At 39.1% G+C, this 121,896-nt stretch overlaps 2 protein-coding genes across 2 annotated transcripts; both read left to right on the forward strand.

Moving 5' to 3' along the window:
- Positions 1-23,732: 23,732 nt before the first annotated feature.
- On the forward strand, positions 23,733-54,591 carry DSG3 (desmoglein 3). Its single transcript, XM_056138340.1, has 16 exons — positions 23,733-23,780; positions 31,976-32,011; positions 32,515-32,646; positions 34,798-34,953; positions 35,349-35,493; positions 37,667-37,833; positions 38,748-38,876; positions 40,064-40,249; positions 43,163-43,434; positions 44,047-44,186; positions 45,482-45,709; positions 47,477-47,737; positions 49,444-49,583; positions 50,291-50,354; positions 52,082-52,317; positions 53,968-54,591. Exons 1-16 carry the CDS (start codon positions 23,733-23,735, stop codon positions 54,589-54,591), a joined length of 2,964 nt encoding a protein of 987 aa, XP_055994315.1.
- Positions 54,592-73,817: 19,226 nt separating this feature from the next.
- DSG2 (desmoglein 2) lies at positions 73,818-114,473 on the forward strand. The gene is made up of 15 exons (XM_056138360.1): positions 73,818-73,957; positions 89,898-89,933; positions 91,946-92,080; positions 93,843-94,001; positions 94,142-94,289; positions 95,990-96,150; positions 98,430-98,567; positions 98,685-98,870; positions 100,616-100,881; positions 102,405-102,547; positions 103,266-103,493; positions 105,142-105,369; positions 107,809-107,930; positions 109,095-109,445; positions 111,592-114,473. The coding sequence occupies exons 1-15, from the start codon at positions 73,922-73,924 to the stop codon at positions 112,510-112,512; spliced, it is 3,258 nt and encodes a 1,085-aa protein (XP_055994335.1). The 5' UTR covers positions 73,818-73,921; the 3' UTR covers positions 112,513-114,473.
- The last annotated feature ends 7,423 nt before the right edge of the window (positions 114,474-121,896 follow it).

Raw genomic sequence — 121,896 nt, forward strand, 5'->3', positions numbered from 1 at the left:
ATGCAAGGTAAGTACCCTATCTGCTATGCTATCTCTCTGACCCTAACTGTTAAGACTACTGTAACTATGTTCGCCAAATTATAGCAATAATTTTAAATGATTATAAAAATAATTATAAAAATTTCTTTTAAAATATATAAAGGTAAAGGTAAAGGCCCTCCCGTTGATCGTCGATTTGCTCGAGCGGGCCCAGTAACGTCTCCATTGGAGACTTTGTTGTTACTGTGTCTGGCATATCGAATACTCTCGGTAGCTTGCCGGGCTCTCCGAGAGGAGCGGAGGAATCGAACTCGGGTCGGCCATGTTGGCCGCTTGTAAGGCGAACGCCCTACCCGCTGTGCTATCGCTCATATATATAAAATAGCAAGTAAAAGACAAAACATTCTGATAATTATACAAATAATTACATTTACTTCATAAATGGGCTGGAGCGATAGCACAGCGGTAGCGTGTTTGCCAAGCTTGCATGTGGCCGACCCATCCAGTCCGAGTTTAATTCCTCTGCCCCTCTCGGAGAGCCAAGCTACTCTTGGTAGCTTGCCCGCACGGCAAAGCCTGGAAAGCTACCCTTGATGTATTTGATATGCCAAACACAGTAACAAGTGTCATAATGGAGATGTTACTGGGCCCGCTAGAGCAAAATCAATGAACAACAAGAGGACAGTGTTACAGTGCTACTTTATAAATAAATATGGCAGCTGTCTTGTACTAAACTGTTGGCAGGCAGGAATCGTGTGCTAATACAAAGTTCTGTTCACTTATTCATACACAGGTTGAATTGTCCATCAGAAAAGTGCAATATATGGTTTCAGTGCATGAGGATAAAATGCATTGAATATAAGTGTAGCAAATAAATATTGAAGACAACCCAAATTTGCTATTGATATCAATCTTAAGCACCACACAAAAAAGAATTTTTTTATATGAAGGACTATATTTTGCTTAAAAATTCAAAGGACTGAGTTTCACTGTGATTAGTAAGATGACTGAATAAGTGTTTAGCAGGGAGGTGAGTGATGGTGAGGTGCTGGGATAAAAGTCACTTTGTACACCTGTGATTAGCATTACAAAATAGGATATTTTCATGACCAGGTAACAGGGAGGCACAGACTTGTGGAGACTTAGGTATCAGTGTGGCATGAGCCATCAGGCATGGGGAACATGAAATTAAATAGTTTAAAAAGAATAAAAATATCATGTGCAGAGCATTATGCTAATTACATTTCAAACATTTTCTCATTAATCCACCTTGTGATCTTCATTTTATAAGATGAAAAAAGTGACAAAAATCATAATATGGAAGTATCAAATTTCAATGTTCAACCATTCATTAAATCTTTGTGAGCATTGTTCTGTTCACTAGGAATTAAAGTACTAGTACAGAGGTGAACTAGAATCCTTGCCGTCAAATTTTGCACAGGCAAATGCAGAAGAGAAGAATTAAGTATAATATGGTAAGTACAATTCAAGGGAAATGAATGTGTGAGTTATGGGAAAAGAGAAAGGAACTGTAATCAAATAGTTAAAGAATTTTCAGAATAAATTACCTTTTATTCTGAGAGCTCAATATGAAAGAACGCTTAGGTTTTTTTTTAAAGGTAAGGTCATCCAGGTCAAAATAACAAACAGGAATCTGGAGAGATAGCATAGCGTGTAAAGTACTTGCCTCGTACACAGACTACTTCAGTTTGGTAACTGGCATTGTATATAGTCCCCTGAGCACAAAATCTGAAGTAAGCCCAGGGAATCACCAGATATGACCCGATAAGACAAACAAAACAAAAACACAGAACGAGAGAGAGTGAGAGACTTGCTGCTACTGAGAACTTAAAATGCTTGGTAAGGCTGAGAACTAAGAAAGATAGCTTTATAAGTGGATTGCACATGGAGAGTATCATGCTAAGTGAAATGGGTCAGAAAGAGAGAGCATACATAGAAGGACTGCACTTATTTGTGGAATATAAAATATCATAATATGAGAATAACACCCAAGGACAGCAGAGACAAGGGCCAGAAAGATTGCTCCATGGTTGAAAGTCTGCCTTATGTGCTGGGGGAGTAGGCTGCTGGAATAGAGAAGGGATCACTAAGTCAATGATTGTTGGAGGGATCGTTCGGGATGGGAGGTGTGTGCTGAAAGTAGATAAAGGACCAAACATGATGACCTTTCATTATCTGTGTTGCAAACCATAATGCCCATAAGTAGAGAAAAATAAGAGGGAAATTTTCTGCCACAGAGGCAGGAGGAAGAGTGGGAAGTAGAGGGGAAGAGATACTGGACATTGGTGGTGGAAAATGTATACTGGTGGAGGGATGGGTGTTCGATCATTGTGTGACAGAAACTCAAACAAGAAAATTTTGTAAATGTAGTTCATGGTGATTCAATAAAAAAAAATTAAAAAGAAAGATAACTAAATAAGACAAAAATCAAAGGCCTAAACATGTATGACAAACCAAGAATTCTTTTTAATTTTAATCATAAAGTTAAAGAGAATCACTAAGATATTTATTTTTTTTTACTAAGATATTTAAAGGTGAGCGATTTATGTGAAATCATTTGCAAAATTTGTTCTGCTCTATATGGGGGTAAACGGGGACCGAAACAAGTTACTAAGAATAACAGCAAGGAAATTGTTTCAGTGAGCCAATGAAACAAGGAAGTGATGTAGTGGTTTGAATTTCATCTTCACTAATTCACAGTCCATACCACAAAGCTATCTTAGACTTGTACAATTCACATCATGAGCAAATGGCAGCAACCAGTTATGCCAGTTACATCCCAAAGATGGCACTGTGTCCTAAAAACACCGGGCCCAGGAACTGCCCCTGAATCTGCAGGACTCTCCCCATGACATGGCTGAAGGGCTGGAACATGGGATGAAGCCCTGTTGAATATTAACCCTAAGCGTTTTAGGCTTCATCAGTGAATTGCCCCCTTTTCCTCCTCCCAGCGAGGATTACAGTGGTCTTGTGAGCATCCGTAATCCCCTGAGTTTATCTTTAACTTTTCCTTTGTGTTTTACACCTCATTGTCACAGTTCCCTTAAGTCAATCTTGGTTAGCTATGGGCCAAAACTTTCTGGTAATTCTGGATTTTATATTTGTAGTGAATTACTTGCTTTTCTATTTCCCCTATAGCCTTTTCATATTTTACTATAGAGCAATGCTCTCTGCTTAAACACAGAAAGACCTTAACGCTGTGCTCCTAATATTTGGGACGTGATTGACCCTGAAATATATCTACTCCTGGGCATAATTTCTTGATCATACTTACTTGACTCAGGCTTCAGTTGCTATAGTTCCTAACACCCCATAAGGGAGGTGAGACCTCATAAGGTGGGATGGACCTGGGGTGAGTGGCAAAGCGACCCTGGCGTCAAAATGGGACATTCTAGAAAGCATAAATGCATGATCATGACACAAACTATTATGACTTAAGAGACAGGACTTCCCCATGGGGAAGTACAAGCTAAACTGGTCTGAGGACTTAGTCTGGAATTTATGGTAAAGGCCTTGCTTGCTCTCAGAGCCCAAAGAACTAAGTTTTGGGATCTTTATCTTTCATTGTGTTTATCCAAACAACTGCAAGTATTGGAAAGAAGTAGAATTGTTTGACCAACTGTTTGACTTAATTGTTTGACATACAGGACTAGAAGGAAAGAGAAAAGCAATGTAGACATACCTGGGAGACAGAGCATCTCCTTGAGTTTATTCCCCCAGAGAACTGCCTCTGCTGGTATGTTTTACCTCTTTAAATCACACGGACATACAGTCTTACACCTCTGTAAGTTGTTCTGTAAGTATGCTAACAGCTCTGCATTAAAGGGGACATTTTCACCATCTATCTCTCTGTCTCTCTGCTGGGGAGGCCTGGGGAGGATAGGAGGCAGCTCGTGGTCACTGAACGCACACGCACACACGCTAAGTTTGAAATGGGGTTTTGTTGATTTACTATTAGTAATCATTATTTTCATAGTTTAAAATTAAGGTAGGGCGTTTGCCTTGCACGCAGCCAACATGGCCGACCCGAGTTCGATTCCTCCACCCCTCTCGGTAGCCAGCAAGCTACCGAGAGTATCTCGCCCGCACGGCAGAGCCTGGCAAGCTCCCCATGACGTATTCGATATGCCAGACACAGTAACAACAAAGTCTCCTATGGAGACGTTACTGGGCCCGCTCGAGCAAATCAATGAACAACGGGAGGGCCTTACTTACTTACATTAAAGAACTTAAAGAAAATATTGAAAGAAATGGAAATAATTTTCAATTAACTAGAGACAATTTCTGCCAACTGCATGATATGTTTCCATTGAGTGAACACTAACAAAATTTTACCCTTCTCTACAAAATGCCCAAGAAACCTAAGCTTGTAAATGTTACTAAATCTCTATGCTCTTTTTATTACCTTTATTTATTGCACATGTCTCTATTCTCTTTTTCCTCTATCTTTATTAATTTCACATGTACACACACACACACAAAGAGCAGTGTTAGGGAAAGAAATTAGAACCTCAGACGTGCAATGTTTGTGCTTCAATGCTGAGATCCAGCATGGTACGCATGGAATTTTGAAATTCAGATTACTCTATCTAAAAGGTTATGCCTACTTTTTACACTTAAAAGACTTCATAAATACACTTCAAGGGCTATTTTGTTCCACAAATGGGCACTGATATTTCTTTCTCACTTTTTATAGTCTAAATAATGATGTGATTAAATCATCATGCTGAGACCCGTGGGTGGATTGCCAATTGTGGGACTGTCTCTAAATCCAATAAATTTATCATATCACTCTGAAGCTTGATTTTAAAGGATTTTCCATCATAGAGAAATATTCATTTGTTGTTTCCTGCTATCAAGGCTTAATTTATCCCAGGTTATCTTTGATAGCCATAAAATATAACAGAAAAAAAATGAAAAATCCTGGTAAATATCTAACAGACATGTGAAGAATTGGTCATCCGCACTGATTGTTGAGGAAATGCAAATAAAAAGAGCTATATCACTTTGCAATACTAAGAATGACCCTTATCAAAAAGTTTAGAAACAACCAGAGCTAGCAAGGATGTGGTGAAAAATGAACCTTCACCCACTGTTGGTGGGAATGTCATCCTATTCAGCATCTATATAAAACAGTATGGAGAACTCTCAAAATATTAAAACTGAAACTTTTATTACTGACTGAGAAATTCTGCTCCCAGGTATCTATCTCAATAACATGCACCCTCCAAAAAAATAATGACTTATAAAAATCGACATACCCCATGTTCACTACAGCACTATTTACTCTAGTTGGTATGGAAACAACCTAAATATACAAAAGATGAGTAATGAAATTTTTGTACATGTATACACAATGTTTCATATTCATCTCTAAGAAAAAACAAAATCCTGTCAGTTTTGGATAAGAACTACAGGGTATCAAGTTAAGTGAAGTGAGTCAGACGAAGAAAGACAAATACCAAATGATCTCACTCTTATACAGAGTATAAAGAAACAAGACTAGGATATAGACCATGAAAACAAATCCTCAGATGCTGCCAACAAAGATGACGCCAACTGGGTGGGAGTGAGGGACTGGTGAAGGGGCGGGATTTCGGAACTGTGGTGGAGGGAGACTGATGGGTGGGTGTGGTGCAGTAACACTGTAACCCTAGAACCACATACTAATGCTATTATTAATCATTGTACCTCAATAAAAGTTCTGATTGAAATTAAAAAAGCTCTCTATCCAAAGGTAGGATATGAGAAAATCTGAACCACAATGCCCTGTTGGCATTGCCCACGTCCCACCTGTAGGAACAATGCTAGAACTAAATTAATCATCAATCAAGACAAATTCCTAGATTTAAATTTGTGCTTTAGGTAATAAAACCTTCTGGAGCAAAGATGAGACATGATTTGACATGATAGAAAATCTCAAATTGTACTTACTACCTCTGTCTTCATTTCAAAAGACTTGGTGCTTCTATACTCTCAGAATACATTAAGCTCTGACTAATCTATTATACTTTATGATTTCAAGTATCATTTTAAACCACTTTTTCACCTCTCACTGTGCTCCTACAAACTTAGGGAACTTACATTCTCTATTTCATCTGCACTAGGATAATAAGGTAAATGAAAGTACTGTTTTTTATTTTAATCACATTGTAAATCAAGAGAAGAATGTTCTGTTTTAACCTTGGATCAGAGAGAATGGAAGTTCTGGACACCTGAGGGAACATTTGACTTATACAGCAATCTCTTTCACAACAATTACAAGCTTGAGAACAAAAGTCTCCAAATAATTTTCACAAGCTAATAAGACTCATTAACTGTATTCTATGCTCATTATCTCTATGTAGATAACAGACACATTATCTATGGCTATAGTAATATAGATCATAATCAGAAGCCTGATTTTCATAGCATGGTTAGAGTCAAGATATTTCCACCAAGCTAGGAGAACAACATACAGGAAGCACTACAAAAAATTATCTGGAACCTTAATGAGTTTCCACCCACCTTAATTTCATAAAAATCATCAGTAAAAGTAACTATCTAAAGAAATGAGAAAAAATTACTTATTTTAGCAATCAAGGAGTCTGTCAGTGACTGCCTCAATCTTCAGTTTTTCTGCTCAGAAGAAGCAAGTGTGAGAGTCTGAAAGAGAAAGCAGCTCTCTGAGGAGCAAGAAGGATGGGGACACCTACCCTTCATGAACTCCGCCTCTCTTAGGCTCTCTCCATCTCAACAGGTCTCCTCTGCCCTGTACCGCAGGTTACTTTAGAAAGGAACACCCAGAAGGTCAAAAGGGGAACAGACTCCTCCTGGATTCCTCCCTCCAATCTCTTCCCGCTCAGTGCCAGCAAAGGAGGGAAAAGGAGAAGAGACCATAAAAGACCTCCCTGGCACAAGCATTGTAGATTCTGAAGGAGTGTCACCTCTCTTAAAAGAAGGGTGTGTTCAATTCATTGCATGTTTTAGCAAATAACTTGTCAGACCTCTCAGCAAAGACAGAAAAGTATGTCGTTTAACAAGAAAAGGGCTGAGAACTTATATCTGAAGTTGAAACCACTAAGCTCCATGAGAGAATGATTAACAGTGAATATTTAAGGAACACAATGTCTTTCCACTCAACTGAAAAATCTAGTAAAAATTTAAAATTGCTTAATCAAGAGTTTGTGAATTTGGAGCACTTGGTGAATTTTAGTATTGGTACGTAATAGTAACTATATTTCCTGGATTTTCAGAACAGGCTCATAAATATTATTATCATCTCTTTAGTCTTAAAATACTCTATCCATTCATTTCCCCCTACTGATTTTTGTTAGATTACTTTGATAGCCACTAAATACAGTACCAGAGTAGGTATCCATTAAATATTTATTAATTGCAAGTATAAAATCCTTCACAGCATGAACTGAATTAGTTCTTTTCTTTCTATGTCTATGAACATCCCATCACCAAAGATTGTGCCATTTCACTCATTGTACATCTAGGTTGGACACTTAATATTCATTAATACCCGTGTAATTAATGCTTATTAATTGAAATATCCTTCATAGAACACAATATAGCATTGTTATTTTATAAAACTGTTTTGTATTATGTGTAGATTATGGAAAACTCATCCTTTTTAAGATTAGTAGTCTTTCAGAACAAAGTGATTTAATGCTTCAGATTCTAACTACTTGCAGATCTCTATGACTAGAGAATTCTATTCATATTTGAATAGAATAACTCTCGGGGAAGTAATTTAACTTTGTTTTCTTTACTTTGCTTACATATGAAATTATAGAATTGTAATAAGTCTGTAAGCTGGAACAATAGCATAGCAGGTAGGGCCTGCCTTTGCCTTGCACGTGGCCTACCCGACAGACCCAGGTTCGATTCCTCTGCCCCTCTCAGAGAGTCCGGCAAGCTACCGAGAGTATCCTGCCCGCACGGCAAAGCCTGGCAAGCTACCCATGACATATTAGATATGCCAAACACAGTAACAAGTGTCACAATGGAGACATGCTGGGCCCGCTTGAGCAAATCGATGAACAACGAGAGGACAGTGACAGTGAATAAGTCTGTATTTTCCTGTTGTGAGTTCACATTCCCCAATATGAGTCATGAAAATACATGTATTGATTGGTTAAAGCTATGTTTTTGTTCACTAGAATTGTAGAATTTTGAGTCCCCACTAGCTTAGATCATCTTGTTTCCTTGGATTCTCAGATGTTTGAATTCTATAAATAAATTGAAAGATAGGAAGGGTTATGTGCTAGGAGTATGGAGCTGGAGTGATGGCAGAATAGTCTCTCAGAACACAATAAAGGCTATGAGTTTGAAAAGTACTTTGGTGCACTAAAGAGTATCCATATCATGGGAATAAACACAGGGTAAATCTTCTATACAGAATGTCTTTTACTGGAAACTGCTGAGAAAATAAGCAATCAAATCGCTGACATAAGAATTTATGTGATCCCCATCTACCATAAGACAATTACCATCATTACAAGGACAAATGTGGTTTTGCATTTTTTCATTCATTTAAATTGAACCTTGCAAACCCCACTTTTGATTCTTTGTGCTTTGATATTCAACTTTTGAGTTGTGAAATAGATGGCACTTTTCGGGTGTTGAGTCATTTGCCCATGACTCCTGCATAGAGGAAACTGTCATCCTAACATGAATAGTGAGGCTGGGACTTGCCTACAGGTTCTACCACTGGCAAGTCATGAAATGTAAAAATGTTACTCAACTGTAGGATATGAATAAATTAATTTCCATAAGGCCGGAGTGATAGCACAACTGATAGGGCATTTGTCGTGCACGCAGCCGACCCGGGTTCAATTCCCAGCATCCCATATGGTCCCCTGAGCACCACCAGGAGTAATTCCTGAGTGCAGAGCCAGGAGTAACCGCTGAGCATTGTCGGGTGTAAACCAAAAAGAAAAAATTCATTTCCATAAACTGGAACATCTCAATAAAGAAATAGGCAAGAAACCAGTGCATAAATTAATTAAGGATAATTGAATATTCAAGGGCACCAGATGACATAGACAGATCCACACCAGCCCACTTGTAGTAGACTTCTTATATTCCCCCAAATTATGCCTTATTTTAATTATCTAATATTAGGTTTGTGTAAGAAGAGTAACACACTAATGCCCCAGAAACATGTGATATGCCGCTTTGTTATGTAGAAATTGTATTTGGAATTTCATAGAAACAAGTGTGTTCTCATGAGAATTACCATTACAGATCATTACAAATTACCATTACAGAACATTACAGATCTATACCCACTTAATGTAATTGGGTGGGTATGGATCTGTCTAGGTTCTTTCTCAGAAGAAGAATACCAGTGGTCACAGGTGTATAAAGGTGTTTCTTTTTTGTTTGTTTTTCATTTTTTTTATTTTATTGAATCATCATGAGATAAAGCATTACAAAGCTGTTCATGATTGGGTTTCAGTCATACAATGTTCCCACACCCATCCCTCCACCACTGTAATTTGCCAGTACCAATGTCCCCAGTTTCCCTCCCATCCCCCACACTATCCTACAACCCCTCCTTCGTCTATGGCAGGCACCTCTCTTCTCTCTCTACCTTTCTTTCTCTTTCTCTCTCTCATTTTAGGCATATAATACTTCTTAAAAGAAAAATGAAGTGGCCAGCTGGAAAATCTATTTCTTCTCAGAATTTCACTATTATCACCTTTAAAACATTTTTCTTAGGTAACATGTATCTCTAGATATGAAACTGTCCCATTGTTTTTACTTAACGAGAGAATCCATATTGGAGGTGAAATCTTTCCTAAAATTAGAGTGGCCTGAGGCATCCCAGGCATCTTACCTAGGAAGAAACCAGTTCTGGAGGATAATCCTTGCGAGTAAAACTTCAGATATGGAAATCCCAGGATGCTGTATGGTCCACCAGAAAGATGACATTTGTGGCAAGCCATGAGCTAGTGTTCCCTGAGAGAATGTTTTTGAAAAAAAAATAGAGCTCTAACAATCCTTAAGATTTTGTTAACCCACCCCTTTCACTGTGCTATCCTTCTTGATTGGTCAGTAACCTGTTTGGGGGTGGAAGGAATTGGAGAATGGGGAATCAAACTCAGTGCATCTATCCCCCAACACACACACACACACCCACACACACGCACACACACACACACACACACACACACACACACACATTGTAGGCTGCTTCCCTTCAAGTTTAAGTAGTGTGGATTTTGATTGTCTCTACTAATTTAATTAGTGGGATCCAATTTAAAGTGTGATCAAAAAAAGTGTTTGCAGGATCATTTACTATTTCAAGTAAAGGAACAGAATCTAAAATTTCCTCTGATAACACATAATACAAATTTCATGCCTATATCTTCACAGAGATATTGTGAAAGAGGGAAAAGAAAAAGGGCGGGAAAAGAGAAAGAAAGAATGCAAAGGCAAAGAGGAGGAAAACCTGAAATAGCAGGAAGGGTGAGGGAAAAGTGTGAGGGAAAAGAGTGAGGTCCATGCAAAGACACCGGAAGAGGGAGACGCTCTGAGAGAACAGTGGAGCCTGTGGTGGACAGCGGAGTCAGACCGAAGCCTGTCACGCTCTGGGGAGAGCCACACCTGCCCAGCCTGCTCTGATCTCACCAGGAAGCCACAAGACAGAGCAGAGTGAACCCCCAGCTCTTGATACTCCATCGCTTCCTGGTTTGAAGCTGGGAAAACTGATTCGTTTTCTGTTCTGATTCCTGTCAGATTATTCCTTATTTGTACTCTGGGTGTTCTTGCTGTTGTTGAGAAGGAACTAGAGATTCTATCTTGTTTTCCATAGAATTTTTAGGTTTTTCCCTAACCCTTTGCTTCTATATTTCCTCTGATTTTAAGAAATATTCCTCTGAAGTGGAATGGATACTGAACTAGGAGTCAACCACAAGTGAGAAGAATAAATAACATGTCCCATTCCTGATGGCCTTGCTCAGACTACCAACGGGAGATGCTGTACTGTCGTGTTATCATAAAATTTTATGAAGAATAAGCTGCCATACCCTATGGTTTCCTCAGCCATGGATGCCAAAAAGATTACAACATGACTGGACTCCTCTCCCCACTAACCCATTACCCTTTTCTGCTTCTACTCAATTCCTCCACCAACCCCTTATAAAACCCAAGTCCAAGCTTGAGCAGACAGTGATTTGGAGGAAGACAAACTCATCATCTTCTCAGGTTTCTGGAACCTGAGTAAACCTGTTTTTCTCACACCAATCTTTGTCTGTTGAGTATCAACCTTAGTGAGCATCAAAACTTTGTATTCATTAACATCTGCTATTTTCTCTTGCTAATCCTAACATCAAATTCAATTTTTATTTTGACTACTTCTACCCTTCTACCTAGATTGAATTTATAAGTGCTAACTGTAAAGTTTGAAACAACACTGCAACTTCTCTGCACTCTCTAGTCTGACCAGATATCTCTATCTTGATCTCAGACTTTCACCCATGACGCTTACACACCTCCTTTCAATGTAATCCTCAGAGGCATGGTTCCCAGCCCACATTTTGTTTAACCTCATAATCCACTGAGTTCACTTCCATTCAACAATTATTTATCTATCATTAGCAATCTGGGTATTATGATAACAAAGAAGAAGAGAAACAGGTCCATCCATGAGGATATTATAGACCAGTAAGAGAGATCAACTCTTATGAAAACATTTCCTTGTGATCTTTAAGAGTGCTCTGCCCAGCTGCTATGCACGGTCATGTAGACTAAAAGCAAAAGCTAGTCTGTATCTCAGAGCTGGGAACTGGAGAAAATAAATAAATCTTCATCTTAATGTTAGGGATACAGCTATCAAATACATGAAGTGGCTTCAAATCTGATGAGAGACATAATTATGAAGACCATATGCCAGGTAACAGTAGGTCATGAAACTTAAATGTCCATTAACCCAAATCATAGAAAACTGTGCCCAATCAAAGATGGAAGTTTATCTTACACAGGAGTAGAGGCAATTTTGAAGAATGCTAAAAAAGGAAAATACATGCTGAGATATATATTTTACACGACTTCTTCTGTGAAAGAAGTTAAGACAACCAAAGGAAGAAATTGTCCCCACCTGCTTTCAGTCTGCATCTTCCAGATAAAACTGTAGGCATCAATGAAAGCATCTTCACAACAAATTTTTCTGTCTTTTGTCATTGAAAGCTAGTGGCAATAAGGTCATTTATTATTTAAGTGTATTTTTTGTAACATTCAGCATCAGCAGTTAAAATATTTTTTAATTTGACTTGAAAATCTAAAAATAAACATTACATTTTGTCATTTCAACCTTATTGAAATATACATAGCCTGAATATTAATTAACAGCATTAAAATAAGCTTCTAGAAGTCCAATGCGCTATCCAATAGCACAGTGGTAGGGCGTTTGCCTTGCATGTGTCCGGTGCAACCAACCCAGGTTCAACTCCTCCACCCCTCTGGGAGAGCCCGGCAAGCTACCAAGAGTATCTTGCCTGCACAGCAAAGTCTGACAAGCTACCCGTGACGTATTCGATATGGCGAACACAGTAACAACAAGTCTCACAATGGAGACATTACTGAGCCCGCTTAGCAAATTGTGAACAACGGGAGGACAGTGCAGTGCTAGAGTGCATTAAAACAAGCAAAAGGAGGCAAGTGGGCTAGCCATACATCATTCTATCCTTAGGTGCAAAAGAAGTTGCTAGAAAACAATCTGGACAAAAATCTTTCATTTAACTCTGACAAGCTTTTAGATATAAGGGACCAACTAAATCTCTTAAAAGCAATACAAAAACTGAGACATTCTGTGACTTGCTCAGTTACTTCAACAAGTTTGGTGTCATTTAAAAAACATAAAACAAAAGAATAAATACTAGAATAAAATTAACTTAAAATGACATTGTGTTCCTGAGTTAGATTCTAATTTGAGATTAGAAGAATAGAAGTGTCTTGACAATTTACTGGCAAAAGGAATGGTCTCAACTTAAATTATTCATAATCATATTCTTTGTCCTCAACTCATTAATAGGAACAAAGGAGAAGTGAAAAGGAAAGTCACTTAAATTATAAAGTATAACTATTCCCTTCATATAAAATCATAAATCTAGAATTGTATTTAACTTACCATTTTGACAATAGCGGCACTATAGTAAATTTTGAAATCTGGTAAAGTAGCAAGCAGACTTCAATATTCTTACTAATCATTATTTTATGTAGGGTACTTTTTTGTTCCATATGGGTTTTAAAATATTCTTCATTCTCCCTCACCTAAAATCTTCATATAAACTATAATTCAAGCACAAGAATTACTTTAATATTTTTATTTTAAGAAACTGGCATTTTATAATACTGATTATTTTATTAAAGAACATGTAAAATCTTTCTTAGTCCTTGTTTTATGTTCTTTATTAATATATTCCCATGCATTAACAAGAAAGTTACTCCCAAATATCTTATAGTTTATAACTGAGATAGTGAATGAATTATTTCTTTTATTTTACATTATAGATCCCTATTGCAATGGTAAAAATGTAACTGGTTTTATAAAAAGCACCTGAAATTATTTAAGGAATGTACTAGGTGCAAATGTGAGGCAAACTTGAAAACATTCTAAAGCTTAAAATAACTCAAAAATATAAATTATAAAATATAACCAAAAATTGAAAACATTCACAGATCAATTGAATATAGAGGATCTTTGAAACAGTAAAACTGAGTAACAAGAGATAAAATTTCATAAACTCAAAGACCTTTCTTCAAATGAAGACTGATCAAACCAAGTTAGCTAAGCTTTGTATGCTTACAAGTATACAGGAATAAAAAGCCACTCTGAAAATCTGTCATGCAGGGTTAAAGGGATAGTACAACAGGTAGGGCATTTGCCTTGAATGTTGCTAACCCAGGTTCAATTCCCAGCATCCCATATGGTCTTCCAAGCACCACCAGGACTAATTCCTGAGTGCAGAACCATGAGTAACCCCTGAGCAACGCTGGGTGTGGCCCAAAAAGGATATAAAAAGAGAGAAAATCTGTCAGGCAGGCTTCATGGGGAAGATGGGCTCAACACTATTCACCATGTTACCTAAGTTGATCACTGTGTGCAACCATACACAAAATTGACCTCATGTGCATCAAAACTGAGGTACAAAATGACTCATTTATGTTCACACAGAACACTGTCCTGTCCTATCCTCCCATTGCTCATCGATTTGCTCGAGCGGGCCCAGTAACATCTCCATTGTGAGATTTCTTGTTACTGTGTTTGGCATATTGAATACTCTCAGTAAATTGCCAGGCACAGAACAGAGGAGGAATTTTCTCTACCTTTAATCTCTCTAGTTTTATCCTTCCAAAGAAAAAGAGCATACTGCAGCTGTGCCAGCATTATATCAAAGAAGATAAGTTCACAATGCAAACGTTGTGCTTGGAAAAACACTCAGTCTAAAGAAACTAGTGTGAATCTTTAGAAGTTTCAGTAAAGAAAAACAGATGGAAAAAATTAAACGTGATATAAAACAATATTTTGAAATTCTATAGACCAAAGATTTTTATAAAACAGATTATTTAACCACCCAGGTAGGTACTGGATTCTGATTTTCTTTTTGATGTTGCTGAAGAGGAGAGCATTACTTACACAGAGGAAGGTCAATTAAGCATGCCCACGGCTGCAGTAGAAACATGTTAGTGTGTTTGAAGTTCAGCACAGTCCCAGGTACAGTGCAAATACAAAACTGAGCCATATGATAAAAAAAGTTATTCTGCCCCTAATATGGCAGCAACAAAATATACTTAGAACTTAATTTCATTTTTGCTGGATGTTTTGTAGCTCCTAGTCAGGACCCCAAGAGTAAAATGCACAGAAAAATAAGTTGTGAAAGGCTTTATAGGTTTGGTACTCATTTGGGACTTACTAATCAATGTGGATCAATGCATGATGCTCCATTAGTCAAAAAAAAGTCAGAAACATATGACTCTCTTTGATCAAGAAGTACACTGGCCTTGAAGAATAAAGAGTGACAGTCTACCTATTTCTAGAAATATCCCCTTCCTCACTACATTAACACTATCATTCTCAAGTAAAGTCATTCCTGAGAACCTTGGAGTTGGTTCATTTTCTTTTGGTGTGTGTGTGTGTGTGTGTGCGCGCGCGCACATGCGCGTACTCACAAGAGTATGTGTATGTGCACTCGTGCACTCGGGGCAGAGAACTGGGATGGGAAAGGCAGGGGGTTATGTTCCATGCAGCTTACTGATTGGCATTCAAGGTAATTTAATGTGTTTCCATTGGCAGCCATACTCCACAGTGTATGCTTTGTGAAGTTGTGGATTGTTCCACATGGTGTCTCTTCTCATAGATGGAGTAGTAGAATAAAATGTAAATTTAAAAAAATATTCTGAGACCGGAAAGATAGCAGGGGAGGTAATGCCCTTGCCTTACACGTACTCCACCTCAGTTTGAAAACAGAACATTATGTATATCCCTGCCAGGGGTCACTCCTGAGCAGAAAGCCTCTCATCACTACAAAAACCAAATATATGTATATTCTGTCCTTGGGAATAAATATAAAAGTGACATACTTTGATTTAGAAAAAAAAGAGAGAATCTGTTGTTACCATGACACTTAAAAATACTGGAGGACTAAGTGAAATCTGTTCCTTTATCAAAAATGTTAGAGGTCAGAGAGAGTTCACTAGGTTAATGCATACTGGATATGCTTTATATGTAGGACTATGATCAATCCCCAGCATCGTATATTCACATATGCACCACGAGGAGTGTCTCCCAAGTACAGAGAGAGTAGTAGTCCCCAAACCCCACCACGTATGACTCAAAAACAAACTTCCACACAACCCAGCAATACCACTGGTAGGAATATGCCCCAGGGGCCCAAAATCACACTGCATAAAAAACATCTGCACTTCTATGTTCATTGCAGCTCTATTCACAATAGTCCGAATCTGGAAACAACACAAGAGCCTGAGAACATATGACTGGATAAAGAAACTATGATATATCTACACAATGGAATACTACACTGCCACCAGGATAAATGAAGTCATGAAATTTTCTTATAAATGGTTGGACATGGAGAGCATCATGTTGAGTACAATGAGTCAGAAGGAGAGGGCAGACAAAATGACTGCATTCACTTGTGAAGATGGTAAAAACAAGGGCCAGGAGGACTGGTCCACAGTTGGAAACTTGCCTCAGGCGGTTGATGGAGAGGGCAGTTAGGATAGAGAAGGGACCACTATGACAAAGACAGTTGGAAATGATCACTCTTGATAAGAACTGTGTGCTGAAAGTAGGTAAAAGAACAAACATGCTAACCTTTCAGTACCTGTATTGCAAACCATAATACCCAAAAGGAAAGAGGAAAAGAGTAAGAGAGTAAACGAGAGAGAGAGAGAGAAAATAAAAGAGGGATGTGGGTGGGTGGGAGGGAAACTGACAACATTGGTGGTGGGTAGGTCCACCAGTGTGTTGGAACATTGTATGTTTGAAACTCAATCAAGAACAATTTTGTAACTGTGTATCTCACAGTTATTCAATTCTTTTAAAAATGCAATTTAAAACTTTTAAGAAAAGATCATTTTATTAATTATAAAATGTAGTAAATTTCTATTTGACTTTATTGTATTTTCTATGTTCCCTGAAATAGTGAAAATCTCAGGATGGTGTCAGGTCCAGGAGGGATGTTAGGTCATTTGGAGCTAAACAAGATCCAGAACTTACCGAGTTGTCTGTCCAACTTTTGAAATTGCTATACCCTTGGGGCTGGAGAGGTAGCACAGCGGGTAGGGTGTTTGCCTTGCATGCGGCTGACCCGGGTTAGATTCCCAGCATCCCATATGGTCCCCTGAGCACCGCCAGGAGTAATTCCTGGGTGCAGAGCTAGGAGTAACCCCTGTGCATCACCAGGTGTGACCCAAAAAAGCAAGATAAATAAATAAATAAATTGCTATACCCTATCTTTATTAAAATCTAATAAGTTAGTAGCAACTAAACAAAGTTAATCAAGATGAAAATACATATTTTCGTGAATGTACTATTTTACTGTAAAGGTAAAAAGGTAAAGGCCCTCCCGTTTATCGTCGATTTTGCTTGAGCGGGCCCAGTAATGTCTCCATTGGAGACTTTGTTGTTACTCTGTTTGGCATACCGAATACTCTCGGTAGCTTGCCGGGCTCTCCGAGAGGGGCGGAGGAATCGAACTCGGGTCGGCCATGTTGGCCGCTTCTAAGGCGAACGAATTACTTACAACAAATTTTATACCTGGAATGAAAAAGGGCTGGAGCAATAGCACAGCAGGTAGGGCATTTGCCTTGTACGTGGTCAACCCGGGTTCGATTCCTCCATTCCTCTTGGAGAACCTGGCAAGCTACCGAGAGTATCCTGCCCACACAGCAGAGCCTGGCAAGCTACCTGTGGCATATTTGATATGCCAAAAAAAGTAACAACAAGTCTCACAATGGAGACGTTACTGGTACCTGCTTGAGCAAATCGATGAACAAAGGGACGACAGTGCTACAGAAGTGAAAAAAATCTAAGGCATTTTCTTACATTATCAGTGGGAATACAAATTAGTAAAGCTTTTTGTACGACGATCTATTTAAAAGTTTTAACTGTTTGTTTTTTTTGGTTGAACATATATAGTTAGATAAGATGTTTGAAGATATATTCACTTATTCACCCGATGAAGTTCTAGGAACATGCTATTTAATGGAACAGCTATATCCCCCCGTCCCCAATCAAGTTGACAGGCAAGTTGTGGGAAAGGGCAATATAAGCAGTACAACTGTGAAATAACTAACACATGATACCAGGCATAGCACAGGAAGTAAACTGGGGTGACTAAAGCAAAAATAAATAGATAGATAGATAACAATGGAGATGGAAGTATGCAAGATACAGAGTGGAAGGTAAGCCATCTCTTAGAAGGCTATATGAGCTACCCTCCGATGAAAAGCCAGTCAGAGGGAAGAGGAACTGAGCAAAGGTCTGAAGCAGAAAGGGAGTGAGGGAGAGAGCAAATGCAGAGACAGAGGAAAGGGAGGGGGTGTCTGATGCCAGGCGGGTCCCTGTAAGCCACGCCAGGCAGCTTTGATTCTGCCCCAGGGATACTAGAAGCCTGAATCGGTTTAAAAATAGCATTCAGGTTGTTGAAAGAGTGATACATTGGGCAGGAAGCAATTAAGGTACAAGAGGAGTCTCAGGCCATTGCGTAGTCCGCACAAAGGGTGTTAGGAATTTGACTTTGTAGAAGTGCAGAGTATGAGAACTAGATGAATTCAAAACATATTTCATGACTAGATCCCACCTTTTCGATTTTAACTCCCACAAATCATATGAATCAAAGAAAAGCTTTTCCTAAAAAAATAAAAATTAATCGAAAATTTATTTGATACTGCCTCCTTCACACTATTTATCACTATAAAAATATTCTCACAACTAAGTAATTGAATCAAAGCAGAAACATTAACTCTGTTTCACAACTCAAGTTTAAAAATAATAATAATAGTAAGTTTTGAGTGAACATTCAGACATATTTAGCCTTCTAAAAATTAGAACTGAATCAATATGTGAATAAAAAGTACAAATATCTTCTAAACCAAATAATTCTAGGAATTTCAGGGATATGGAAGACTTCCTTCTAATAGGACACTAGATTAATAGCTTTCTATGAATTATTAGAGTACAAATTGTTTCACCAAATGTACATTTATTACCTTCTCTGACATTTCTGAATGTGATCAGGAGATGATTCTAATAGGAGATGTGTATTTCCATTACCCTGAACAACAATAAGTGATGGATCACAAATTCCGCAGGTCTTAACCAGCATCTCATGTAGTATGTAAAATAATACCTACCATGTATTTTGTTAGTGTATGATTTGTGAACTAGTATCTTAAATCATAATGGAGACGTTACTGGCGCCCGCTCGAGCAAATCGACGACTCACGGGAAGTTAAGTGATTAAGTGATCTTAAATCATGGATTTGCAAACATTTGTCAACTGTAAAACATTGAAAAGTAGTGTACTGCGGGGCCAGAGTGGTAGTACAGCAGGTAGGGCTTTTGCCTTGCACAGGCTGACCTGGGTTCAATTCTTGGCATCCCATATGGTCCCCCACACACCACCAGGAGTAATTCCTGAGTGCAGAGCCAGGAGTAAGACCTGAGAGCATTGCTGGGTGTGACCCAAAAAGAAAAAAAAAGTAGTACTGTCTGCACACAAGATATACTATACATGTTGCCAATCTAAACAAACATAAACCAATGATGGAAAAACCTCAGTAACATTTTCTATTTGATGAATAATAGCACTGCCATAGCTAACAAGCATGAGAAACATCAGGGGAAGCCTAAAGCCACTGCCCATGTGAATTCTAATTTATTCTTGTTGCTTCCTTGCTTATGCCAACTTCTGGGAACTTTATTTTATTTTATTTTATTTTTGCTTTTTTGGATCACACCAGGGCATTGCACAGGGGTTACTCCTGGCTCTACACTCAGGAATCACTCCTGGGGGTGCTCAGGGGACCATATGGGATGCCAGGAATCGAATCCGGGTCGGCTGCGTGCAAGGTAAACGCCCTACCTGCTGTGCTATTACTCCTGCCCCACTTCTGGAAACTTTAGATTTTCAAACCTGTGATATATTGTATCTACTTTCCAATTCAGAAATATTTTCAAGATGATACCTCAATTGAAGCACAATATACAATGAAGCTCCTCATTAATAATCATTATTATCAGTATTATTATTCTGATTTAATTTCTCAAGTAAAATCCAGTTTCACGTTGGGCTTAAGTTTCCAAAGTCATAGTCCAAAAGGTAACAGACACTTAGTAAAAAACACTGGAAAATCTGCATTTATTTAACTTTGTTCACAAACATAAATGAAATAGATTGTGAATGCACTGTTTTTTTAATGCCAAAATCACTACAAAAATGTACTTGAGTGAACTATATTCCCATCACAAGAATATTCTATTACTTCCAGTCCTCCTTCTTTAAAAGAAAAGAAAGTATTCGTTTAGAGTGTTGATAAGAACACCTGGAAAGAATAGAGAGCTCTGCCTGGAGAATGCAGAACAGGATTTGTCACCACTTTCCACAATCCTCCTTGACTAGGACAAGTCTATTCAGCCAGTCTACATCAGAACAAATGCTATTTTTATCTTATCAAGGGTGTGCATACCCTTTAATATCAATTATCCAGTAAAGAATCCTTAGTATTTCAAATAGAAAATATAAATAGCAACTAAATCCTTACCTGTGTTCAGGAAGGGGAAAAGATGGTATAATAATTAACATTTTAATTATAATTAATTAAAATTTTCAAGGTAAATTAGATAAAACCAGACCATATTTAGAATATTTTTTTCTTTTTGGGTCACACCCGGCGAAGCACAGGGGTCTCTCCTCATTCTGCACTCAGGAATTACCCCTGGTGGTGCTCAGGGGACCATATAAGATGCTGGGAATCTAACCCAGGTTGGCCGCGTGCAAGGCAAATGCCCTACCCGCTGTGCTATTGCTCCAGTTCCATATCTAGAAAATTTTGGTTGCTTTTTGGGTCACTCTCAGTAGTGCTCAGGACTTACTTCTAGCTCTGTGCTTATGAATTACTTCTGGCGGTGCTTGGGGACCATATGGGATGTCAGGGATCAAACCTGGGTTGGCCATATGCAAGGCAAGTGCTCTGCCTGCTATACTATTGCTCCTACCTTATATCTAGAATTTAATCCACAACTCAATTTGTGGGTACACCCAGAACTATCAGAGATTATGGCTTGCATTTTCAAGATTTTCTTTGTCTTTAGCGCAATAACATTTTAAAAAATTGCAAGATATTAAATGATGGAAAAGAATATATCTGAAAATTCATTACATTCTTATGTTTCTTTTTTCCCTGTCCAAAAGTTTAAAATATTATTCATAAAATCTTGCTCTCCTTATGCTATTTTCACAATTTTCTTAATTCTAAAATAAACATATTAGGGGCTGGAGCAATAGCACAGCAGAGAGGGCATTTTCCTTGCACGTGGCCGACCCGGGTTCAATTCCCAGCATCCCATATCGTCCCCCGAGCACTGCCAGGAGTGATTCCTGAGTGCAAAGCCAGGAGTAAACCCTGAGCATCGCTGGGTGTGACCCAAAAAGCATAAAATAAACATATTAGCTCTACCAAAATTTTATAACGAAGAAAATTAAGTAAAATAGAGCCATACTCGACATTTAGAACATAAGTTCTAGCATGTTAGAGTAAACCTTTCTACTTTTTTTGTCCACATATGTATTTCCTCTCATTATATTACACAGAAAAAGCACCAAAATATGCATGTGCACATCAACCCAAAACTTTCATCAGTTAAACAAATTCAAATAGTAAATTCAGAAAAATAGCCAATATTCTGATATTGTGAAATATTTGATATTTCATAATTCTGCATGATACAAATCAGTAATAAATCCAATAATGCTTGTCCCAGCCTCTATATCCTCATACTGAATAACTAGTCCAGTCACTATTTCAAGAAACACTTTGCATTTCAGTCATTCCATGTTGAAAAAACTTGTTCACTTTATGATTCTAATCACAAAATGCATAAAACCTGCATTAAGGGATTTACATGGAGTTCTATAAAGAACGTCAAATCTCATTTTTAGAAATTTTTTTAACGGTGACAGATTTAAGTTATTAGCACTCATCGTCAGATTTATCTCAAGTTCAGAAAATGTTTTCTGAGAGTAAGTAAAGTAAACATTTTATGTTAGCAAATATTTTTGCCTTTGAGGCTACCTGGTTTCTTTCCAACTACTCAATTCTGCTCAATACTGACCCTGTACCAATAAAATTTTGTTTATAAAACCAAGATTTTCCATATCTGGAAGATACTGATGACATAACAATGTTAGTATATTTAACTCCACTCATCTGTATGCTAAAAAAATAGTTCAAGTGGGACCAGATCAATAGTACACTGGTAGGGCACTTGCCTTGCACGAAGCTGAAACAGGTTTGATCCCCAGCATCCACCTGAGCCAGCCAGAAGTGATCCCTGAGTACAGAGAAAAGCCCTGAGTATTGCCAGGTTGGCCTAAAAGCAAACCAAAAAAAAAAAAAAGTTAAAGTGGTAAATTTGTCATATATTGTTGCCATCTTTAAAAAGAAAAACAAGTATTTTGCTTACAAGTGTTTTTCCCCAGCCACTAAGCTACAAAATTCTTTCTGCCTAAAGTACCCTGTGACTGATGATTTCCCTAAAAATAAAAAGCTTCAAAGACATAAATACTTAAAAAGGCATAAGCACTTAAAAAGATTAAATTGTTCTACAAAACCTTGCTTTAATATTCTGGAACACTTAAGACTGCTTTTTATTCTAGCGAGCAAACTAAAATGGTGTTGGCATTTTGCCCCCATGCACTAACCTGGAATCTAAGTTTTTAGAGGTACGCGAGTACATGCCAGGAAACACTGACTGCTGGAGTTGGAGGTAGGGTGGGGTGTTTGGCCACAAAGTTGACTTTCACAAGGCAACAAGGTATCTTCTTTTCAGCATATAAATTAGAGCCAGGTAGAGAGCTCAGATCCACAGTTTAATCCCTGGGACTGCAAAGCCAGCAGCACTAACCAGCACCACTGGGTGTGGCTCTGGGGGACCTCGACACCTCTGGGTCTCAGCTGCTTTGCATCAACAGGCTGAGCATAGAACCATCTACCTATTTGGCCACGGAATACTAGAAGTGGCACCAGGCCTCTTGAAAATTGCTTTGGAGCAGTCCCACCCCAAGAAAAACTTATAAATGAAAATAAAATAAAGTAGATGTTATCTAATTATTATCAAAGATCTGACTTTGCAATGCATTATTTGCATGTTTTAAATATCCATGGTGCCATATAATGCTTAATCCAATTTAATTCTGATTGTTTTTATTCAAAATCTGCACTAATAGTCCTTGGTGTTAAAATTTCCTTCTTTGGATAAAATATATGATTATTGGGGCTGGAACAATAGCACAGTGGGTAGGGCTTTTGCCTTGCACGCAGCCGTCCTGGGTTTGACTCCCAGCATCCCATATGGTCCCTCAAGCATCGCCAGGAGTAATTCCTAAGTGCAAAGCCAGGAGTAATACTTGTGCACCACTAGGTATGACCCAAAAAGCAAAAAAAAAAAAAAAGTTAAAAAAGTATATATGATCATTTTTAATAAAATATATTATACTTATATTTCCCTGACTTTAGACTTTAGATCTGCCTATACATTCAGTGCTAAAATAAATCCTCTTCCACAAGTTAAACCTTGCAGGTTTTCTCTGTTTTGTTTTGTTTTTCAGTTTTAATTGGAACCATGAGAAGAAGCCAACTAGATTCTTTCTCAGTATAGTCAGGGCCAGCTTCTGCACTGCCATACCATGATTAATTTATTATTCATCTGGTACCTTCCTATTAAACTTTGTCTTGAGCCTGTGAACTTCTCTTTCAGCTTCCAACAAAGGATTTCATTGCTTTAGGAATTGAGGTGTGTCTAAGTTTTTACCTGGGAGCAAAAGTGATGCAAGCATTTCTGGTGAAACCAATGCTTGGTTTAGGGAGGGGAGGAACCACATAACAGGCCATCTGCAGCTCCTGAAGCTGCTTTCTGAGACACCGCATGCACAGAGGAGGAAGCACCGGAGTAGCAGCACCCTTGGATTTTGTCACCGGAAAATTCAGAAGCAATGGCTTGGCCCCTTTTTAGAACCACGGGAGCTTTGACTATATTATTGGTAAGTCCTTTTTTTCCCCTAACAATTGTAATATTTCTGTTTCCTTTCTTGTTTGAGAATATACTTGAATCCGGAATCCTATCTTCTACACCAAAAAGAATTCAGTGTAAATAATTTTAAATGAGACTGTAAAGAGAACCTATTTTTTTCTTTGCTGTTTTATGAATGTTGTATTTTGCATTAAAAAAATTAATTTGAAAGTAAGAATTTAGCATTTAATTAATAGATTAATTAACCCTGATCTCAGTCTCTTTTTCCACAACTTCACTTCAAAGTAGTGCCTTTATTTTTCTTTCTAATACTAAAACTAAAGCACATAAAAGAAAACTAGGCCTATTTTCAGGGTTTACATATCTCTTAAGCATATGGCTACAAACTATACATGCCCAGTCTTGATACCCGACATGTTTTGTTAAATAGGCAGTTGAATTAAAATCAAAGCAATGTTTGACTCTGTGGGCATTGTGGGGTTGTTAAGAAAATAATTTATGTTCAATCTTTATATGAAAAACATAGCCAACTGCTTGGGGATAAAAAAAAGTTAAGATATTTTCTAAGTCCTTTTCTCAGGAGAGTAATACTTTTGATAATTAGGAATGTTTTATAAGTTATCTGAAAGAGAAACAGCATCCGGAAAACAAAGTGCTAATCTGAATGTTACAAACTGGTTTCTCCCTTAACTATGCTCTTTCGGTGAAGAATAACAACAAACATATATTAAAAGATATCAAAACAAATATTTTAAAGACTCCTAATTCCACACTCTATCAATATTAAGCGACAGTGGTCTTAGCATACATTTAACTAACTTTCTCATGAAAAAAAAATAGACTTCAGGAAGTTTCAAGAAGAACTTCCAGAAACTTAAAGGTGCCCAAATTTAGAATACAGCTGCCTGGTAAACCAGAGTTTCCCAGACTTCCCTCTGATGACACTGCTCCAGTAGAATACCAGGCCATTCTTTTTTTTTTTTTGACCCTGTTCCTATCCTGAAAAGAAAACTCATCATTTTGGATATCTAATGAACATATCTGTGGTAATAATCAACATCAGAGGAAATTGTGACAATTGTTTCACACTCCCAACTTTCCAAATGGTAGTTTCGGTACAAAAATGTTGTTTCAGCACTCAATCTGTTCAGTCATGTCAGTGACTAACTCAGGAAGTAGGGGATGTGTAGCAGGAAGTATCAGAAGAGAGCATAGCTATGAGTCCAAGCACTAGACTCCCACAAGTCTAACAGAAGTCTTTTTCACAGCTCTGACATAGAGAACACGCTCCATTACCTTTCTGGTTATACAGTGTCTACAGGAACATTATACTGAGAGCTATCTATTCATCTTTGCTTCTCCAATTCCTATCATAATCTTTTTCTTACAGAGGATTCACAATCATTTAAAGACTGGATAAAAACAATGTTTGAATGAGATCTCTCTATACAATAATCATCTATGTTCACAGTGATGCCTTAATGCTAGTCATGAGGAAACTATAAAATAGAAAAGTTTCCTCCCCTCAGGAAAATTTCACACAAACGTATTTATACACATATAAACTACTTAAAAACAATGTAATTTCATTCATAATAGTTAAACCGAGTGCTCTCAAGTTTCTCAGTCCAATGGAGTAGCCACATATGGTTATTAACCACCAGAAATGTAGTTGGTCTGAATGAAATATTGTTAAGTATAAGACATACATAGCATTTTGAAAACTGTATTAAAAATGCATATAAGACTATTAAATGTTATTAATAAGTTCATGGTAATTTTATATTGAAATAATATTTTGGACATATTCTACTAAAACATGGCTAAAATTAATTTTGCCTCATTTAATATTACTACCATTCAAAAGTTTAAAATTATGTGGCTCACATTTGTGCTCCTCAGATATCTGTTGGACAGTGCTGGTTACAATGAATGCATGAAGGTCCATATCAGTGAGTAGTGAGGCTCCTGCACTGGGTGAGATTTGAGCTGCTTTCCTGAAAAATATAGGTGGACCACAGGGCAATAGCTTCAGTTGTCAGACTAGCACAAGCAAAGGCAAGTGCAATTATGGCATTTGTCCAGGGTCAATAGACACCCTAGTTCGGCTGGAATTGTGGAAGAGAGCCAGGACAAGTGCTGGAAAGGCAGAAGAGGGCAGAGTAAAAGGTGGATTCTATGAAGGCAAATGGAATCCTTCTAAAAGTAGGTAGTCACTCTGTTTCGAAATAGTGTGGTGAAGAGGGGGAGGGAGTGGAAGCAACTGTTGAGCAGGAATGAACTTTTGTTGTTGAAGGGTGAGTTTGAAAGTTGAAGATGTGTTTGGAGATTCGTAATTAATTCCACCATCCTACGACCATACTAAGATCGTCAAGAGTGTTGAGATAAAGTCATAGCTTCAGTCTATGACTGTACTATGATCTTATTTGGGCCTTGTTTTCTCGACTGTCAAATAAGAATCATCATCGACCCCTTACCTAGTTAATGAGACTAAAGCAGCAATGACCCAACCTAGTGTGCAAAAAAAAAGTTTCCAAAAAAATGTAAACTTCTTTGTGAGACTAATTGTTTTCATTTGTAATGTGGAGCGATAGCACAGCGGGTAGGGCGTTCGCCTTACACGCGGCCAACATGGCCGACCCGAGTTCGATTCCTCCGCCCCTCTCGGAGAGCCCGGCAAGCTACCGAGAGTATCCGATATGCCAGACACAGTAACAACAAAGTCTCCAATGGAGACGTTACTGGGCCCGCTCGAGCAAATCGACGATCAATGGGAGGGCCTTTACCTTTACCTTTTATTAATAGAGATAAGTCGTAGTAATTTTCTGCCTACTATTTATATAACAGCCAACATTTTGATAAGCCTGGGAAGGACCTACATTTATCTTGAGCAAAAGAATACATCACAAAAACAAAAGATGGGTTTCTTTTTTTCTGAATACTGACAATAAAAAATATATATTTTGAATGAACATTGAGCTTTCCTCCCCGCCCTGGCCACACCTGAAGGTGATTGGAGTCGAGCATCCTCCACCCAGATCCTCCAAATTCCAGTAGGCGGGGGTCACACCCACCAACTGGCCCCCTGGCACCGTGTAATCCCATCAGCGGCCAAGACTCTGAGACTATAAAAACCAGCTCCCGGAGGAGAAGAGTGCAGTCTCCTGCCCCCGTGCCTGGCTATTCCTCACCGGGGCCCTTGGAGGGGAGCGGGTTGAGCTTTCCTCCCCACCCTGGCCAGGGCCCCAGCAGCCAAAGACCTCCAGGACCAGCCACCACCATGCTGATTATATCTTATTATATATATATGACATCTTATTATAACATCTCATTCCTACTTTGACAAACTGGCAGGATACCGAATGTAGCCTGCCCACACGGCAGAGTCTGGCAAACTCCCCGTGGCATACCCAATATGCCAAATACCAGTAACAATGATGGGTCTCATTCTCCTAAAGAGCCTTGAATATAATCTCAGGGCTAGGATGAAGGAGACGTTACTGGGGCCTGCTCGAGGCAATCGACGAATAACAGGATGATCTGTGATCTGTGATCTGATCTGAATGAACATATTAATGAGTACGGAAAATGTTATCTTTTCAAACTTGGAGTTTTACTCAAAGATTTTAATCTTCAGTCATTTATATTGCATACATGGGAGGAAGGAATACCTCCTTATTATTAAAGCAAATGTAATACCAGTTTCATGAACTCATTGATTCACCTCACACCACACAAAGTAAATACTTTGGGAATTTGTGGTTCAAAAGTGCTTTTCTTCAGATATTTGATCATTTGAAAGCAATGCTTATCTTTTAGTGAGACTAATGTTCAGTATTTGGTAGTTCACAAAATCTTACATACTATTTTTCTTATAAAAAACACCTTGTTAGTGTCTGGGAAATAGCTCTTTATTTTCATGTTACTACATTAGTGAGTAAAAATTACTCACTAAAAAATATTAATAAAGATGTATCGAATCAAAATATTTTAAACACAATGCCCTCTAGTGAGTAGTGGTAGTGCTGGAGGGAAAAAAAATAGAGTAATTTTAAATATCAAGTTCTAATTAGAATATGTTCTAAGTATAGCATATTTTCAACTACAGAACAACCAAAATATAAGCTTGGGAAATTAATTAGAGGTTAAATGACCCAAATTTTCACCATTTTACTGTATCACTGTCATCCTGCTGTTCATCGATTTACTCGAGCAAGCGCCAGTAACATCTCCATTCATCCCAGCCCTGAGATTTAAACAGCCTCTCCTTATTCGTCTTTCCCAACACTGCCATATGAGAGGTACTTTCAGGGTCAGGGAAATGAGACCCGTTATTGTTACTGTTTTTGGCATATTGAATATGCCATGGGTAGCTTGCCAGGCTCTGCCATATGGGCTGGATACTCTTGGTAGTTTGCTGGGCTCTCTGAAAGGCATATATATCGATATAGATATAGATATAGATATATTTCCCTCTATGAGTTGCTGCCTACTGTCTGAACCCCATCAAATATGGTATGATAATTATGAAAAATGGGTAGGGAGTGTCTTATGATATGTCCAGGAATATGTTCACTCATATGTGAGGCTCGGCCCCAGCATGTGGAAAGCGGCCTGGAGCGTGGGGGTGGTTGGATAGTGGAGGTTGACTGCTGGGGCTGGGTCCCTTGATGCGGGGAGGGTCCAAATTTTAAACAGAAAAAATATTTAATGTATCATGTCTCTTGATTGTTGAAACAACCTAGTTTCCAGTTCTAATAAATATATGAAAATAAATTGCATCTTGAATCTTTCCAAAAGATTCTAAAGTCAGGAGATTCTTGCCAGTGATTCTCACCAGTCCTGCCTGACGGGCAGAAGTCGGGAAAGATGTAATTACTTCTACCAATTACCACTCCCACTTACTTAATACCTGAAACCAGTTTTCATTTGGAGCTAGAACACTCCATGCCCATGTTATTTCTCATAAATCTCGTGGCCTTTGGCACTTCCTTTCCAGTAAAGAGTCAATCTGATAGCCTAAGGTGAGTGATGGCTTGTTTTGGGAAATTCATCACAAGAATATTGCATGGACAACTGGTTACTATCCATAATTAGACTATGAATAACTGTATCTGTCTAATATGCACATCTTTCTGATAGGGCCACCGAGCAGACAGCCAAGCTATGTACTGTATAACTCCAGGAGATTCCATCACATAAACTATATTGTGAGTGGTGCCTTCCAGAGTTGTACAAGATAGAGTCTACATACTTGTACATGGGAGCACAGGATCCTGCTTTTTCTTGTGTTCAAGTGTGAAAGTCATATATGTTTTAACATGATTAGTAAGAGGTCACTTTGTATAAAACTAGTTATTTCATAGTTTTTTACTTAAGTTTGCAATAAAAGTGATTACCACTTATTAAAGGCTTACTTTTGGCTAAAGGTCATATATGTGCTTTGCATCTATTAATTTCTTTAATCCTATTAAATCCCTAAAACCTAAGTAGATATGTTATCTCTACTTTATGGATTTTAAACACTGGAAAAAAATGTTTTGATCTTTTTAGCCAAACCCAGCTGTGCTCAGGGCTTAGTCCTGGCTCCATATTCAGGGATCACTCCTGTCAGTGCTCAGAACACCTTGTGAGATGAATGCCAGGGATTGAACTCAGGTCAGCTGGGTGAAAGGCAAACACACTGAAAGCTGGGTGAAGGGCAAACACTCTTTTATCAAACTAGGTAAAATCGTAGTTGTTACTACATGTGGTTTTTCCACACCCATATTCTCAAACTGTACTGTGTATCTACCATATTAAATGTAAATCTTAAGGGTATAATTACATACATCTTAATTAGCAAGTGGAATGTGCATATTTAAACATTTGACTCATTTATTTAATTTATTGGTACACTTGAGTTTCATTAAAAAATCCAAATAATGTCACATCGGTTCTTTAAAAAAAAATCACATAGTCAAGGCTGGAAAGTAGCACAGCAGGTAGGTTATTTGACTTGAATGCAGTCATACAGGGTTCAATCTCAGCACTGCATATGGTTCCCTAAACATCATCAGAAGTCCTAAGCACTGACATAGGAGTATCACTGAGCACTTCTGAGTATCACCCCCCAAACAAATTGTAATAATAATATAATGAGGGAACAGAGAAATAGTATAATGGGTAAGCTGCTTGCCTTGCATGCAATCAAACCCAGTTGTATGCTGGCACCACCTTCATACCCCAAGAACCACTAGGAGTATAAAACCTGAGTATAAAACCAGGAATAAGACCTGATCACCATCAGTATGAAAAAAACTCTCTCTCTCACACACACAATATATATACATATATATGTATGTATATATATGAAGTCAAAATTATCAAAATAACCAGGTAATAAAAGTATAGAAATTCTCAAAATAAATAATGCTTTCTACACATTGTTGATTCCAATTGAGTCACACTCAAAGAGAGTACTTAACTTATTTATATTTTCTGGAAATTATTTAAATATTTATTAGATATTCAAATTAATTATATCAGCAATTAAAAACAATTAAGTAGTCAGATACAAGTATTAATTGACTAAAAAAAATTAGTCTAAATAACATAAGACTGTGGTTATATTTGGTGGGGCTGGGAGTTAAGGCCATATGCAGCCATGCTCACTCCTGGCAGTGGCACCATACACGGTGCCAGGGATCGAAAATTGTCGACTACATGCAAAGTAATCATCTTGAGCACCTGAACTTAAACTCCTGCACCTATGGTTCTGGCTCAAAAAATCTTAAAAATACTGTAATATTCAGAAATATTTGTAATTACCCCATATTTCAAGAAGCACAGAAATCATCACATTTCAAAATTCATAAAAGAACTTAAGGAACAGTCTTACTGGTCTGACTTTAAAAGAGAGAATGGAAAAGGGTAAAGGTCTCGACAGGATAACTTCCCAATAGTGCTATTTCTATGAAAAGATTGAAAAAGCAACAAACAATTGTCTGAAGTGTTCCTTCTCCATAATGTAGTGATGTCTAGCAGAAGAATCATCCTCTCTGGGGCTAGTACAAGCATGATTCATTTTTCCTGGATGACTCCAGTTTTCCTGTAAAGGGGCATGCCTGGCTCATCCCTCCCTTACCTGTGACTGAATTGTTCTCATGAACTAAGAAAGGAGTAGTACAATTACTCTGGGCTTTTCTCCTTCTCTTACTGCTTAATAAAGAGTAGCAAATGAATAAAAATATTTTAAGGCCTGTTATAATGATAAATGGATTATTTTTCATGGACAAATTTAAACATTTGAAATAAAGTTTTTATTAAAATTTAGAATGGGTGGGTTCTCGCATCCTAGGCCTATTATCTTTACTCCTTTGGTTCAAATATAGACCAATCTCTATATTACTACACTTCAAATAAACAGTGCAATTCTTTTCCTTATTTTAGGAGCGTCCTCAGTCTTTGGCTGGATAAACCTCTAAACTGATGTCTATATAATTTTATTTCCCACCACTAGTTTTTGTTTCCTACTTATTCATGCCAAATTTTGTTAGACTAGAATAGATGTGATGTACACACTTTGGAATCATGTTGCTAAGGCTCAAACCTTGGATATACTAGATCTGTATAATGGACAAAGCACTTGGACTCCCATTGCTCCAATTATTTTACTCCATTCTCTCTACTCTTGTACAATAACTTTTTAAAAATGACTTACCTTAAATTTTTTTAAAAAAATGCAAAGCACAAACAAGAATTTTAAATGTCTTTTCCTATAATTGAAGTTAACTAACGTAAAACTGTGTTTGAACAAATTATGTAAGGGATGCCAATTTATAATCATCTATATTTACATTTTCTGAGGTTGATCACAGTTCTACCCACCTTTGTTTCTCAAAGCAACAGAATTTGTAGCTAATAGGATGTGTTTATAGAAGAGCAAGGTAATGAAGGTCTATATGGCACAATGGCTATCACTCAGAGTTTTGCAAAGTCCGATAAATTCTTCATTAATGTTCTGTAGTAATATTAAAAAATCAAAAGAACTTATTTATACTGAGAACATTGGACTTCTCTTAACTTGACTTGAGAACAATGACTTCTCTAAATTTTTTTTAAAATTAGAAAAGCTGTAATAATAACAACAGAAAAAATAAGGATCTGTTTATGAAATTATTTGAAGAATTCATGTTTAATTTGGCTTTGTTTAAATGTCTACAGGTTGTCATAGTGGTTCATGGAGAACTGAAAATAGAGGTAAAGTATGAAAAAGTTTTTGTTATTGAAATAGTCTAACTTAAAATTAATATTATTAAAATAAATGTCTAATTTTAAAATATGGAAACTATAATCACGAATAGTTAAATTCTAACAATTAACCCAGTAATCTTTACATGTCAGCAATGTATGTGTCATTAATGTAATTTAGCTCATACATTCTTTTTTCCCATATTAAGAATATGTTTTTATTAAAATGGTTCTATGTGCTGAGAAAATTATATATGATTGAATATGTAAAAGAAATATAAAATAACTGAGCACTGATAATATTTTAAAAATTAACTTTAGAATAATTTGTGATTCATTGTTTCATTTTTACTTAGCAAAATATAAGAACATATTGTAGAACCAAGTACATAGATAACAGTATTAAATACCTTGAAACAGAAAGTTCTTCAACCTAAGCATCCATAATCAACACTCAAAACAAACATTTCCACTAATTGTGGTTACTAAAATGAAATTCCCTTTTATGTAAGATAAATGGACAACATGAGGAAGATGAGACTGTTGTACACCAAGCCAAAAGAAGATACAAACGTGAATGGGTGAAATTTGCAAAACCCTGCAGAGAAAGAGAAGACAACTCCAAAAGAAACCCAATCGCAAAAGTAAGTCAGTATTGTGAGTTTTTAAAATAAGTGGAATAGGGGCTGGAGCAATAGCACAGTGGGTAGGGCGTTTGTTGCACAGCGGGTAGGGCGTTTGCCTTGCACGCAGCAGATCCGGGTTCAATTCCCAGCATCCCATATGGTCCCCCGAGCACCGCCAGGAGTGATTCCTGAGTGCAAAGCCAGGAATAACCCCTGAACATCGCCGGGTGGGACCACAAAAGAAAAAATAAATAAATAAATAAATAAATGGATTAAATAAGTATAAAATTACAAGTTAATTCCAAATAACAAAATACAAACTGGGAGGTCAACAGAACAAATAACTTAGTAACTTCAACAAAAATATACATATGATAATAACAATAAAAAAAGAGCAAGATGGGAGACTAACACCCAGGAGTGACTGAGATTAGTACCAGGAATCTTGCTCCATGACTTGGAGGCCAGCCACACATGCTAGGGGAAAAGGAAGCTCAGATAGAGAAGAGAGCACCAAATAAAGGGTGTTGTGAGGATCCTCCCAGGGTGGGAGAAGCATGCTGAAAGTAGACTATAGACCAAACATGACTGCCACTCAATACCTCTCTTGCAAAACACAGGACCCAAAAGAAGAGAGAGAGAACAAGGGGGAATGCCCTGCCACAGAGGCAGGGTGGGATGGGGAAGATGGGGGGTGGGAGGGATGCTGGGACCCGTGGTGGTGGAGGATGGGTGCTGGTAGAGGGATGGGTACTTGATCATTGTATAACTGAAACCCAAGCACAAAAATTTGTAAGTCTATAATTGTACCTCATGGTGTTTCACTAATAAAAAAAAAAAGAGCAAGATTGAGAAAGTATGGCTTCTAGAAAAATAAAAAAGAGTATGGAACAATTTTAGTGTTGTAAATCTTATTTATGTGCATAGCTTTGCAAACTAAGCAAACTTAGCAAACTAATATTAGAAAGATTATTTGTAGTAAACATTAAATTGGCCAGGTTTTACATTAAAACTGAGTGATGAATTATATCAAGTGATGAACTGAATCAGGTTCATTTTGTTGTTTTTACATATTTTAATGCTTTATGTTATACAGAATAAATTATAATAGAAAATAAATCATGTCAATATACAGCTTAACTCAGCTTGACTACAAAATCCCTATCCTTTATCTGTAGTGCTACCTATTAAACTGTAATTAATGTTTTTTCGTAAACCATCTGTTAAAAATGACCATTCAAAAGTAACTTTTTCGATATTAAGTGTACTGGACTCTTACCTGTTTTATATCATCATAATGGTCACAGACAAGTATTGTACAGACAAATGATTAAAGTATATGGTTCGACAAATGAATGGTTAAAGACACTTTGATACATATACACAATGGAGTACTATGTAGCTGTTAGAAAAGATGAAGTCATGAAATTTACATAAAGTGGTACTACATGGAAAGTATCATGCTAAGCGAAATGAGCCAGAATGAGAGGGATAGACATAGAAAGATTGCATTTATCTGGGGAATATAAAATAACAAAATAGGAGACTAACACCCAAGAATAGCTGAGAAAAGTACCAGGAGGTTGACTCCATGGCTTGGAGGCCAGCTGCACACGCTAGAGGAAAAGGCAGCTCAGATAGAGAAGAGAGCACCAAATAAAGGTGTTGGGAGGATCCTCCCAGGATGGGAGATGCATGCTGAAAGTGGACTATAGACCAAACATAATTGCCACTCAATGCAAACCACAGCACCTAAAAGAAGAGAGAGAACAAAGGGGAATGCCCTGCCACAGAGGCAGGGTGGAATGGGGGGGATGAGGAGTGGGAGGGATACTGGGATCAATGGTGGTGGAAAATGGGCACTGTTGGAGGGATGGGTACTCGATCATTGTATAATCGAAACCCAAGCACAAAAATTTGTAAGTCTACAACTGCACCTCATGGTGTTTCACTAATAAAAATTAAATATATATATACATATATATAGTAAAAACCAATTTCAATCAAAAAAAGTATATGGTTTGTGTCAACAGAAGCAACAGTATCTAGCATGAGCAAAGTACAGTATCAGAAAAGTGAATAAAGTGAGCAGATGATAAGATTATGAAGTAAGTGCAGAAAGGCCTGAATGATGACTACCTTAACATTCTGAATATTTGCCGGTCACAGATTTCTTCAGATATCCAAGCAACCCAGAAAGTTTTCTACCGAATTTCTGGAATGGGAATTGATCAACCCCCTCTGGGGATATTCATTGTTGACAAGAACACTGGAGAAATTAATATAACATCCATTGTTGACCGAGAAGAGACCCCAAGCTTCCAGGTAAGATTCCAACACTGGGCACACAAGTTTAGAAGGGATACTCTCCTGATTAAAAGAAGGATCATCTCATGCACCAATCCACTAACAATTAATACCTCAACCAAAAACCTCCACTTATGGTTGTGTCCCTAAAGGAACACACCAAGAGGATGCATGAGTGAACACTGCAGTTCACCATTCAGTTTGTTCAAGCTTTGCCTGGCTCTGAAATACCAGCAGCCAGGAAGGGGCAACCTGCTCAACTGGTCTGCACAGGGTGGGATTTTCTTCTTTCTCTATTTACATTATTTTTCTTCCTTGCACAAAAGTTCTATACTTGCCAACAAATGCTCTGTTTCTACAAGTTTCAAAGTATGCAAACGTAAAATGCAAATGGATTTTCCTTCATTTTCCAGATCACATGTCATGCTGAAAATCTCCAAGGGCAAGCTGTAGAAAGACCACTTATACTAACAGTCAAAATTTTAGATGTCAATGACAATCCTCCAGTATTTTCCCAAAGAGTATTCATGGGTGAAGTTGAAGAAAACAGTGCCACAAGTAAGTCTTTTTCTACCACTTTTAATTTTTTTTTAAATACAAATATCACAATAGTACATCTTTTATTGTTGTTTTTGTTTGTTTGTTTTGTTTGGGGGCCACACCTGGCAGGGCTCAGGGCTTACTCCTGGCTCTGCACTCAGGAATTACTCCTGGTAATGCTCAGTGCCCTAACCACCGTACTATCTCTCCTGCCCTAGCACATCATTTTTAAAGACTAATTTATTTAGTCTTATCAGTGGATTTGCATTTAAAAAATCATTAACCTGGATCTTCCTTTCTAATAATAGTTAAGCTAGTTATCACAGCCATTTTGTATTTAGTTTGTGGTCCTTACTAGCAAATCAGTTTGTCTTTTTCTACACATACAACTCACCAGAATATTCAGCAGTAACAAAATTAAAGAGGTGATTTCAGATTTCAGATAGCCTGAATGCATTTGCTAGGCATTTTATATTATATGGAACAGAAACACATTCCCATTACTTAGATAATCTAGTTGTAAAGGGAAAAGTATGAAACTATTCATCTTTATGGAAAGAAAAACAAAAAATAATCTCAATCTCAATATGATCAAGATTTAAGGAGAACCAGGGGCCAGAGCAATAGCACAATGGTTGACGTTTGCCTTAGACACAACTGACCAGGGTTCAGTCCCCACATCTGTGCACTGTCATGAGTAATTCCTGAGTGCAGAGCTATGAGTATGCCCTGAGCATCACCAGGTTGCAAAAAAAAAAAAAAACTGAACACCAAAAACCAAGATTTTGAAAGAACCAAAGAACTTTATAGAAGGCAACATGATTCTACCTGATTGAGAGAGACAATAGGAGAAATTTCTAGTGACTTGATTTTTTTTTTATAATTTATTTATTTATTGAATCACTGTGGGAAAAGTTACAGAGCTTTTGGGTTTAGGTCTCAGTCATGTAGATACCAAATACATTTCCCTTTACCAATACTCATTTTTAACCCCGAACCCCAATAGACCCCCACCTCCCACCCCTCCCAATTCTTGTGAGGCAGATGAGTTCTAGTTAATACTCTATCTACTTTGACTAGATAGATTATTTCGATAGAAGATGCACAATTATTGTTTAGAGTTTACGATCCACCCCCCACAATCAGACATGCTGAAACAGCGTTGTGAAATGATTTGCTTTCTACAACTTGGTTTAAGAATAAAATGATGTCGCGCGGCCGCTATCGCGGCCGCGCGGTTATTTTACTTATTGACCCTGGAAGAATTTCTATTAAAAGTTAGCTAGTTAAGAGATTGGTTTCTGTGCCCTGGAGTCGTGGCCGTGCCGGAGAGCCGCTCGTGGGGGGCAGCTGGCGACCTCGGTGGGGCGTGGGGGACGGCCCACAAAGCCCCCCTTCCCATGAGGTCCTGCTTTCCACAAGGCTCCCTGCGGCCGCCATCTTTCTTTCCAGAGAGGAGCGGGCGAGCCGGTCAACGCCCTTTCCCCTCCGGGCTGGCTTGGTGGCGCGGTTTAACACAAGTCCATTTGCTTTTCTTTCTTTTCTTTCTTTTCTTTTCTTTCTTTCCAGAGAGGAGCCGTGACTTGATTTTTTTAAACATGTTTTTTTTGGGGTTTTTTGTTTTGTTTTTTTTTTTTTGTGGGTTTTTTTTTTTTTTTTTTTTTTTTTTTTAGTTTTTGGGCCAAACTTGGTGCTTGGTGGTGCTCAGGGCTTATTCCTGGCTCTGTGCTCAGGAACCACCCCTGCCAGATCAGGGAATCGTATTGCATGCTGGGAATCAACCCACACTGGCCATGGGCAAGGCAAAGACAAATGCCCTACTCACTGTAATATCACTACAGCCCCAAAACAAAGATAGTTTTAAAAGCACTAGTTAGCACTGTCTTCCCATTGTTCATTGATTTGCTCCAGCGAGCCCAGTAACATCTCCATTTGTGAGACTTGTTGTTACTGTGTTTGGCATATCAAATACATCATGGGGAGCTTGCCAGGCTTTGCCTTGCCTGCGAGATACTCTCAGTAGCTTGCCCGGCTCTCTGAGAGGGGCGGAGGAATCAAACCCGGCTCGGCCGGGTCAGCCGTGCCAAGGCAAACACCTTACCGCTGTGCTATCGCTCCTATCAGAAATTGTGCTACTTGTGAACATATTAATCTTTACCTAGTCTTTAATTAACTTCTCCCATATTCCTAGACACACTGGTGATGATCCTAAATGCCACAGATGCTGATGAACCAAACCATTTGAATTCTAAAATTGCCTTCAAAATCGTCTCTCAGGAGCCTTCAGCCACACCCATGTTCCTCATAAGCAGACACACTGGAGAAGTCCATACTTTGACCAGTTCTCTTGATAGAGAGGTAAAGCAAGCCATTTGGGAACATTAAATAATAAAGGATTTAATTGTAAGAAGCTATGAGCTAGCTCTGCTTTTGCATAAGAGTGAAAGAGAAAGAAAATGAAGTTCCCAATACTCAATGTGGACAAAGAAAACTTTGCATTCTAGTGTGATAGATGAGGTCTTGAATTCTAAATCGGTTAGCATTAAGTCTTGAGTTCTGGTCTTAATTCTGAGGCTGGTAGGAATATGTACCAGACACATGCACTATCACTTATATCTTGAAAAAGCAAGCATCAGCAACAGAAATGGAAATTAAAATGAGAGAATAATAGAAAGCATTTGCATAAAAGAAAGCAGTGCCATGGACAGAGTAAATGATGACTGATTCTTCAAACAATGGAGAAAAGGAAATTTTTTATCTGGAATATAGCCTATTCTGATGTTACAAATTTTCCTCACCTCACAGCGTATTTAACTTTATACTGCTTCTGTGATACACAAGAATCCCCTTCCTATCTCTTTTGCATCGTCAACACAAATAGCATCGTCAAACCCCAAAATCATGACATATGCTATGTGTGACTCCCTAATATTTATATACAAATGATTTCCCAAATGGACAGACAAGTGACGTTCATAAGTGAGTCTTCATGAGATAACCACTGCATCAGACTCTTCAAGTGATTTTGCTTTAAATACACTTTCTGGACATTAAAATCTTATTTAAAAAGCAAAACTTTTCTAGTCTGTTAAATACTTCTAGCTGTCCACACCCTACACAACCTCTTCTTGCAAGACAAAGGTGTATATTATCCTTCCAAAGCATGAACCAGAACTTGAATGTTTTCACCCTTTTCCTGTATGAAGGAAGCAGCTGTTATTCATATTCTTGTCACTAAAGATTAACTATCTTCTTGGTTTCTCCAAATTTAGCAAATTAGCAGCTTTCATCTGGTTGTGAGTGGTGCTGATAGAGATGGTGAGGGGCTATCAAGTCAATGTGAATGCAACATTAAAGTGAAAGACGTCAATGATAATTTCCCAGTGTTCAAAGAATCACAGGTAATTTCTTTTACTCTTTGAGAAAAACTACATTTTTAAGTTATATATTGCCATTTTATCAGATAAGTTTTTGTTTTTGTTTTTAATTTTCTTATTTACAGCGGGTAGGGCGTTCGCCTTACAAGCGGCCAACATGGCCGACCCGAGTTCGATTCCTCCGCCCCTCTCGGAGAGCCTGGCAAGCTACCGAGAGTATTCGATATGCCAGACACAGTAACAACAAAGTCTCCAATGGAGACGTTACTGGGCCCGCTCGAGCAAATCGACGATCAACGGGAGGGCCTTTACCTTTACCTTATCATGAGATACATTTACAGACTTACAGACTTTCATGATTGCATTTAAGTCAAATAATGTTCAAGTACCCATCCATCCTTCAGTGCCCATTCTCCACCCTCAATGTTCCCAGTATCCCTCCCCCCCACCCCCACCCCTTCCCACCTCCTGCCTCTGTGGCAGGCACAATCTCTCTTACTCTCTCTGTCTTTTTGGATGCTATGGTTTGCAATACAGGTAGAAAGCAGCCATCATGCTTGGTCCATAGTCTACATTCAACATGCATCTACTATCCTGAGCTATCCCTCCAACCATCATTTATTTAGTTACCTTGCCATTTTAAGTTAGCATTTGTTTTCAAGTTTCTATTTACCTTCCCTGAACATTTTTTTAAAAAATTTTCTAGAAAATATGATAATTTAATGGTCATCAAAGAGTCAATACATAATTTGAGAATAAATGTGAATATTATTCTGTGTCAATGTCATCTCTTTATATAAAATATGATGTTGTGCCTTAAGGTTTTTTTTTCTCAATACTGAATCATCTCACACATCTGTGGTATATTAAGAATCAAAACAAGGGAATAGTCTGTATAGAAAATTCACTAACTTGACCTTAGATTACAAAACTCAAATCATTAAGCTATGGGGAAAGAGAGAGGAGGACAGAAAAGAAAAACTAAAACTGATATAAGGATATTGATGGAAGATCCTGGGAATTTGGTCATTCAGTAACTTTGTATATCAAAACCATTAACATTAACACTATTACAAAAACTACCCCAAAGTCATGGTAACTTGATTTATTATTAATTTTTATTTATTATAATTTATTACAGTAATTTTATTTACTGATTACAGTAAATTTACTGATTACAGTAAATTAAATTCTATTTTTGTCCTTTTTAGTATTTTGCACGTATTGAGGAAAATACTTTAAGTTCTGAGTTACTTCGATTTCAAGTAACGGATTGGGATGAAGAATTCACAGATAATTGGCTTGCAGAATACTTTTTTACCTCTGGAAATGAAGGAAATTGGTTTGAGATTCAAACCGACCCTAGAACTAATGAGGGCATCCTGAGAGTGGTGAAGGTAAGGTTTGATTTTTCTATATTAACGGATCATTTCTACAAGTAAAATTTACTAAAAATACCACTTTATTCTAGAAAACACATAAAATGGGTGCTGCATATTTTTCAAAAGCATTAGTTTTATTTCCTAAAGACAACCTTTCTTGTTATTAGGACACAGGAGGGAGGGTAAGGATAGAACCCAGAGCTTCAAACCTGTACAGCATCACTCTACCACTAATCAAACTTCTTATCAGAACAACTTTTCTTAACATTTTGATATTTTCCTTCCAAGCTACCTTTAGTAAGAACCTGCACATTAATCGCATACACATGCTTAGAGGTGCTATTACTTTAAACACAAGAAAGAAAAACACATTTCTTAACTTATTTACTTTCTACAACTGAATGGAAGATAAAAGCATACAGAAATGTGGTGTTTGAATTTGCCATCTTGTTTTAAATGGATTAGCGACAATCCTTGAAGAAAAAACATTTAAACTTTTTTGACAACATGAGATGTATAAATTACATCTACAAAATGAAATATTGTGTATCTGAGCAAAGATTTACTGAGTAAATTATTTATTTAGGAGTAAAACCACTGAGTAAATTATTTATTCCTATTTTGCATGGTTACCTACAGCAGACACCCTACCATGACCACCATCTGAAATGACATAAGGAGATTCTGAATATTGCAAAGACCACACAAAATAACCATGATCGGGGGACATTCCTTCGCACAAAACATCAAACTATATATGAATGAGTTCTTTAATTTTCTGAGTATAGTGAGTGATAGATCCATACTATTCCCTGAATCAGGGAGATTATTGGTATGCTTAATAAACTCTGTAAGCAGCTCCTTATTGATTTTCAGAAAAAAATTTTAAAAGTCTTTGTTAAAATAAGAACTTTCTCATAAACTCCAACAATATTGGTATAAAAAATTCCCTTTCTCCTATATTGGTGCCATACAACTGCCCAAACTAGGAATCTGGATCTTATCCTTAAACCATGGTATTTACTCACAACATAGAGCCAGTAATCAAGGTCTGCCATAGAAATAGTCCTTATAATTTAGCTCTGCTCTTCCTTTTAACAAGCTATACTAAAGCTAAAACCTTGCCTGGTCTCCCTGAACCTAAAAGACGAGCCTGCATAACTCACCCAATACCACAGGGTGTGGCCCTGGAATAACAGAAGTCCCAACCTCTTATTTCTACTTTCCTTTGAGTCTCTACTCCAGCCCTCTGTCATGTTTTTCTTAAAACAATTTGAAACAGTTAATATCCTTTTCAACACGTTTACTTGCTCTTATTAAATCTTGTTTAAGTCAAGTCGCTGTGAATGTGGAAATTATTGGTACTGTGGGTAAGCCTAGGAAGCAATTCTTAAAGGTCCCTTAAGTGACTCTCAATATGCTTTGGGGGTTTATGACCACCTGCTGGCCTTAAAGAGGTCATTCATCCTCCTCAAAATATAGGGTCCAGTATGAAATAGTATGATATCTCATATATGTGCCTTGCATGCTGCCAAACCATGCACACACATACATGGTCCCTTGAGTGTGACCATGGATGATTTCTAAGCACAAGTGATTTCTGAGACAAATGATTTCTGAGCACAAAGAGTAAGCCCTGAGTACCGCTGTGCTTAAACCCCAAAACAAAACAAAACAAAATTTTATACAGTAAGTCCTCATTTAATATTATCAATAAGTATAAGAAATTGACTTGGAAATGACTAAGCAAAATGGCTAAGGAAATTAGGTCTTCAAATAGCCTCATTTTGTTCAAAGAGAGTCAGGAATTTTTATCATTTGAAAATGGCCTTAAGCAAAAGGAAGTTCTTTAAGGACCTACTGTACCAGACCATTTCCATCTGTAGTTAATCCACTCCTCATCACTTGCTATAACTCTGGGCATTGTCAAGTACTTTTCCCTCTGCCTCAGTAATTTCTTCTCATCTTTAAATATATCCTTCACATAAAACTTCTTGGAAGTCTTCCCTAACTCTCCCAAGTAGAAATAGCTATTGATTTCTGCATGTAGACCCTGTAAACTTTGTCATTAAACTCCTGCATTACAATTACCTACTCATGTCTTTCTCTTTCTCTCCTCTGAAAAATGCCCACAAAAAAGTCACTGCAAAGTTAAAAGTCAAATTCAGATTTCTTAATCTAATTGTTTTAATAGACATTTGTAATCAAAATGAGTATTTCCTTAGGTCACGATCCTCAAAAACTTTCCCAGAGAAGGGATAAAATATCCTGTGATTCCCCGGTGCTTTGGTCATCTCAATTAGAAGAAAAAAAATAATTACACATGGTCATCAGACAAGGCCATCTGAAATGGTTCCACGGGAGTTGGTGGATCAAATAAAAGTCTATTTTCCAAGAAAATTGACAAAATTTGCCTTTGCTTGTAGAAATTTTTAAAGCAGGAAAGATATTATCGTGCATGAATCCAATGACTGTTGTATAAATAACAGTAAGCTCCTTGATTATTCAGCCTTCACAGCAATTTAATGAGGAAAGATTTGGGTTTTTTTCCTGAAGTAGAAAATTGAGAATCAAGGAAAATGAATATTGTGTCTAAACAGCTATTAAAATATAGAACCAGGATTCAAACCCATGATCACAGCAAATGAAGGATTCTTTTCACAGTCCCCCTATGCCCAAACTATAATGCTTTTTTTTGCTAGACTGAAAATTTACTCTATTTATAAGCATACTTTGCCAAACAAACTGAAGTTTTACCAGCTAGTAATTCTAAGGTTTCTTTTAATGTTATAGTGTTTTTGAATCACTTTTACTATATGAGTAGAAAATGATCATACAGAACAAGAATATAGAATTTTCTAGTCCTCTTCTGGGTTTTTCTAGAACACATTTATGTGATACTTCTTTCTAATTTTAATTTTAATCTAGGCTCTAGATTATGAACAGCTACAAAAACTACAGCTCGGTATTGCAGTCAAAAACAAAGCTGAATTTCACCAATCAGTAATCTCTCAATATCGAGTCCACTCAACACCTGTCACAATTCAAATAATCAATGTAAAGGAAGGTATTAAATTTAATCCACCTTACAAGACATTTACAGTCCAGAAAGGTATAAGTAGTAAAAAACTGATGAATTATATCCTGGGAATGTATCAAGCCATTGATGAAGACACTGGCAAAGCTTCTTCATCTGTCAGGTGAGATCTTTTAAAATATTTTGCTATTCCTTGATATATGTTTTAACTATAGGACATTATATCACACCTAAACTATCATATGCTGATAAGACAAAGACAAAGTGGCCAAATCAAGGATAACTCAACATAGCTAAGTTGTAAAGAGCTAGGATAACATACCATAACATTATAAGGAACAAAGGTGATATTGCATAAGTAAAATTAGAAATTAAGAAAAAATGCCTTTTTAGCCTACTTAGAGATATAAGAAAAAAGTACATGGAAATTTTTACATGAACTCTTAAGAAAGTTTTCCACCAGAAAGCCATGGTACAATTGGATACAATGACTTATAAAAAGACATATATGCTTAAAATCTAAGAGCATATTGCAAGGTAGTTTCTTTGGCATAAAGAGTTAATTACTGCATAAATCAGGAAATGGAAAATCAGTGACATACATATTTGAAGATTATGAAATACTGCTTGTGTGTGAAATTTTTTAATCTTCTGCTACTTATAAAAGTATATGTCAATACATTAAATATATGTACGTTGAACATGAAGATTCGTTCTCATTAAATAACAGACCATATTTGAAAAATAGAATTATGTTTTTTCTATTGTAAAACAGATATGTCATGGGACGTAATGATGGTGGTTTGCTAACGATTGATTCAAAAACTGGTCAAATCAAATTTATCAAAAACATCGATCGAGATTCTACTTTCATAGTTAACAAGACAATCACAGCTGAGGTTCTAGCCATAGATGGTAAGAAATATATTTCAATCATTTTTAGAGAAGTGTAACAGCAGTTGACATTTCTTTATGAGCATGTAATTATAATTTTTCAACATATTATACATTATCTTAGGGACCCTGGGGAAAAGTCTGAAGCAACTTAAACCAGATGACTAAGGATTCCAACTTCTCGGCAGAGTTTAGAGTATGAATACATTCTATGTTCAGTCACTGGGATTTGTTATGATTAGCAAAGGGATATTTTAGACCTATAGAAATTTATGAATTTAAAAAGGCAGCTGAAATAGAAGGAGTTTTGTCAGTTAATTAAATAGACCACATGTACCACATAAAAATCTCTTCTGGAATTTCTTAACTAATATTTATTGAGCATATGAGTTTCCCAAGTATAAAATTAATTTATGTTGAAGCCTATTAAAAAAGCAAAAACAAAGAAATAAACGCCAAATAAATCTTATAACCTTTTTTGAAAGGAAACACCACTAAAGGAAACAACAGAAATGACTCATTATCTCATAACAGAGGAATTTGTATTTTGTTTTTGAGTGCCAAGATTAGTTTTCTTCTTTAATAAACTTTTATATTCAGGTAATAAAAATTTTCACAGCTCATTCCCAACACTTTGGCTCAAGGTTTATATGCATAAAAAAAAAGTTCTTACAAAAAATTTCTGCACTATAGGTTCAAAATTATTTAAGACAAGTGTACAATTTAAGACAACTATTTTTATGTCAATTTCATTTGTAACCAGTAAATGTGTCATTTTAGAAGGTCTTGGTTCCAAGAAGATCAAATTAATAGCCAGTGAGTGCCTCTTCAGAAACACCAGATTAGCTAATAATATTTAAATTTCTTTCTAACAAGTTGTGAAATCAAATGAATCATTTTGCTTGTAAGAAAAAAAATACGGGGCCAGAGAGATGGCTCAAAGCTCAAAGCTGGAACTCCTACCTTGCTTTCAGGAGACCTAGGGTCAAACAGCAGCCCCACCAGATCCCCTGAGCACCCTTAGGGTGACCTCCATGCCTCAAGCCAATTGTAGCCCCTGAACAAGTGTGGTCCCAAAGTAATCACGATCACTATCACAATCATCCTGTTGTTTGTGGATTGCCTGAGCAGGAACCTTCGTCTCCTTCGTCCTAGCCCTGAGATTTTAAAAAGTGCCATGTTCAAGGCTCTTCCAGGGTTAGAAAGTAAAAAGTCCCAAAGTAAACAGAATTATATATGCTCTAATGAAATTAACAAGGTTTTTAAGTATGACTCGTTCTATATATTTCTTTAACTCTAAAATGTTGTCTTTACAGATAACACTGGTAGAACTTCCACAGGCACAATTTATGTTAAAGTACCTGGTTTCAGTGAAAATTGCCCAAAAATTTTCTTTGAAAAGGAAGTCATCTGCACTTCATCTCCTTCGGTGATTGTCTCAGCAAAAGTACAGGACAGAGACAAATACACTGGACCCTACACATTTTCACTGGAGGAGCAGCCTGTAAAGCTGCCAGTGGTATGGAGTATGACAACACTCAATGGTGAGGAATAGTAACATTGCTTCTGTAAATAAAAGTTGATGTTTCTCTGTATTTCTACCAGGGTAAAAAGAAGCTAATCTATAAGCAGATCCTTTCTACGAAGAATTAGAAAAACTTACTTGTAGTAAAAGTGAACTCCTGGTATTAAGTATTTGCTCTCTCTTCTGATAAAGAATGGTGTAATATTACCACTAATTTAATATTTTGTCATGTGACTGCTATTTTAAAATACTTTGTTTTCACTTCCATGGAACTAAGCATATTAATCAGGCATTTATTTTCTTAAATAAAAATTTTTAATTTCTAAATACACTAACTTTTCTTAATAAGGCAATTTATAAGCAAACATTTAAAAAAAAAATCTGGAGCGGCCAACCTGTTTAAGGTTCATAGGAAGGACTGCTAGTCTGATAACTTGAGAACATGTTGGACTGAAAATTACAAACCCAAATGGGAAAAAACAATTCCATACTTCTTTTCCCCTTAACACTTATCAGACTAACTGTCACATTTCCTGTATCTTCTAGTATTCATATAGCTATATATAAATCTTGTCCCTTTCTGGGTTTTCTGGGGAGAGTAATATACATTTGTACTGGGGATTATGGGGTTTTGAGGTACCAGAAATCAAACCCAGGGCCTAACATGTGTTTTCTACCAGTTCTATCACAACCTCAGTCCCCCTTTCTAGATTTTATAGTAACCATCAGGCCACTTGAAATTCTTTCTAAACAGATTCACTTTTCTCAAGTGCTTTTCTAAACCAATCTTGTTTCTTTTCATGAATGTACTTAAAGGTGCCCTTAGCCACAAGTATTAGTCATTGCTTGAGTCATCACAAGGATCTCCCCAGCCTTCTTTCCTAGGGCCTTGCTGATACTAATGTAAGACTCTAACTCTAAACTGTGCAGGTAGCAGTTAGCATCAAGTGGGTTTTTCAGACACAACACTGATGAAAAGATTGCAAAGGAAATATCAGAAAGAGAGAGAAAGAGAAAGAGAGAGCGAGCCTGGTATTAGATGCACATACACTTGTTTGGGAGATTCTGGGCTAGCCAATCATTGAACTACAAGGTCCTAAGGCAATCGTAATTGGACTGGGTCTAACCCAGTGAACAGTGTCAAAGAAAAAGTTGGTGTCAGAAACTATTCATGTAGCACAACCTTGTAACTTATGAGAGATGCTGGCTATCCACTTAGAAAGAGGTAATGGAAAATGGAAAATCATCAATGTTCATGAATCAAGTAGGATTCACCATAGACAAGACCTACAACTGGCATTTTGTTCTCAGATTAAAGAATGACAGGAGTAGAGGGAGGTATCAACAGCCAAAGCAGACATTTAGCCTCTGCAAGAGAGCACAAAATCATGGGTGTGGGGAAAGGTATACATAGGAGAACCAGGAATTAGTACAGAAACAGCAGAGAGTAGTTGAATCCCAGGAGAGGGAGTGGGAGACTGGTCATTTAAATAATGCCAACTTTCCACCATCTTTTAGGTAGATGTGGGGTGGAGAGATTAAAACAGAATTTTTTCCTGGAGAAGAATAATGGACACATCCACTGCAGAGACAAGCTATAGGAAGTAAAACAGGTTTACCCAAACGAATCCTTCTAGCTCTCATAACTGTCAAAATTTTACCCAGGCTAAGCTCCAATATTTGCGGTAGTATGTTTATGATCATTCAAGTTGTATTAAGCAAAAACAGTTTGAAGAGCCAAAAACATCTTGTCCTACCATTAATTCATATGAATGTTTCTCTACAGCTACTTCCGCATTTATAACAGCCCAGCAACAGATAGCTCCTGGAACATACAAAATCCCGCTTGTAGTTATGGACAGTCAGGGCCAGTTGTGTGAGATGCCTGAGAACTTGAACCTGGAAGTCTGCCAATGTGATGACAGGGACATCTGTGGCACTACTTATCCAAACAAAGACCATGATCCCTCATATGAAAAGAAGTCCTGGGTAGGACTGGGGCCTGCTGCCATTGGCCTGATTTTCCTTGGTCTTTTGATGTTGCTGTGTGAGTATATCAGAGCTTTGTTCTGTTTTTTATGGGCTGTCAGCTTTCACAGAGGTTTTTGTACTGTACAGGCAGTTCATCTCTGCAAGGCACAACAATTCTCTAATTGGTTTTCAGGCTAATATATCAATAGATAATGATCAATCCTTCCCAGACATTTAAGATAATCATAGAATTAAGGACAGCATTAAATTTAAAACATCTTTAGAAGTTTTAAGTATATGTGATATGCTTATTAACAAAAGTAATATTATTACTTTTTAATAAGCATTTCTTTTAAAGTATTATTAGTAAAATCTGGATTTTATAGTCTCTGAGTCTTGGCCGCTGATGGGATCCAGATCCCGGATCCCGGAAAATCCAGATCCCGGAACCGCGCGGCCGCATTTGCGGCCGCGCGACATTTTATTACCTCATTCCTACTTTGGACAAACTTGCAGGCTATCCGAATGTAGCCTGCCCACAGGGCAGAGTCTGGCAAACTCCCCGTGGCCTACCAAATATGCCAAATACCAGTAACAATGATGGGTCTCATTCTCCTAAAGAGCCGTGAATATAATCTCAGGGCTAGGATGAAAGAGACGTTACTGGGGCCTGCTCGAGGCAATCGACGATTAACAGGATGATGAAATGAAAATGATGAAAAAAATTAGTAAAATAAAAATATTAATTATGAGAACATACATTATGTCCAATCATATTGTATATTTTGTCATATACACTTGGCTAATTTTTTCTTAGTTCATGTAGGACTTACCAAATTTGCAAAACTGATGTCGCCCATCTTAGCAATATTAGCAAATCATTATTGCATTCACTACTGTCCTTAATATTAACTGATTGAATCCCAAAATAATATAACTCATTTTATAGATGAGTTAGCGATTATAAGTAAGATAAAATTATCTCACTGATCCAGATGTCAAGGATGGAGCCATTATTCAGACCAAAAATTCAAAAAAAGAAGTATATTTCCAGCAACTGTGCTTTAAGTTCCTTACCACGCTGCCTCTAAATGAACAAAGTTCAAATGTTAGGATTTTGGTGACCTTGCCAGGCCAAGATGGATGTGAGGCCACTTATTATCAAGAAAATGTAGAAAACACTTGAAAAAAAGAGAATTTCTCTCTGTCTGTTAGTAGAAAAATTATATTTATTATAAATATGTAACTGACAAGCACAGAAAGTATGAAAATTACCCTAGTGGCAAGAACTCTCCATATCAGGGATTCTTAAGTCAAATGTAAGAGTAAATAGTCATATCATAGATCATCACTCCAGCTGAGAGGGGTTGTTTGCTAATAACTGTTTACTAAGAATAATTAGAGACTGGATTACTGGAACATTATCTTACCCACCAGGAATCTTGAGCATCCAGTTGTGTTTACCCAATAGAATATCATAGCCTCGACATGTGCAAATAAAGCAATAATACTGTTGTGGAAAATTATTGAGAAACTGCCTTTCACCAAACAGCGCTTATTTTGAGACAGCAGTATACATATGAGAATGATGATTCTATCTCCATTAGTTTTATAATTATATGTTTAGAATGCTCAATTGATTAAATTTTAAAGACACTAATTTTTGTTTCTATTAAGAATGTCCCATAGTCTTGACAATACTGTATTTTCTTTGCATTGTTTCTGGTAACTGTCTTGCCAATCATTTCCTAGTGTTGCAAATATTCTTTTTTTTTTAAACAGTGGTGCCTCTTTTGCTGCTGACCTGTGACTGTGGGACACAATCTATTGGGGGAGGAATAGGTGGATTTGTCCCAGTTCCTGATGGTTCTGAAGGAACAATTCATCAGTGGGGAATTGAAGGAGCCCAACCTGAAGACAAGGTGAGAATCAAGTTTTTGAACACTTATTTCAATCATGTTGAGGAAAATCCTATTTATACTGATACAGGAAAATGAATAATAGAATTTTTAAAAACCTGGCCTTGAAGGCCAGAAAGATAATACAGAGAGACCGGGTGAAGGCTTTGCCTTGCAGTTGGCGAAACCCAATTTGATCCCTGGCACCCTACAAGATATTCCGGCAGCACCTGTGTGATTCCTGTGCACAGAGCCAGGATTAAGTCCTAAGCATGGTCTTAATATACACCCAAACCCTTTCTCTCAAAAATTGAACTTATTGATATTTAGTTTGTGAGACAGCACTAGAAGGAGACTTTTAGAACATTAGCTTTTCAAATGTCAAATCATGAAAGTGGTAACTCCTGTAAGAATTTAGTAATAGTTACCATTGGCAAAGTATTACACTTCACCTATATTGACACGAAATCTGATTCATTTATAAATGGTGTGGTTGCTTTTTGGTTTTTTTTTTAGGAGGATCCTCGAAAGCAGTGTTCAGGGGACCCTTGGCCAGCTACACAGACAGTGAGTGAATTTGTGAAGGATATAGTGCAGTTTAGAATACTTGAAGGCCACTAGAACCACATCCTAGAACTGAATAGGGGTACTGAATATGCAAAATATGAATTCGGGACCCTTATGCTTATCTCCCAAATGTCTGTGTTTATTCTCTTTAACTTGTTTTATAGGAAATCACAAATATCTGTGTGCCACCTGTAACGGCTAATGGAGCTGATTTCATGGACAGCTCTGGTAAGTGAAAATCCAAAATGTATTAATTTGTTTTTGAAAGCAACAATATATTAAATTTTTTAAATATAAAAATTAAGAAGGTAAAGTTAAAGGTAAAGGCCCTCCCGTTGATCGTCGATTTGCTCGAGCGGGCCCAGTAACATCTCCATTGGAGACTTTGTTGTTACTGTGTCTGGCATATCGAATACTCTCGGTAGCTTGCCGGGCTCTCTGAGAGGGGCAGAGGAATCGAACTCGGGTCGGCCATGTTGGCCGCTTGTAAGGCGAATGCCCTGCCTGCTGTGCTATTAAGAAGTAACTATAAAATAATTTCTTAATAAGTTGCATATATATGCTCACACTGAACTAAGGTTTCAATGAAATGGTTTACCATTAATGTATTAGACAATCCATGACCAAACTTTGACTTCAATAAGTTTTTGTTGTTTACATTCCAATATTTTTCATATTTGAAAAATTGTTACATTTTTCCCCAACTTTAACAAGCTAAAATGTAGCTCTCACTTACCTATTTTTATAAGGAGATATTTTACACATATAGAAACATAAAGAAAAATATGCGAACACTACGTACCAAACAACTGATTGTATTTAACATTGGGCATATTTATCGATAAAACTTTGTGTATCCTTCATCTTGTTACTCTTCTTACTTCCCCACACTTACAGAATCCTAATTTGAGTAAATTTAAGATTTTTATATTTAATCACAATGCAACAGGATGACTTATGTTGTCACAAAAGTAAAGGTAAGGTAAAGGCCCTCCCGTTGATCATCGATTTTGCTCGAGCGGGCCCAGTAACATCTCCATTGGAGACTTTGTTGTTACTGTGTTTGGCATATCGAATACTCTCGGTAGCTTGCAGGGCTCTCCGAGAGGGGTGGAGGAATCGAACTTGGGTCGGCCATGTTGGCCGCTTATAAGGCGAATGCCCTACCGCTGTGCTATCGCTCCAGCCCCAAAAGTAAAATTATTTATTTCATTCATCAGACAACTCCTAATGCCAAAACTAAGACAAAATCTAGAAAAACAATAAAACCTGACACCTAGATTTAAATTTCTCTCAATTGAATATTTAACATTAGATTGTTCTTAAATGTTCAGCCTGCAAAAGCTGTAAGAGATCACCCCCAAAATATAGCAATCTGCCTTTATCTGTCAATCCTCACCTGTTTTACCTTTATAATTACATAGAGAAAAAAACTACACTCAGGATTCTCTGTAAAAAATACTTGAATGAAAATATAATATGAAGTATAAAGACAGAAAGGTTAAAGACAGAAAGGTTATAACTCATTAATTGAAATTAAAAACTGACACTAAATTAGCAAGAGTGAATTTACATGATTGTATTATTGTATGTTTTCAATTTGGTTTCCATATTGAGCCAATATGACAACTTAATCACACTTCCTTCTTTCCTGAACATAAACATTGTTTTAGATCTGTGTACTGAATTTTCTGTCCTTTTTGGTTGTTGATATAAAAATTGATTTCCTTCAGACACTTTATAATTGGCATGTTCTGAGAGCTATTTCATCAACTGACAGACCCTCTTCTGTTAATCTCATATGACAGAACAAACTGGAATGTCCCTAAGATCCCTAGTCACATAACTTAGTTTTTCCCCACTTACTTGGCAACAGTTCACTGATATCAAATACTAGTTAAAAATTAAGTTAAAAATCACAGTGAGAGATGCTACCAATTTTCTTCCATTTTCAGAAGTTTGTACAAATACTTATGCTGGAGGGACAGTAGTTGAAGGGGCTTCAGGGATGGAACTGACTACCAAGCTTGGAGCAGCAAATGGTTCTGCGGCCACTGGAGCATTTGGCACAGCCATTTGTTCTGCTGGACTGTCTGGAACAATGAGAACGAGGCACTCCACTGGCGGAAGCAATAGGGACTATGCTGAAGGAGCAATAAGCATGAATTTCCTGGACTCCTACTTTTCTCAGGTAACTTTTCGACAAGCTTAGTGGCTTTCTTACCTTACTTACCCAAGTTCCTTTTACTATACTTCAGACCAGCAGTTAAAATACAAGAGGAAAATGGGGATTCTTTGCCAAAATAATGCAGATGACCTAGTGTGGTAGCTAAAATTGAGTTCCTGGTCAAAAGCTAGAATGTGTAGAGAGTCAAAAAAGACATTGAATAGCAGCATATCTCTCCAACTAGAATAACAATGGAAATAAATTCTTTTGGGTTTGGGGACCAAAGCATCCACTTTAGACATGCAGAACATCCTATTTTGCATATCTCATACCAAAAAAGAGGTAAAAGTACAAAAAAAAAATTTCTGTTTGTGCATGTGTTTTTCAGAGTCATCACTGTATTTTCAAAGGAGCCTGTGTCCCACAAAATTAAAAAAGAAATCAATGTCCCAAAATTAAAAAGTGGGATAAGGGAAATATTAAGATTAGATGAAAATAAAGATCATGAAAGGGAAAAATACAAGAACAAAGAGGACTTTGGGAGGCAGGCTGTTTGCCTCTTGGTTGATATCCAAAGAAGGAGATAGACACATTAGAATAGATCTTTCACTTAGTTCCCTCTCAGAATAGGTGGTGCCAGGGTTTGTTATGCAAGCAAATGACAGTGACTGTCAGAGGAGAGACAAGATGAAGACTCATGGACTTCCAAGGAGTGGGGTGGCGTTGGTTAAAGGGCTAACTGGCATGGGGTCAGCTGCCATGGACAGTGCTCTGTAGCATGCATGCCTCCTAGCCCCAAACACAAAACCAGGCTTTCTCATAAGACCACACCAAGAGGTTCATGCTTGGCCTCTGGCTAACCCCAGGTGTCATACACAGTTGCACCAACCTATATTTAAGCTATTTCAAATTAAAATTAAAGCATGAACCTAGGGGCTAGAGTAATAGTACAGTGAGGAGGACGCTTTCCCTGCACACAGTCCACTCATCTTCAATCCCTAACATCTCAAACGGTCTCTCAAGCACTATTAGGAATAAGTCCTGAGTACAGAGCCAGGACTCACCTCTGAGCATCACCAGTTGTACCCCCACCAAAAAGAAAAGATCTTAGGATACTCCATGATGGGGGCAGACGGGGCCATATCTGGCAGTGCCCAGGACACAGGATATTGGCACACCTGGCTGTGCTCAGAAGACTATATGAGGTACCAGGAACTGAACTTGGATCACCCTTAACTGTTCTATCTCTTCAACCCTACATCATTTTTAAGACATATTAACTACATTATTCTCCAAATACCAAGTAACTTCTGTAACAACAAAACTGTTGGTGTAAACAAAAATATATGCCTTTATAGTCATATATTATCTAAATTGCATATTCATGATCCAAACTTGACCTCTATGAATAGTGTTATTTTGCCAACTGAGTCTCTTTTAAAATTCCACAGTGGGGGGGGGGTGGCAGGGAAGAGGGGTTGAGTAATAATACAGCAGGTAAGACTGGCCATGCATGTATGCATGTTGCTGAGTCGGGTTCCATCCCCAGCACCCCATCTGGTCCCCCAAGCACCACCAGGAGTAATTCTGAGTGTAACCCCTGAGCATTGATAAGCATGGCCCCAAAACCTAAATAAATAAAATTCCTTTTTCTCCACTTCTCTCCATTTTTAGAAAGCACTTGCCTGTGCAGAGGAAGATGATGGCCAGGAAGCAAATGACTGTTTGCTGATCTATGATGACGAAGGAATGGGTGTCCCAAGTTCTCCCGTGGGCTCCCTAGGTTGCTGCAGCTTTATTGCTGATGACATGGATGACAGCTTTTTGGACTCACTTGGCCCCAAATTTAAAAAGCTCGCAGAGATTATTAGCCTCGGAGTCAGCGCCAATGAAGTCAAACTATCTCAGCCACCCACCACAGGAAGTGGTTCTGGGATTGAGGTCTGCAGTCATTCTGTGGGGGTCCAGCAGCTAGGATCTGCAAGGTACCAAACTCAGTCAGGCAGTCAAGGAGCTACCGCTTTGTCCACTTGTGGCCCTAGCCTCCAACCAGCCATTTCCATCCCTGACCCTTTGCAGAGTGGTAGCTTTTTGGTAACAGACACTTGCATGACTTCTGGTTCCCTCATGCAACCTGCCACTGCAGTCTTTGATCCACTAATCACGCAAAATGTGATAGTGAGGGAAAGAGTGATCTGTCCCGTTTCCAATGTTCCTGGCAATGTAGTTGGTCCAACAGATATACAAGGGTCGTGTAATATAATTTACCCACAAGATTCTTGTTCCCGTCTGATATGACCAGAGTGAATTGGTATAACATACTAACCCTATATGAAATTCTGATCCAGTTATTTAAAATGGGATAGCAAAGTTCACAGTATTGGTCTAACTTGGTATGTGTTACTCTCATAAAAGTGATTATGATTATACTTATTCTGGGTTATACACTCAAGCTAGATATACTGTCACTCTTAATTCTCAAATACTATTCAAGTGGTAGTAAAACATAATGTTTTCAAAACATGAAAAGCTCATATTCAGAAGAGAAAATTCCAAACCATTCTTAAATTTCTGGGGTTTTTTGTTTGTTTGTTTGATTTTAGTGCCAAAGAAAGGTATCTATCACTACAAGGTGCCATGTGTTTTAGTGGAGTCAAGAGCCTCCACTCTTGTCCCAGACATCTTTTATTATTTCATTCTTAATAATGTAGGAGTGTTATGGTATTTGAAAAAAGCATTTTGAGATGTTTAGTAAAAAGAAATTAGTCATGGTTGAGTTTTGTATTTTCTATCTTCCTGGTGCTGGAAGACTGCATCTCTTGCTCAAGCCAAAGGCTTATGTATGAAACTTGCTACAACTATTGCCCACATAACCTCACAATATGGCAGTTTTGAAATATAAATATTATAGAAAATTTAAGAAGCCTAAGAATGATGTAAATATTTTGTGTGTTTTTTAAAATACTTCAAATTGATCTACCTAAAGAAAATATTTTACGCTTGTATTCCTTTCTACTCACTTCTCAGTGACAAATCCTATATTATTTGTCTGAAAACCGCTGCCTGTTTTTAAAGTACCAGTGGATAGATATAACTTACAAATTCTATAGTTGCATTTATTCTATTAATAATGTCTACATATTTGGGGGGAATATTTATAGTATGGCATTTCTTTTTCACAAGAGTTTCTAAGTAGAATAGCACACAATGAAATTTGTGAATATGTATTATATAAAAATAATGTCAGGTTAAAGCAGTATATGAAAACATATTTTTAGAAACCTCTGGTTTTTAAGCCTTACTCTAAAATAGTGACAGCTATTTAATTCTTGAGCATAACAATTTAGGTAGTTAAGTATTTTATTCATTTTTCTGAGATAACAATACAACTCTTAAAAGCATTTCCATTGCTTCAAGAACTTTATCTTTTCACATAATCCTACCTGCTTGTCAATATTATTGTCTTAGTTTGGTCTTTATGAGGCCATTTATTTGTTCCCTTGTTACTAATTGTACATAAAATTTACTTCTCTCATTTTGCCACATTATATTCAGACCTATATTTTTTTATAGGTGAAATGCAAAATAATCTACAGTGTTTACCTAAAAGGATATAGTTCTGAGCATATCTGGGGTGGAATGGAGGAGACTTTTTTTTTTGGTGGGACGGGGAGGGTCATCACATTCAGTGATACTCAGGAGTTACCCCTGGCACTGCACTCAACTGACGTTGCTCTTGGGACTCTGGGGATCAAACCCAGGTTGGCAGTTTGCAAGGCAAATGTCCTATCCACAAAGTTGACTTGAATCTCTGGTTATCTTGATATTTAAATTAATAATTATAATTAACATTATTCCAAGTTCAAAGGTGCAACCAGTATCCTCAAAATATCTTAATTCTGTCTTTTAAAAGAAATTTATCATGAAACAGGAATCTTGTTACCTTATCAAACTATAGAGTATGCCATAGTAGGAAAATTTTTACAAGGGGAAATTGAAACTAAATATCCCTTACAATGAAAATATACTTATCTTCTCAAGGAGGACCTAAGATTAATTTATAGTATAAAATGTTTAAGTAAAACTGTATAGTGTTTTTCACTAAACATAAAAAATGTTTCAAACAGAAATTTTAAGCTGTTTACTTGCCAATGTATCAATTTTAAACTCTTAAACTTCAATAGTGTAACATTGTTATAATAAAACTGTTTGGCAATAAATCCCTGAGTAGTCTCTTCACTACTTAGTAAAATTTAATTAATAGTTATTAAATATTTAAACGTTATTTGCATATGTATTTTATTCATATTTTACTTTTTTTTTCTAGCTGCTATCTTTCCTGAAATCTCTTAGGTAGAGGCTCAGAAACTCAGGCTCTCTTCTTCAAGTGGAGATAATAGTGAATGAGATACCAAACCAAGCCTGTGCAGACTTTAAGTAACTACTGTATCTTTCAGTTCATTTACTGTTTGGTAATTTGGAATAGTCTCTCAGACAAAAATTTTGGTTATTTGACTTGAGGACTGGAGGTAGCGACCAGAAGCTGAGCCACACCTACCTGTGCTCAGGGCTTACTCCTGACTCTGTGCTCAGGAGTATCTTTTGGCAGTGTTCAGAGGACCATGAAAAGTGCTGGGGATCAAACCAGAGTCAGCTGTGTGGCAAGTCAATGGCCTCAACATCTGAACATCTCTTTCCACTAGAAGTTTTGACTCAGAGAGAAAAGATGGAGTGAGAAAAAGGTAAAATTTCTGGCTTAACATGTGTTTTAAAAAGAAAAGTCATGACCCTGGGGACTGCCATTGGATTCTGCAGTGGGTCTGTTTCCCAATAAATATCTATTATTTATGTCTCCCTGTAGATTCCACTAAATAATTCCCCTCAAAACTTGGAGTCTTGCTTCTGGCTGACATTCCTCATTCTTAAATGCAGAAATTCAACTTGCAATTGGAGCCTGGGGAGCAGAAACTGGACTTGGATGTGAAGTGAAGACATATGGATGGCTTAACTTGAGTATTACAAATCAGTGCAAAGAAAATGAAGTTGATGAAGGTAAATTGGAATAGTATTGCTTTTCTCCTATTAATAAAAAAAAGTGTAGCAAAAACTGTATGTTTTAACTTATAAAAAAGCAAAAAAAGAATATAAAGTGAATACATTCAGCTAACTAATTTCAATTAAACTAGTAGTATAAAATCAAGTAAAATTAGGTGGGAAATATAGCTCCCTGATAGAGCACTTGCATAAGATCCTGGTTTCAATTTATATGCACCATTAATTTAAAGAGAATGAGAGAAAATCAGTAAAATTAAAAATCTTTTTTCTGTGTTGGTGATTCAGCATTTTCTTCAGTTCCTTTACTGTGTCTACAAAAATTAATTCAAAGTCAGAGATTACATAATTTAATACTGTACAACAACTTAGCCTGCGATGATTTTATATAGGGAAGATAGCTGATAAGAGGGGAAAAGATAATCATTTAAATCCCAGGTGTCTGAGGCTACATTTTTCTTGATGAATATTGAGATGCTTCACCTGAACCAGAATGCAGAGTTCCCCACTTTACAACACATCAGTCATTCCAGGTTAGTGTAGTTATTTTTTTTTTCTTTCTTAATGTTGGAGTACTGCTATTTATTCAGCCATTGATTGAGCTGATTGAATCGGGCATGAACTCCACATTACTTTTTAAGTTTTTTTAATTGAATATCCGTGAGATAGACCATTACGAAGCTGTTCATAATTGGGTTTCAGTCATACAATGATCCAGCAATCATCCCTCCACCAGTGTACATTTCCCACTACCAATGTCCCCTGTTTCCCTACCATTAGCTCCCAACCCCCACCTTCTACCTCCAGCCTCCCTCTATGGGAGGCACATTCCTTCTTGCTTTCTCTCTCTCCTTTTCCTTTAGTGCATTATGGTTTGCAATACAGGTGCTAAAAGGTCATGGTGTTTGTTCAGGGCACTCAGTATTTTTATCGGATGGTAAGTCTGGAATAACTTTTCAATTGGGTGGCCGCTTTGAGATGTTTTGTGACTGCAAAGGTTCTTGGAAGTACAGGGAGGTGGGGGGAGGTAGCCCATGCCAACCCCAAGAAAGCCTGGAAATTTCAGTCACAAAACCCACATACCCAAATTTTCAGCGGATTATATCTTGGTGAAGTCTGTCCTGAGATGGTGGAGTCAGACCAGGGGTAGGGAGGCGATTTTGGATTATAGAAGCAAGCAGCTGCTGGAGACTCTGCTTGGGTGGGCCCCTGGCAAAACCCACCCCCTCCGATTTACTCTGGTCGGTTCAGCCATGCGTAGGTCCAGGATTGACTGCAGCTTTTGATCTCCTTCAAGATTTATATGCCTCTGAAATGAGGCCAATAAATTAGCTTATATAGCTGAACTGGAGGTGGTTTGTGGGCATAGCTTCCACATATCTAACTTTTGGCCCTTTAATTTCTTAGTAAACTTGGCCATAAATTGTTGGGTGCAACCAAAGGCACAGTGGTAATTTTGGGATATCAGGAAGCCTGAAGTTACCATCACTCTGCTGGTATAGGTTGACCTGGTGGTGGCACCATACTGCCTAATGTAGTTATTTTTCTTATATTCACTGTCACTGTCATATTGTTCATCAATTTGTTCGAGCAGGCCCAGTAACTTCTCCATTGTGATAATTGTTACTGTGCTTGGCATATCGAATACATCACAGGTAGCTTGCCAGGCTTTGCCATGCAGGCGAGATACTCTCGGTAGCTTGCCAGGCTCTCCGAGAGGGGAGGAGGAATCAAACTTGGGTCAGCCATATTGGCAGCTAGCAAGGCAAACGCCTTACCCGCTGTGCTATCGCTCCAGCCCCTTTTCTTATATTAATTTACTTAGTTTTATTTACAAGATCAAAACAGAAACAATCTAGAAACATTTTAAAAGTTAAGAAGATGATGGTCTGAGAACAAATGCAAATATTATCAAAGTAGAAAGAAAAAAGACATTGGTGAAGGCTGCAGATGGCTCAGTTACATATTCTGATTTAATTCTTACATTAACCCTGAGACTACAATCTCAAAAAGCAGAGATTTAGAGAAGCAAAGAACAGGGTAACACTAAAAGATACACAGTATTAAAGCTTAGATATTCTTATTCAATATATTATTAGCACTTAAATCTATTCCCACCTCTAAGACTTGAATAGAACATAAAATAGTGAAAGGGAGAAGTTAATTTAAAACCTAGAAATCTAGACACAATTATAAATATTTAAGAATCAATAAAATGGATCCATACTTTAAAAATTAAAATGGGGTAAGAGATAGAGACAGAGTGGGAAAAACAAAGCATTCCATATATCCATGAATATAGTTAAGAAAAATAGGAGGAAAAGGCAAATATATGATTTGCTACTATTTTGAAATAAATGTGATTATTTTTAGGACATGGTTACCAGTTGTCCTCCACTTTAAATAATAGAAACAAGCCACTTTGAAGACATGATTTCTCTTTTAGTAAATTCTTTGATAATTAATTAGACAACATACTATTAGAAGTGGTCAAATGACATATGTCTAGATATAAAAATAACTTTAGCTGGATCTATTAAGCTCACTAAATTCACAATTTGCAAAAACAATACATTTTAGCAACAACAGTTAATTTGTTCCTTAAAGCCATCTCCATTTTTACCATTATTCTAATGCAGTTGACGAGAACATCATATTTTAAACTTTATGCCTTGAAACATCTCTGTGTTGGATTAACTTACCAAACAGTAAATTTTATGTATTCAAAAAACACAGAGCATCACATTATAATACCGTAAGCAAACAATGTGTTAATTGAGAAAGAATATGTTGCCCTCATTATCTTAGAAAGTGTGCAAAGTATTATATCTCTTCATAATCAAAAGAGAATTGTAAAGAACTTTCTTAATTATAAAGCAGAACAGAATCAGGTAATCATGTGTTTCTCTAAGTATCATAATGACAGGGTTGTCTACTCCTGCAGAGAGGCATCACGACTAAGCCAAAGATGAATACTCAGAATATGTGAGATTGACTTCAGTCATGTGTTCCATGTACAACTGACTGACATAATTGAAGGAGTTTTTCCAGCATCAGATTCAATTTACCAAGCACTGATGTATAGTGAAAAGGGTTTCTGGGGTCCAATTCCAATAATAGTTTGTACAGAACCTTCCCCATACCAACAAGTAATTCTCAAATACCAGCAGGGTATCCGAGAATTCAATCCTCACACTTTCCTCCAAGAGGTAACCTCAGGTTCCACCCATTCCCCGCTCAGTCTCCCAAGAATGCCCTATGCTTCAGATGCCAGTTACAAATCCAGGCTGGTGCCTGTGCTTTGGACCAACTGACTATGAGTCAGACGTCTTTAAAACCTCCTCTTCAAGTTTTGATGTTGCCAGAGTAACAAACAGAACTCTAAAAACCCACTTATGCACTAGATAACCAATAAATAAAAAAATGTTACTCAGGTATAGCCAGTGGAAAGAGATGCAGAAAGCAAGGTATGAGGACAAGGCTTAGAGCTTCCATGCCCCGTCCAGTGGTGCCCTTCTCCCTGAACCCTAGGTTCACTAACCTAGAAAACCTACAAACACTTTTCTTTGGGGGTTTGTAAAGGAAGTTTGTAATTGAGGTCTCTTTGGGGTTTGGGGGTTTTTTTAGTTTGTTTTTTTTTTTTTTTTTTGCTTTCTGGGTCACACTCAGCGATGCACAGGTGTTACTCCTGGCTCTGCACTCAGGAATTACTCCTGGCAGTGCTCGGGGAACCATACGGAATGCTCGGATGGAACCCAGGTCAGTCATGTGCAAGGCAAACACCCTACCTGCAGTGCTATCAATCCAGCCCCCTCTTCTTTGGTTTTTAATGTAGATTTAACAACACCAGCATTATTGATTAAATTATTTACCATTGGCATTTGGTATTTATCTCTAGCTCCTCTTCCCTCTCCAAAGGCCTGAGGGTGGGGCAGAAACTTACAACCCTGTAATTACATGGTTGTTTCTGTCCCAGGTGTTTTCCAAAAGGGAAAAAAAAAGAAAAAAGAAAGTCAATGGTACTACTTCCAGGAACATAGCAACAAAACATCCTTGTCACTTGTAGCACTGTAGCACTGTCCTCCTGTTGTTCATGATTTACTCAGCTGGCTCAGTAATGTCTCCTTTGTGAGACTTGTTACTGTGTTTGGCATATCAAATACGTCATGGGTAGCTTGCCAGGCTTTGCCATGCAGGCGAAATACTCTCAGTAGCTTGCCCCGGGCTCTCCAAGAGGGGCAGAGGAATAGAACTCGGGTCAGCCGCGTGGGCCGTGTGCAAGGCAAACACCCTACCCGCTGTGCTATCGCTCCGTCACTTGTAGGACTGAGAAAATTCTAAAGTTTTAGAAAGTTGTGAGCAAGGACTATGGAATAAAGGTCAAATAAATATATGAGAAATTTATTTTGGTTATCTACATGACCAAATACAATTTTTTTAGAAATTAAAATAGAGCAATATGTGTTCCAGATACAAAGTTTTGGCATGCAAGGAGTCTGTTCTCTTAAATGATTATTATTTTTTTAATGAGAAAAAAGAGGAAATAAAAAAAAATCACCTAGTTTCTGCCAAATTTCCTTTAGCTAAGACCAAATAAAGAGGTCACATTTAAACAAACTTTTAATCATTCTCATCTAGGGCCTGACAGTCACGATTTCTGATTAATACAAATGCATATTTAAAAAACAGAGCACAGAGCCTAGTGATTTAAAGATTGTGTTATATAATTTAAAATTTGCTGAGAATAGATCTTATATTAAGAGTTCTTGCCACAAAATAACAGTAATAAAAACTAAGAGAGCAGGAAGAAACTTTGGGCTTATGGATAAATTCACGGCATAAGTTAAAATAATATTTCACTTGTCTCCAAACTCATCAGTTGTATCAATTAATTACACACCCCCTTTTGTATATATGTCAAAAAATATGTGCAATAAGCCTTTAGTCTAATACAGTCTAGTGATTTTTACTTTTCCAGATTTTCTCCCTTTTCTCAGATCTTAGAAATTGCTATGGGGTTTTTTTCTCAAAAGGAATTTTATAGCTGCTGAAAGTTGATGTTTACATAGAGTTTGCTAACTGGCTACTCTTTCTATACACACTTTGCTGGACCCCAGAACTGTCCATTTTTGTGTGTGCTGGTCTTTGAATATTCTTTTAAAAAGGCAAATGCTACCAAGAAAGGTAATTATTTCACTGTCTTCAATTCTCCATCAGGAACTATAAAACAAGCCAACACTTGCAACTGCTATCTTTGCCAACTCTGGCTAGGAAAGGATATCTCCTTTGAAAGAACAAGTCAGAAGCTGTTGAATATTATGATTGGGAACAATGGGCTTCTAAGCAAAGAAAACTTGCTGATGTTTGCAGAAAATCAAAACCACTACTGAAAGAACCTACGAGAAAATATTAGAAAGGGAAAAACTTTTTTCTTTATTTTCTGAAGTTCTAAAGTATTTCTGTAAACATGCTATAAAAACACCTGAGATACCGTATCTGATCCTGAAAAATATTTTCATTGTTATCATTTAAATATCCAAATAAATTCAATCTACACGATTAAGAGAAACCGATACACAAACTAATTAGACAGAAGTCACTGAATCTCAAAACATCTGCAATATATAATCCAAAATCTTGTTTCACAGATGCTCCAACATGACTAAAGGTCACCTCTTGACCAAAGATAGAACTAGGAATGGACTACGTTCATGTTCTTTCTGCTGTTTCAAATTGCTGCAGTATTTTCTTTTTCACTCATCTTTGCCTTAGCCATGAAGCATATACTATCTGGCTTACTCTGTACTAGAACTTCCTCTGAATATATAGGAAACTGGAGATTAATTAACATAACATCAAATTTCTTTCTTATATGGTCAAAATGATGAGACTCACCCTATGGTCCTAACTTTTCAGATGAGATTCTTTGGAAAAGTGCATTTTGACTTCAAAATAAAGGGGCTGAATTATTTGCTCAATGCTTATGCCTCTCAGTGAGTCCAGATAATGTAAGTTGTTTCTGTTACATTTAGTTCTAATGAAAACAAGGTAATTATGAAGGTTTCTTTTCCCTACCACCAAGTTCTTATCTTATTCTCAAGAGTAATAGGGGGGATTTAATTCCTTATTTGTCTTTTGTTCAGGGTTTACTCCTGGCTCTCAGTTCAGGGATCACTACAGCCGGGTGGGTTCGTGGGTCTCTATGTGGTACCACAGATAGAATCTAGGTAAGCTGCAAGCAAGGCAAGTAAGTATCTATTGTACTATTACTCTGGACTGAAAATAGTTTCCTGAAAACCAGACTGAAAGAAACAAGAGTTTGAGTGGATCTCCAGCAGGAAACATGTGTTAATAGAGTAGTTAATGTGCAAAGAAAAGAGAAAAAGAAAAAAAAATCAATCATTTTTTTACTTTCAATTTCTATGTGATTTCTGCTGCCAACTTACTGCTCAAAGCAGTTTTATTCCCAAAGCAAAGCCTGACTGAACCAACATAAAACAGAAATGAAATTTGTCTTTTCCTATGTGTGCTTTTTGTTTCGGGGCTACACCTGCTGGGCTCAGGGATCACACCTGGCAGAGTTTGGAAGACCTTAAGGAATGCTGGTAATCAAACTCGGGGCAGCTATGTGCCAGCCAAATGCCCTGCCCACTGTACTATTACTCAGGATTTTCTATATGTGCTTTAAAAAAAAAACATTTCTAGTACATTAGTTCAAAATGAGGTCTAAACCATAGAAAGTACTTTTCTAACTCTTCCTTGAAGAATATATAATTAACACTTAGTGTATCTGTTGACTTAAAAAAAAAAAACAAAGTAAAATTTTATTTTCATTAAGCCATAGGAGAGGAGGCGGAGGGGAGGGGTTGTGCACACACTTCCTGGTGTCCCTGGAATTTGGCCTCTATATAAAGGTCTGTTTCTATATAAGAAGTATATCTGGGGCTCAAGCATTACCTTCTGATTGGCCTAATGAATCTAGTCTTTAGGAACTAAAAGTAAATAGAATGTTCTATCAGTCCCATCATCCTGTTATTCCTGAAAGCTTAGAACCCACATATTTCTCTATTTTTTAAGATTGCTTATTCATACCACTAAAGTAAAAATCCAAAATATAAATAATAGTGAGCCATACTTCAAGAATTTAACATTCAATTATTTTAAATTCTGAAATGAAAACTTATTCTCCCACAGTTCTAAGCAATGGAAATTTTTATCAGCAGTTTTATAAACTAAAAAGTTCTTCTGATGAGCATCTGTGCATTTTGCTTTGTTAAGCGTCCTGTTCTTCCCTGTAATACCATTCTGCTTAACTTGAGTTGTCATCAAATTTACTGACTATTTCAGATAAATGTTTTAATCCTACAGTGAAGAAAGAAGCACAGTGAAACACTATCTTCCTTCTTTATGTTCACCCCAGAATTAGTCATAAGAAATCTTTGTTAGCTGACTTACTCAGTGGTAGCTGACTCTGCATAAGACAGGTATGACTCTGATATGATCTCATTCATATGTTGTTTCAGTGCAAGTTAAAAGAGGTTCACTGAAAAACAAACAAAGAAAAAGTTCTGCTAAAATAATAGACAACTGCCTAGAAAAACAGAGGCCAGTTTTAAAGGCACAGAGATAGTAATGTTCCTGATGAACATTATGATTTTTTTAAATGAACTGAAAATACCCTGATACTGGTAATACCCATAATGATTCTGTGATTGTTAAAAAAAAAAATGAACTATCAGGGGCTTTGCCTTGAAAACTCCCAACCCATGATCGATCCCCAGTACCTCCTGCGGTCCCCAAGCTTCACCAGAAGTGATCCCAGAGTGCAAAGCCAAGCATCACCAGGTGTGGCCCCAAAGACAAAAAAATAAAAACCGAACTCCTAGACCAGATTAAGGATTAAGTGTATGGATTAGAGTACTTGCATTGCACGCTGCTGATCCCTGCTCAATAGTGTTACCACAAGGTCCCTTGAGTGACCACAAACAGAGCTGGGAGTGACCCCACAGCATCAATGACAATATATATTGTCATATACATATAACTATATCTAATAGTCATATATAATAGTCATATATATTATATATGTAGTCACTTATAATAGTCATATATATGATATAAAATTAAATTTAAAAACAAATTATCAAGAGCATTCTTTAGGGTCAGAAATATGATCCGACAGTAGAACACTTGCCTGCATGACATAAGGCCCTTGGTTTGATCCCTGGCACCACATTTAGATATACACACACATACACAAATACACAACATTTTTCCCATTGTAAAACTTTATATCAATATTTTGCTTAAATGGTTGACTTAATATTTGAACATATTTCTATCTTAAAGAAAAGCTATGTTTAAAAGTGAAGCTAGAAGATATTATAAGACCTGAACTAGGTTCACTGAAAAACAACAAGGGCTAAAAAGACAGCTCAAAACATGGTGAACATGCCAGGAATACACAGGGCTCAGAGTTCATCCCCAGCAACACGTGACCCCCTAAGTACTTAGGGGTGCAGCTAAGGTATAGTTCTGATGACCTCCAGAATCCTAAAAGCAAAGATCAAAAAAAAGGGAAAAAACAAAACAGAAACATACAGTTTCAACAAAAAATATTAAAATTTCCTCAATGACCGAGAGAGATATAGTACAGCGGAGGCTAGTACAGAGAGGAAGGCAAGCATGCCAAGCCCAGGTTCAATCCCCAGCACTGACAGAAGTGATCCCTGAGAAGAGTCAGGAGTAAACCCTAAGCACAACCATATGTACCCCCTCCCCAAAAGTTTTCGGAAATTCTCAGAAGCAATAAACTTTTAAATTCTCTTTTCTGACACCATCTGAGAGGCCACTTAACCTTCTGGTTCCCTAAGTGTGTATGAAAGTGACTGAATTAACTATAATTTATTATATTAAGTGATTCTATTTCTTTATTGAGGCAAGAAAAGAATTGGGCCACATCAGGTCCTGCTCTTGGCTGTTCCTGACTCTGTGCTCAGGAGTGACTCCCAAGGGTACTCAGGGGACCATACATGGTGCTGAGACTCAAAGCAAGGTCAGCTGCTGAGAAGCAAGTGCTATACCCTCTGTATTATCTCTCCCAGGCCAATCATAACTTTATTGCTTTTAGTACAAAAGTTGATAATGAAATAATTCCCCAGTTATAATTTTTATATTATCTGAAAATTTTTAATAGCAATATTAAAACTTTTTATTATCATAGATTATACAAATGTGTCTTCCTAATTAGTGAGTCCCAATATTTTCTCTGTATGACACAGGTGACTGATAGCTTTTAGCAAACATGTTTACCCTGAAACTCCATTCACCTTTCCAGCTGGAATCTATGTAGACTCCTTCTCCAGCAGAGGGGGATGTCAAATGCAAGTAACATCATTATTGAATAATCTTAAATAAACTCTAATCAATTTAACAAGAAAATCATTCACAAATTAACAAATTACTACCTTGATTGCTACAGTACTGAAATGAAAAACCACCACCAGATTAATTTTGAAAGTAAATGAGTGGCTTGATTTTTTTTTCTAAAAAGGCCATCATTATTTATTTTGGGGATTCTGCTTCTCTCTCCTAAGATATTTATAATATATGTTTTAATTCAGGCTTACTCTCCAATGCTATTGGAGAGTTCACTTCTACATTACTCCTGAATTTCACTTATTAACTTGCAAAGAGTGAAATAACTGTAAGAATCCAGTATTTTCTGTCTTCTGAGAGAGTCTTTTCCCACCGATCTCTCTAGGCTCATTTGTTACCGTGGGTCATCAAGGAGGATTTCTTTCTGACATGCTCAGTAAACATTCCTGTGTCTGCCATCAGCCCTGCAAGTCCTGGCACGCAGGTGATGGATTCCAGTGCACGGCCGCTGTCAGCAACCAAACACTCCCTGCTCTCTTCCCCAGCCACTTGCTTCTGCCCTTATCTTTCCAAGAAGCTCCATAAACAAACCATCTGTAAAACCAAAGTCAAAGATTTATTTTAATTTTTTTCCAGAAAATGTAACTAGACAGATGAAGTTAATGTTCTTAAGTGAGACATTTCTGTATGAATGCCTAGTTTCTCAATTCCAGAGGGAAAGGGGATTCTCTACATTGTTTATAGCTTCTCACTTGGCTCCCTCTGAGAGAATAGAGTTTTAAAGGCAAGGAAGAACACAAAACTGATGTCTGAGTTCCTCCAACATTCCACTATGGGGCAGCTTTAACGGGGCTTAGGGATTAGGGTCCCTTCTGGGGAAGTCTCGCAGCACACCTCCAGCTGAGTTTGACAGCACTTACATCTTGTGGGAATCTGTCTACTGCTTAGTTATCTGAACCCTCAGCTTATGTCCCTCCCTCTAATACACATATACATCCTATCTTTCAAACAGTTATGAAATCTATTCATTTGTGCATTCCTTCAACAAAGATTTATTTGCTGAAGACCTGGACAGGGGAGGCACTGTTTTAGACAGTGAATACATAGTGGTTCACAGAGAAAAATCCCAGCCCTCATAATATTTATGTTCTATTGAATACAAATCAATAAGCCAAGAAGTATACAGTCTTTCAATCAGATTGTCATGTGTCAAGGTGAAAAATGAAACAGAGAAGGGAGTTTCGGAACACTCTGGGGATGAGCTTAATATTTTTAAAGGATAGTCAGAGAAGATATCATTGATAAGGTAGTATTTGGGGAGGGAGGAATGGGGGAATCCAGGGAGAGAGTGCAAAGGACTAGAGAACATGCCTGGTATGTACGGACCCCAAGTTGCATCTCCACAATCCCTGCACTCACACACACACACACACACACACACACACACACACACACACACACTGGGTGTAGTCCTGGTGTTCCTCAGCACTACATCTCCAATTCAAGCACTGAATCCACACAACTGGTCAGAGTATTACCAGGAGTGACCCCTGATTCCCCCCCAAACAATGCTTGCAAAGTAAAAAAAAAAAGTGAAGAGGGTGGGAATAACCTTTGTACATGTCTGGAGCATAAAATTCCAGGGACCAGGGAAAAGGAATGGAGAGTACAAAGGTTCTAAGGTGGAGCATGCCATTTGAGGTATCTTGCAATCATGTCCATAACTGATAAGAAATTAACATGCCATTCTCCCGGGTGATAAACATGTAACAACCAACACAGCCTTCAGCTAAAGGATTTTAGGCATTAGTCAACGGGAAGGGGAGGGTGTTCTGATGAAGCATTGTTGAGGTTTCCTAGACAACCAGTGCTGTGTATATACCTCAAACCAGCATTATTATAGTCTCACCACATTTTAAAACTAGCATGACATATCTCCAGGTATCTCTTAAGCTATCTTCAAGCCTCTACTTACACCCAAGAATGACAATTTTGTTTTTTTAACTGAGTCAAATCCTATTTTGTGTGTTTGTCTCTTCCCCTCACTCCCCTCTGCCTCAGGAAAAAAAATTCCTTAGACATTTTGGTACAGAGACTTCAACACAGTGGTCGGCCCTTGTATGTGGACTCACAAGAGAGACTCTGTAGAGAAAAGGTGCCTGACGCTGACTGGAGTGCGGGGCTCCAGCCTTCTGGGGGCTCCTGTCTGAGTCTCAGCTCTCAGTGCTCAATTCTCTGTCCCATTGTGCACTGTTCATTAAGGTTGTGCTGGCCTTGCCATGCAATAAGGTTTGAGTAATTTTGGCTCAGAAAGTCAACAAATATTTTTCCACCCAATTATTAAAGACCATCCACCAAGTGGACCAGGTTGGTTTTGTTTTGTTTTGTTTTGTTTTGTTTTTCTCGCTGCCTAAGATGCAAACAGCTCTGGGTTTGTCTGAGGGCAAATCCCCAAGAACCTCAACATCCCTGCTCAACTAGTTATGATGTCAGTCATACGTTGGCTTCACAGAAAAAGAACAAAAGCTCCTTCTCTAGAAATAAGAGAAATAAGGATTCTTTTCAACTTCCCTACCTCCAAAAAATGTAATTGATTTTCTATTCTAATCTCCTCCAGCTTCACCTTATCTAGCTGCTTTCTGGCCACACTCAACGCCACGTACATCCTGGACGGACATTTCTACCGCCGTATTATCAGCCACTCTCCAACTCTGACATACACCTGTCAACCTTGACCCTTTTCCAGTCCCTGGATGGATGGTATGGTTAAAGAAAAAAATACACAGACCAACACATGTATGTGTGCATGTATCTTCACCTATGCACTCACTACACACACACACACACACACACACACATGAACCAACAGTTTCTGACTAAATTCATTATTGACCCAGCCAGAGAAAATAGTTCAGATACCTTTCACTACTATCCTGCTTTTTAATTTACAATTAGTTCCTTCCAATATGTGGACTTCATTTTTCAACAAGTCATTAATATGATCGAAGCCAATGTTTCTCAAGCTTTTTCTGACCGTGACTCCCTTCCAGCCTGGTTCTTGCAGCCACCCTGACATGTTGCCTGGCCCCCTAGTCTTGTGTTGGAGTCTCAATTTACATGATTTCCACCTGTGCCTCCCTTGGAATAGTCTGAGGCCATATAACCCCCAGTCAAGAAACACTGATCTAAATCACTATTGATCATTCTACCAATAATGCTGTATCTGAGGGTTTGGGCCACTCATTTGATTCTCAAGGAACTAAAATTCATAAAAAGTAATGGATGAAGTCACAGATGCAAGAACCACAGATCACAACATGACTCCTTCTGTGTAATTGTCTGACTCATTTTGAACAAAGCCACAGAGAAAGAAGGGAACAGTAGTACATGACCGGATATGGAGAGTATGGGAAAAGGAAATTTGAGGATGACTCAAGATCCTGGTTTGTCCAAACCCTACCCCAAAATAAGAAAGAAAATTATGTGTCTATTCCTAACCCCTAATTCTTCTTGCATCTGTGTTCTCTCTACTGTTTCTCTGCTTGCTATTCCTTTTTCCTTCTTCCGTGATTTTGGGCCCATACCAGCAGTGTCCAGGGCTTACCCCTAGCTCTGTGCACAGGGCTCAGAGGAACATATATGGTGCCACGGTCTGAACCCATGTTGGCTGCACCCAAGGCAAGTACACTATCTGATGTTCTATCACTTCATACACTCCTAGTCTTTTCAAAGTTGACATTGCTCTAAATCTCAAATCAAACATATTTTCATCAAATAGCTTTTACTTCTAACTTCTGTGTGTCAATCTAAAAAAAAATAATAATGTTTTCTTCACAGAAAAACCTGAAGCCCCCTGTTTTTTACTAAAAGTGTCTGTTCTTTGAGTTACTTTGTCTTGCTGGAATCACTGTATTTCTGTCTTTCCTTAACAATTCATTGTTAAGGAATTTATATGCTTTAATGATAAGCTCACCACCACACAAACCCAAGAACACCCCAAAAAATATTCTCTGATCTGCATTCCAAAATATGCATTAGGGGCTCTCTTTACTATTGCTAACACTCTACAGAGAATTTGAACATTGTGTTTATTATCATCTATACTTGCATTACCTCACTGTCTATTTTTATCTATTTGGATAAAGGAACATTTATCTTTGCATTCTGTTCTGAATGCAGAACAAACTAATTGTTGAATAACTGGAGAAGCAAGTGAGTAGAGTTCAACTAGAAAACAGATTCTTCCTCCTACTTTCTCACATTACGTGAAAGTATTTCATATCTTTTCCTTCACCCATTTGAATAAGGCTGCCAACCAGCATAACCGTTTCTTATCCTGTAACAACCACATATGTATATGATTGGCTCTGAGGGCATTTAATTGTGCAACAATATTCAGATCTCATTTCTTTAACAATTAATGGGGATTTTCACTGGTCCATCATTTATCTAACTATTATCAAATCATTAGTCAAGAACCATCCATTTATATAGTGACCTTCATATCAGCATTTTTTGGCATAGGAGAAATAATAATAGAAAGTTTCTTTTTATTAGTTCTTAAAAAACTTTCAAAATAAATTATGTCTTATATATTTTAATAAGCTACTATACTCAACCTATGTGTATATGAGTAAAATACACAGCTCAAATGAATATTTTTAGTAATTTGATGGTAAGTCAATTACGTGTATGTACTATACTTTGAACTAACATATTATAAGTACACGTTTTAAGAAAAATATATCATGAGGCCAGAATGATAGTACAGTGGGGATGGAGTTTATCTTATATATGGCTTGGTTCTATCCCTAGCACCCCAGGTGAACCCCCAAGCATGCCAAGAGTAATTCCTGAGCACAGAGCCAGGAGTAATCCCTGGGAACTGAGTGTGGCCCCAAAACCAAAAGAAAAGAAAGAAAAAATACATCTACCATAATGTTCAACTACTTTAGGGGGGAAATCCAATAAAGTTAAATTTTTCACATTATGCTTAATTTACAACTTTAACTTATTTTAAAGTAAATATTAATGTTTCATTAGTAATGACTACATTTGTCTTGGTGCACAAGTTCATTTACAAAATAGATTGACACTCATCCCTAGCAAAAAGAAGTAATTGGTTGGTTGTTATTTAACTTTCAACCAGACCTTCAACTTCTCTAAATCATAAATTTTTAAAGTGGAACTAATTCAAGAATAACATACTAGGGCACTGGATAGTACATGGATTCACATCTTCTCCTAAAGCCTTGGAATAAATGTTATATAGAGGAATGCCACCCAGAAACTGTCGTTGAGAGCTCTAGGGGAGATTGAGCTAAATTTGATGCAGAAAAATTAAATTTGATTTAACTATTTCTCATCCTGGAAGCTGCAGTTATCGTTATTACTAAACAGAGACCAAAGTTATATTAATGAAGCATAAAGTTATATTTCTGAGGCATAAATACTTGCCTAGAAGTCTCAATGGCAAGAGCAGTAATGTTAGGTGGGAATTGCTTAGCGAGACATATGTACATGACTTCCTGGAATGATCTGTGAATGTTTGGGTAAGGCCTGCCCTGTTTAATTAGCACTTTTCTCAGTGCCAAAGGGAATGAGAATTATCACTGACATGTGCTACCACCCACAGTGAGTAAGTGAACAGAGTGGAAACTCTAAAACAGGCTCCCCTACTAACTCCTCTACATACAACCAATATTTGGGAGCGTTTCCCCTGGTACTCAGCATTGTTCTAGATACTGGCAACAGTGCTAATATAACCACTCTTCTTAGAAACTAAGTTACAAAGCCACTTTACTCTATGAGAAAAGTAGCACTGTAGCACTGTCCTCCCATTGTTAATGGATTTGCTGGAGCAGGCACCAGCAATGTCTCCACTGTGAGGCTTGTTGCTGTTTTTGGCATATCAAACCACCACAGGGAGCTTGCTAGTTTTTTTGGGGGGGGCGGGGCGGGGGGGGGGGGACACTCGGTAGCTAGCCGGGCTCTCCAAGAGGGATGGAGGAAAACCTGAGAAAAGAAATCCATTAATGGAAAACTATTAAACCAACTTGGCCACTGAGACCTAAACTTACAGAACACTGTGGTTCCCTCAGCTTACAGGGAATAGATCTCTGGTGATTGGGAAAGAAAAGAGATGGTGATTGTACCAGATCTGGAAAACTGCCAAGATTAGAAATGAGGACAAAAAGGTGGTAGGTGCTGGGAAAGGAGAAGAAGGGATGCTTGACCCAGAATGACTCTACTACTGCTAGTTAAATTTCATGCCAAACCTCACTTTCTAGCCACAAGTCCATAACAGACTTTACAGACTCTTCCACTACTTCAGTGGTTAACTTTTCATACAAAGTTCTTAATCTAAAGCTGATACTAGTTCTTCCACACCGGCACTAGGTTTCCACTTTTCAAGAAGCGTGCAGTTTAGCCTTTACCCTTGGCAGTCGTAGCTACTAATAACCCTGCTATTGAAGCCCTACATGCTTGGCACCTTGGATGGCCTCAATGTATTTTCTGACTTAATCTGCACCACAGCCCTATGTGTTGGGCACCTCTGGACAGATCCGACACCCAGAGCTTGTCCCGGTCCCCAAAGTGGAGCACTCTGACCTTCGATTACGCCAGGCAACAGAGAACTTGAAAATGCTCTAGAAGCATAGGCACCGCTCTTAACAGGCCTAGAAGTTTGTCCTAGCTTGGTGTCGCTCCCAGGGGATCAGGGGACTGTTGCTTTCAGAGCACCTGCGATTTCTCCTCCTACCCGCTTCCCGCTGACCAGGCCTGACTGTGTCGCCGACCTGCTGGAGGAGGGGGACTCGGAGAAGAGGCGAGCAGCGTCGCGGACAGTCCTGCCTGCACACCCCGCGCGTCCCTAGGACCTGCGCGCGGGCTCGGCCGGCCGGTGGCTCCGGACCTCCAGCACCGGCACGTCGGTGGGGACACTGGCCGGTCTCCGCGACACTGACCCGGACCGGGGAGGAGGCGGCGGCGGCCGGGGAGGAAGCAGAGGCCACCTGGGCGGGGCCTGCCACCCCGAGTCCCCGAGCACGTCAGCGCCGCAGGTGCGCAGCGGCCACCAGGAGCGAGGGACGGCGGGCGCGTCCCTCCCCGCACACCTCGGGGCGCGCCTGGACGCCGGGGAGGCGGGGCGCGCGCTCGGGGACGCGGGGCGGCGGGACCCGGGCGCGGCGAGGCGATGGCGCTGCGGCCGCGGCTGCTGCTGCTGCTGCTGGTAAGTAAATGCGGCCGCCGGGCTGGGCCGCGACCTGCCCGCCGCCGCCGGGCCCGCTCAGGCGGGGGCCGGGCGGGCTGCGCCGGGGCTTGCCAGAAGCTCCGCGTTCCCGGGCGCGCCCGGCGCGGGGATCGCGCCACACCCGGCGCCTGGGGGGCAGGGGGCAGAGGGCAGGGGGAAGGAGGAGCCTGGTTTGGCGGCTTCTCCCACGACCACCCCGCGGTGGTCCAGCCCGAGAGGGGTCTCCCGTCCGCCCGGGTCGCGTGGGCTCCGGCCGGGGACGCCGGACAGTCGGGTCACAAACCCCTCGGGCCCCCGAAGGGGCATTTCCAACGCGCTCCGCCAAGTGTGCACGGGGTTTTTGTAAAGTTCAAGTTATCCCCGTGCAGCCCACCCAAGTTCCTTGCGTGGAAACTTCGAAGGTTTGGTGTTTTTGGGTTTTTTGTTTGTTTGTTTGTTTGTTTTAACCAGTTTCCTTAAAAGTTGGTTCGTTGGAAAAGATAAAAATCGAAGTGGTGAGTCACACGCTAATGGCATTTTCAGTGCGTGTGCCCAAAGAGAAGGGCGTCAGCCGCTGGGCAACAAAGTTCACCTCTAGACTTGTGTGTCCCGTTTCTGGGCTTCCTTTGGGTTTTGAACGTTTTGTTCCCTGTTTCTAAAGAAACTGCAGGTAATTGTAACTGTTTTGTTGGGAGGTGACTAAATGAGTTTTAATGAAGTGACAGTTATCCTGTTAATCAGTTTACCTTCCAGAGACTTAAAAACGTGAGCGAGTAGATATAAAAGCATGATGATTTTTTTTAAATGTTAAGTGCATTTCCTCTGTTAAAATTCTGACAAAAGATTATCCAGTATTGCAATGGGAGAGTGAATATATATAATAATAGCACTGTAGCACTGGCCTCCCGTTGTTCATCGATTTGCTCCAGCGGGCCCAGTAACCTCTCCATTGTGAGACTGGTTGTTACCGTGCTTGGCATATCGAATACATTAAGGGTAGCTTGGCAGGCTTTGCCCTGCGGTTGAGATACTCTCGGTAGCTTGCTGGTCTCTCCGAGAGGGGCGGAGGAATTGAACCCGGGTCGTTTGCAAGGCAAATGTCCTACCGCTGTGTAGTATGTATATAACTAAACCAGTTGAGAGACTTCAGTGATCTTTCAAATGCATCTTAATTAGGACTTCGGTACACCAGTTCATTTTCATGTTTTATTTATCCATTTTATTTTACCCAGTCATTGAGGGAATTCTCAGTTCAAGTTCATTTTGTTAATAAAACTTTTCAGAGAAAAGTTTGGGTATTGTTTGGGGGGCTGTAGATTAACAGAGTAACTGATTTCTTCCTGAAAAACTTCCTGGTTAAGGAGAATATCAAGCTAACATAGCACCAGGCTCACTTTAAGGATTAAGTATTAAATTCCTTACATTATGAAAATAAAAAAGCAACCTTCGTCTTCAAATGGTGTAACAAGCAAGCCCAATTAAAGTTGATTTAGATTAAATAATATATACATTTATTACTTTTATATCTTTACCAATTTATTACTTTTTACTTTATTGGACAGTAATTGGTTCTTTGAGATATGCAACTGAAATAGCATAGAATATTTGTGTTCTATTTTTGTGCAATACTTTTTGTGGCACAAATTTGAGCATGTTTACCTTTGATCAAAGAACAGCAGGAAGTTCATATTTGATACCAATGTGTGAAGTTGGAAGTGGAATAGTAAAAAAATAAAAAGCACCTCATCTGACAGAAATTCTTGAGAAAATTAATTATAGCAGTCTATGGGTCACAGTTCAGTTGTAGAAAACAGAATTAACTCTGGCTAAAGCACCTCAAGCTGGTTAAAGCACTAAGCGATTTTCTTCAGATATTATTTGCAGGTATTGAAAGAATTGGGAAAACAGAAATTAAGCTTTTATTGTAGGGCCACGCCTGGCATTGGCTGGAGGACCACTAGGTGCCCAGGATCAGATGCAAGACAAGCCCCTTTAGAACTGAACTTCAGGACCAGAAGTGGTTCAATAGACTGAAACACAGGCTATATAAAGAATATCAGGATTTGAGCCCTGTCATGACAAAATCCTTTGAGCACAATCAGGACAGACCTCCAACACAGCACCATGAGTAGCCCCTGAGCACTGCCAGGTGTGCCCCCATGCAAAGAAATCTACACATCTTCAATGAGAAAGAAATAGCCTTTCAACTATGATGCTGAAAAACTGAGTATCTGCTGCCAAAGAATGAGTTGGCCTCTTTATACCATTTACAAAAATCAGTTTACAGACTTTATCAAAGGCTAGTGGTAAGGCTATAAAAGTCTTAGATGAAAACATGGAGAGAAAATGTCTTGACATTGAGTTTGGCAGTGATCTTGAATATGGCACCAAAGATCACAATCTACTAAATTGAAATAGATGAATTAAACTAAAATTGAAAACAAAGCAAAACCACAACAGTTCAGGAGCTGGTGCCTTTCCTGTGAATAGAAACTACATTGCCAATGACACAGTCTGGACACTGCTACTTTTGTTTCTATCTCAGAGCTAGCAAGCCATATTTACTAGGATGCATACCAAGTATACCAGTTCCTGCCTCTTCATACCCAGGAATCTGGTGATGAGCTGAAAAGTCATGAAAGGTTGCTTCAAAAACCCAACTGCATCCACATCTGTGCTTGCCAGCAAGAACTGCAAACATGTTTAATTTTGCTTCCTTTTAAATTTCATAAAAGGGCTGATTGATTGAAGCATTTAAACCCATAGCTTCAAGGCAGTCCATAATGTGGTCTGGGCTTCTTCTGCTGTTCAGACAAACACTCTTGAAGGAAGGTGTCAGGTGTCACTCACATAGCTATCACAATTAATTCAGCTGGGTCAAAAGGAAAAATAGAGACAATTTTGGGAATAAAGTCAGGAAATCTTCCTCTTGATGTCCAAATATTTCAAAGCTAGAATTCAGATGACTTTGGGGCTGGAGATATAGTACAGCAGGTAGGGTGCTTGCCTTAAATGCATCCAAGTCAGGTTTGATCCCTAGCACCCTATACTATCTCCGAAGCCCCACCAGGAGTCATCCCTGAATGCAGAGCCAAGTATACAGGGATTAGGAATACACTATATCTTCTTTTAAAAGACACAGTACAACCCATAGCAAGCAGACTCAGCTGTCTATAAATTATTAGAAATATTGGAGTTGTTATTCTCCAATAATATGTAACTGGGTAACATTTTAGAATAAATCCAAACATTAATTAATAAGTGTAAAAGCCCACAATAATAGTAATAAATTTCAATAGCCATAAAATTTTTAAATATACAATTTTGTTTGTTTCAGAAAATGGATAGGTGATAGGAAGATGGAAACTCTTAAACAAATTCCCCATAATCTTATGGAAAAATGTAAAAAAATTTTTGATCTAAATTCTCACTGCTCACTAAAAGTTCATGATTAACACAATTAATATCACCAAATATGTATTGACATAAAATTCCAGTAATGTAATTACCAAGCAGGGGTATAAGTGAGAGTTACTGGAAACTATTGCAAAATAGTTATTCTTGAATAAAGCACATAAATAAGTGAAAAATTTATAGGAACTTATCATTTTTCATGCCAAATTATAATGAAAATTTAAAAATTTCATTGGAATTTTGAATATTTGAGTTTTGGATCAGTTTGAGTTTTCCTAATCACAAGTTTTTTTCTTCCTTTCAATATGCCACAAAACTTAACACCTGATAACATTTTCAAATATAACAGTTCACATGGGATAAAAGGTTTGTTTGTTAATTTAATTTATCTTAAAGTATCTGGGACTGAAGTGATAGCACAGTGTGCACGCAGCCAAACTGGGTTCAATCCCCTGCATCCCATATGGTACCCTGAGCACTGCCAGGAGTCATTCCTGCGTGCAGAGCCAGGAGTAACCCCTGAGCATCATTAGGTGTGACCCAAAAAGCCAAAAAAAAGTATCAGATTACTTTGACTATCATACCATTTTCATTTATTTTTAGTTATTTAATATCTTAAGATTTTTACCATATGCAAACCTAGGTATTTAGTCTGACGAAAGCTGGAATATATAGTGAGGAGGATTTATACCATCATCTTACAATAAGATGAGAATGAGAAATGTTCCCAAAGAGAAGAACAGTGTAGAAATTATAATTAATCACTGTAGATTTCTATGTATATACACCCTTCAGTGAACCCCTGCCTGGGGCTAATCAATCTGATAGACATTGGGAGACCATGAAAATGTCAGAGATTTTCTGTCTTGGTAGCCTATAGGAGCTTAAAAACTGAGTACCATAGGTCTGAGAACAGTTAATTAAGTTGGTGAGATGAAATTACAAAGGAGGGAGAGTTCTAGATAGATCTTTTTTTTCCCCACTATATATATATTTTTTTAATTTTATTGAATCACTATGAGATAGTTACAAGCTTTCGTGTTTGGGTTACAATCACACAATGATCAAGCACCCATCCCTCCACCAGTGCACATTCCCCACCACCAATATCCCTGGTATATTCCCCCAGTCCCACCCTCCTCCTGCCTCCATGAAAGACAATATTCCCCATAATCTCTCTCTCTTTTGGGCATTATGATTTCAATACAGACACGAAGAGGTTATCATGTTTGGTCCTTTATCTACTTTCTGCACACATCTCCCATCCCGACTGATTCCTCCAGCCATCGTTTTCTTAGTGATCCCTTCTCTATTCCAACTGCCTTCTCCCCTTTGTTCATGAGGCAGCCTTTCAGCTATGAAGCAAACTACCTGTCCCATTTATCTACTATCTAGATAGAAGATCTTAAGTAAAGATTTGAAGAGAAAATGCCTGGCTCCTTGGGGAAAATGAAAGTTCATTGTAACTGGACCACAGAGTGTAAGGGTAGAGTCATGTGCAGAAGGATGAGTTCCATCCTTGATACCTGTGGAAATCACAACAGCTAAATGAATGTATTTAGGAAAATGTTTGAATTGTTTAAAAAAAGAGTAGATGAATTTGAGTTGAGCTGGTTAAGAATGGGTTGAGAAAGAAGACATAGTAGTTGATTGAGTACTTTTATTGTTTCATTTTTTAAAAACGTTTCAAAGGTTGGGATATTGCCATCAAAGACATGAATAAAAGCCTAGAAAATACAATGGAGGGTGTATATGGTTGGTAGGAGTGCTGATTTGGGAGCACGGGCTGTTGAAGGGTGCAAAGGCATGGTTACACCAAACCAGGACATTGTTGGTCCTTAGTACGCCAAGTCCAGGGGTGCTAAACCTGCAGCAATTTGCAGAACCTTCAAGAAGACTTAGGAACTGGAGATCTGGTACAGTGAATAAAGTGCTTGCCTTGCACGTGACCAATCTGGGTTTAATTCCTGGCACCCTGTGTGGTACCCCAAGCCTTGCCAGGAGTGATCACTGGACACACAGCCAGGAGTAAGCCCTGAAAACCTCTGGGTGTGGCCCAAAACCCTCACACACAAAAAAAGAAAAATATTTGGCCACTTGTAGCTCTTTCCTATCAAATGTCAGTAGCAACCCCACTGAGAAAGGATAGTAAGTAAATAGATGGTCTAAGTAGGAATTAAGTTCTAAGTAGGAATCAATCTTTCCTCTTTAAGATTGAAATGTCTCTCCTAATCAACTAAGCAATGATCCATTCATTCATGTAGAAAGTATTATTGAGCACCTACTCTGTGCCATTTTCATTTTGGTGGAGGAAGAGAGTGGTGATGGAGGGTGATGGCACACCCAGTGCAGTTCAAGGCTGACTCCTGGCTCTGCACTTACAGATCACCTGTGTGTGTGTGTGTGTGTGTGTGTGTGTGTGTGTGTGTGGCGGGGGGGGGGGGGCTGTCCCAGGGCTATTTGTGGTGCTGAGTATAGAGTCTGGGTAGGCCACTTGCATGCCAAGAACCCTACGCACTGTATTATGGGTTCCACCCAACCATTTTCTAACCCCTACATAAAAACCGTCTTCATGAGAATTGCTTTCACTGAGCATTTTCTATCCGACGAATGGGGGAATGAGAGGGCAGATTTAGATGGAGATTAATTTTTATTTCCCCCTATTTTTTTTTAATTTTTATTAGTGAGACACCATGAGGTACATTTGTAGACTCACAAAATTTCTGCTTGGGTTTCAGTTATACAATGATCAAACACCCATCCCTCCACCAGTGCCCATTTCCCACCACCACGGATCCCAGTATCCCTCCCACCCCTCACCCCCATCTCACCCTGCCTCTGTGGCAGGGCATTTCCCTCTATTTTAATTTACTCCTATCACCAGTCTTTCAAGTTCCCTGCAATGCATACTAAAAACGTACAAAACTTTAGATGGACCATCATCGCCACTGCTTCCTCTTAGCACTCCACACTCCTTGGACCCCATGAGTGCTAAGTGAGAAACTGGCCGTGTCCCGTAGCTCAATCATCATCTTCAAGCATCTCTTCTGTCAAGTATCTCCTTCCTTTGCTTCTGCTCTACTCTGCTGAGGCTCACTTCACCTCTCAGAAGTTGCGGTTCTCCGTCCTTTTTCCAGCCGTGCTAGGCAAAGAGATTAGCAGACTTGAGTGGCAGGTCAGCTCCCCAGAGCGCGGGTGGCTGAGGTGAGGTGGGGTTGTGATAGGAAACTCTTGCCTGTCTTGAGTCCAGTTCCTACTCATTGTATCATATCATTCCTCCCCACTCTAGGGATTTCTCCAGCATCTAATTTCAATATTTCTGCAATCTTGGACTCTGGGAATTGCAATCATTTTGGTACCCTCTCACTCTTTCCCCTGTCATCCACATGCAGGGCTTTGTCAGACTTGTTGGGTCAGCCCTTGCCAATTCTGGTCTGACTGAGATGGGTCTTATTAATAGACTGGTGCCATCTAATGGTGGGAAATGTGAACTTCTTGGCTTCTTAAATTTTTCAGTGGGAGTATATTTTTTAGTGTAATTTTCAAAAATATGTTGCAGCAAGACGGTAGAAACAGACCCATAGTTTCTGTCTTTCAAATTATGTAAAATGAAAAGGTTTGCTTATTTTTTTTGTTCCAAAAGCTGTTGTAGCAATTTTTACAGAAAACACCAATGTAAAATAACAGTACTTTTTCAATAATAAATATTCAGGCTCATTAAAAATTAAACTGGAAGAAAAGGCAATAACCATAGGAAGATACTGCTTAAGGCAATTCTATCATGTAATGTTTTTACTGCTTAACTGAATTGATGGGAATTAGCAAAGTACTGAATTTACTGATTTAGAATCCTCGTGTCACACATTTCTGCAGTAAAGAGCTCTTTAATTGATTTGTAAGTTACCTGGCTCCTTCTCACTTTCCCTTGCTATTTAGTGAATTTACACAATGGACTTCCAAACATGTGATCTCTGTAACAGTAGCAACAGCAATAGTAGGATGTTTGTTAAAACTATAGGTTCTTGTACCCAAACCCAGACCTGCTGAGTCAGAAATTCTCAGATGGGGCCCAACATCTTTATGATGCCTTGGTATCAAAAGTGGTGAAACCACTCTGAATCACTTTTATCATACCTATTAGAATATCATTGTGAACAGAAAAAAGTTAAATATTAAACAGCACATTTCTGGGCTGGAAACACAGTACAGTGGGTAAGGTGGTTGCCTGGTATGCGGCCACCCTGGATTCAATACCCGAAATCCCTTATGGTTCCCCAAGCACTACCAGGAGAAATTACTTAGTGCAGACCAGGAGTAACCCCTAAATATCACAGGTGGGGCCCAAACATTTTGAAAAATGAAAAGCATATTTCTCTTTGTCAGCATGTCTATAATTATTTTCAAAAAAAACTTTAGGGACCAAGAAAATTTATAGCATATAAAATGACACTAACATTGACTTCTCTGAGTCTTCCAGTTGTCTATATGAAGGAAAACACAGGAACTGTCCATTATCATTTAAAAAATATTTAATAAAATAGATGGCACCAGTCTATTAATAAGACCCATCTCAGTCAGACCAGAATTGGCAAGGGCTGACCCAACAAGTCTGACAAAGCCCTGCATGTGGATGACAGGGGAAGGAGTGAGAGGGTACCAAAATGATTGCAATTCCCAATAACTGAGCAAGGGAAAGTGAGAAGGAGCCAGGTTGACTTGAAACAAAAATTCACAACGTGATCTAACAACTAAAATGTAGCACAGGATTATTAGATCACTTAAGTTTTGGGGGCAGTAAATATTTTTAAATTGTCTTCTTTGATGCTAATTTCAGTATGTCTCTAACAAAATCATCTTTGTTACATTAAAATTAACTCACACTTCTAAAGAATAAGCCAAATAATCACAATATAGTTACTGTCAGACTTGGAATATGCATAATTTTGCTATCAAAATTAAGAGTCACAGTAGGAAGTTACCAAGTGGAGGATTGAATGGAGGAACTGGGATAAAGTATACACTCTGGTGAGGGTGTGGTGCTGGAATGTGTTATGTATGAAAGTCTACCATTATTAACAATACTGTAGGGGCTGGAGCGATAGCACAGCAGGTAGGGTGTTTGCCTTGCATGCGGCTGGCCCAAGTTCGATTCCCAGCATCCCGTATGGTCCCCTGAGCACCGCCAGGAGTAATTCCTGAGTGCAGAGCCAGGAGTAATCCCTGTGCATTGCCGGGTGAGACCCAAAAAGCAAAAAAAAGAAAAATGTTAACAATACTGTAAAGCACGCTATCTAAAATAGAGTTGATTTTTTAAATTCAGTTATAACTCAAAAATTAAAGTTTAAACTATTTTCTTGTCTGTTGAATTTTACTTAGCAACTATGAAAATAAATATAATTGTATATTTAAATTAGTTGTTGAATGAGACTGCTAGGAGGTTGTACTCATGCATGGGTCATTTATCAATTGATTTCCCCTAAGTATGTTGTCATGATTAGCCATAAAATTTTAAATTTTATGAAGACTATCTTCATCCACCTCTTTATCCTCCCCTCCACAACCAATACACATAGACAAAAAAGATTATGAGAAAGATATGGTAGGTGAAATTCGAGTACAAATCTGACTACTGAAAACCTGGATAAGTCAGTACACCATAGACGTTTATGTACTCATAATGCTATAGTTCACCTAAACACCTCAGAATGTTTATTTCTGCCAGTACAGAGGCCAGCCTACCAACTCTTTCTATTATAAATTGAAAAATCAATCTGTGTGACAGAAGATAAACAACTGGAATCCAAGGTCATTATCTCATTTCATTTCATTTCATTTCCTTAAGAAGATTTCCCCAATCATGAGTAGCTTTGTAAAAGGTCTATTTCACAGCAATTCAATTAAAAAAATCTTAAAAGAAAAAAATTAAAAAGACAGAAGAGTTCAGCCAAAACTCAAATGCTTTAAGAATGGATTGAGGAGAAGCCAAGGAGCCTCAGGGCAGTTTCTAATTTTGCCTTCTGTACTCTAAGAATAATTTGAAAACACACTGCCTGGTTAGAAGAGTAGATAAGAAAGGGAGAGAATGTTGGCACTTCTCTAGTTACCTAGAGATAACTGTGAGTTTAAGAACAGGTATGAGCTAGGTCAGCTGTTTGAGAGAGATCCATGGACCAAACGAGCCATTGACCACACCATTGTACTTTTCTATAAGGTTCTTTCTGGTTGTTTGGAAATAATCAGTCATTATAATGTCTTTGCCTTCAAATAATATTTTATATTGCTTTGAATCCCTCTGCGTTTCATCTATAATAAACTGTCAGTCTGAAATACTAAAGATTTAGGGATTGTCCTTCATTGAGCATAGAAGAATCAAGATTACCCTCCACCAACCAAGAACATATTGGCCAAGGAGACTCATCGATCCGCCTGAATTCTGCTTCTTATGCTCCTCAAGGTGACTTCAAAACAGGAAATCTTTTCTAAAAGTTTTGACCCTGAGAACAAAGAATGTATTGATTCTGTTTGCAGTGATGCTTGGCAGTACCTCATACCCCTGCCAAAATAATCTATTTCTTGCCTATTGCCAGAATGCCAATTTTTACAAGATATCTATGATACAATATGACAAGTTTCCTTTAAAAATTATTTTATTTTGGGGGTATGGTGTCGCCAGCATGTCAGTCTGTACCTGTGAGGTGAGTGCATCAGCAGCCTGATGGCAACATCAGACTTTCAGATACCCCAAAATTGCTACTCTGCCTTTGGCCAGACCCCAAAATCTTAGGGCAAAGTTTACCAAGAAAGTAAACGTCCAAAAGTTAGGTATGTGGGAGACACACCCACAAACCACCTCCAGGTCAGCTACATAATTGGAGGCATGGCCTCTCTGGTTCCTGATCAAACTGCTTAATGGCCATGATCCCAGAGACTCAGAAATGAATCTCGGAACCCAAAGGCTTTTGGCAGAAATGCGTCCTGTTCCTGCAGTAGGTTACTGGCACTGGGCCACTCCAGGTGGGAATAGGTTTCGTGCCTTGGCCTGTTCCCCCTGGCGGCCTGGTGACCACCATCCTCCAGAGGCCACTGGACAGTCAGGTTTGGGCCTGCAGTGACAAGACACATGGGGCCTCACCACATGGGGGTGGAGCCGACTCTTTCTCCCCATCGCAACGAAACCCTGAGTTGCCACCTACAAACAGCCTCTCTGATACCTGATCAAGCTGATTAATAGCCATGATACCGGAGACTCAGAAACAAATCTTGAAACCCAGTGGTTTTTGGCAGAAATGCATCTGGACTGCATACAAGGTGGCCGCTGGCTCAGAGCTTATTGGAAAGCCAGGTATGAGCCGGCAGTGATGGGGCAACTGCAGTCTCATGGGAAAAAGGGCAGTACTGGCTCATCCTTCACACCCTTACAGAGGTTACGAGTTGCCTCCCACAAGCGCCTCTCTGGCATGGCCATGGCTCCAGAGGCAAAAGGACTTAATCCAGAACCTGGCAGCTTGCAGCAGAAAAGCGAATGGACCATGCGTTAAACTACGGCGCCATGCCTCCCCAGGAGGGAAAGGGTGTTGCTCCCTTCCACCTTTTTCCCCCTGGCAGCAAGGTGGCCCCCACCTCAGAGCTTATAGGAAAGCCAGGTACAAGCTGGCAGTGACGGGGCAACTGCAGTCTCATGGCAAGGGGCACGGTACCAGCTCGTCCTTCACGCCCTACCAAGGTCATGAGTTGCCCCCCACAAGTGGCTCTCTGGCATGGCCATGGCTCCAGAGGCAAAAGGACTTAGTCCAGAGCCCAGCAGCTTGCAGAAAAGTGAATGGACCATGCCTTAAACTACGGTGCCATGCCTCCCCAGGAGGGAAAAGGTGTTGCTCCCTTCCACCTTTTTTCCCCCTGGCAGCAAGGTGGCCCCCACCTCAGAGCTTATAGGAAAGCCAGGTACGAGCCGGTGGTGACGGGGCAACTGCAGTCTCATGGGAAGGCACATCCTTCACACCCTACCAAGGTCATGAGTTACCCCCCCCATGAGCCACTCTCCGGCACCCCCATAACACCAGACACACAGAAACTAGTCTCGTAATTATCTGGCTCTTGGCAGAAATCCAAAATTGTGGCTGTGTGACATTATATGATTCTCATAACCAGCTATAGAAAACAAAATATTTCACAATGCCTTTTCAGCAATTCTGATTGTTTGGGGGGGGGGGGAATTCTAAACAATACTGGTGCATCTTTTGTCGAAATAATGAATGTAATCAATGTAGAGAAGAGTTAAGAGTTAAGTTAAGTTGAAATCATCTGCCTCACAGTCATTTGGAGAGGTGGGAGGGGGGTATACTGGGGTTCTTGGTGGTGAAAAATGAGTACTGGTGAAGGGAAAGGGGTTTGATTATTGTATGACCGAGACTTAAACCTGAAAGCTTAGTAACTTTTCCCACAGTGATTCAATAAATAAATATAAAAAGAAAAAAATTTAAAAAATTAAGGTGGAGTTCATGCCCAATTCAATCAGCTAATCAGTGGCTGAATAAATAGCAGTACTCCTACAAACAAACAAAACATTATTTTATTTTATTTTTTATTATTTTTATTGAGGTACCAGTTCTTAGAATGCTCTTAATCATACTTTTCATCCTTTCATCATCATCCCAACACCACACCCAGTACCAGAATGCCCACCTCCCTCCAGCAGTGTCTGAAGAGCCCCTCTCATGTAAGCTCAGTTCTATAGATAAAATCTCCGAGCCAAAGAGATAGTATAGTAAGTATTGTAAGTATAGTGCTTGCCTTGCACTTGGCTGACCTGCATTCAGTCCCCAGTACCCCATATAGCCCCCAAGTACTGCAGGAATGATCTCTGAGCACAGAACCAAAAGTAAGTCCTAGTAAAATAGGGAGGGTGCTTATCTTGCATGCAGCTGATCCAGGTTTGATCCCCAGCATCTCACATGGTCCTCTGAGCACCTCCAGGACTAATTCCTGAGTGCAGAACAAGGAGTGACCCCAAACATCTCCAAGTGTGACCCCAAAACAGAAGAGAGTAAGCCTATGAACCTCTGGATATGACCCAAATTCCTCTACCCCCCAAAAAAAACTCCCCATTTCCAATGAATTTGGACATTTGTTCTTCCCTTACTATGTTTCTTTATAACCTATATATGATATATATATATATTTATTTTAATTTTGTGGCCAGTCATATAGTACAGGATTTTAGGCACTTGCCTTGTACATAGCCAACCTAGTTCTAGCACCACATATGGTCTCCTGAGCACTGCCCTACCCAAAACATTTACTGAATTAGATGTCTGAAAGTATTTGCTTCACCTAAAAACCTAATTCTTAAAAAAAATTTTTTAATTAAAAATAAGAACATAATTCTTTGAATATAGATTAGGTTTTTTTTCCTCTTCCATTTTGAAGACACAATACTTTTCTTTTTCTTTTTTTTATTAAATCACCATGAGATTCCTTTAAAAACTAGAAATTGAGCTTCCATATGATCCCACTTTTGGGAATATATCTGGAGGGTGCAAAAAAGCACAGTAGAAATGACATCTGCACCTGTATGTTCATTGCAGCATTGTTCACAATAACCAGAATCTGGAAACAACCCAAGTGCCCCAGACAGACAATTGGTTAAAGAAACTTCAGTACATCTACACAATGGAATACTATGCAGCTGTTAGGAGAGATGAAGTCATGAAATTTGTTTGTAAGTGAATGGACATGGAGAGTATCATGCTATGTAAAATGAGTCAGAAAGAGAGGGACAGACATAGAAGGACTGCACTCATTTGTAGAATGTAAAATAACATATTATGAGACTCACACCCAAGGACAGTAAACACAAGGACCAAGAATATTGCCCCATGTTTGGAAGCCTGTTTTATGAGCTGAGGGAGAAGGCAGCTGGAATAGAGAAGGGATTATTAAGACAATGGTAATTGGAGGAATCTTTTGATATGGGAGATGTGTGCTGAAAGTAGATAAAGGACCAAACATGATAACCTCTCAGTATCTGTATTGCAAACCATAATGTCCAAAAGTACAGAGAGAATATGGGGGAAATTGTCTGCCATGGAGGTAGGGGGTGTTGGAAAGGGGGAGTATACTGGGGACATTGATGGTGGAGAATGTGCATCAGTGGAGGCATGGGTGTTTGATCATTGTATGATTGAAACTCAAACAGTAAAGCTTTGTAGCTGTATCTCATGGTGATTCAATAAAAAAAAAAATCACATGAGATACAGTAACAAAGCCTTCCTGTTTGAGTTTCAGTCATACAATGATCTAACACCCAACCTTTCACCAGTGCACATCTTCCAAGAACAATGTCACCCAGTATCCCACCCATCCCACCCCTCCCCCCTGCCTCTATGACATCTCCCCATACTCTCTTTTGTATGCTTGTTATGAATAGCATAAGATGTCAAGTGACCGCAAGAGAAGACTTGTGCTACTGAAATTCTAAAATTTTTGATAATTAGGGCCTGGGGAAATCTCTGTAGCAAGCTGCTTAGTTCAGATTCTTTTGTGCGTTTCTGGATTATGGCCATTAAGGAGCTTAAGTAGCAGCCGGAAACAGTTTGTGGGCATGACCTCCAGGGTCCCACTGGGGACAGCGGGATGAGAAGGAGTGGTTCATCTCCTATCCATTGAGGCCTGGAGTTTTGCAGTCATTGAACCTGCACTCCTCATTGGGTTCTGGAAGTGGTGGCCACAGGGGTTCTTAGGGGGCAGGTGGAGGGTCAACTCCTACCTCTCCCTTAGGCACCCTGGTGAAGACGGCCTGACATAAAGTCCAGAGGCATCTCTGCAGCGAGCTGCTCAGTTTGGAGATTCTTTTGTGTATGGAGCAATAGCACAGTGGGTAGGGCATTTGCCTTGCACGCAGGCGACCCAGGTTCGATTCCTCCATCCCTCTCGGAGAGCCCTGCAAGCTACCGAAAGTATCCCGTCCACATGGTAGAGCCTGGCAAGCTCCCCATGGCATATGCAATATGCCAAAAACAGTAACAACAAGTTTCACAATGGAGACGTTACTGTTACCCTATCACTATCACTATCACCCTGTTGTTCACCGATTCACTCGAGCGAGCCCAGTAATGTCTCCATTCGTCCCTGTCACGTGCTAGTGTAGCTCGATGACATATTGGGGGCTCCTTCAGGATCAGGGGAATGAGGACCATTCATTGTTACTGTTTTTGACATATTGAGTATGCCACGATTAGCTTGTCAGGCTCTGCCGTGTAGGCGGGATACTCTCTGTAGCTTGCCAGGCTCTCCAAGAGGGATGAAAGCTTTTGGGCAGCCTTTAATCACCTTTACAGGTGTTCCTAGTCAGGCATATAGGCGGGTATGATACTCTCAGTAGCCTGCCGGGTTCTCTGAGAGTGAGAACTAGAGAATAAGAGGTTGCACAGCCGCAGATGGAGCCATGCACTTCTGGGAGCTTGGTTTTAGAGTCTCTGGATCCTGGCCATTGATGGGGTTACACAGCAGCTGGTGGGTGTAACTGTCTAACTACTGGAAGGTGGCGGAGCTGGGTGGAGGAGGCCCAGTCCCGAACCAAGCAGGCTTGGAGATCTCAGCCCCGGGTCCCGCACACCTGTGTTCCTCTGCCAGTTCCTCATCCAAGCATGTTATCCGCTCGAGCAAATCTATGAACAACAGGAGGACAGTGCTATCTCTGGATCATGTCCAGTTAAGGAGCTTAAGTATCAGCTGGAGGCAGTTGGACACTATTTTTCTATCATCAAGTTCTTTGTAAGAAAAAAAAACAATTACAGATTTCATAGTTGGGAGAAACTATAATGGTCATCTTCTGCAACCATTTTTCCAATGCTGAAAACCTTTCCCCAAACTTACAGAACTGGAAATGTCCAAAGGAAAGTGAAAAGGAATGGGGATTGGAATAAATATTACATGTGTAGTGCCCTAAATATTTTAGTAGGCTATTAATTTGGAAACTTACATAATTTCATGGTCTTTGAAACATTTATGACCCTCTTGACCCTTCTGAGAGAAATAGGCCTAAATCAGAATTTCTCAACCTTGGCACTTTCTCATTGGAAAGTTGTGACCATGGTTGTTGAGGGGGTTAGAGTGCAAATCTAAAATGAGTGTCATTGTCATGTCAGAGTGATAGTACAGTGGGTAGGGCATTTATCTTGCATGCAGCCGACCCTGGTTCAATCCCTGGCATACCACATGGTCCCCCATCACCACCATGAATAATTCCTGAGTGCAGAGCCAGGAGTAATCCCAGAGCAATGCTGGGTGTCACTCAAAAAGACAAAAAAACAAAAAGTGACAGAACATTCTCAGTGGGTAGAACACTTGTCTTACATGTGTGAGGTCATGAGTTTAGTCCTCTCAGCTTCACCAAAATTTATAATAAAATTTTAAAAAATAAAAAAATAAAATTTGTTTCATTGTAATGTAAAAATAACCTAGGTAGTAGCATAATCATAAAGTCGACAAATTACACACTATACAAATAACAAATTTTGTTTTCCAGATCTGCTTTACCTTCGGAAATGGACTCCATGTAGAGGTAAGGAACTAAGGATATTATTCCATTATTGGGACTCAGGCTTAATCTCATAGGAAACAAATTGTATTTTATCAGATTAAAAACATATGCTGTCACAGACCAAGCCATTCCCATTCAAACAAGTCCATAGGGACATAGATCCAGTGTTTTCCATAGAACATCAAACAGAAGAATAGTAAAATAATTTATGCAACACGGGAAAATGTCTAATTACCAAATGAAACAATCAAGGGACAGAATGAGATGTATAATTCCATTTTTATAAGGAACAAAACCCTTTTTATATGTGGAGTTGCAACGTCATAAGAAACTATCACAAGAGGTATCAGGCTGTTTCATGGGATGGGGGAGGAACCAGCACATCCTTCCCAACCCACCGAGACCATGAGTTGCCCCCAACTAGTGACTCTCTGGCACAGCCATGGCCCCAGAGGCACACGGACCTGATTCGGAACCCATCAGCTTTGGCAGAAATGTGAATGGACTATGCAGTAAGCTACGGCACCTTGCCCCCACCCTCCCCCCCAAGGGAAAGAGTGCCTGTCCCTTCTGCCTCTCCCCCCCACCCCGCAGCGCGGTGGCCACCACCTCAGAGCCTGTTGGACAGCTAGGTATGAACCAGTGGTGATGGGACAGCTGCGGCCTCATGGGATGGTGGGGGGGGGGGGGGGGGAACTGGCACGTCCTTCCTACCCCACCAAGACCATGAGTTTCCCCCCACGAGCAGCTCTCTGGCACGGCCATGGCCCCAGAGGCACACAAACCAATACTGGAACTAAGCAGCTTTTGGCAGAAATCCCTCCAGACTTAATTAGTAAAATATCAGAAATCCATATGCTCTTCATAATCAGCAATAGAAAACAAATTATTTCATGATGTTTGATTATTAGGGGAAAATTTCAAATAATAATGGTGCATCTTTTTTCGAAATAATGAATATAATTATAGTAGAGAGAGAGTTCAGTGGAAATCATCTGCCTCACAGGTGGGGGTGGGTGGGATGGGAGATATATTGGGGTTCTTGGTGGTGGAAAATATACACTGGTGAAGAGATGGGTGCTTGATCAATGTATGATCGAGACTTAAACCTGAAGCTTTGTAACTGCTCTCACAGTGATTCAATAAATAAAATTTTTAAAAAAGGTATCAGGCTGTTAACAGTGAAATATGACTGAAAAAATCAAAAGTTTTACTATAAGCCATAGCAAAAATTAAACTCTATTCTTAATCAGTAAAATTATAGCTATGACAAATTATCAAACCTTTTTAAATATTGATTCTAGGAATACTTTGCTTAGTGATTAAAAAACAAAATGCCAGATTTACTATATTGCCTCAATCTCTTGATGTTTTGTGAGTTTTCTACCATGTATACATTTCCTGTTTAAGAAAGAAGCCCACCTGGGACTTGAGATGGAAACATCCCAAATTTGGTGTGGGAAGGCGTAATGGTGGTTGGATTGGTGTTTGAATGTTGAATGTAATCAAATATTGTGAACTACCTTATAAAATTAAAAAAAAAAAACATGAAAAGAAAGAAGCCCACCGTGATGGAGTATGTGCTTGCATTCAAGAGTCCCAGGTTCAGTTCCCAGAACCTGGCCTCCAGCTCTGCCAATAACAGAAAGCCCTGAGCACAGAGCAGGAAGGAACCCCGAGCACTGATATTTGTGGCCCCTAACAAATCTTTAAAGAAATATGAGAGGCTGGAGAGATAGCACAGCGGGTAAGGCATTTGCCTTGCACGCAGCAGACCTGGGTTCGATTCCCAGCATCCCATATGGTCCCCTGAGCACCTCCAGGAGTAAGTCCTGAGTGCAAAGCCAGGAGTAACCCCTGTGCGTTGCCAGGTGTGACGCAAAAAGAGAAAAAAAAAAGAAAAAAGAAATATGAAAGGGCCGGGGGCGGGAAGGAAAAAAAAAGAAATATGAAAGCTATATAAGAAATTTGCACAATGCCATACTAAATTTTTAGGATACATTATAATTGGCGGCAATGTTTTATTATTGTAGATCTTGAATAAAGGAAATGAAAACCAGCTGCGTCCTAAACAGACTCATTTGATACGGCAAAAGCGTGCCTGGATCACAGCTCTTGTGAACCTTCGAGAAGGAGAGGACCTGTCCAAAAAGAACCCAATCGCCAAGGTACTGTCCAAAGATCAGGAAGCAAATTCACATTACTGAAATACAGTTTGAGGCCACTTTTAAAAGTAAAGACAATTAATGTATTTTGTCTTTAAATATTTCAGACATGTATGAAAATCAGCCAAACTTAATTTTTAACACAACACCAATATGAAGATCTTTAATTTTACCACATCACTGGCAAAAATTGAGGGACTTTGGGTTAGAGCGATAGTTCAGCTTCCTTGCACACGGCTGACCTGACCCATGTTTGACCACCAGTACATATGGCCCCCCATCCTATTAGGAGTGATCCCTGAGCACGGAGCCAGAAGTAAAACTGAGTACCAACTTCTGTGGGCCCTCTTGCCCAAAATGGGGAGACTTTGACTTTACAAAAGTGGTAAGGTACTAGATGACTTTTTGTTTAATGGTGTATTCAGATAACTCAGAAGACACTGTTGTTAATGGAGGAAAAATTCTTTTTCTTGCCAGATTCTCTGGATACAACACTATAAACTGACAAAAGACAGAATAACAAAAAATAAAACAAACAGACATTGTAAATGTGTATCATACATGTATCACATGGGAATAGCTCAAATGTAAAAAAAAATAGTTAGAAGTTGAGTTTACATAACATCTTGGCAAGAAAACAGTAAATTTTTTGAGAAGTAAAAAGACAAAAGGATTTTGAGTACCTTGATGCAGCAATTGTGCAAAGATAAATATCTAGAGAAATTGTAGTTGGAAAAAATACTAATAGTAAAGATTGCTGTGTAGAATTTTCTAGTGCTTTCTCTAGACAGGAAAGGATTTAACATTTCCTCCATGATTAACTTCTGCCCTTCATAGTAGGGACAAAATGAGAAGGAGGAGATCTTTGTGTATGTATGTCTTGACCTTGAGCAAATCTCACCCCTCCCCTAACCCCCCTTCAACTCTCCCTACTCTCACCACCAACAATTTTACCCACCAGTATTATAGTATTTGACATCATACCTCTGCTCAAGCAGCACCTTCTAAAAGAATTCCCTTCTCCATCTCACCACTTCTTTTGCTCCCCTTAATCCATTTCAATTTAAGTTATTCCACATTCTACTGTAGGACATAGACACTATTTGGAAATTGTCTGCATGTTGACACTCCCTTTGTGGAGACTAAGATCTTTAAGGGCAGGGTTCACAGCCTCCAAAGGAAATTCTCAGTTAAAAGTATGTGCATAGGGACCTCATGGTGTTTCACTAATAAAAATGAAAAAAATAAAATAAAATAAAAGTATGTGCATAGGCATTGCTAAAGCATGTGACATTGGCAGTATGGGTGACCGTCATATCCATGACTATCTTGCATGACCAAGTTTAGGTATGTAGATGATGCAATCAAACATCGATTTATATATTTAATTAAATTTAATATCATATTTTAGGTACATTTAAATAAATAAATATCAGAATGTCATGTTTTAACATTAAAAAAAAAGTATGTACATAGGGGCTGGAGCCATAATACTGCACTTACACTTTTTTTTTTTGGCAATACTGCACATGCAATTGCACTTGCACTTGCATATTTGCTGTGCACTTGGATCAGGTTCATCCAGGTTCCAACACCAGCATCTCACACGGTCACCCAACCACCACCAGAAATAATTCCTAAGTACAGAGCCAGGAGTAACCTTTGAGCATCGCCAGGTGTGGGTCCAAAAAAAAAAAAAAAGAAAATTGCATGAAAGTTACATAGTTTAACTCATTGAGGCATTCCTCTGTTATTTTTGTGCTAGATACACTCTGATCTAGAAGAAAGTGGAATAAAAGTTACATACAAATACACTGGAGATGGGATTACAGACCCACCATATGGTATATTCGTCTTTAATAAAGAGACTGGAGATCTGAGCGTCACCAAGATTCTAGATCGAGAGGAAACACCATATTTTAGGGTAAGAATAATTTTACATATTTTAATTTGTAATTTTTTCCTTAGGAATAGTTATAAACTGGTCTATTGCTTTATTTACTGATATTAAGATAATTACCTTAGCATAAATAAAGCCTCACATGATTATTGTCATGATTTCAGCTACTTGGTTATGCTTTGGATGAAAAAGGAAACAATGTGGAGAAACGACCAGTGGAACTTCGCATTAAAGTTCTTGACATCAATGATAATGAGCCAGTATTCACACAGAACTTATTTGTGGGGTCTGTTGAAGAGCTGAGTGCTGCACGTAAGAGTCTAATTTTTCTATGAATGAATATCCAAGGTCATTTTACCTCTGTACTGAACACTTGATCATTTGACATCCCGTTACTCATCGATTTGCTCGAGCATGTGCCAATAACATCTCCATTCATCCCTGTCGCGTGCTAGTGTAGCCCAGTGGCGTCTGCTCATTCTAGGAACACGAAGAGCCTCAAACCGATCGTTCAGGGTCTTGAGTAAGAAGTCTGACCATCTCGTAGGTGGGCGGCCACACGGTCTTTTGACATCCCATGGAATCCAGTCGGTAACAGCTCTAGTCTGGCAGTTGTCTCCAAATATCATTACGTGTCCAACCCATCTGATTTTTTGACGCCTTGGCAAACGAGACAGCATCCCTGATTCTTGAGACTAGGACAACTAATACTAAGTCCAGTGCTCTGGGTTTTTGCAAAGGGACTGAAGTGATAATATAGTGGGTTTGGCAGTTGCCTTGTACTTGGATGAGGACAATCTGGATTTGAATCCCAACATCCCATATGGTCTCCTGAGCATCACCAGAGATAGGAGCAACCCTTGAGCATCTCCAGGTGTGGGCCAAAATTATTTAAACAAAAAAAAAAATATATATATATATATATAGTTTTTTACTGAGTGTGGCTCCAAAAACTTTATAAAACAACTTTTTTTCTCCCCTGAGAACATATAATAGATTATGTGACATGTTAGGTCTCCTAATAACCACTCAACACTATAGCAGCAAAATAGCCACATTCTTTATTATGAAAGAAATAAATGTGATTGTGTTCAGTGAAACTTGCATTACAGATATAATGTTGGGTGGTTGACTTTGGCCCACTGGAGTAGTGTGCAAACCCCTGACATATTGTTTCTGTTAGCTGGCTTATTGATACCATTGTTCCGAGCAGTGCTCTCTATAAAGACTTGCAGGAAAGATGTCAATTTAAGTAGAATAAAAGAAGAGCTGTGTTTCTTCTGATTGTTTTTGTTTTGGAGCCAAAACTTGTGGTGGGGCTCCGCCTGGTTCAGTGCTTTGCAGTCACTCCCTCGGTGCTTGAGAAACCCCATACTGCCAGAATTGAACTGGACTTCTGCATGCAAAGCATGCACTCCACACCTTTGAGCTATCTTGCTGTTCCTTATATTTTATTTTAAAATTGAAGTAATAGTGCATTATGTGTTTCAAGTGTGCACCATTAAAACTCAACATAAGTATATATGTTGATTAATATTTTGCATTGCTCTTTTATTTTTTTAAGAAGTTTCATTGGGTCGGGGTTGAAGCAATAGCACAGTGGGTAGGGCATTTGCCTTGCATAATAATACACTAAGTTGACCACTAAATTCCACTGAATTGTTTGTGTTTTGATTAGCATATGTTTATGTTTCAATCTGTTCATTCTTCTTTCTTTACATTGATTGTTAGAAATAGCTTAAACAAATTTGAACCTTTCTTATAGAAAGTTTTCAGAAATTCACATTAAGATTTGCTTGTACTCACTTTTGTCTTTACCCTCATCTTATTCTTCCTACTTCTGTACTCCATTGCACTTAACATTATTATCCAATTAAATGTTTCGATCTTGGTAAACTAAGAGTTTGAGAAGAATATAAAGTCCTTTGAAATAAATTGAAGTTACAAACAAAATAACAGTTCATGTGCTAAAGGTTGAATTTCATCTTGGACACTTCTGTTTCTAATGCCAGATACTCTTGCGACTAAACTCAATGCAACTGATGCGGATGAGCCCAATACTCCAAACTCTGAACTTTCCTTTAGAATCCTTTCTCAGCAGCCTGCTCCAGCGTTCTACATAAATCAACATACGGGAGAAGTTTATACGATCAGTGGTACCTTGGACAGAGAGGTAAATTAATATTTTGCATTGTTCTTTTCTTTTTTTTAAGAAGTTTTATTGAGTTGGGGTTGGAGCAATAGCACAGCAGGTAGGGCATTTGCCTTGCATGCGGCCGACCTGGGTTTGATTCTTAGCATCCCATACGGTCCCCTGAGCACCGCCAGGAGTAATTCCTGAGTGCAGAGCCAGAAGTAAAAGAAGTTTTATTGGATCACCGTGAGATACAGTTACAAATGTGCATGATTGCATGTCAGTCAAACAATGCTCGAGCATCCATCCCTCCACCAGTGCACATTTTCCACCACCATTGTTCCCAGTGTCCCACCCCACCCCATCCCACTCACTGCATCTGTGGCAGGTACAATCCTTCTTACTCTCTCTCTCTCTCTAATTTGGGCATTATGATTTGCAATACAGATACTAAGAGGTCATTGTGTTTGGTCATTGATCTACTTTCAGCACACACCTCCCATCCTGGGCGATCCGTCCAATCATCATTTACTCAGTTATTCCTTCTTATTGTTAGGAAATTTACAACACACAAGAATAGTACTATCCTAGATCAGGATTCTGTTTGCTAAGGCATTCTAAGATGATTTTCTTTTAAACTTTGTGGTCCCATAAAAAACAAACAGTATGTAGTGGGGGTGAGCATTTGAGATGGAACCCTACTTAAATAGCATTACAGAAGTATTTTTCAAGAGTTGTTAGAAATCTCATTTGGAAGAAATTTGAAGAGGCATCTTCTAAAGTCTTTTGTCTCTAAGATTCTGGGGGAACAGAGCTAGGTTTGGGGATGACATCTGGTGGACCACTCCCAGCGCTGTGCTCCAGGGTCACTCCTGACAGTGTTCAGGGGACTATATGCATTTCTGGGGATGAAACTAGAGTGAGTGTGTATGCAAACAAGCAACCTCAGCCCTGTACAATTTCTCCAGCCCCCAAGATTTCACTTTTAAATTTCTAATGCGAAGGGGAAAATTTAGATGAAAACAAGATTCGTTTCATTTATTAATTTTGGTGCTGGGGATTGAACAAAAACGTCACACATGCAAGGCAAGTGTTCTACCAGTAAACCACATCCCTGACCCAAGAAGATGTTTTTTGATGTTCCCTATGCAACATTAAATGTTGATGATGGTGAAAGGACTATATTTGCGTCCAATATAAATTGCCACCTGCGTGCAGTTCATGTCTTTTGTATTTCCTGAAAAATTATTTGAGTCCTCTCACAAAGAGAAAGGACTATACCAACATTCCCATCAGAACCTTTGTCAAATTACAGAGTACTATTAGCTGCCACAGTTCTACTCCACACCTTTTCACATAAAACTTAAATTGATATCTTGAATTGATACTTTGATTTTTTAACAGATTGCTGTCTCTGTAAATATGGAAAGTTTAACCAATGTTGACTCTCATAGGTTCACCATTTGCCATGGGCCATATGCTCTTCCCATCCTTCTGCATAGTTGAATCCCTTGAGCCTACCTAGAAAGCACCTAAAGGCAGACTTTGGTAATAGTTCCATTTTATGTAGAAGACAACTCAGGGTTAAAGAAGTTAGGTGTTCATTCAGCACATCCAGTAAGAAAGCTAGATTTGGACCCAGGCAGCTGATTCCAGAACCTCATCTCTCCTTATTCCACCGAGCAGTTCTGCCGCACAAAGTACCCCTGGCACTGGGACTGCTGCTCAGTGCCCCAAACTCCCGCCACCAAATGGAGTCATTATAGGGCCATCACCTGGAGGAGATCACTGCACAGAGTGGCATAAGAGACATCCCTTTAGAGCATCACGTGAAAACCCACGTGCTTGGGTGTCTGGACAATGTGCAATGAGTTTGCACATTGTTCCTTCACGGAACAATTTTCTTGGAAGACAAGTTTTTTGGGTTTAACTGAAGAATGAAGTATGGGACAGAGAGAAGCAATCCTTATAATCCCACCATCACTTCCAGTATAAAACGAATTACCTTTTGAACAGCACTATTTTTCACGCAGACTATTCTGAGGAAACATTCATCGCCTACTCCTATCACCAATGACATATTTAAGATTTTGATATCTACAGCTCCCCCTGACCTTTTCTCCCTTCTAGAAAACCCCTTACATCAAGCCAACAGCAGCTTATCACATTTTTTAAAATCCTAAAGCTTCTGAGTAAAATATACTATAGTCCCCCACTATGGTTTGTTTCCTTTGATGGTAAAGTGAAATCAAACCAGAAAGACTGATTTGGAAGCAATTCATTTTTAACCCAGTAGGTATTTTTCATCACCCTTGCAGGAGCACAGCAGCTATACTTTGACAGTGGATGTGAGAAATAAAAATGTACAAATCACAGACAGACCTGCAAAACAAGCTCAAGTTCAGATTCGTATATTGGATGTCAATGACAATATACCTGTTGTGGAAAAGAAAGTGGTAACTATTACTTTTATAATAATAAATGCTTCTACTTATATTTTGTCTTAACTATCGACATATAAGATATGTTTGTGTTACATTAAAACAAAAACCCCATGTGTTCGTGTTTTGCAGTATGAAGGGTTTGTTGAAGAAAATCAAGTTAACGTAGAAGTCATTCGCATAAAAGTATCTGATGCAGATGAAGTAGGATCTGATAATTGGTTGGCAAATTTTACATTTGCATCAGGAAATGAAGAAGGTTATTTTCACATAGAAACTGATACTCATACTAATGAAGGGATTGTGACCCTTATTAAGGTAAGTACTTACTGTGCAAAACTGAAAATGGGAAAATCAGGTACAGAGGAAACATGTATTTTGAGCCCCAAACACAAGAGCTTTTCATACTCAGTTTCCTGGTGCCACAGTTATGCCGAAGAAGCCATTCCTGTTTGCCTCATGTATGGCTAGCAAGTGTTCACTCTCATTCAACGTCAGATGAGGGACTTTGAGCCTAACTAGACCACAAGGTCTCAGTGATATTATTTCTCTCACACTATCAGTCTTGCTTCAGCTTGTTGCCTAACTGTAGTGTTCCCTTGCATGACTCCTTGTCTCTAGTGGGTATCCCCCTATTTAAAACGTTTTAATGGATGATGTATCAATAAATCTGTGTCTCAGTAATAACATCTAAAAGCAAACACTGTCCAACTGATATTCCTCTCATTCCACTGACCTTCTCTGAGTGCTTATTACCTAGTCAGCAACCCTGCCAAAAAGTGCAGATTCTTAAACTTGCTCATCACAAAAGTGCACTTGTGGGGGCCAGAGAGATAGTACATCAGGTAAATGCTTGCCTTACATGTGGCCAGCCTGTGTTCTATCCCCAGCACTCTATATGATCCTCCAAGTCCACCAGGCATGATTGTTGAGTTCTACAACGATCAAACTGCTCTACAGTTAAATTACGTTCTTGGCTAACCCTATAGTTTAAAATCTTTTATCTAAAAAATTATGTGGTCATTAAGTTTCAAATACCTAAGACCCCTAGTTTCAATATAATGATTTTTTTTCTTTAAGCATAAGAGTTTAGAATGCTGCATTTGAAAAAAAGTGACCCTTACACTAATTACTTAGAATCATCATGCACTTGTCTTTGTTTTATTGTTTTGGGCCACACCTGATGGTACTCAGGGCTGACTTCTGGCTCTGTGCTCAGGGATCACTCCTGACAGGGTTCAGGGAACCCTGTAGGGATCAACTCAGTTGGGCATGTACAAGAGAAACACCCTACCCTCTGTACTGTCTCTCTGGACTATGGTTATATTTTCTTAACAAAATAAGTTAATGGACAATCAACAGACTTTAAAATATTTATACTCCTTAAACTATTACATGAGTTTGTTCTGTAAAATGAGCTATATAAATATTGGCTACCCATAATAGATGACTGTATAACACAGTGACCTTGGTGTTCAACTATAATAAGGATGAAATTTTGAAATTTCAGATCCCTGGCACCACATGTGGTCCCACAATCTCCATTAGAAGTGATCCCTTAACACCACTGGCTGTGGCCCAAAAGCAATATATATGTATTCATTTCAGACTGTTAAAAATATTTATTATAGGAGACTAACCACTAAAAACTTGATTGTGTGGACTGGAGAGATAATACAGAGGCAGGGCACACTTTCCTTACATGCAGCTGACCTGTGTTCAGTGCCTAGAACCCCATATGATCTCCCAAGCCCTCCAGGAGTGATTCCTGAATACGGAGCCAGGAGTAAGCTCTGAGCACCACCGGACGGTAGTCCCAAAACCAAAATATAAATAGTTGACTAAGGTGCTTCCTAAACACCTTCAATTTTTATGGATACCCAAATTGACACTTTTTAATTGCATGGTTTTAGTACAATTGAAACACTCAGTTCTGCTGTATTTGTCATGTGCTGAGTTTTAGCTAACATTAAAACCACAAATGTATATTGTGCATGTGTATGTTTTTTGTATTCTAGTTTTTCTTACCTTTAAGAGAATTATCTTTGATTGTGTCTTTCTAGGAAGTAGATTACGAACAAATTAAGCATCTTAACTTCAGCGTTATTGTCACGAATAAAGCAGCTTTTCACAAGTCAATTCAGAGTAACTTCAAGCCCACACCCATTCCCATCAAAGTAAACATAAAAAACGTGAAAGAAGGCATTCATTTTAAAAGCAGCAAAATTTCGTTTCAAGTTAGCGAGAGCATGAATCAATCAAGTATCAGCAAAGTCATTGGAAAATTCCAAGCTTTTGACGAAGACACTGGAGAACTAGCCCATGCAAAGTAAGACCTCGTTATGAATCTATTTTTTAATTTCTTTAAATATCTTTCTTAAAAACCATAGCAAGAGTTGGGGGTAGGAGCAATAGTACAGCAGGTAGGGCACTTACCTTGCATGTGGCTGACTCGGGTTCAACCCTCAGGACCTCAGATAATCCCTGAAGACCTCCAGGAGTTATTCCTGAGTGCAGAGCAGGAATAAACCTGAGCACCTCCAGATGTGGCCCCAAAACAATTTTTTTTAAAAATTATAACAAAATGGGACTGGAGCAATAGCACAGCTGGTAGGGTGTTTGCCTTGCACGCAGCCGACCTGAGTTCGATTCCCAACATCCCATATGGTCCCCTGAGTGCCACCAGGAGTAATTCCTGAGTGCAGAACCAGGAATAATCCCTGTGCATTGCCGGGTGTGACCCAAAAAGCAAAAAAAAAAATCATAACAAAATATGAACTGCTTCTTCACACTCAGCTTTATAAAGCTCTGTAGATTCAATTTCCTAGTTGTCCCTGCAGGTGAGAGGCAGGGAGACATTTACCTTCATCACATGACTAGGAGGCTGAGGCTGGCTCAGTTACTTCAAATAATTTTGTCTAGATATAGTTAAAAAGCAGGAGTACAGTTTGGAATACCTGAAGGCAGGGCCAGAGCAATGGTATAGTAGATAGGTACTTGCCTTGCATGTAGCCAACCCATGTTCAATCCCTGCATCCCATATGGGTTCCTGAATACCACCACGAGTGATCCCTGAGTACAGAGCCCTGAGCATCAATGGGTGTGACCCTCACTGTATCACTGTCATCTTGTTGTTCATCAATTTCCACGAGCAGGCACCAGTAACGTCTCCTTCATCCTAGCCCTGAGATTTTAGAAAGTGCCACATTCGAGGCTCTTTCAGGGTTAGGTCAACCCATGGGTTTTGGCATATCAAATACACCACGGGGAGTTTGCCAGTCTCTGTCGTGCGGGCAGGATACTCTCCGTAGCCTGCCGGGTTCTCCAAGAGTAAGAACTGGATAATAAGATGTCGCTTATGTCCCGCTTCTGGGAGCTGGGTTTTACAGTCTCTGGGTCTTGGCCATTGATGGGATAATAAGGCGCTGGGGGCAGTTGGTGGGTGTAACGCCTACCTACTGGAAGATGGGGGATCTGGGTGGAAGAGGCCCAGTCCTGATCCAAACAGGCTTGGAGATCTCAGCCCCAGGTCCCGCATGCCTGGGTTCCTCTGCTGGTTTCTTCATGCGTGAGGCTCATCTGAACGTGTGGAGAGCAGTCTTAAGCATGGCTGTGGCTGTGGTCTTAAGCATGGCCGTGGCTGTGTGGGTGTGACCCAAAAAACAAAAAGGAAAAAAAAAGAAAACACCTTATAGTTTAAGCCATATGTCTTGAGCATAAGGAAAGCCCCTTAGAGTGATACTGAAATTTAAAACTTTTAAAATTAATGCTTATTAAATGAATATTTTTAAGATATAGATATCAAAGATTCTAAAATCACCAAAACTTCAAAATTTGTTTATTTTATAACAGATATTCCAAATTGGAAGACATAGACAACTGGATCACTATAGATTCTGTCACATCTGAAATTAGACTTGCAAAACTTCCTGATTTTGAATCCAGATATGTCAAAAATGGTACATACACAGTAAAGATTGTTGCTGTATCAGAAGGTAAGTTATTGACGGTCTCATATATCTGTTGTATGTAGAATAAATGGACAAAGAAGTGCCAGGAATTAAAGGAGAGATAAATCTATCAGCTTTGACCTTAGAATATTGGGAGGAAAAGGATAGGGCGGAAAAGAAATCATGAAGGGCAGCTAGAAGTGAATGGGAGTAGTGAGGGGGCTGGGGTCAAGGCCATGAGTGCGTCGATGGTGTAGAGTGGCAGTACTCTATATCCAAACTGCATAATTACTATGGAAACCTGGGAACACCGGCAGAGGAAGGTTGACACTGGTGGTGGGATGGGTGCTGAGAGATAGTATGCCTAAAACAACTATTAATAATGTTGTAAGTCACAGTATCTTGATTTTAAAAATTAACATTTAATAATAAAGAAAATAGAATATACGTCCAAAAAAGAAAGTAAGTTGTTATTAAATAGATATTTTTCTTGACTATATGTGTTTAGATTTAATTTTCAACATTAGGAATCTTAACTAGAAATGGTGAAAAAAACAGATCTCTTTAGTAAATGTAAACCTTCACATTTCTACTTATCTAGTGGGCTCCTATAAATTATAGGATCTAAATATGAAACCAAAGCTTGACTAACCAGGGCCCTAATTTGTGAGTATAATCTCCTTATCAAATTGGCAAGAAAATTTGAATTATATCCATTGTCTACAATATAACAAGAATATCACACTTTTTTCTCATTTTAAAGATGATTCTAGAAAATCAGCCACCGGCACCATTCTTCTCAAGATTATAGACTTCAATGACAATTGTCCTACACTGGTAAACCCTGTGCAGAACATTTGTAATGATGAGCTGTATGTGAATGCAACTGCAGAGGACTTGGACGGACCCGAAAACAGCGGGCCTTTCAGTTTCCTTATTGTTGACAAACCACCTGGGATGGCAGAAAAATGGAAAATAGTACGCCAAGAAGGTGAACAAAAACTGTTGGACTGCATGTTTAAATATTGATTGGCATATTTAAACATGATTGGTAACTGTTGTTGTTATTCTCATCATTGTTGTTGGGGTCACATCTTGCACACAGTGACCAAGAGCCATGTGGTAATGGGAATCAAACCCAGGGTTTCTTTCTCTCTCTCTCTCTGTCTCTCTCTGTCTCTCTGTCTCTCTCTGTCTCTCTGCATCTCTGTCTCGGTCTCTCTCACCTCTCTCACACACACACAAACACACACACACACACACACACGGCAGTGTGTTGTACCATGACCCATGTCCATGGTTCCTAAACTCCTTATAATATAGGCTGTTTATCTTCTTTAAATTTATATTTCAGTATAGTTTTGAAAGGAGATTATAAAATGAGGTTCTAAACCCTAGGTGTAGTGTCACTAATCTGCCATTAATAAACCCCCTTTAGGGGTAATAGAAAGGGGGTCAAAGAAAATAATCTAATGTCTATAAACTTGCTGGGTGTTCGCCAAATCATTCCACAGGTCGTTGTTTGTTTGGCCTCAGAGATAAGGAATACTTGCCTGTCTAACCATAGTAGCCAAGCTAATGCCTTATAAAAATGCTAAAGTGTGCTATACTGGGGGAACAGCTAAATGATTAAACCCAGCGTTAATCTCTGGCATGGCCTGTGCATCCCCTGAGCACGCACAGCCATGAGTGGTCCCTGAACACAGAGCCAAATCACTGAGCATGGCCCAAAAACTTAAGATTTTCTTACTTCCAAAAAATAAATAACTCCCCTATTATTATTATCCAAATATATTATTATAATTATGCCCAATTATTATCCATATATATTCATCTTATATACCTTCCAAATTTGTTTTCAATAAATGTCGTATATGTATCAGAAAATCTTGCCATCCCTTCTACTGTTTTTAGTCATCTGAAGCCATTCATTATTATTCATATGAAAGAAAAATTTTACTAACCATCCACACTTTTTTTTAAGTTACATGAAAGGTCCATTTAACAGTTCAGTATAATATTCTTGCCAAAGATATAGCACAATCTTCCATGATTACATATATACAATCATGTCAAAATAATCAAACATTGAATCTATGGAGCATTCTTTGAATAAATCTTTGAAATTATTGACCTTCAAAAACCTCAAGTTTTTTCAGGTTCAAGAAGGTGGTTGGGACTGTTCTAGATCAACAGAGACTAAATGACTAACTAAACAATAAAACAAGGACAGAATGTAGCTCCAGGTAGAGCTCTTTCTTGCTTTGCATTTGTGATATCCTGGATTTGACCTCACCACAAAAAAAAAGATAAAGGAAAACAGAAAATGTCAATGGAAAGGTCATTTAACTCACAGCTTGTTTGTTATATTCCTAGTACTGAAAATACACTTAGTAAAGCACACACTATTCCAATTCATTATCACAAAAGTCAGGTTTCCAAATCCCATCGCTAGCTATGAACCCCCCTGATTGGAAGAGCCCAACTAATTCTCAAAAGCGCATGAGCTAATTCATAAAGAAGCTAAGCACGGATGAAGCTTCAAACTGGAGCTGAGTCCTACTAGCAGTTACAGAAAGTTTCTGTAACTTACTTAACTCCACCCCTACTCACTTCTTTTCCTTTGCCTCTCCTTCCAGGTAACAGTGTGCTACTTCAGCAACATGAACAAAAGCCTGGAAGAAGTGAAATTCAGTTCCTGATCTCCGACGTCAAGGGCTATAGTTGCCCTGAAAAGCAGGTCCTTCAGCTCACGGTTTGTGAGTGTCTGCATGGCAGTGGCTGTGTGGAAGCACTTCATTCCTCCTATGTTGGCCTGGGACCTGCAGCCATTGCCATCATAATTTTGGCGATTCTACTTTTGCTCCGTAAGTATCTCAAACACAGCTCTTTAACTTTTCTAGCAATTCAAATGCAGTACTGCTGGGACTTTGTTCCTGTAGTTGCCACAAATTTTTTTTAGCTATTCCATAACCACACTTGAAAATAAAAAGGAAAATTATTATTGATCATTGATAAATTCACCACAGCTTATTACAGAACTCTGCAGAGTTTTATTTTATGAAAATATATTTCCCAGGCCAGAAAGATCATTCAAAGATCTGGGTGCATGCTTTGCATACAGAAGGCCCAGGTTTGATCCTCTAGACCACATGGTACTCTCTCTCTCTCTTTCTTTTTTTGGGGGGGAGGGATTGGTCACACCCAGTGATGCACAGGGGTTACTCCTGGCTCATGCACTCAGGAATTTCGGAATCAATACTGGTGGTGCTCGGGGATCATACGGGATGCTGGGAATTGAACCCGGGTCGGCCACGTGCAAACACCCTACCTACTATGCTATCACTCCAGCCTCTCTGTCTCTCTGTCTCTGTCTCTCTGGCTCTCTCTCTCTCTCCACACACACACATTTCCAGACTTAAATAACCAAGATTATGCATAATAATTTCAGGAACCTTTTATACCATTAGATTTGGTGTCCCCATTTGATAAGTTGTGAGGAAGAGACAGTATCTGACTTCCACTGCTGTGTCCCAGTGCCTGGAACAGAAACTTGCACAGAGGAAGCTCTAGAAGATACTTGTCATTTGAATTTTAATTATGGATATAGATTGCTGTTATGACCCATCACTCCTCCCTTTGCATGTCCAGCTTGTTAGAGCATCCCATTTCCCTCTATCTGCCTGGAGCCTTCACCCGCGCCAAGAATAGACAGCCCCACTGAACAGTCTATTTCCTGCCAGTGATAGCCACCTGCACTTCTTACAAGTCCTCCAAAGACCCAGGGTTTCCTTTGAGGAAAAACAAAAGGATTCTCATGAATCCACATGCCCACTGAATTTGAGCAGAGGAATGCCTCTGAGACAGCACAGCTGATCCAGTGACAGGAGGCGCTTGTCAGACTCTTAATAGATACTTAGTTGAATGCATAACACCCACTAATTTACAGTGAACTAGATCACCACCTCTATCTTTTGACTGAAAGTACAGACATAATCATAAATTTCTTGTCTCCCTTTATCAAGTGCGTAGGTAGGTGCTGGAGCTCAAACTTCATCTTTTACTCCAGTATTTCTTACACTGCCTTCTCATCTTCTCCTTCCCCAGTTTCCTGAAGTGACTTTTGGAGTATTGCTGCGTGGCAGCTTCTTGATTGATACCTGTTGAATTGGTATTGGACTTTCCCCAGGCTTATAGCAACCTTTTTCTTTTACACAATAGCTACAGTTACTGTTACGAATTAGTTGATGATACTTCATGTAGAAAGGTAGTTAAGGAGTAATAATTTCCTTGGTAACTGCCAAGTGGGAGTGGTAGTAAGAGCTAGCCTGAGGTAGACCTGTGCAGTGTGGATAATTCTTTGCTACAGTGACTGCTTTACTAAATTTACATTCATTTCCTCTTGACAGCAGAATAGAATTCAACAAAGGAGCTCTGAGATTTTATTGAATTCCAGATAAGATGTTATATATTTTCTGAGTTCTTGATGCAGAATCATTTTAGAAAATAGTCCTTACATTTCAGAAGGTTAATTGGAACCTCAGTGAGTCATGCCTTATGCTAAATTCTATTCTAAGATCAATTATTCATATAAGTTCTGAAGTTCTAGAATATTCGAATGTATTAAATTCATTTTATTCTTCAGAGCTTTTAAACAAATAAATATTTTAGATAATAAGTGTTTTTTCATGTTAAAAATTAAATTGGTTAAGAAAATCTTAGTGTCAGAATGATAGTACAGCGGGTAGGGCATTTGCCTTGCACAACAGCCAACCCACATTCAGTTTCCACATCCTGTATGGTCCCCTGAGCACTGCCAGGAGTAATTCCTGAGTGAAAATCTAGAAGTAACCCCTGCGTATTGCCTGGTGTGACTATCAAAAGCCAAAAAAAAAAAAAGAAAGAAAGAAAAAAAGAAAATCTTAGATCTTGAATCAGAGAGATGGCTTGATGGTCTTAGCACATGCTTTGCATGCAGAAGGTCCAAGTTAAACTGATTTTTATTGTCTGGAAACCAGGCAATCCAGTCTTGGTGTTTTGCTCAGTAACTACCAATAATAGCCTTTCTATAAAGGACAAGGCCTCTGAATCCTGAGAATTTCTCATCCTTTAGGACGTCTCTATGCTTTAGTGTAATGCACCCAAACGAGCTTGTTTAGATTGGAGCAGGGTGAAGAAAAGATGCATAGACAAATAAGTGGAAACTAAACTCCCAGGAAATAATGTGTAAATTCCAAAATCAGGCAAGATTGTTCCTAGAAAGATATCTGGAACTCACTTCTGCACTCAATTTTGTTTTCATCCAGTTGTGCCACTTTTACTGCTAATGGCCCATTGTGGAGAAGATGCCAAAGGCTTTACCGCCATTCCTGGCACTGTTGAGATGCTGCATCCTTGGAATAATGAGGGCGCACCTCCTGAAGACAAGGTCAGAAAATGAGATTTTAGGGGACTGAGCTTTTCTGATTTTAAAGAGAACAGGGGAAATGTTTCTAACATTCTGCATCATGTGTATAGTGGTATAGTGGTCAAATAAATTTCATTCCCATGCCTTTGTTAGATAAAGGGACTAAACATATTTTGTCTTGTAACTAGGATAGCGTCAAAGTATTTCTGCTCTATCCGAAAGATCCTGTTTTATGGAGAACATATACAAAAAGGGTTAGATAATGACAAAGAGAATATATTACACAGATTAGAGAAAGCAAAATGTGTGCAGGTTTAGGATACATATTATTACCCCAATATAGAGTGGTCAGTCTCTTTCCACATGCTTCTCCATCCATCCCCATCCTCCATACGGTTGGCAAAGTAAAGCTCACAACCCCCAGAGGAGTTGGAAAATGTTGCAGATCCCCCTTCCAGGGCCTTTTTAATAGTCAGTTTCCTTTGTTTCTACTGCATGTTAGCCCTGTGTTTCTCATCCTCCTCTGCACTGAACCCCTTGAATAGGATATTGCAAAGTGTCAAGTATCAAACAATTCCGGACAGCAGTGACAGAGATGTAAAAGTTCCCAGCACCAAAGTAATGATTCCTCAGTATCTTACTCCTACACAGATGCTTCCATCCCCTTGGTCCTGGCACTGGCTGTTGTCCCCACATGCCGATGAGAAAGAAGTGAAGCACTTCTCTATAAGAATACTTTCCAGACATTGCATCCACCACTTTTGTTTGAAGTGATATTAACTGGAACTTAATCAAGGGCAATGAAGGCTTGGAGAGTGACCTCAGGTCCATCTAGAAAAACAAACTAGGAAAAAAAAGAAAAAGAAAAACAAACTAGGGGCCAAGGAAATAGTACTGCAGGTCAGGCACTTGCCCTGCAGACAGCTGACCTACCCGGGGCCTCAGCAGAAGGGAGGAAGGGAGGAAGGACATATAAAGAGAAAGCATCATATGGCAGGGGAAAGATGAAATGTCACTGGTCCTATCAGAGCAAATGAGACCCTATTTTAAAGTTTCCTTCAATGCAAAATATTCTCCTGTGTCTCTGTGGAGATAGCTTGTTCCTTCGTCTTCCCATTCATCTCAAATTCTCCTTTCAGCCTCCACTCCTCTAATGAGAGTTCTCCACTGGATTTGGTCTCGCAGGTTATGTCATCACTGCTGACAACAAATCACAGAGATAGTGTGGTCCGCAGAGAGAGTGTGGCCGTCGGTCATGCTGTGGGGGGAAGCCTTGCAAACAAGGGTATTGCTGGCAAAGGAAGTAGATCTGCATCCTTTAGCAAAGTGCATCATGAAGAAGTTGAGGTGGACGGAAGATGGGAAGAACACCAAAACTTGCTCACTGGTGGGGCTGCCCGGACTGCAGGGACTATCGGAGCTGCCATAAGTGCTGAAAGGAACAGAAGGATCCAGGGGACCTCCACAGACATGGCGGGAGCCCGAGCAGGTGCAGTGGCTGTGAATGAGGAGTTTTTAAAAAGTTATTTCTTTGAGGTAAGCACTGGTTTTTATGTATGGGAGAAAAGGGTAATAATTGCTTTGGATCCTAATGGGACATTGGTGGTATTTTGTTTGTTTTGGATGTGTTTCTGTCTTTTACCCTTTTTGTTAAATTTTTTTTAATTTTATAAAGTAGTTCACAATATTTGATTACATTTAATATTCAAACACCAACCCCACCACCATTACACCTTCCACCACCATATTTCGGATGTTTCCATTAAAAACCCCAATTCCTTTCCCAAAGCAGAACCGAAATAATATATATTTTGTATTGTTTGTTATGAAAAACCACTGATAATGCTACCAAAAAGTATCCTTAGAGGGAAGAGCATGAAGATTGTTGTATTTCATCCAGGGGCCATTAAGCCCTTAAGGCCATTAAGATCACTAATAGGTTGCTAAAGGTTGAGATATATATATTATATATTATATATATGTTATATATATATAATATATAGATATATATTATATATTATATATGTTATATATAATATATAGATATATAGATATATATTATATATTATATATGTTATATATAATATATAGATATATATTATATATTATATATATAATATATAGATATATATCTGTAAAAAAAATTTCCCTCTAAGATTGGTTGCCTGGGCAGGAGCAATAGCAGGTAGGGCATTTGCCTTGCATGCGGCCAATCCAGGCTTGATTCCTTCGCCCCTCTCAGAGAGCCTGGCAAGCTACCAAGAGTATCCCACCTGCACAGCAAAGCCTGGGAAACTACTCGTGACATCTTTGATATGCCAAAAAACAGTAACAACAAGTCTCACAATGGAGACATTACTGGTGCCTGCTCAAGCAAATCGATGAACAACGGGAGGACAGTGCTACAGTGCTAAGCTTGGTTGCCTACTACTTTGAACCCCATCCAATGTTGTGCAGTACTCTTGGAGTATGGGTAGGGTGTGTCCTATGAACTGTCACACAGCTGCAAATGTGGCCTCGTGGTCCAGGAATAGGTTCACTAGTGGATGAGACTCAGCCCAAGCGTGTGGAGAGCGGATGTGAGCATGGCAGCATTTGAGTTCTGGAGTTTTTCGGCTGCTGGAGCTTGGTCCCTTGGGGAAGGGAGGGCTCTCAACCACAACCTCCTCCAGGGCACCCTGAGTGAAACAGCCTGTCACAGGGTCTGGCAGCATGGCATGGCCAACAATCAAATTATCTGGTGCCAGCCAGGGGTGGCTTCAAGATGGGGGGGGGGGGGTGAGGGGGGAGATTACTGGCAGAGGATCTCCATTCCCGGTTCCATTGAACCCAGAGCTCTCAGTCACAAAGTCCCGCATACATGGGTTTTCTGGGAATTCACTGCTACTACTTGAATCAGTCTTGGTTCTTATATATACGTGTGCAACTTCTGCTTTAGAAAAAGAAAATCTAATAGTCATAGAAATGTTGGACTCTTGCATAGCCTTTACCTGATTATTAACATTAGGTATAATCTTTATCTAATTATTCATATTTTGTTATCGTTTCCATTGTTTTCCTATTCTTTTTCCCCTCCATCTCCCACATGCACATATATGGACAGTTCGTTATACACCGCAGTGTAGTGAGCACATCTAGAAACTCAAAGGGTGACACATGTATATGGCAATGTTGCCAGTAATTGCTAGTGCCTGCCTTTGTGGGCATACCTCAGTGTCAAGGATATCATCTGGATTAATCTCATACAATCCCCATTCCCTTTCTTATGTGTGTGAGATATTTATTTTTTTAAGAACACAGGCTTGGGCCAGAGTGATAGCACAGTGGAGAGGGCATTTGCCTTGCACACAGCCGAACTGGGTTCAATCCCCGATATCCCATATGGTCCCCCAAGCACCGCCAGTAGTAATTCCTGAGTGCAGAGCCAGGAGTAACCCCAGAGCATCACTGGGTGGGACCCAAAAAATAAATAAATACATAAATAATAAATTTAAACAAAAAAAGAAAAGAAAAGAACACAGGCTTGCTGTTTCGGTAGTGTCTGTCATGATGTAGGATGGTCTTCAGTTTGTCTCCCTGTGATGTTTCCTTGTAATTAGACCGAGATTATGTTGAGGAGCAGAAATGTACTGTCGTTGAGTGAAGCCATGTCACTGAATCTGGGACTCTCTTTCCGTTTTAGAAAGCAGCCTCGTACACTGAGGAAAATGACTTCCACACAGCCAAAGACTGCCTTCTGGTGTACTCGCAGGACGACACGCAATCCCTGCATGGCTCCCTTGGCTGCTGCAGCTTCATTGAAGGCGAGCTTGACGACATCTTCTTAGATGATTTAGGGTTTAAATTCAAGAAACTTGCCGAAGTGTGTTTGGGTCGAAAAATAGAAACAGATCTGGAGATTGAGCAAAAGGCTGTGCAAAACACCGAACAGAAGGGAACTTCAATCATTGAGCAAAGCCAGGGCCTCTCAGAGAACATCTATGCTGCTGGTGCCGCCTTGTCAGTTCCAAAATCTTTGCATGAAGCAAACACAGGGATAGTGAGTCAGGAAATCGTCACCGAAAGGTCTTCTAGGCAGAGTCAAAAGGTAACAACTACATCTCTTCCTGAGCCCGTGGCCCCTCGAAACATTATAGTGACAGAAACATCCTACACCACAGATTCTGCTCTGCCCCCCAGCACCGTGATCCTGCGCCCCAGCCAGCCCCAGGGCCTTGTCGTGACAGAGCGGGTGTATGCTCCAGCTGCCACCTTGGTAGATCAGCATTACAGTAATGACGGGAATGTGGTAGTTACAGAGAGAGTAGTACAGCCCAACGGGGGCCTCGTGGGCCTGCAGGAAGGCACTGCACACCTGTCAGATGCGAATTACGTTATGGTGAGGGAAAAGGAGAGCTTCCTTGCCTCCCAAGCCAGTGTGCTGCACACTCTGGCCAGACCCAGTGTCGCAATGGGGCCCAACGTGACAGTGACCGAAAGGGTGCTGACCCCTGCTTCCTCTGTGCAGTCCAGTTACCAGGTCCCTGCTGAAACCTCAGTGACGGTCCGAAAGACCTCCGTGTCTAGGATAGGTCCTGCTTCTCAGCCAAACACAGCTTCCTAGGCACTATCCTCACGCTCTGACTGAACCTCAGCTCCCTCCAGGGTTTCTGAGTAGAGCTGCATCCGCATTCTTACTCCCGCACAGCAGCCACCAAAATAGGAGCCTATTTTACTGGCACTGGTCAGTTCTTCTTTTCGGAGTCCAGTCATTTCATGAGCCTTACAATCAGTGGCCTACAACTTTCTCTCAGTTGCTTGTATGCAAAAGGCATTACTGTCTCCACTTCCAGAATTGCTCGGCAGAACACTGTCCAGTTTACTGAGGGGATATCGATGAGGCCATCCTCTAAGTGCCTTTTTGCGAGTTTGAGCCAAGCAATATTTGCAGAGCATGTTCATGAGATCATCGGCCTGGTTTTTATGCATTTTCCAAACTATAGGACTATGGAGTGCATAGGTCACCTGCAGAGCCGATTGAACCTGTTGGTGTGACACTTTAACTTCTGACACCACTCTCCTGAATTCCTTCCTTTGCAGCAGCTTACTAACAACTCATCTATCCAAAAATACAGTCTTGGCTACCTGTTTTGGTCTTTTCGAAAACCAGAGGTTTTTTTAAATCGATGAAGTTGATTGGATTTTACAATACTTACATGGAAGAATTTGTACTGCGTGATTCTCTAACTGTACATATGCATGTGTGAATTCTATGATTCTTATAATACTGAGAGAGACAAGGTGACTCAATAGTCCTGAAAATAATCAAGATTTCAAATTCAGGCTAGTAACAGAGTAAAATTTATAAATATAAAATCCTTACTGTTTCTTTGCTTACTTGGGGGATGGAAGCCACACCCACAGTGCTTAGCATCTACTCCTGACTGTGCTTAGAAGTCACTTCTGGCAGAGGTGGGTATTAAAATAGGAAAGTACCTTAACACATGTGCTCTTTCCAGCCCCCAAATCACCATTTTTAATAGAAATATGGCTTTTTTTTTTAACTCTCAGGATACATTATCTTAAAATTTAATCCAGCCAAACTAACCACTTAGGAGAGTGGTTAAGAGAACACACACTGAAGTAAGAATTGTGCCTGTTTCACTGTTTTATAATCTCAAGTAACTCATAGGAATACCAAATAAATATTTGTGAAATTAAACTAAATTTTAGAAGCCATCTCTTATCTACAATTGCAGGAGCCATGAAAAGCTATGATAATGTCTATAGCTATGAATTTGAAATTATGGCATTAGTCTTTGTTTTAGAATAATTGGTTGGTCATGACTTACTGCTTGAGTATTAAATATTAGTTAGTTGGCCTGAATTTTTTCATTATCATTGTCTTTTCTTCATAAAAGTTGAGTGTTTTGACTGGTAACTAAATAATATTTTTATTTTCCCCCAAAATAACTCACTTAGCATTTCAAAATACATGTAAATATAAGTATATTCTTCACAACTAAATTTTCATAAATTTTAAACGTTGTAATTTAATGATCTATAAAGATATTTTTCTAGGGAAAATGATTTTCAGAATTTTATTTTTCTAGCATGGTTTTAGAAATATCATTGACTTGCATTGTGTTAACACTTTTTGTTCCCACTGACTTTTTTTGGGTAAAAGGTAGATATTTTCAGACATCAAAAATCTGGCCAGCATGAAGGACAGTCTTTCATGATCTAAATTTTTTACTCTGTACTAAATAGTTATTGTTGCTTTTCTTATTTCATTATAGACTTAACAGTTAATATTTTGCCAAATGTTTAACAGAAGTATCTCTGCTGTGTGAAAATGTAAATATGACCTTTGTTCTCTGAACCAACAACTTCTTAAACTTCCGCCTTGGGCAGGCTTGAAAATCCTGACTTGTCTCTTGTATAGAGCATAATCAAATTTTTATGAATGGTTTTGTTGAACTTGAAAGGGTGATTTATATAAGTTTTTACATTTGTCCCATAAGAAATTATATTTATGTGTGTATCATCATAAAATATTTAAATAAAAAGCCTACATTTGGAATAATTCAATTTCATGTAACTTTTTATTCTTGTGTCAGTTTACCAAGAACCTAACTGGTTTTTTTTTCCTTTTTTTAATTTATTTTTTTCCAAAATTTGATTACATTTAATATTCAAACATCAATCCCACCACCTTTACACCTTCCCACCACCATATTTCCATTCCAAACCCCAAATCCTGCCCCCAAGTGGATCACGATCACAATCATCCTGTTGTTCGTGATTGCCTCGAGCAGGCACCAGTAACGTCTCCTTTGTCCTAGCCCTGAGATTTTTAAAAGGTGCCATATTCAAGACTCTTTCAGGGTTAGGAAAATGAGACCCATCATTGTTACTGGTATTTGGCATATTGGATACGCCACGGGGAGTTTGCCAGACTCTGCTGTGTGGGCAGGTTACATTCGGTAGCCTGCCAAATGGAATCAAGTGGAACCAAAATAATTTATTTTGTATTGCTTATTATGAATAATCCTATAAAAATCAGACCAAAAAAAAGGTTTCTCAGAGGAAAGTTTGTGAAGATTTTTGGATTTCACCCAGGCGCCATTAAGAACTATAAGAGATTAGTAAAATGTTGTTAAAGGTTCAGCCTAAGTGCTTATATATGTGTGTGGGGGAGGGGGGTATGTATCTGTACAAATATATTACCCCATAAGATTGGTTGCCTTTCCAATCAAATGTGGTGTGCTTCTCTTGGTATATTGGTGGTATAATATATGAGATGTCCAGGAATAGATTGATTCATGGGTGATGCTCGTCCGTGCGTGTGGAGAGCAGTCGTGAACACGGCAGTGATTGAGTTCTGAAGGGTTTCGGCTGCCAGGACTGGGTCCATTGGGGTGGGAAGGGGCCTTACTTGCCCCACTCCGGGATGCCCCGAATGAAACAGCCTGGTGTGGGATCCGGAAGCATGGCTATGGCATATTGTTCTGTGCACTCTTCCTGGAGATTTATACTGAGTCTCTGGATCATGGTCTTTAATGAGATTATTTGGCACCAGTGGCAGGTTGTGGGTGTGACTGTCATGCGGCTGGAAAAGGGGAGATGGGGAGAGGTGACCCATTCCTGGTTCCGTTGAGCCTGGAGTTTTCAACTGACTGGTTTATTATACAACACATTGTTAGAGGATAAAGGAGCATCCTGAAAGCAGGTGTTTGGACTGATATTTTACTAGACTTCAGTATTTTGGTTAGAATTGCTTAAAACCAGCTAAACCAGTTTTCCTAGAACACCATCCTCCATTTTCTCCCAAATGAAAGAGGACAGAACTCAAATGTGAATTTCAGATAAATCATGAGGGTTTTCTTCATGCAAGTGTACCTTGCAGTTATACACACGCAGACACAGACACACACACACACACACACACACACACACACATTCTCTATTGTATATCTGAAATTCACATTTTTTTCTTTTTGGGTCACACCCAGCGATGCTTAGGGGTTACTCCTGGCTCTGCACTCAAGAATTACTCCTGGCGGTGCTCAGGGGACCATATGGGATGCTGGGATTCGAACCCTGGTTGCCGTATGAAAGGCAAACGCCCTACCCTCTGTGCTATCACTCCAGCCCTGAAATTCGCATATAACTTAGCAATCTGTGTTTCAGCTTGCAATAGTCTTGTTTCTCAGGCACTGAAGCTTGCTCTGTACCCAGAAGATAACATTGAAGGAACCTGTTGGATTTGACTGAAGGTTTGCCCACCTGATCCAAGACACTTGTCTTGCTTGCACCTGACCCAGGTTCAATGCTAGCACCCCATCAGTACCCCAAGGCCTGCCAGGAGCGATCCCTGAACAGAGAGTCAGGAGTAAGGTCTGAGCACAACTTGGAGGGTATGGCCTCAAAACCCAAAGTAAACAAAGATGAAATCATTCAACAAACATTGAGAAGCGATTTTAACTTCAAATTAGTTTCCAAGGGAAAAGATCAGAGCTTCTGCTTATATATTAAAGGTCACATCAATATTTTAATCACTTAATCACTTAATTTCCCGTTAGTTGGTGCCAAATCGAGCGGGCGCCAGTAATGTCTCAATTTGGCCCTGTCGCGTGCTAGTGTAGCCCAATGGCATCTGTTCGCTCTGGGAACATGAAGAGCCTCAAACCGATCGTTCATGATCTTTTTTTTGTGTGTGTGTGATTTTTTTTCCTTTTTTTTTTTTATTAGTGAAACACCATGAGGTACAGTTGTAGATTTACAAATTTTTGTGCTTGGATCTCGGTCATACCACGATCAAATACCCATCCCTCCACCAGTGCCCATTTTCCACCACCAGGATAATATCCCTCCCCCCCATCCCCCCATCCCCCCATCCCCCCCTGCCACTGTGGCAGGGCATTCCCTTTTGTTCTCTCTCTCCTTTTGGGTGTTGTGATCAGCAAAAGAGGCATTGAGTGGCGAACATGTTCAGTCCAGTCTACTTTCAACCTGCATCTCCCCTCCTGGGAGGATCCTCCAAACACCCTCCACTTGGTGTTCCCCTTTCTATCTGAATTGTCCTTTCCCCTAGAATACCCGGCTGGCCTCTAAATTATGGAGTAATTCTCCTGGTGTTGCTCTCAGCTATTCTTGGGTATTAATCTCATATTTTATTATTTTATATCCCCCAGATGAATGCAATCTTTCTATGTCTATCCCTCTCTTTCTGATTCATTTCGCTTAGCATGATACTTTCCATATTGTACCACTTGTATGTAAATTTCATGACTTCATCTTTTCTAAGAGCTACATAGTACTCCATTGTGTAGATGTACCAAAGTTTCTTTAACCAGTCATCTGTTCTTGGGCACTCAGGTCTCTTCCAGTTTCTGGCTACTGCAAAGAGTGCTGCAATGAACAAACAAGTGCAGATGTCACTTCGGCTACACATTTTTGCCTCTCTGAGATATATTCCCAGGAGTGGTATCGCTGGGTCAAATGGGAGCTCAATTTCTAATTTTTTGAGGAACGTCCATACTGTTTTCCAAAAGGGCTGAACCAGTCGGATTCCCATCAACAGTGAAGGAGTGTCCCTTTCTCGCCACATCCATGCCAGCAACGGTTGCTTTTGTTCTTTTGAATGTGGGCCAGTCTCTGAGATGTGAGATAATATCTCATTGTGGTTTTGATCTGCATCTCCCTGATGATTAATGATGTAGAGCATTTTCTCATGTGCTTTTTTGCCATTCTGATTTCTTCTTTGAGAAAGTTTCTGTTCATTTCATTGCCCCATTTTTTGATGGGGTTGGATGTGTACTTCTTGTGGAGTTCAACCAGTATTTTGTATATCCTTGATATCAACTCCCTGTCAGATGTGTATTCGGCGAATATTCTTTCCCATTCTGTAGACTGTCTTTGTATTTTGGTCACTGTTTCTTTGGAGGTACAGAAGCTTCTTAGTTTAAGATAGTCCCATTTATCTATCTCTGTTTTCACTTGCTCAGCCAGTGGCGTGTCATCTTTGAACATACCATTAGCCTCAATGTCATGGAGGGTTTTGCCAACTTTGTCTTCAATGTATCTTATGGTTTCTGGTCTGATGTTGAGGTCTTTAATCCATTTTGATCTTACCTTTGTACATGGTGTTAGGCAGAGTTCTGAGCCCATTTTTTTGCATGTAGCCGTCCAGTGATGCCAGCACAATTTGTTAAAGAGGCTTTCCTTACTCCACTTCACATTTCTTGCACCTTTATCAAATATTAGATGATCATATGATTGAGGGGAGATGTCAGTGTATTCAACTCTGTTCCATTGGTCTGCAGTTCTGCCTTTGTTCCAGTACCATGCTGTTTTGATTACTACTGCTTTGTAGTAAAGTTTGAAGTTAGGGAGGTTGATTCCTCCCATTTTCTTTTTCCCAAGAATTGCTTTAGCTATTCGTGGGGGTTTATTGTTCCATATAAATTTCAGGAGTGTTTGCTCCATTTCTTTGAAGAATGTCATGGGTATCCTTATAGGAATTGCATTGAATTTGTACAGTGCTTTCGGTAGTATTGCCATTTTGACAATGTTAAGTCTCCCGACCCATGAGCAGGGGATGTCTTTCCATTTCCTCATGTCCTCTTTGATTTCCTGAAGTAGCGTTTTGTAGTTTTCTTTGTACAGGTCCTTTACTTCCTTAGTTAAGCTGATTCCTAGGTACTTGATTTTCTGGGGCACAATTGTGAACGGGATTGATTTTTTCATATAGCTTTCCTCTCTCTCACTGTTTGCGTATAGGAAAGCCATGGACTTTTGGGTATTGATTTTATAACCTGCAACTTTACTATACAAGTCTGTTGTTTCTAGGAGTTTTTTGGTGGAGGTTATTGGGTTCTCTAAGTATAGTATCATATCATCTGCGAATAGTGAGAGCTTGATTTCTTCCTTTCCTACCTGAATGCCCTTAATATCTTTTTCTTGCCTAATTGCTATTGCAAGTACTTCCAGTACTATATTGAACAGCAGTGGAGAGAGTGGGCATCCCTGTCTCGTCCCTGATCTTAGAGGGAAGGCTCTCAGTTTTTCCCCATTGAGGATGATGCTTGCTGTAGGCTTGTGGTAGATGGCTTTAACTATGTTGAGGAAAGTCCTCTCTATACCCATTTTGGCTAGAGTTTTCATCATAAAGGGGTGCTGGATCTTGTCAAATGCTTTCTCTGCATCTATTGATATGATCATATGCTTTTTATCTTTTCTTTTGTTGATATAATGGATTATGTTGATTGATTTCCGAATGTTGAACCATCCTTGCATCCCTGGGATGAATCCTACTTGGTCATGGTGTATGATCTTTTTGATGAGTAGTTGGATTCTATTTGCTAGTAGTTTGTTGAGGATCTTTGCATCTGTGTTCATCAGGGATATCGGCCTGTAGTTCTCTTTCTTTGTGCTATCTCTGTCTGCTTTTGGTATCAGTGTGATATTTGCTTCATAGAAACTGTTCGGAAGTGTATTTGATATTTCAATTTCATGGAAAAGCTTAAAGAGGATTGGGAGTAAGTCTTCTTTAAAGATTTGGAAGAATTCACTGGTGAATCCATCCGGGCCAGGGCTTTTGTGCTTGGGGAGACTTTTTATTAAAGGCCCTCCCGTTGATCGTCGATTTGCTCGAGCGGGCCCAGTAACGTCTCCATTGGAGACTTTGTTGTTACTGTGTCTGGCATATCGAATACTCTCGGTAGCTTGCCGGGCTCTCCGAGAGGGGCAGAGGAATCGAACTCGGGTCGGCCATGTTGGCCGCGTGCAAGGCAGACGCCCTACCCGCTGTGCTATCGCTCCATTTCAATTTCCTTGATGGTGATAGGTCTGTTCAGGTATTCCAGATCTTCTTGGTTCAGCCTTGGGAGTCTGTAGGAGTCTAGGAATTTATCCATTTCCTCGAGGTTTTGATGTTCCGTGGCATAAAGCTTCTCGAAGTACTCCCTGAGGATCCTTTGAATTTCTGTAGTTTCTGTTGTAATGACCCCCTTTTCATTTCTGATTCGGTTTATTAGGGTTTTCTCTCTCCCTTTCTTTGTGAGTTTTGCTAGGGGATTATCGATTTTGTTAATTTTCTCAAAGAACCAGCTCTTGGTTTCATTGATCTTTCGGATTGTTTTCTGGGTTTCCATCTTGTTAATCTCTGCTCTGAGTTTTATTATTTCCTTCCTCCTGTTAGGGTTGTGCTCCTTTTGTTGGTCCTTCTCCAAGTTCTTAAGCTGTGAGGTTAGTTTATTTATGTGGGCTCGCTCCTCCTTTCTGAGGAATGCTTGTAGAGCTATAAACTTTCCTTTTAAGACCGCTTTTGCTGTGTCCCATAAGTTTTGGTAACTCGTGTCCTCATTTTCATTCGTTTCTAGGAATCTTTTGATTTCCTCTTTAATTTCCTGTCTAAGCCACTCGTTGTTTAATAGCGCACTGTTTAATTTCCATGTGTTTAATTTAGTTTTCTGTTTTTGTGTGTGATTTGGCATCTTCCCATGGGAAGATGCCATTGTTGACAACATTGACGAGGAATACGATCGACTGGTTCAGCACCTCCATGAATGTGCGAGGAACGCCAAGAGAGAGATAGCCACAAAAAGTCGCCTATCTTCGAAAACTCTTGAGCTAATTCGCCAGCGTGCTTTGGCGCATGCCTCAGGCAACCGCAAGCTAACGTCCGAGCTTGCAAAGCAGTGCAGAGATGCGATCAAGGAAGACCTCAAAGAGAGAAGAGCAGAAGTACTGGTAGATGCGGCAGAAGCCAGGAAAAGTATTCGTAACGCCCGCCTGTCCTTCGCCAACTATAAGACGAAGATGACTGCCCTCCGACGTCCTGATGGATCCATCACATCCTCCAGAACGGCAATGGAGAAGATTATCCATGACTTCTACTCAGATCTCTTCGATAGCCATGTCCACTTGCCAACATACCAAATTCCACAGGATGGGTATGTCGTTCCCAACGTTCTCCCTTCCGAAATCCGACACGCCATTTCATCAGTAAAGAAGCAAACAGCACCCGGCCCAGACAAGGTCAGACCTGAACACCTGAAGAACCTGCCGTCAGTACTCATCAATACACTGGCTCGGCTCTTCACTCGCTACCTGTCTGAATGCAAGGTTCCATCTCAATGGAAAACCAGCAGGACCGTACTACTGTTCAAGAAGGGAGACATCCATGACATTGGCAACTATCGCCCGATCTGCCTATTGTCTGTCATCTACAAGTTGTTCACTCGAGTCATCCTGAATAGGATTGGCAGAACACTAGATGAAGGACAACCATGCGAGCAAGCCGGGTTCCGCAAAGGATTCAGCACCATCGACCATATCCACACGATAACCAAGCTCATTGAGGTTTCTCGGGAGTTCAAGATGCCGCTCTGTTTAATGTTCATTGATTTAAAGAAGGCCTTTGATTCTGTTGAGACGGAAGCGGTCATTGAAGCCCTAGCCAATCAGGGCATTCAAGCCCAATACATCAGGATCCTCCGTGAGCTGTATTGCGGATTCACTACCAGGATCTCACCATTCTACAAAGAAGTGATCGTTGATGTCAAGAGAGGGGTGCGGCAGGGTGATACCATTTCACCAAAACTCTTCAGTGCCACCCTCGAGAACATCATGCGACGACTGGAATGGGAAGGAATGGGAGTGAAGATAGATGGTCGGCAACTACACCACCTCCGCTTTGCTGATGACATTGTTTTAATAACACCAAACATCAGCCAAGCGGCACAAATGCTGGCCGACTTTGACCGTGAGTGTGGAAAGGTAGGACTACAGCTGAATCTTACGAAGACAATGTTTATGAGAAACAGCCTTGTTCCTGACGCCCCATTCGCTCTCAATGGAACGACCATCTCTGAATGCAACAGCTATGTGTACCTAGGTCGAGGGGTCAACATGACAAATGACCTGGCACCCGAGCTGCGCAGGAGGAAGAGAGCGGCTTGGAACGCCTTCAAGAACGTCGAAGAAATAGCTAAGAGGACGA

The sequence above is a fragment of the Sorex fumeus genome, unplaced genomic scaffold (assembly GCF_029834395.1).
Source record: "Sorex fumeus unplaced genomic scaffold, SorFum_2.1 ptg000128l, whole genome shotgun sequence".
NCBI lineage: Eukaryota > Metazoa > Chordata > Mammalia > Eulipotyphla > Soricidae > Sorex > Sorex fumeus.

Bases quoted from the DNA above. Each gene is read 5' to 3' on its own strand.
- DSG2 (XM_056138360.1), top strand. From the start codon at position 73,922: ATGGCGCTGCGGCCGCGGCTGCTGCTGCTGCTGCTG. The intron at 94,002-94,141 runs GTAAGAATAATT...TCATGATTTCAG, and splicing joins AGGAAACACCATATTTTAGG to CTACTTGGTTATGCTTTGGA. The intron at 103,494-105,141 runs GTGAACAAAAAC...CTCTCCTTCCAG, and splicing joins GAAAATAGTACGCCAAGAAG to GTAACAGTGTGCTACTTCAG.
- DSG3 (XM_056138340.1), top strand. From the start codon at position 23,733: ATGGCTTGGCCCCTTTTTAGAACCACGGGAGCTTTGACTATATTATTG. The intron at 47,738-49,443 runs GTGAGTATATCA...TTTTTTAAACAG, and splicing joins TGGTCTTTTGATGTTGCTGT to TGGTGCCTCTTTTGCTGCTG. The intron at 50,355-52,081 runs GTAAGTGAAAAT...TTCCATTTTCAG, and splicing joins TGATTTCATGGACAGCTCTG to AAGTTTGTACAAATACTTAT.